The sequence below is a fragment of the Cheilinus undulatus genome, linkage group 4 (assembly GCF_018320785.1).
Source record: "Cheilinus undulatus linkage group 4, ASM1832078v1, whole genome shotgun sequence".
Lineage (NCBI taxonomy): Eukaryota > Metazoa > Chordata > Actinopteri > Labriformes > Labridae > Cheilinus > Cheilinus undulatus.
Window position 1 is genome coordinate 55,474,831 of NC_054868.1, and position 144,179 is coordinate 55,619,009.

Sequence of the window (144,179 nt, forward strand, 5' to 3'; positions counted from 1 at the left end):
TCTGTGGTTGTGACAGTGCCGTGGACAACCATGCCACAGGTCGAGTCAGGACAAAAATGACGCCGGGAACTCTACGCCCTGACTCAGACCACCTCAGCGTCTACAGCTGCAGCTTCCCAGGCTGTAAAACAGACTGAGGACACAGACAGGAAGCAGCTGATGAAGCCTCGGCAGTGTGCTGCCTTCTGTGATCGCCGCGGTCACACAGCGGCGCGAGGTACAGGCGTAGCCCTGGCCTCCAAGCTGAATATGGCCGAAGGCTCAACAGGCAGCACCAATTTTTGGTCCCGGCCGTCCTGTGGCAGCCTGGACGGGCCCTACTGATGGTGCCACACCCATCAAATCTCCACTTCAACCTCACCAGCAGCTTCTGCAATTTTTAAGGAAATTTCATTTTGTATACAATTTTATCTTTTTTATTATCAAATTGATTAAAGTCATATATTTTTAGGTTATTATTTTTATCCTTATCTATGCCCTTTACCTGTGCAATTTATTTATTTATTACCTGCACAACCTTATACTTATGCTACAGTACAGTACTTTATGCTGCTTTTTCTTGTGTTGTTGCAAACAAAATTTCGTTGTGTATTATGTGACATTAAATTTATCTTATCTTACTAGACAAAGGACTTAATTTCATGCACTCTTAAATATTGGTTATTAAAATTTGCCCTTGTAAAGATCGAGAGCCTTTTGTGAGCCAAGGAACCATGTAGACTGTATAACTGTCTAGAGTTTTCTTATTTGGGGGGCCTACATGGAGGAATGCTTGAATGAAGCATTTTTCTGTCTCTGCTACCAGTTTCTACCCACTTAGTGACCTTTAATATCCCTCAGATGTTGTATTCCTGTGACATAACTTTTAAAGGGCTTAACAAAGCTGTGCATGCCCAGTTTATGCTGCCATTTTTAACGCTACCCCCTTTTTCTAAGTGCACACAGTTACTGCAACAGTACATCTGGCCTGCTGGGAAACCAGAGTGGACGTCTGGCCTTGTTAAAAAGAAGGAACCATGCCCTCCTAGTCCAGACAGTCATTCCATGGATACTCATGCAGGAGGCAGGGTCCTCCTGGCCAGACTGGTTTCTCTTTTGTCTTGTTTTTGTTTGAGTGTAGTGTTCTCAAAGAAGCAACACATCCAGAGGACGCTTACTGATCTGAGTGTGTCAACATCATAGATCACCACTCCATCCTCTTCAAAAGAACCTAATAAGGGGAAAATAAATAAATCATTTTAGAATAAAAAAAACATTCCAGTGTTATTACAAATATCTTGAAGTTCAATGTAACCACTAACCTGATATTTCATCAAGGTTCTTGATTGTTGATGTGTGATGGACTTCATGTGACAGAGTGCTAAAAAAAAAAAAAAAAAGAAAAAATAGGATCAGAATATCTTAAATACAGCTGCAGATGTTTAGCATTTAATTTCATTCATCTACGGAAGTTTTAATGACAGTTTGACAGTTTAAAACGTCGCCTTCTTTGCTAAAAATAAGATAAATTGCAGAGCTCATTGTAAGCAACTGATCTGGTTTTTTGCAGGAACAACTTTTCCCGTCTAGAGCTGCTGCGTCAGGTTAAGCCTCTTCTCAGTGCCATTGGTCATACACCAACATTAATCAAGTTTCATTTACCATTTAAGCGTTGCACAACCATGAAAAAGAGACAACAGTGTGTTAAAGTCCTAGCTGTCAGCAGAACTGAGAGCCCATGCATGGCTAACTTGGTTTGTACACAAGATGTTTAAAACCTCCAAAGAGGATGCAAACTGCCTCTTATAGTCCGATTTTCCTCAGGCACGCTCAGTCTCCCAGCTGTGCCTCCACATGATTGACTATTCAGTCAATTTGGAGATGTGACGCAGAACCAAACCGTTCTGATTTCATCTGTGTTAACTCTACATTAAGGTTCGACCAATATGGATTTCTGGGGGCCGATACCGATATGAAGGAATACAAAATATTCAGTGTTTAAGAGAGAGTTTTACAGTATCTCAATTCTTTACAGTTGGCCAGTAGTTTTCAAAGTGTGAGGCGGGCCTCCCCTGGGGGGCGCCACAGAACTTCAGGGGAGGAACCATAAACCAGAAAAAAGGTGATTTTTCTTTGTGAACTTCTGCTGTGTATTGAGCAAAATGGATACATTTATAGTTACTATAAGGACTATGCTATAGCGCAGTGTTACTCAACCAAAGAGCCAAATTTTTGGAAAAATATCTTTGCAAGAGCCACAATCTAAGAGGTGAAAAGGGGCAAAAACAGCTTGAAGTAGCAATAAAAATAAGTTAAAGGAGGCAAAAATGGTCAAAAAGCAACAAAAAAAAAAAAAAAAAATGGGTGAAAGGGGGTGGAAAAGTGGAAACATGGTCAGAAAGTAGCAGAAATGGGTGAAAAGTGACAAAAAAGTGGGTGGAAAGTGACTTAAATGGGCAAAAAGCAGTCAAGAGTGGCAAAAATGGTCAAAAAAAGAGGAAACAAGTGGTATGTAATGGCAGAGGGCAGTTTAAATGGATAAAAAGTGGCAAAAAAATTGTAAAAAAAAAAAAAAAAGGGAAATAATCTGGATAAAATAGGCAAAAATTGGGAAAAAGGGAACCAAGTGGTAATAAATGGCAATGGGCAGCTTAAATGGACGAAAAGTAGCAAAAAATATTTAAAAAAAAAGGTAAAAAAATTGGATAGAAGTAGCAAAAATTGGGAAAAGAAGCAAAAAGAAGTTGTAAAATGGCCAAAAAAAAAAACGAAAAAGGGGTATTTAATGGCATTATAACTGAGTAAGAAGGAAAGGCAGATGTTTAAGGATATTTGCAAACCAAAATATCCAAAATATATTAATGTTAAAGATGTTTAAAGATTAGACATAAATGTTGAAATTTATGTCTAATCTTTAAACATCAATTTTTTCAAAATGGTTGAATGTTTGGTAGTTTTGAGCACAGCTGAAATTGTTTAAGGGATTTATGCAAAAAAAAAAAAAAAAACAGAAAAAATATGAATCTGTTAAGTTTTTGTAGCAGTTTTTTGGAAGTGGACTTTTTTGTCCTTCATGGTTTTAAAGGATGGTAAATTAAAGTGATGCCTGAGGGTTTAGCATACCAATATAATAGCCACAACAAACTGTAACTGTAACACTGTAAATAAGAATGCACCAGTTAAAAAGACTAGACTCCTGCATCAATACCATCTGCAAACAACAACCACCACTAAAATAAACAGTATTTACCTGAGGTTCAGGTACTTGGGGTCATAGTGCATAGTGAGGGTGTAGCAAGTCCTGCTCCCTCTCTCTGTCCAGGTCCTTGTCTGACTGGCTGCAAGACATCCAGGCTTGTCAGCAGCATGGAGGTGGTCCAAAGTCCCTAAAATATAGAAATATTTTTTTTTGCATGCTAAAAATCTGCCCTAATCACAGCAAAAAATACACTAAAAAATCTGCACAACTTTGTAGAAAATTGTTATTTATCCTGTTCTTACCATGAAATGCAGATGGGTCATCACATCTCTGCAACATGACAATCTGGGTCACTCTGTCCTCGACATGCCACAATGATGTCCATCCTGCAGAAGCAACAAGAGGGCACAGTGCTGTTAACCTGAAAATCATCAGCCCTCCATTAAAATAACATGCCATGGTGGTGTCTATCCTGCAGAAGCAACAATAATGATAACCTTCAATAAAGATGGTCTTAGAAATAACTTCAATTAAGGCAGGGCTGCCAACCTCCCAGAAAAGTTGGGAGTGCGATTTTAGAGAACTGCATGCGCAAAGCGTGCAATTTTTTGAGTGTGCCAGCACATACAGGTGTTTCTTTATTAATTATTTTTTAATCCCCAAATACCAACCTAGAATAACGAGAGCGTGGCACAGGGAAGAACATGGCACATTTTGTGCATGATGCACTACTGTGTTGATTGAAGATGGGAGTCTCAGACAAACTTCCTTTTTCACAGCTAAGTGTCTTGTTTATTACCTGAAACTAGGTTTAGTGCAGGGTGCACACAGGTATACAGAGTTAACCCATTCATTACTTTGAAATCTTTAGTACCCCCACTTCTCAATCCCTTCTGATGCCATCATGCAGATTTGTGTTTCGTTTTGTTCCTGGCCTAGGCATGACTCTCCTTACTTCACTCTTAGTTGTTAACTACTCTCCTTGGTTGTTCTGGTGAGAATTTAAGGGGAGGTCAGTCAAATAAAGTGGATCACACATTGTAGCCTTATGGAATATACAGCCATGCAAACAGAGCTGGCTGTGCTACATTCTAGCAGCTTATTTCCCTCATTCACTAGGACACTCACTAAGACTGGGCTGAAAAAATAACATGGCCTAACCTAATAAAGTACCATATGTCTCTTAAACTACGATGTCTGCATGAATAAACCTGGTAGAAAAATAAAGATGGCTCATAATTTGACTTTTCCTCATAATTTTGAATTTTTATCTCATAATTATGACTTAGGATTCTTCTTTTTCTTTTTTAATTCCCTAACTTCCACATTTTTATTTTTTAAGTGGCAGATATGGGCTTCCATAATGGGCTGAGTATCCCTGTCCTGTAGATTAATAAGAGGATCATGACGCTGTGGTTCATTCCTTCATTAATGCCGTCTCTGTTTTTACTGTAATTACTGTTGGGGGGGCTGATGAACATTTTAGGCCAGCTTCAGCCCAACAAAACGGCCTAACGACGTCCCTGAGGCTAAAACTTACAAGAGTCTCGTTAAATCCTCCGCCGTATCTTCAGTCAAGTTCCAGCAGTGGTCTCGTGTATTTCCGCCAAGCTCGCAGGAGCATGCGCACAAGACTGTTCTAGTTGCTTTCAAAATAACAGCTTCAAAGGCCAGAGCTGCTTCTTACTCTGTGAAATGACGGAGGAAGTCCAAACGACACTGCTGTACTGATCCGTCCTCTTCACAACTCACTAAACTTTATTTTTTTGGGTTTGACTGCGTGAGAAATAACCTGTGTGACGTGAGAGCGTGTTAGGTGGCAACTGCGTGTCTCGCGCTCATTGCATGAGAGTTGGCATTTAAGGACACTCCCTGGCTTTAACTATCGGGCTATCAGGAAGGCTAACGCAGATGTTTCAGTGCTAGTGGACAACAGACTAAGGAGCACATAGATGCTTTATTCCTACGCCACCAGTTCAATGAGAACATGACATGTTTACCATTGAAAAGCCTACAGCATAGCGAGCTAGCACAAGCTAACCGGAAGTATTCAGACTCACCTGTCCAACAGAAACGGCCCAACTTTGGGTCTCTCTCCGGCCAAAGGCTCCCAAAATCCAGACTGCTCTTCATCAGCGGCTCCTCATGAGCCCACAAGCCGCTGAAAGACAGCTTAGTGGCGTTTGTTGTTGTGAAGGAGTTCTTAGCTGCTCATTCAGCGCTCTCACACAGCGGGACCGCCATGGCTCCCTCAAACAGATCTCCACCTGTTGGCACCGGTTTAAATACACACCGCCCCCTACCGCTCTCCATGTGAAGCACAGCCGGACTGGCTGTGACGTCACTCTGCTGCCCCTTCTTCTTCTCTGGTGTTTAACAGCAGTTGGCATCCATGAAGTTCAAGTTATTATGTCCAATCCTCAGTCTGGTTATTATTATTTGCCCTTTTCTTTGATGTCCTCTGCTTCTTGATGATCTTACTCTTTTTTGTAATGAATAAAAATGTCTTCCTTTTCCAAACACCCCCATATCTTCAGCTATTCCATTTCCTTTTCATCCCAATCTTTCTTTCTGTGCTCTTTCCTTCTCCCAGCACACCTGCAGCACACTTTCTGTAGGGTGCTCATCACCCTGCCCTTTGATGCTGACCCAGCAGTGGGCCGTCAGTTGCGTCCTCCTCAAGCACAATGGCGTTTCCTCTGGAGTGCACATGCAGGAAAAGATCTGACTGTTCCTAAACACAGTCTTAGTGCTTGTGTCCGGATTACATCTAAGCCTGCCAGCACTGACTTTGCTGCTGAACCATAGACTATACTCCCACAGTCCAAACGGGATCTGATTAGGGCCACATAAATGTGCTTTAGTGGTATAAATCTGCACCCCACCGCAGTCCTGCAGGGCATCTCATTCCATTTAAAACTTGTTTACACTTGTTGATCATCTGACTGACATGATCTGGTCATCTCTGGTCAAAGTATACCCCTAAAAAGCCAAAACCACTTTCGGCTTTTCCACTGAAAACTTAAATCCCCGTTTAGGTCTCCACCTCTCAACTTGGCTGATTCTCTCTTTCTTGACTACATGCACAAAATTCCTCCCCCCTTTTCCACAAGGCACCATCACCTGCAAATAAAGATCTGCCCATTCCACATGGAGCACCTTCAAAAATACCATTAATCATGACTGAGAGTAGTGTTGGACTAACTACGCTCCGTTGTTTGTACTGATTTATCTCAGCCTCTCCCTGTTGGTACTGATTTATTCCAGCCTCTCCCTGTTTGTACTGATTTATCCCAGCCTCTCCCTGTCGGTACTGATTTATCCCAGCCTCTCCCTGTTTGTACTGATTTATCCCAGCCTCTCCCTGTTGGTACTGATTTATCCCAGCCTCTCCCTGTTTGTACTGATTTATCCCAGCCTCTCCCTGTTTGTACTGATTTATCCCAGCCTCTCCCTGTCGGTACTGATTTATCCCAGCCTCTCCCTGTTGGTACTGATTTATCCCAGCCTCTCCCTGTTGGTACTGATTTATCCCAGCCTCTCCATGTTGGTACTGATTTATCCAAGCCTCTCCCTGTTAGTAATGATTTATTCCAGCCTCTCCCTGTTGGAACTGATTTATTCCAGCCTCTCCCTATTTGTACTGATTTATCCCAGCCTCTCCCTGTTGGAACTGATTTATCCCAGCCTCTCCCATTTGGTTCTGATTTATTCCAGCCTCTCCCTATTTGTACTGATTTATCCCAGCCTCTCCCTGTCGGTACTGATTTATCCCAGCCTCTCCCTGTTTGTACTGATTTATCCCAGCCTCTCCCTGTTGGTACTGATTTATCCCAGCCTCTCCCTGTTTGTACTGATTTATCCCAGCCTCTCCCTGTTTGTACTGATTTATCCCAGCCTCTCCCTGTCGGTACTGATTTATCCCAGCCTCTCCCTGTTGGTACTGATTTATCCCAGCCTCTCCCTGTTTGTACTGATTTATCCCAGCCTCTCCCTGTTTGTACTGATTTATCCCAGCCTCTCCCTGTTTGTACTGATTTATCCCAGCCTCTCCATGTTGGTACTGATTTATCCAAGCCTCTCCCTGTTAGTACTGATTTATTCCAGCCTCTCCCTGTTGGAACTGATTTATTCCAGCCTCTCCCTATTTGTACTGATTTATCCCAGCCTCTCCCTGTTGGAACTGATTTATCCCAGCCTCTCCCATTTGGTTCTGATTTATTCCAGCCTCTCCCTATTTGTACTGATTTATCCCAGCCTCTCCCTGTTGGAACTGATTTATCCCAGCCTCTCCCATTTGGTTCTGATTTATTCCAGCCTCTCCCTGTTGGAACTGATTTATTCCAGCCTCTCCATGTTGGTACTGATTTATTCCAGCCTCTCCCTGTTGGAACTGATTTATTCCAGCCTCTCCCTATTTGTACTGATTTATTCCAGCCTCTCCCTGTTGGAACTGATTTATTCCAGCCTCTCCCTATTTGTACTGATTTATTCCAGCCTCTCCCTATTTGTACTGATTTATTCCAGCCTCTCCCTGTTGGAACTGATTTATTCCAGCCTCTCCATGTTGGTACTGATTTATTCCAGCCTCTCCCTGTTGGAACTGATTTATCCCAGCCTCTCCCTGTTGGAACTGATTTATTCCAGCCTCTCCATGTTGGTACTGATTTATCCCAGCCTCTCCCTGTCGGTACTGATTTGTCCCAGCCTCTCCCTGTTGGTACTGATTTATTCCAGCCTCTCCCTGTTTGTACTGATTTATCCCAGCCTCTCCCTGTTGGAACTGATTTATTCCAGCCTCTCCCTGTTGGTACTGATTTATCCCAGCCTCTCCCTGTCGGTACTGATTTATCCCAGCCTCTTCCTGTCGGTACTGATTTATCCCAGCCTCTCCCTGTTTGTACTGATTTATCCCAGCCTCTCCATGTTGGTACTGATTTATTCCAGCCTCTCCCTGTTGGGACTGATTTATCCCAACCTCTCCCTGTTGGTACTGATTTATCCCAGCCTCTCCCTGTTTGTACTGATTTATCCCAGCCTCTCCATGTTGGTACTGTTTTATTCCAGCCTCTCCCTGTTGGTACTGATTTATTCCAGCCTCTCCCTGTTGGAACTGATTTATTCCAGCCTCTCCCTGTTGGTACTGATTTATTCCAGCCTCTCCCTGTTGGTACTGATTTATTCCAGCCTCTCCATGTTGGTACTCATTTATTCCAGCCTCTCCCTGTTGGTACTGATTTATCCCAGCCTCTCCCTGTTGGAACTGATTTATTCCAGCCTCTCCCTGTTGGTACTGATTTATCCCAGCCTCTCCCTGTTGGAACTGATTTATCCCAGCCTCTCCCTGTTGGAACTGATTTATCCCAGCCTCTCCCTGTTGGTACTGATTTATTCCAGCCTCTCCCTGTTTGTACTGATTTATCCCAGCCTCTCCCTGTTGGTACTGATTTATTCCAGCCTCTCCATGTTGGTACTGATTTATTCCAGCCTCTCCCTGTTGGTACTGATTTATTCCAGCCTCTCCATGTTGGTACTCATTTATTCCAGCCTCTCCTGTTTGTACTGATTTTTGCCAGACTCTCCCTGTTGGTACTGATTTATTCCAGCCTCTCCCTGTTGGTACCGATTTATTCCAGCCTCTTCCTGTTGGTACCGATTTATCCCAGCCTCTCCCTGTTGGTACTGATTTATCCCAGCCTCGCCCTGTTGGTACCGATTTATTCCAGCCTCTCCCTGTTGGTACCGATTTATCCCAGCCTCTCCCTGTTGGTACTGATTTATCCCAGCCTCTCCCTGTTGGTACTGATTTATCCCAGCCTCTCCCTGTTGGTACTGATTTATCCCAGCCTCTCCCTGTTGGTACTGATTTATCCCAGCCTCTCCCTGTTGGTACTGATTTATCCCAGCCTCTCCCTGTTGGTACCGATTTATTCCAGCCTCTTCCTGTTGGTACTGATTTATCCCAGCCTCTCCCTGTCGGTACTGATTTATCCCAGCCTCGCCCTGTTGGTACTGATTTATTCCAGCCTCTCCCTGTTGGTACTGATTTATTCCAGCCTCTCCCTGTTGGTACTGATTTATCCCAGCCTCTCCCTGTTGGTACTGATTTATCCCAGCCTCTCCCTGTTGGTACTGATTTATCCCAGCCTCTCCCTGTTGGTACTGATTTATCCCAGCCTCTCCCTGTTGGTACCGATTTATCCCAGCCTCTCCCTGTTGGTACTGATTTATCCCAGCCTCTCCCTGTTTGTACTGATTTATCCCAGCCTCTCCCTGTTGGTACTGATTTATTCCAGCCTCTCCCTGTTGGTACCGATTTATCCCAGCCTCTCCCTGTTGGTACCGATTTATTCCAGCCTCTTCCTGTTGGTACTGATTTATCCCAGCCTCTCCCTGTTGGTACTGATTTATCCCAGCCTCGCCCTGTTGGTACTGATTTATTCCAGCCTCTCCCTGTTGGTACCGATTTATCCCAGCCTCTCCCTGTTGGTACTGATTTATCCCAGCCTCTCCCTGTTGGTACCGATTTATCCCAGCCTCTCCCTGTTGGTACCGATTTATTCCAGCCTCTTCCTGTTGGTACTGATTTATCCCAGCCTCTCCCTGTTGGTACTGATTTATCCCAGCCTCGCCCTGTTGGTACTGATTTATTCCAGCCTCTCCCTGTTGGTACCGATTTATCCCAGCCTCTCCCTGTTGGTACCGATTTATCCCAGCCTCTCCCTGTTGGTACTGATTTATCCCAGCCTCTCCCTGTTGTTACTGATTTATCCCAGCTGACACGTCAGTGCGCTTTCGTGTGCGCCCTGCTGGATTCCAGCCTCCGTCCTCTCTGCGGCCCCATGCAGCATGTTTGGAGTGAGAATAAAAGAGATTATTGGAGCATGATAATAGGAGGAGCAGGAAGTTCACCAGTTTGAGGGGCCTCATGGCTGCAGCGAACATCTACCTCCAAATATTCTGGGCTTTAGCGGCGACCTGAGTGCAGACGGCTGCACCTGTGCTGACATGCACACATGCAGCCGGGGTGTTTGTTTAGTTTCTGCATGAAAATCTACATTTTTTTCATTATAACTCTGTTTATTCATTCTTCCATTCAAAAGAATGATTGCAAAGAACTCTGATGACCCTTGACCTTTTCTTTGTTGCAGAAAAATGTCTCTATAACAACTCTTTAAGGTCTAACATCACAGAAGTTCCTGGACTGAGGGCTGGACGGCCCGGTCTTTCTCATAAAGCTCCAGGTATCAGGACGCTCGTGTCAGAGCAGGGGGGTCACACTCTGGATTCTGGATTCAGGTCTGACCTGAGAGCCTACCAGGGTCAACATTTAACCTTAAACTGTCAACCTCATTTTCACCAGTAATAAAATAAGAAACAAACAAAACAGCACTGATGAGAAATCATTTGGAAATTCAAAAAAGTAAAAATGATCATTTTAAAGGCTCAAATCTGACAAGTCTGAAAAATTCCAATTTATTAGTTCAAAAGATCAGAACAGAATATTAAAAACAGAAAAATAATGTTTTAAAGAGCAAATGTACGAGGAGGAAGTTGAAATTATAAGTTTGAAAGGTGAAAATATGAGATCAAATTTGAAATCATGAGTTTAAAAGTCAAACTATGTCTTAAAATTTGAAATTATGAGTCTGATAGTTCAAAATTCGGGATTAAAAAGCCAAAATTAGGAGTTTAAAATGTCAAAAGATGAGCTAGAATTCGAAACAATGATTTAATGAGCTAAAAATATGATTTAAATTTCACCTCTAACTCATTTTGGGGAACTTCTCACCAATTTTTGCCACTTTTTCTCCATTTTTCCACTTTTCACCCACTTTTTGCCATTTTATGCTTACTTCCCCCTGATGTTATTTTTGCTACATTTTTTTTGCGCTTTTTGACAATTTTGGCCATTTAAGCTGACTTTTGCCATTAAATGCCACTTTTTCCCATTTTGTCAGATGTTTGCTACTCTTTGCTGCTTTTTATCCAAATCTCCCACCTTTTTTCTGCTGCTTTTGGACCAATTAAGTCACTTTTCACCCATTTTTGCCATTTTTTGACCACTTTTGCCATTACAAGCCTATTTCGCCCCTTTTTTTGCTGCGGTTTGACCATTATTTACCACCTTAACTGATTCTTATTGTCACTTTAATCAGTTTTTGTCTCACCTCTTAGATTGTGGCTCTTGCAGAGACATTTTTCGACAGTGTGGCTCTTTGGTTGAGTAAAACTGATCTAAATCGGTGAGCAGACTGAAGTTTATATCAGATAGATATTAAATACTGGGGGGCCTGGTCCTCCTTTAAAAATGTCCAAATGGTATAGTCCAGCAGCGCTAAATGATGCAAGTAAATTTGATTTAACCAGAGTAAAAATGCTCTGTTGTTGGGAAATGATGGTTCAGAAATACATTTAAATGCAGAGATATTTGTAAAAACAACACAACATTAGCTGCTTGGCTAGCTGGTTAAAGGGAGGCCTTGTGTAATATTCTCTCTGGGGGCCCAACATCCCGAGCTACGCCCCTGCTTAATTCTCCAGATTCTCTGAATCCACATGAATAATAACCACTCTTATCAAAGAGCAAATTTTAATTCATGTCTGTAGTCAGTAGCCCTCTTAAAAATGTAAATCCTTTTGTTAAATACAGAATTAAAATATGATAAAATAAATAAAATGGGTTAATAATGGCAAAAAATGCATGGAAAAGTGGTGACATTGGATTTTAAAAATAGCAGAGATGGGTTAAAAATGCCAAAAATTAAATAAAAGCGGCAAAATAACCCCCCCAAAATTGGCATAAATGGGCTCAAGTGGCAAAAACGGGCATACTGAGTGGTGAAATGGGATTTATAAGTGGCTGAAATGGCGTTAAAGTGGCAAAAATAGGTGGAAAAAAGGTGAAATGGGATGGAAATTGATATAAACTGGCAAAAAAGGTTAGCTGAGGCAGAAAAAGTCAGAAACTGGAAAAAAATGGGCATATCACATTGTGAAATGTGGCAGAAAAAGTGGTTAAAGGGGTTAATAGTAGAAATAATGAGTTAACAGAGCCAACAATAGGCAGGGTGTGGCAAGATTTGGTTTAGAAGTGGCAAAAACAGCCAGAAAAAAGTGGTGGAAAGGGTTTAAAATCAACAAAAAATGGTTTTAAGTGGCAAAAAATGTGTTGAAGTTGGTAAAACTGGTGGGAAAAGTGATAAAAACGGGTTAATGTTTGACAAAATTGGTGTAATGTGGAAACTGTAATTCAAACATGTTCTTAGTTTTTATAAGGCAACCTGAGGCCCCCTCTCAGTGTCTCGCGACCCCAATGGGGTCCCGACCCCAACATTGAGAACCCCTGATTTATGCAACTTTCCTCGGCCTTCATAACATGAGAAAACTGTGGCGTTCATGTGACCCTGAATCCGGCTTTCCTGGTCTCTGCTCCCCGGTGTAAACCATGATGAGGTCAGGTCTCTGCTGGTGTGTGGGTTTATTAGGTTTGTGTGTCAGCAGGCTGTCAGCAGGGACGCTGAGCTATCCGCTCATGGGAAGGTCACCCTGAAGCAGCCATTACAGCGAGCTGGAGGAGAGTCTGCCTGAGAGGGAGTGAGACAACACTAAACCCTCCCTCCTCTCTGCCTGGCTGTGGAGCGGTGCTATCGGGGCACAGAACAAGGGGAGCCGCTCTTTTCATTCACTAAGTTTGGCTGCAGGAGGAGGAGGAGGGGGAGGAGGGGAATGGGGGCAGGACGGGGGGGTAAAAGCGGGGGAAGTCCTAAATCACGGGGATAAAAGGAGGCACGTCAGAGGCTTTGCACGTCATCGAGTCAGCAGACACGGGTAGTTTTACGCAGAGCGCGGTGACGTAAGCGAGCTGCAGGAGAGAAAGAGGGGGTCTTTTAGCGGGTACAGCAACGCTGTGATTGGTTGCATCAGGCTTCATCAGGAGGGATCCCTGCACACGTGCTGCTCCTTTTTCAGACCAGGCAGAGCTGAAAAAGTACAAGATGTTTCAGACATGGCCAGCCTCAACAAGAGAAGAAATTCAGCATATTCAACAGGATGGAGGATGATTGAAACGGTTTCATTCCTACAGGATGAAATAACATGAAAATAGAGCAGTCTGCTTGGTTAAAAACCTGCTGGAGACTAGGTCAGATTCAGTCAGGCTTTAGTCAGACTCAGAGACAGAGAAAAATCCTCCCAACATTGGTGTTGTAGAAAAAGGAACAGCCTGTTGAATGAAAGCAGCCTGAAGTCATAAAAAAAGTTACTCAGATAATGTAGGATGGATGACAATGAAAGAGGACCTAAAAGCAAAACTACAGAGTGAAATGTGATCTGTGTTTCCCTCCTGCTGGTTCTCAGCTCTCTCTGAGACTCTCAGGGTTTACCTTCTGTCTAATCAGTCACTGATTTACATCTGGAGCTTTAGAGGAATGTATTTCACTGAGGAAGGATGAGAAGAGCAGTGAGATACAGAGGTTATTAACTCTTTAGAAGATTTAGGAACCTGCACACAAGGAAATATGCATGAATATTCTGATGCTTTTCCTTTTCTGTCTTCACACGTTTGTGCAGGTAAAAGAGGGTTTAATAAACTTATTATGGGCTTTTTATTCATAGAGAATGACAGTGAATACAGCCAAAAAATAACAAAACAGTTTTAAATGCACAATAGTGGACTTTTAAATACAGAAGAGGGATAATCAGAAGTTAATCATTAAACTATTTGACTGCCTGAGTAAAATATTTATGATACAGAGCCCCAGAAATTAAATATTAAACTGTGGACACAAAATACTAATTCATCGAATTAGTATTTTGTGGCCCTGACTTAGTATTTCGTAGCCACGTATCAGTATTTCATAGCCATGAATTAGTATTTTGTAGTCATGAGTTGGTATTCTGTGGCCATGAATTAGTGTTATGTGGCCACAACTTTTGTTTTTTTCTTGACCATGTCATGTCTGGGGCTCTGTATTATTATGTGTTCCTAGGAGTTTCCACTGGGACTGTTGGTGTTACTGGTTCCCACAAAGCAGTCCAGTGAGGTCGAATGGAGCTCTTAACCCTCTGACAATCACCTAGAGGTTTATTTACTAAACAGTAAATGTGTTGATGGTGTTCTGTCTATTCATGCTTATGAGGATATGAGGGACTGAAGCTGACACAGAGACTGCAGAGGTTACAGAGAGGTGGAGGCTGCAGCACTATTCACACAGGACTAGTTTGACCTGTGGACCTGTGATTCTTTATGAATTACCCCCTGATGTCAGTGGTTGGTACGGTGTATTCACAAGATAAGTGAAGTCTGTAATACGTTGGAACATTACAGACTTTTATGAAGGAGAACATCAACGTTCTGCACAGCTGCAGCAATGAAAACACTGAGTTTTTATTTCTAAAGTTCATACAAAAAAACGCGATGTTGTGCACATTGGATTCTGCAGGTGACGTTGTCTGCATGTGTCCAGTTCATACTGTTGACCAGTTTTCAAAAGACAACATGCCTTTAAACCACTTTCATCCCATTTTTGTTTCTTTGAAGCTTTTTTTTTTGCCACTTTGTCACCCATTTCTGACACCTTTGACCCATTTTTGCTACTTTTTAACTGCTTTTTGCCATTTTTCTGACTATTTCTGCCTGTCTGAACCCACTTTCATCCCATTTTTGTTCTTTGAACTAATTTTGCCCCTCTGTGACCACTTTCACTTTCCTTTTTCCTGCCATGTTTGGCCTCTTCTCACCAGCTTTGCCACTTTGTCACCCGTTTTTGATACTTTTAACGTTTTTTACTCCTTTTTACCCCTTTTCACTTCTAAAGTCATCTATTTTTAGTCACTTAATCCTTTGGGCGCCACAGTTTTTTCAAGAAAATATTCTATTTTAATATCAAGATTTCTAAAGGCTGTAGCTTGAAAGTGGTTAGAGATAAAGGCATACTGTAAATGAGAAAAATCTTCAGTATGACCCAAAGTTTACCTCCGTCAATATTCGTGTTTTGACCACCCCTGCAACCCCCACCATGTCCCCACCCCGGCCACGGTGAGGAAAAGCATCGGCTTTGGTATGTGCTGCTTGTGGACTCTCATGGCGCTCGGAGTCACTGTGGCTCCGACACACCGGCAGTCTCAGTCACACCGGACGACTGAACGTCATCGTCAGAGAGGTAAATATTCCTCTATTCCTCCTGGCATTGTGAGTATTCTCACTGCGATTCGGTCTCTTTCTCTCTTTTATGCTTCGACTAAAACCACTTCTACCACTTTCTCGTTTACTTGACCAGCGGGGCATCTTCAAACTCTCTCTCTCCAAAACTTTGAATAGAAACACGCCCACAAATGCTGCTGGGATTGAAGTTACTCATGTCTGCCATCTCCTGGTGTAAAGTAGTAACAACATTAGGTACCACATTTGCAGCTAGAGCCCGTTTCATTCAGCAATGTTTCTTGTTGCAATTTTGCGACTTTGGCACTTAAAGGGTTAAGGCCATAACTGATAGAGTAGGACAGCGGATAGAATTGGAAATAGGGATGAGAGAGTCATGATGGAGAAGGGGCCACAGGCTAGCCACTTTAATTTTTTTTACCATTTCATAACCTGCTGTTGACCCCTTTAACTCCAGAGAGATGCTGAAGGAACAATAAAGCATGCAGTAAAACTCAATGTTAAATGAAATGATGCTCTTATTGTGGGTCTTAGTTAACCCTTTATGACTTACCAAAGAAGGCAAAAACAAAGATAAAATTGTACTCAATTTTGAAAAATACAGCATGTTTATAAAAAGCTATTCACAGTAGTGCAACAAAGTCTCTTAGTGTGCCAGATACTTTTGAGCACACATATGTTTGCAGTAGACCAAGTTGAAACAATAACAAGTGTGACTTGTGACCTGCAAGAAAACAACGCGATAGGTTTTGTGCAGACAAAACGTCATCAAACGTCATCACGTTCACATAAAGTAGGAAGTGCTGTGAAAGGCAGCGGCCCAGATCATATTATAGAAAATCATTTTTGATGTGTGTGCTTTCTACTTAGTTTCTCCAAAAGAAAGAAGGATATATCTGGAAGGAAACAGAACTCTGGGACTCATTGAATGTGTGATATGTTAGTGTTACTCCTCTGGTATTTATATGCAAAAAGAAATATTGCTCTATCTCATTTGGTTGCGATTCCACCTGCAGTTAAAGATAAAAATTGTCATCAAAGATCTGTTTTTAGCTTGTTTTAGTCTCTTCTTCATGGAAAATGATGGTTGACCAACATTTTTAGTCATAGTTTCAGTCGACTACTGCTTGCACCTTGGAAGTTTGGGCCAGATATACCTTCTCCGGCTCCTCTCCAGCATGTCATTCCCTACTCTCTCTCCACGTTTCCAGTGCACTGTCATATTAAAATAAAAAGGCAAAACACCTGAAACAGAACTAAAAACCCTTGGCTATAACTTTCATCGTCTTTGGTAATAAAAGGGAAGGTTATGCTCGGTCAGCAGTGGTAGGGTTTGTGGATACTGTGGTTTTAAAGTGACTAATTCCAGGCGTGCATGCTGGCTGGCGTGTCCTCGTGCATCTGGTTGATATGACTCTGACACCGGTTGCTGAGGGAGTGGAGAGAGCTGCAGCAGATAAGAGTCGAGCTGTTAGGAGACGGTTGGATGCTGCAGCCTGTGTCCCGTGCCCTTTCGCCTGCAGCCGATGCCGATTATGATGCAGCAGGAAGAGGCACGATGACATCATGGTGCGGTGGCCCTGCCCCTCTGCACGTACACCCCTGGGTGCCGTGGCAACGTGCAAGACGTGCCGGCCGGCTGAGAGGACGCCTGTGTCTGCTGTGAGGAGGGAGGCAGGTTATCATGCACACGCAGCCTCTCTCTCTCTCTTTCTGCTGTAGGAGAAGCCCCCGTCTACCCCCCCCTCCTCTTCTTCCTCTCCTTCACGTCCTCAGCCCAGCCAATCAGAGGCTTCGGTGGGGGCAGGGCGAAGCAGAAACCACCATTCCAGAGTGGAGCTGCTGCATCTCCCCAGAGCTAACGGGGAGCGAGCAGCAGAGAGGGAGGAGACAGGCTCAGACCCAGCCTCTGAGTGTTAAACCGTGTGAGTGGTTGTGTGTGTGCGGGGCGGTGAGTGCGTGCCTGTCGCAGACCAGCAGGCAGGAACACTGCTGCTCTCTTGTTCCAGCACACTTTTCCCCTTTAACCTTGCCTCGCCTCGGCGGCTTTGCTTCCTCCTTCACTTCAGGATCAAGAGGGATCAGCGTGGGGGGACAGCAGACGACACAAGGCGGCTTTTTCCTTCCTCTCCTTCCTGCTTTACTCTCTTGTAGTCGCTGCTGACAGCTCTGTGCAGCCAGGATGATAGCGGCTCAGCTTCTGGCCTACTACTTCACTGAGTTGAAGGATGATCAACTCAAGAAGGTGAGTGGAAGCAGCTCCAGCCCGGCGTTTCTCTGCTCCGATAGGAGAGTTGTGTAACGTGACAACAGCCATGGATGCCGGGGAATGATGGGTAGCTGCATGTCAGCGTGAGCCTGTGGGGCGGTTCAGCCTGTGGGGCGTTTCAGGCAGAGAGGAGGATGCAGCATTATGGGAGTAGAGGAAGAAGAGGCCATGATGAGGACATTTTCATTTCTGTTTTAGTTAGCTCAGGGGTTAGCGGCGTTAGACCTGGATGTCCTTGAGAGCGCTGTGGCCGCGGGGATGGTGGGGATGGGCTGCAGACTCAGACCCTCGTTGGGGAGCGTTTCCGGAGCGTCTGAAGCAGACAGGTGTCTGTGAGGAGCAGTTGGGAAAGTCGTGAGCGCTAGCTACAGTCTCCTCCCTCTCTGGCAGCTCACAGATTCCTCCTCTTCATCACCATTACTCCTTCATCTTCATCATCCATGAAGGCTCTGAGTGAGGGCTAGGAGAACAAAATCCAAACTTGTATGTAAAAAATGTCACTCTTATGAAACATTCGAACATGTGAGATGACTTTAGCGAAAACTACGAAGACCTACAGTCGCTAAAGGAAACTTCTTGACTTATTTAGTCGTCTATTCTCCTCGCTGCTGCATATCAAACCTCACATTTCTCCTGGCAGAGACGGCGTAAACTAATTACCCGGACAGGGACGTCGCCGAGTAAAAGCCTCTGGTCATGCCCGGAAACCGACTCGAGAAATTAGCGGCTGGACGAGATGTCAGACCGGCGAGATGAGGAGGAGGGGGGTCAGATGAGAGGGGAGTGGGAGATTCATGATGTCAGCCGTGATGTCACGGCGCTGTAGATGCACGTGCCTCCGCTGAAGTAGGTTACTGGAATTTACAACCGTGCCTAATGAGGGAGAAATCCTTGAATGGATAAAGGTTATCCAGCCACGTGGGTCTGAGGCATGAATGATTCTGCAGACTTTAGTAAGAATGCATCAGACTACAGAAGTTTGTGGCAGTCAGACGAGGATGTGAACGTCTTAAATGCTTTGTCAGCTTTTATTTTCCTTTACACTTTATGTTTTTAATTTTAGTTTATGTTGAATTAGTTTTTAATGCTCATTTGGTCGTTTGGAGCTTTAAAAGCTTTGTTTTAGACATTTATAAACAGGTTGTTTGCAGTCATGTGATCCTGAATGTCTGTTTGGGGTCAGGAAGTGGGGGATGGCTGGATACGGAGGAAAGTTAGTACTTTACAGCTCTACATGAACCCGTAGACTGCAGTTATCACCAGAACATTTCTGAGTACTATCCCTACAAAACAAAACAGGGATTTTCACCACAGTTTAACTGATTTATCAGGAGAGGAGGTGATCAATATGATAATTACTCAGTCCTGCAGACCTCCCAGCATTGTCTGTCTATTTGAAGGGAGACCAGAGTCTGAAGAAGTCTAGCACTGAGCTAACAGGCTAGCTTAGCTCCTTCAACATTTAGAAAAAAATAATTTTGTCACAAACACGCTTTTATATGACACAGGGATGTTCTAGCAACGTCCTAAAATAGCATGACAATGGCTAGAATAACTTTCTGATGCACCCCCGCTATGATAAAGGAAATAAACGAGCAGGAAATATTCCTACCTGCGGACCTGCAGCTGACACAGAGAGAGAGAAAGAGTGAGAGATGGGGGGAAGAGGGAGAGATAGAGGGGGGAGACAGAGAAAGAGGGAGAGTATCTCACTAGAGCGTCCATGTTTGACTGAAAGCTGACTGAAGTAGTCAACTTTCTCTCCTCTCCTCCATGACTTTGTTTTGGAAAGTTCTAGACCATAGGGAACCACACACAGAACTTTCAGCTGCTCTAAAATTCATGACCAACTTTGACTTTATAAAAACAGGAAGTGCAGAGCACAGCTTTGATTTCATCCCAGTCAGCACACTGAAAACCTTCAGACTGCAGATTTAAAGAAAATCTTCTAACGGTGTTTACATGCAGACAGGATGAGCAGGGATTTGGACGCTGGCCTTCAAAATAAAACACAAATAAACATTAGTTGATATATATTTTAGCTAACTATCTTTAAATGGTTCACCTACAAATACTGTTTTACTTTTACCACTAATTTGACTTCCTGTCTGCAGACATCCATGCATGTGTACGGGACCCAGAGGAACTAAAATCCCCCCTGCAGGGTGAAATAAATAAATAAACAAAGATTTTATATAGCTTTAATTAAATGTCTGCAGAGTTAGCTACAACCTTCCTGTCTGTTTGCTCTCCAGTTTTAAAGAAGCCTTGACTTGTCCAATAATAGAGACTGAGACAATGATAGAACCGCCCTGTAGGCAGCTGTCTAGGCCAGTGGTTCTCAAATGGTGCATCAGGGCCCACTAGTGTGCTTTGAGGCAAGTCTAGGTGTGCCTTGGGAACTTGTACAACTGTAGCTTTATGGCGAGTAGCCGCCTGTAACCAGGCCTGCCCACAGATCTGGCTGGAAAACCCCAGAGCATGTTCCCTCCCCAGCTGTGATTTATTGATGATATCAGTGTGTGTGTTGGATCAGTAGCATTGGTGCTAGCATCCTGGCTAACGGTTACCTCATTTAGAGCTGAAAAACATGGCAAGCTAATTTTGGGTTGATTTGATTGGTTCTTTTGACAGCTTAAACCATTTTGCTGCTTTTTTTTTTTGCATTTTTGCCACTTCTTTTTACCACAGACTCAATCACAGCAGGGGCTGAAATCTGAATTAAGGTCTAACCTGAGGGCCAAACAGGGTCTAACCAAACAGTCAGCCTCTTTATCACCAGTAATTAATTATGGCACTGATGATAAATGGTTCTGAGATTTAAAAAGACAAAATGATCAGTTAAAAGGCTCAAAATATGAGACAAAAAGTCAAAATAACAAATGGAAAAGGTCAAAATAAGAAATAAAGGTCAAATCATAGATTGAAGTCATAATTGTGTATGCAAAATGGAAAAAATAAAATGAAAACAAATGAATTTCTTTTCCCACATTTGTCTTTATCTAATTATTTTTACTCTTTCTTTTTTCACATTTTTATGAGGCATCAGGAGTAAGTTAACATTTTTATACTGGAGGAAATCTGCAGACTTCATGTTTTAGGGCCAGTTATAGAAGGAACAGGATATGATCTTACGGGCCGCGTGTGACTGTACCACGGGCCAGATTTGGCCCCTGGGCCTTGAGTTTGACACCCGTGCCCTAATCCCTTTTAACCCCTTTTTACCACCCTATTGCAACTTAAACCCCTTTTGCCACTTTTCTGCCACTTGTGATCTATTTTGCCACATTTTTGACACTTTTAACCCATTTATGCCACCTTTTCTGCCAATTTTCACCCACTTTTCCTTCGTTTGACCACTTTTTTTTTGCCCAATTTTGCCCTTCTTTATCACTTTTAACCCATTTTACCACCTTTTTATAACACCTAACTCTTTATGCCACTTGTCACCCATTTTTGCCACTATTTTGCCACTTTCAACAAGTTTTTTGCCAATTTTGACCCATTTTTTGGTTGCTTTTTTTGCCAATTTCCCCCTATTTCTGACTTTGTTTTGCCACTTTTTGCCCAATTTTGCCATCTCCATGATCCCCCAGTTGTCTGGGCCCCAGAAAGCTCTCCCCTTTATCTCTCCTTACAGGCCACCTTGACTGTAACATTATTATAAAAGTCTATGTTGTATTGATTTAAATATGGTGTGCCTTGAGATTCTGGCCTAACCTTGGGTGTGCCTTTGGCAAACAAAGTTTGAGAACCACTGGTCTAGGCGCTTAAAAGCAAACTACTTCAGCTGTTAGCTGGGAGACTGCTACAGTCACATTAGTCTCTCCTTTAAACTGCTTACCTATAAATGAACCTCTAATAATAGCAATGCCACACTGAGCTGCATGAGACACAAATGTGAGGATTGTGTTTCATGGCTTTGTGAGTGTGCTGTGCCTCTGTGATTATGTAACAGCAACAAAGAGAGTCCTGGGTCGGTCTGCCCTAATCTCAGTTCCATTCAGTGGTTGCATTAAAGGGTAATTTGAGATTTTTCAACCTGCTCTCCTGTTTCAGTTATTCTAAAAGCTGCTCTCTTCACCATGTCTGCTAGAGTATCTGCCACCACTTTTAACCCATTGTTGATACTTTTTGCCTCTTTAACCCAATTTTTGAAAGATTTTAACCCCATTTAAAACACTTTTCCTGCATGTTTTATCCCCTCTGGACACTCTTATCAATTTTTGCCACTTTTTAACCCATTTTTATTACTTTTTTCAACATTTTTTGCAACTTTTAAACCAATTCTTGCCACTTCTAATCCATTGTTGATACTTTTTGCCCATTGATGCCTCTTTTAAACATTTTTGAAAGATTTTAACCCATTAAAAACACTTTTCCTGCATGTTTTATCCCCTTTGTGCCCCTCTTTTATAACTTTTCCACTTTTTAACCCTTTTTCATCACTTTCTTGAACTACTTTTTGTCATTTGTAACCCATTTTTGATATCTTTTGTGCCTTTTTTCCTCTTTCACCATTTTTTACCATATTTAACCTCTTCACCACTTTATCTGGTCATATTTGCAGCACTTCTGCCAACCTTAACCCTTTTTAAATTACTTGCTAATTATGACAGTAAATCTGTGAAAAAACAGATCACCTTAGTCATTCTAAAACTATTTCAGTGTTTTTTTTTTTTTTTTTGTGGGATGGATTTCACAGCTGCAGATGTTTAAAGCCAAAAGATACTCTTAAAATCTTCTTTTCCTCCTTTTCTGAATTTAACCATCTTTCGGGGGCCGGACAGGAAGCTCTGGGGGGCCTGACGTGGCCCCCGGGCTGCCAGTTGATGATCAGTGACTTATAGGGTCAGAGCTCTGACGGACGCTGTGGAGCATGCTCAGAACACTTGGTCCAGTTTGGTCTGACTGAAGTGTAAACATGCCAGAGTAAATCAGTCTTTGACTGAACTGTCTTAGTGTGTTTTTTAGCCTCAGATTAGTATCATCCAGCTGGACTGACATGTTTACATGGATTTTAAAGCCCAGCTGTGGTCAAACGAACACGTCAGCTTTTTCTGACTGCATGTAAACGCACTGGTAGTTTTTTCCAGTGAAGTCGTCTGGCTTTAAAGAGATGGGTGCACTGATTAGAGGTTTATTTGACCTAAAACACAGTACTGCTTTGTAAGAGTTCCTGCCAGTATGTTATCTAACACTTCAGATATAAATCTGAGTCTGTAAGAAGCCTTTCTGGTGGACTTATTTTCAGATTTATAAGATGTGAAGGGTTTTTGTCACAGCATGCTTGACTGCAGAGGTCTGTAGCGGCTCTCTGAGGAGACTGAAACATTTTGTTCCCGTTTGTCATGAAATTAAAGCTCCGTGGTAATCCTGACTTCTATGGTGTGTTTTTTCATCACTGTTAAAGATCATGAGGTGGAGTTGTCCTGATTCCTGCTGCAGCGCTCTCTCTGTGGGACTTTGTGTTAATTGAATCAATCCATTGACTTTAATGAGCACTCAGCCACAGCAGCATTCTCTCTGCATGTCTCTTAGTTTAACCCTCGCTCTCTTGTTATTCTAAGCATGGCTGAGGCCAGTATGTCCAGAAATCAGACATGCAGATAAGTGTTAATAAAATTATCATTTTTCAACATTTTTTTTTAACTTTCACTGCTTTAAATCTCTTCAACAACTTCAACCCTGACCACTAAAAAAAAATAAATAAAAATTTTAATGTTACATCCTTTTTATGTCAGTTACTGTCCACCATGTCACTGTTATTTTTTATGGTAAAAAATCACAAAAACACCACATTTCCCATATAAAATGATCTAGATAAAAAAAATGTTTTTTTTTTTTTTTTTAAATACATACAGTCTGGGCCATGTCAATGATGAGTAGTAAAATTGATATTGATGCATCGAATTTTTCTTTGTAGTGCCAAATTCCATATTTTAGCTCCATCTGTCCTTGTTTGTCCATATTCTGGACATTCGGAAAACTGTTAATAAAACACTCTTTTTTCTATTTTTTCTATTTTTTTTTTACTTTCACTGACTCAAATCTCTTCAACAACTTTAACTCTGACCACTAAAAACCCTTTTAATGCCAGTTATTGTCCACTATGCCTATGACTGTGATTCAGTGAGATAGCGTCCATGCTAAACAGATGAGTCTATCAGAGCCAAAAACACGCCAGTTTTACCATCCTTTTCTCAGCCTCCTCCTCTACCAAATCATAGCGAATGCATTTGTTCATGTTAGGTTTATTTTAAGGGCATATAAAATCAGAGGAAATATGTAGGATATGAATCACCAACACGCGCATTTCTACCTCTAACCAAAATGTGACCGTGATTACGCTCATATATAAATTTACTGCATGTTTGAGATATGATATATTCTCTCCTATTGAGGGAAAGGACCCATGCATCCTCATGCATGTCCATCCACTTGCTGTGAAGTGAGGGCAAAGTTGAAATTGTCCAAATGTCCCCCTTTCTTAGTCCCAGACTGCAGAACTCAGAAGTAGCATTTTCGACTGTAAACACTCCACTTACAGCATGTCCAGTTGTAAACACAGATGCAGATTCACACCCGAGCACACACGTCGGAGCACACAAACTTTCCCTTACACATGTAGCCCACTCTCAGACATCCATATTTAGTGGCACCAATCGTTTCATTTAATTCTGATGATGTTTAGTGGGTGAAATAGCGCTCCAAACACTCTGAGTCCACGGACGAAGTCCTGCATGAAGGGGTTAAAATGGTGCGCTGGCACTATCTGCTGGATCACTGTTTAATGGTGAAATTTAGAGCCCTGGTGATCAAGTGACTGCATAGAAAAGGTTGCTGTATGTTGTTTTGGTGCCATAGACACACAGCCAAAAAAACCTGTCTTTAATGGAAGGCTATTGTCCAGATTTTGGACAAACAAGGATGGAAGGAGCTATTTGGAGTCAGTAGAGTCCTAAGGGTCACACATTTTCTTTTAGCATGAAGAAAAATAATAACTTTGGCCAAATTTGATGCCTCAATCTGTAAAAATGTGACTATCAACTCAAAATAATGATGATAAAAATGATGAATGTCCTCAAAATGGACATAGTAGGATCTGAGGGTTAATGAGCAGGAACATGATCAGACGTGACCTTGCAGTGGAAAATGATGAAGAGCACGAAGTAAATAAACTCTTTACTTCATTAGAAAGTCTCAGAGAGCGGTTCAACATTTATATTCTGATGATAAATCTAAATAAGGTTGATGGTGTTTTTTTATGTGACAGTGAAGCTTGCTCAGACATGATTGATCGATTCTCTCGTCTGTTCTCTCCCCGTCTCTAGATCGATAAGTACCTGTACTCCATGCGTTTCTCCGACGAGACGCTGAAGGACGTCATGAACCGCTTCCGCAGGGAGATGGAGAACGGACTGGGCCGGGACACAAACCCCACCGCCACCGTCAAGATGCTGCCCACCTTCGTCAGGTCCATCCCTGACGGATCAGGTACGGCCTTAAAAACAGAACAAATTACGTCTTTACTTCATTGGTGTTTTTAGTCAGACCCACCCCTGTTCCTTCAGAGTCCACTGCTGACCCCTCAGGGGATCAGGACCCCCCCCCCCCCACAGAAAAACGGTTTTAAACTTGAATCAAAATCCAGCAGAGAGGCTTTAAAGAGACTTTATCTGAGTTGGCTAACTTCTTTATCTGTCAGGCATTGATCTGAGGTCATGAAGGTCTGTTTGAGTTATCGAGCGGTTGGTTGAATATTAGTAAATATTGAATTACCTGTCACTCCTCAGCATCGGCTCCTGGAGACTTTAGGGACACTGGTCTGTCCTTTGGAAGAATTAACCCTCTGATGTTGTCGATGAGAGCTGGGGAAGGTTTAGAAAGTTTAGCCCGGACACATAATTCTCTCTGTTTTTCTGTCTGTCTGTACACCATCCTCGTAATGCTGTGACACATTTCCTTAGACTTTGCACAAATGCTCATCAAGGCTTCAAGATAAACGAATGCCAAAGTAGAATCACTGGGCCTCGTGTGCATCTTTGCTTTCCTTGCAATATCTTTGAAACAGTTTGAGGGATTTTCTAGTACCCCTGTTAGGAGGTAAACCAAACCAAGCATTTGGCAGGTTAACTGTGCATGAATATTTATGACCATTTTAATACTGTTTACACCATGGTTAGGTTTTTAAGGCATGCCAGTATGACATACAGTCGTGCAGTTCCAGGCATGCAGGGCGCTAAGGATGCATTACAGGACCCTTTTGCTGCCCCAGAGCAGTGTTTCTCAAACGGTGTGGCGAGTCACACTGGTGTACCTTGAGTCAAGTCTGTGGGTGCCATGGGAATTTGTAGAACCGTGCACGATTGCTATGACTATAAAAAATGGAAGAGCCTCTAAGAATAAGAAAGTTTTCAGTACTATTTCTTGCTGCACCTTTGTTTCTTAGCAAGTTTTTTTGGTAATTTGGTGTAAAACGGCTAATAACAGGTACAGAGCATTTTGGATTTGATACACCAGGATGCACAATTAACAGCTGTGAGTGAGGAGGATCTGTACGCTGCAGAAATCTACATTTTAGCATGTTTTTGTGTAATTCAGTTGTCCCTAAATGGTGTAGCATTGCTAAATGCAATTTTGCACTGATATGGGGATATGAAAATCCCTGCTGTAGAGGGTGCTGGCAGATTTGGGCCCTTGGGACATCCACAGCACGACCAGGGGCTCGTGGCAACCCTACTACCAACCCAGAAAATACCATAGGCCAGTGGGTCCTAACCTTTTTTCCTCAGGGCCCCCTACTCATATCTCAGAAAACCTAAGGACCCACTTGGAAAAAGAAAACATCCATTTTAATTGTTTTCATGGACAAGTCCCAACATTACAGGCCTACATGCAGTTATTCTAGATTAAAGATCTCTGTATAAACCATCTTTTGTTCTGATGATGTATTAGAGCCACTCTAAAAAAATGATAAAGAGGAACTTGAAATTCTTAAGTTTAAAAGTTGTTTATTTGGGAGTATCTGGGCAGAGCAGAGATTTATTAGTAAGTAAAGGGAGTATAAGACTCAGGCCTGAATAGCTTAGATTTTTCAGGTCAAAGGTCAAGGTCAAAGGGGTCATGTGCACCAATTGCGGAGGGATATCTCATTAATGCTTTCAGGGACTTTTTTCAAAAGTCCCTCATTAAGTGAGATTTATCCATGAAACCAAAACAGTGGTCTACTGGTTGTGTTGTAGTTTTAACAGACCAGGATCCTCAGCAAAACAAGACTGGAGCTATTGAGACGGGCTGAGCAGAGCATCTCAACTCCACTTGGAAATGTCTAGTAGGGCCACAACGGTACGGGGATCAGGGGGGCGGCATAACGCGTTACTAGGGTTGCCCGGGCAACAGAATGCTCAGCTGATGGCAGATATGAGTAAGAGGAACAAAGCATGAATGAGATCGAGCAGCAGAACGGCAGCTTCCTGCAGCTGGTGGAGTAGTAAATATCTGAGGCAGCAGGAACAAATGAGTTAAGGCTGATGAAGGACTAAATAATGAGACCCACATATTTACCATAAATACTACATCTTGTGTGTAGTATGACCCGCTGTGTATGCTGTAAGCGTGCCTCGTGCGTCCTGTTTGTATCTGAACAATGTGCTGATGCGGTCGAATCGTGCGGCCCGCTCTGTGACATAAGCCTCTTTGTGTTGTGCTCAGGATTTGGCCTCAGTGTTGTTTTAGCTTCGAGCCAAAGGGTCGAACTGGTCCGCTGTATTCACCTCATCACCTGCTGCCAGCACTGACGGAGGAAAACATAATAATGGATTTCAGTTAAATGAGAGACAATTTAATGAGCAACAGACTCACACTCCATTAAAAGCTTTGATTTATTAAATATTCATGAGCAGCTGTCTGAGGAAATTATCGTTATTACCAGGCAGAAATTAGAAAATAACTGAGTTACAGGATGATTGTGATGACTGTCTCGCTGAAATTACAACCTGCAAGGCTGGGAAAGTATTTACCCTCCCTGATTTCTTAGTTTTTGCATATTTGTGGCACTTTTTTATTATTTATTTTTTATTTAACCTTTATTTAACCAGGTTGGTCCCATTGAGATTAAAAACCTCTTTTTCAAGGGAGACTTGGCCAAGACAGGCAGCAGCAAAAAACACAAAGTTACAGACGGAAATACAGAGAGAGACAAAGTACAATTTACAAAGCACAACGTTTTGGATTAAAACCATCTATGAGTCATATCTGGCCGAGTTAAAACATCGACATCCTATAGAATCTGCTTCCATGTCTTTCATTTTAGATTTAAAAACATTTAAGGACACCAGCTCTTTAAGCTTTAAGTCATCCTGCAACTGATTTCAGGCTGAGGGTGCAGAGTACCCAAAAGCCCTTTTCCCAATTTCTGTCCAAGCATTTGGGACGGAGAGCATGAGGAGGTCCTGAGAACGCAAAGAATACTGTCTGGTACTTCTCTGCATGATAAAAACACATAGATAGAGGGGAGGCAGACCAAGAATTGCCTTATAAGTAAAGGTGTACCAATGAATGAGCCTTTGGGTCGCCAAACCCAAGAGTACAACTCACCATGGTGAGTCAGAGCTTTACAGTTTGTAATGAATCCAAGGATGTATAGTAGACTGTATCAATCATATGGAGAGGCATGCATGTACAACAGATCACCATAATCTAAAACAGGTAAAAAAGCTGCAGCAACACGCCGCTTTCTTACATTAAAAGAAAAGCACAACTTGTTTCTGAAATAAAAACCCAGTTTTAGCCTCAGCTTTTTCACAAGACACAGTACATGTGATTTAAAAGTAAGAGAGTCATCAATCAAAATACCCAGGTATTTGTAACAGTGTACAACCTCGATCTCCTTTCCATCAACAGTAGAAAGCGATTTATTCATTCAACAGGTCTGGCAGTAATCAGGCCTGGATGTGGATGTTGAAATTGAGCTCAGCTTCCCAAAAAATGTGGTTGATTACAGGTAATTCATGATTTAACAATGACTTTTTTTACTGCACTGTTTAATGGTAAGTGTGCTCAGGCGCAGAACGATGTTACTGATATAAAGCAGACTAGTGGAGGAGGGGTTAATCAGGCTCAGACACGGTACAAATGTAGTCTTTGGTTTAGAAACTGCCCCCAATAAAGTATAACTGTATGGTTAATCCCTCTGGATATTATTTAAAATTTCAAGGGTGAAACAGAATAAATGCCTAGTGTGGAACAGGAGAAACAACATTCAACCTTCAGGATGTTGTAAAAATCTGGACCAATTCCTCCGTTTTTCTGCCCCGCCCGGCTCGTCCTTGTTAGTAAACAGCGCCTGTTCACAGAAATAACACCAATAGCCCGTCAGACATACTGCTGCTCCGAGCAGGCCGCCCTGCCCCGCTCCTCGCCTCTCACGTTATAAATAACCTCAGGATGCAACAACTACGGGAGGTCAGAGGGGTCAGAAAAGGGCAGAGTTGAAGCTGACAGTACAGAGAAACAAACATGCTGGGAAACATAGCCTCAGAATGAAGATGAGTCCCTTTGCTGAAGTTTCAGTTAAACATGATACCAGACAGTAAGGGCAGACTTTCTCTGTGAGAATTACAGTCATTCCTCAGTTCTCTATCTGTTTTTGCATAAAAGGCTACGGTTCCTAGGTGTCTCTTTCCCCATTCTGCTAAAGGTTTATTTAAATTTTCTTAAACTGACTAGTGTAAAAAGGAGAAAATCCTTAGAAAACAGTCAAATTCCTCACAGGGTCATTGTGTCAGCGGGTGTGATGTGGGCCTGATTTACTCTCTACAGCGTAGCTAACATTAGCAGCTAGCGCTGCCAGCCTGTGTTCCTCTCTTCACAGATTAATATCCTGCTTTGCTGTGTGGCCTCTTTCACTTTGGTTGATTAGTCATGCGTGAGTTCAACCATCGACAGCCTACACACCACTTTATTTACATCTACTTTAACGAACTGTCATACTGTGCTGTTTCTTCTACACGCTAACCGCTAAGCTACCGCTAAGCTTCTCATATTTACATCTGGTGAGGAGCCGGACAGGAAGGCGGCAGCCATTAACTGACACTCCCTGGGTCAGTCAGCAGCATGCTTTGACTCTCCTAAATACCAAAATCGCATCCAAAAGAAGACTTCTGTGGCATTTTCCCAGATGTGATCGCTCCCCTTGCTCCATCTCTGAGTTCAGCGGTGCTATAAACCTTCTAAGTAAATAGAAAAGCCAAAAATAGAATAAACCCAACATGCACATGTATAAATACTTGTTGGAGATGAGTTCATGTGTTCATACCAAATGTTCATTACAAATAAAAGCAACCATAACTGCATTCAACCCTCCTGAAGTGTTAGAGCTCAAACACTGGCCCCGAGGTTAACGAAGGACAGGGACGATGTAAGGGCCCCTCTCTGCAGCACATCACTGACACGTCTATATGTCAGACCCTTCTCATTCCACACAGGTCAGGGGGATAAACAGAGCCATGCAGAAAACGCCACGGTCACAGCGACACTAAATGAAGAACATTGTTCTGTAGGGAGGCGGTGTGTTACAGCTGTTTTCTGGTTACTAAAAGGTCAGAGGTCAAATCTCAGCTGCAGAGAAATCCATAAAGTACGACATGTTCTAGAGCTAGAGTTCACGTGTGTCTTCTCTTTATTTCAGTGGTAGAGATCAGTGTGGACAGGAAGTAAACTGGCGATTAAAGAGGTTTTCTGGGGAAATTCACTCTGCAACAGGAAAACTAGGATGTTATCTAGAGAGAGAGGCCTAATTAAGTCTGGATCTCAAACACCAGCCCTCCCTGCAGACTCTAACTGAACCCCAGGACCTGCAGATAAAAATTATTCATGTTTAAAAAGACTTTATATGACAAATCAACACACGGCTGACTAAGTTTCTACTGTTTACAGCTGCACAGGGGGAGTGTTGCACATCTGAACAGTTCCTCCTTTTGCACCTTTGTGCACACTTTAGTGATTTTTTTATTTTCATCTAGCGCTTCAACATTTTTATTCTTCCTCTCTGTTGTTTTGCATCACGTCTGATTCCTTGTCTAAAATTGCACTCAGCCCTAAAACTCTGATGTAAAACGTATGGATGCATGTTTGCTTGGTGTTCCTGAACTGCACCAGCTGAGGCTCTGATTCCGTCCTGGCTTCCAGCCTGCAGCGATACTCTATCTCAGTACCTGGCCCACAGCCCAGCTCACATTTAAGGTGGTAGCGGATGGAGTGCATTTAAAAAATAAGGTCACCTTGCCTCTTTAAGGCCTTCTCTTCCTTTTGAGTTTCTGGAGAGTTCACGTTGTCCGTGTTTTACTTGCCTTTCTGAATGATTCGTGTTTTGTTTGTTTTGTTGTAAAAGTGTCTCTGATCATGTTCTGTATTTACACTTTCATGATCTTCATCCAAATAATGGCATGTCAAGAGGAAGCCAATAAACCTGAGCAAGCACTGAGTGAAGAGTGACACTAGTAACAGAATAAATAAAATATCCTTGATCATGCAAACACGCTGAGAGTGCAGACTGAAGGGAACACACTTGCAGTTTAATTTCTACTACTGACATTATACTTGTCATATTTTATAATCTTCATTTTACTGGATAAGATCGAAACAGTCCTTTATGGCTGAGACAGATTCAGCACAGTTCAAATATAAGCCTACATGGCCGTGCATCAGATTTCCTCTAAGTGAGAGGACTTGGTGGCTGAGAATCTTCCTTTATAGTTGCAGATAATCACATGAAGTGCTCTGTGGTACATGCTGCTCTAGATTTTATTGTTCCTGGGTGGTGAGTGAGTGAAAAGCCACAGGACATGGGTCTAAATCTCTGGAGATACACTGGAGGCAGAGTAATGCTGCTCAGAGCAAACAGAGGAGTATTAGTCATGATAAATGAAATAGCCGTTTTATCTTTGTGTCGTTTTAAAACCTGTGAACCTCGTCTGTGCTCTCGTTTTGACAGAAAAAGGCGACTTCATCGCTCTGGACCTTGGAGGGTCGAATTTCCGGATCCTGCGTGTCAAGGTGACACAAGACAAGAAACAGCCGGTTCAGATGGAGAGCCAGGTTTATGAGACTCCTGATGACATCATCCACGGCAGCGGCTCACGGGTAAACCACATTATTTATTCATATAAACTGTGTTAGAGCTTGTGTGTGCTGTATTTAACTCTTCAAGTGTCTCAGTTTAGCTAGGATACACTCGGGATTATTACCTCCGCCAAGGAGGTCATGTGATCTGCACAGTTTGTTAGTTCATTTGTTTGTTAGCAACATAACTCAAAAAGTCAAAGATGGATTTTGATGAAATTTTCAGGAAATGTCAGAAATGGCGTAAGGAAGAACTAATACGATTTTGGGAGTGACCCAGATTACCGTCTGGATCCAGGAGTTTTTAAAGGATGCTTTACTTTTGGGGGATAGGGCTAATGGCGGAGGTCTGCTCTTTTACCACTTTACACCAGGAGATGGCAGACATGAGTAACTTCAATCCCAGCAGCATTTTGGGTGTGTTTCTATTCAAAGTTCTGGAGTTTATGGAGTTTGAAAGACGCACGCCCGGTCAAGGAGAACTCTCTGAAGGTGATTGGAGGAACATTCTCCGTGTCACATTCATGACGGGCCAATCAGAGTGACAAAGCAAACTGAGGTAGGAGCTTGTCAGTAACAAAGCCAATCAGGAGATGTGCAGAAAACACCGTCTCTGCTAAGAGAAGCTCTCAGTGTGGCCTGTTGAAGAAATGTTGTTGAGGTCAGATTAACCTGCTGCTACATCCAAGCTAATGGCTACCATGGTGATTAAACTGCTGCTATGCTACAGCTACATCCAAGCTAACCGCTACGCTGGAGGCAGCCATCGCTAACAGCTCCCGCCTTCTTCTCCTCAAATGATGCTCATCAGTCCAAACCGTTTTCGGCTCTGCGCAACTGTGCATTGGAGCTTTGCATGACGACAGACTGGCAATTCCATCTGCTTCACATAATGCAACAGTACAACATTACCCACAATCCTACAGTGTGACGGTAACATACCAGATTGGCTGAATGTGCCTGTAGTTGGGAAATGTCCGCATTTGATCTAGTTGTACCTCTAGAAGTAAATTCAACAGTTGTTTTATAACTAAAGGTGGACTAAACTGGCTAAGAAAAGGAAATTAAAGCTTCATGGTGAAGTAGAAGACCTAAGCTTGCACATTTTCCACCTAATTCCAGGTTTATTTGTGATTGCACAGACTTCATGGCACATTTTTTGTCAGGCACAACCTGGAAACGGCTCCACAGCCCACCTCTGGGTCCTACCCCAACAGATAAAATATTGTGGTGCATTTAGAGTTTTTTATTGTAAAAATGTCTCGAAGCTGTCCTTTTATCAGAGTTTTGAAATTATCAAAGATTTTAAATTCATTTGCTGTGAAGCCAACCTTAAGAAAATAAGGGTCTGGAAACTTTGAGGTGTTAGAATAAAGCTAAAAAATGTATGACATGTTATCTGAACATGCTGGACTCTGTTTATTCAACAGGAACAAAAAAAACCTGTACACCACACAGACATCCAGACTGTTTCCATGTAAATATCCTCTGTTTTTGTCGCCTCCATGCCAAAAGCTCCGTCATAGTTTTAAGGTCAGCCTGAAGGTCAGGCAAGTATAAAACGACCTTCTCAGTAACACGGCGAATAAAGGCTGGAGTGAAGTCAGACGCCACGCTGACCTTCAGTGAACTTGTGGAGAACAGCTGGCAGCCGTACGGTAACATGATAACCCAAACATGAGCGTCTGTGTGCGGCCGTGTGATTGGTTCAGAGCAGATGGAGATACGCAGACAGATGCTGGTTAATGAAATGTCAGCGGGACAGCTGGGCAGGAACAGGACGGGCTGACGGAGGTGACTGACAAAGAGGTTTTGTTTAAGGAGATCCAGAATGACCGGGATTCGAGTTAAAGCTGCATATTTGAACCGTTCCAGGACTCCAGCGAGCTCAGGAGAAGAAAGCACGATAAACTCTGACCGTGTCAAGTTTAGTGGCCAAACTATAATGATAAAAACAATCAGGATACAGCCACATGACATTCACTATCAACAGGAAGTGACAAAATACCAATGACTCAGGAGAGTCCAAACCAGCCTTACTCAACCCTGCCTAAACAAAGAGCCAAACTGTTGAAAAACACAGTTGAAAGAGCCACAACCTAAGAGGTGAGAAGTGGAAAAAGGGGTTAAAGTGTCATTAAAAATAAGTTAAAGGGGGCAAAAGGGGTCACAAGCAGGGCTTGACATTTACACCAGCCAACTAGCCACTTTGGCCAGTGGAATTTGTCAGTGTCACAACCTCAGCATTCTCTAGTGGACATTTGTCTGCCTGAGAATTAGATATGTTTATGAACCAGCTGTATTAACAGTGTTTTAATATTGGTATGAGCTAAATATCCATTAAAGAGGGAAATGGAGCATGTGTTTTGTCTCATACCAGACGTTCCCAATATAGCCTACAGCACGTAGCTTCCCAACAACAAAACTGTGGCTAGTGGAAATGCTTAGTGGCTAATAACTGTTCAAAAACAGGTAGCCACAGTGGCCAGTGTGCAAAAAAGTTAATATAAAGCCATGGTCATAAAGCAGACAAAAGTGGGTGAAAAGGGGTTAAAAGTGACAAAAAAAATGAGTAACAAAAATGGTCAAAAAGCAGCAAAAAAAAAGAGTGAAAAGTGACTAAAAAAAATCAGCGAAAAGGTGGGAAAATGGGCACAAACCATCAAAGAGTGGCAAAATGGGAAAAATGGCATTTAATGGCAAAAGGTCGCTTAAATGGGCAAAAGTGGTAAAAAATGGTAAAAAAAATTGGCAAATTAATTGCAAAAAGTAGGATAAAGTGTCAAAAATGGGCAAAAACTTGATAAAAGTAGCAAAAAGTGACAAAAAAGAAGTGGAAAAAAGATAAAAGCAGGTAAAATGGATTACAAGTTGCAAAAAGGGAATAAGTCTATAATAATATATATTTAGTCTATAAAGGAGAGGCTGGGGTGGAGGAGGTGAAGCTTTAGTCTATAAAGGAGGAGGATAGGGTGGAGGAGGGGAAGCTTTAGTCTATAAAGGAGGAGGCTGGGGTGGAGGAGGTGAAGCTTTAGTCTATAAAGGAGAAGGCTGGGGTGGAAGAGGTGAAGCTTTAGTCTATAAAGACGGAGATGAAGCTTTAGTCTATAAAGGAGGAGGCTGGGGTGGAGGAGGTGAAGCTTTAGTCTATAAAGACGGAGATGAAGCTTTAGTCTATAAAGGAGGAGGCTGGGGTGGAGGAGGGGAAGCTTTAATCTATAAAGGAGAAGGCTGGGGTGGAGGAGGTGAAGCTTTAGTCCATAAAGGAGGGGGCTGGGGTGGAGGGGGTGAAGCTTTAGTCTATAAAGGAGGAGGCTGGGGTGGAGGAGGTGAAGCTTTAGTCTATAGATGAGGAGGCTGGGCTGGAGGAGGTGAAGCTTTAGTCTATAAAGACGGAGATGAAGCTTTAGTCTATAAAGGAGGAGGCTGGGGTGTAGGAGGTGAAGCTTTAGTCTATAAAGACGGAGATGAAGCTTTAGTCTATAAAGGAGGAGGCTGGGGTGGAGGAGGTGAAGCTTTAGTCTATAAAGGAGGAGGCTCGGGTGGAGGAGGGGAAGCTTTAGTCTATAAAGGAGGAGGCTGGGGTGGAGGAGGTGAAGCTTTAATCTATAAAGGAGGAGGCTGGGGTGGAGGAGGGGAAGCTTTAATCTATAAAGGAGAAGGCTGGGGTGGAGGAGGTGAAGCTTTAGTCCATAAAGGAGGCGGCTGGGGTGGAGGGGGTGAAGCTTTAGTCTATAAAGGAGGAGGCTGGGGTGGAGGAGGTGAAGCTTTAGTCTATAGATGAGGAGGCTGGCCTGGAGGAGGTGAAGCTTTAGTCTATAAAGACAGAGATGAAGCTTTAGTCTATAAAGGAGGAGGCTGGGGTGGAGCAGGTGAAGCTTTAGTCTATAGATGAGGAGGCTGGCCTGGAGGAGGTGAAGCTTTAGTCTATAAAGACAGAGATGAAGCTTTAGTCTATAAAGGAGGAGGCTGGGGTGGAGGAGGTGAAGCTTTAGTCTATAAAGACGGAGATGAAGCTTTAGTCTATAAAGGAGGAGGCTGGGGTGGAGGAGGTGAAGCTTTAGTCTATAAAGGAGGAGGCTCGGATGGAGGAGGGGAAGCTTTAGTCTATAAAGGAGGAGGCTGGGGTGGAGGAGGTGAAGCTTTGCCAGCAGCAGCATGGTGCAGCAGTTTTAATTCAAACAGGGATCAGTGAGAAGTACTTCATATTTAAATACACTGCTGTGACGAGAGAAAGAGCTGTGATTGGCTGTGGGAGCCGGGAGGCGATAATCGGCATCAGCTGGCTGTCAAGCTGAGCTTCCCCTCCGGGCTCAAACACAAAACTGAACACATCAGACCAAAACTAGGGTTCACAAGTCCATGTCCTCATAGTGACCCTTTATAAGTTGGGATTTTGATATGGCCCACTGAATGAGAACTTTTCCAGTTTAGATTTCATGCAAATGTTGAACTTTTGGTCAGAGGTTCTGGTATCTTGTTCTTCTGCAGTGTTAAGGCTTGTTTTCTCTCTGCAGCTCTTCGACCACGTTGCAGACTGTCTGGGCGACTTCATGGAGAAACAAAGCATCAAGGATAAAAAGCTCCCTGTAGGATTTACCTTCTCTTTCCCGTGCGTCCAGACCAAACTAGATGAGGTAAACACTTCACTGAAAGCATCTTATTCTCAAGTCAGAGCTCTTAATGTGTAATAATCATCTGTTGAACTATCTTCTTCAGTATGTGGTCTGTGTTTTGTTGTGAGACCTGGATGTTTGCTGTTCCAGGTCATGTGGATGCATTAAAAACAGGAGAATATAGATGGAATATCCGAGCAGTTCTCCTGTAATTACACCTCATCTGAAAAGCTAAATATTGTGTAATTATACCAACCGCTCCATCAGGAAGAAATGTAAGAGAATGTGTTGTTGGGAACAGCCGCTGTGGTTGGAATGATAATGAACAGACTGGTCTGGTTTTGCCAAGCCTGTCTTAGTGAATCTCAGAGTTTGTCCTAATAAAACGTCCTGTTTTACAGGCCGTCTTAGTGACATGGACAAAGAAGTTTAAAGCCAGCGGTGTCGAAGGCATGGACGTGGTCAAACTGCTGAACAAAGCCATCAAGAAACGAGGGGTGAGTTTGTTTTGTCTTTTCAACACACTTTTAAAACATGCAGGGGAGGATTTAGGATTTCAGAAGCAATCATAGCTAATGAGGGTAAATATTATAAAGCTTTTCTTTTCAATTAAGAGTCAGAACTGCACACCTGTAACAAAGATAAACAGTGTAAGCCTACTACAGCTTTAATACCAGTTCTTCTGCAACAAATCAGGATTTTAAATACATTTCACACCATTTTACCATGCAGTAATGCTCTATTTTATGGATTTATGTTTCTAAATAGATTTAACTTGCTACTATTTTGTCCATATGAAGACATTTGGGGTTTTCGTAAGGGCTTCAAGTCAGTCACAGGTCAAGATGTTCTTCCCCTTAATGTTTACAGTGCATTAGCATGATTTAAACATGATTATGGCATTCAGATAAACAGTGGCCATCGTTAATGCTGCGTGTGGATGCACCTCTGTTAAAACAGTTTGATATCTGACAGCTCAGACGTCACACAGGGATGTTTCAGCTAAACTGGATTAGCTACTGAGGATGTAAAGCACACTGGCACGCACTAGAGACTGCCCCGGACTGCAGTTATGGACTAGTCCACAAGAAGCACGGCTTTATTTTTGTCCGTCCAGCCTCGCTCAGAGGGATGGGAATTCTCTTGCAGCTGGCTCACAGTTCTTCACTGGTACCAGTTTGCTTTCTAATATCTTTAAAACTGAAACAAAAATGTAGGAAATAAGGAAACTGTCTTTAAAATGAGAGCCAGCGCCCGTCGCTCACTAAAGGAGCCAGCTCAATCAGGAATGACGGATCACATCTAAAGATGGAGCTGTCAGACCCTGCTCTGCCTGGGAATCAAAGACGTTTTCATTCATCAGTACTGCTACTGAGTCCTGTTGGCTCTGTGACTTAATGTCATTTAATCATTGCCAGTTTGAAAACATACATCAGTTCCTGCAGGGGAAACATAATCAGCACTGTGAATCTAATTCAACAATAGGGATGTCCCTGAGCGTTTAATTCAGTGATACTCAACGTGTGGCTCTGGAGCCACATGAGGCTCTTTTATGTGTTCATTTTTAATATTATTCCCCCAGAAAACCTCAAAAAAGGGAAACTTTTTGCCATTTCACCATTTTTGCCACTTTTCACCCATTTAAGCTATTTTTTGCCATTAAACACCCCTTTTTTCTTATTTTTGGGGCCATTTTGCAACTTCTTTTTGCCGCCTTTTCCCTATTTTTTCCACTTTTATCTCATTTTTGCCTGTTTTCACCATTTTTTTGCCACTTTTGGCACATTTCAGCTACCTTTTGCCATCAAAGACCCATTTTTTCCTATTTTTTGCCCATTTTTACTCTTTTTTAACCTTTTTTGCCACTTTTCAGCCAATAAGCTACCTTTTTCCATGAAATACCACTTGTTTCCTTTTTTGCGTATTCTTTTTGCCACTTCTTTGCCCATTTTTGCCCTTTTTCACATTTTTTTGCCACATTTTACCCATTTAAGCTACCTTTCACCATTCAATACTCCCTCTATTTTTTTGCCCATTTTTGGCCCTTCTTTTTGACACTTTAACCCCATTTTTGCTCTTTTTTAAAATTTTTTTTTGCAACATCTTGAGCAATTAAGTCACCTTTTGCCATTAATTTCTCATCTGATCCTGTTAAGCTGACTAGTCTGAAGTTAAATGAATGCATTCTGTAAACCAACGCCACACTGAATGATGAAAAACTGGTTTGCAGAATGAGGCTAATGCTAACAGTGGTAGCACTGCAGGCTAAATCCTTTCTGCAGATTAACGTCTGCATTCTCCAGTGCTTCGGTTTTATGTGAGTAACACCTGACAGCCTCTGGACACCACCCGAAACACTGCCGGGGGAGTCCCATGATGCTTCCCAAAAAAACATGAGCTAAGACAAATTTAAAATTGATTTAAAGTGTTGAATGTTATCCATTATTGTAAAATATCCATCTTAATTTCTCCCCAAAAACCCTCCTTCCACCGTGCTCTGACATCCTCTGATCAGCTGTGTGGGTCTGCAGGCTGCATCATATAGGGCCTGACACAGAGGGTTTCTTTGGGAGAAATTAAGTGTTTTGTACGTTTTCAACACAGCGTGCAGGCGAGCCAACAGATTTTATTGGCCTATTTTTACATAAAACTGGTTAAATTACGTGGATAAAACGTTCCCATCTTCGTTCACTATGCCGCGGATCCCTCTGAGCTCGTAATAACCACAGGATCAACGTTCACAGAAATCACTGGAGGCTAACGCCACTACTATAGCCAAGCACCTCGTATCTCCTAACCTCAAAAATCCCCAAATATCCCTTTAAATTCAAATGTGGCCCCTAAAATCGCTGTTAAACGCTCTCAAACTCTCCAGCAGGTCTCAGTGAAAAACATGAATCCAGCGTTCAAATCTGTGTGAAATCAGCACAATCAATTAATTAGTGGGCTTAACGAGCCAATGGACAGTTATATTATGATGCATTCAAGGTCAGCTCGGTAAAATGACAATTAGGGGAACAGAAATAAAATATCATGATTTGTTCAAAAGTAAATTCTTTATTTCTAATAAAAATGCAGAAACAGTTGTAACAACTGCATGTTTTTGTTTTCATCAGTTTAAAATAGAAACAGCAATCATAACCTTTTAGACTTTAATTCAAGCTCTACCCAGCTTAGACCAGTGGTTTTCAACTTTGTTTGGCCAAGGCACACCATATTCATATCAATACAAAATAGACTTTTCAATAATATAACAGTCAAGGTGGCCCATAAGGGGGATAAAGGGGAGAGGTCACTGGGGCCCAGACAACTGGGGGTGGCAAAAGGGGCCTGAAAGGTGGCAAAATTGGTTGAAAGTGATGGTAAAACATGGCAAAATTGGGTTAAAAGTGGAAAAACAAAATCAAAAATGGTTAACAATCAGCATAGAGGGCCAAAAAAAAATGGTTAATAGTGGCAAAAACATGTTGAAAGTGTCAAAAAGATGCCAAAAATGGGTTACGAGTGGCCAAAAAGGGTTAAATGTTGTATAAAGGTGGTAAAAATAGGTTAAAAGAGATTTTAAAAATGGGCAACCTTGGTCAAAAAATGGCCAAACAAAGGCAAAGTGAGCAAAAATTGGCAAGACGGTGGCAAAAATGGGTTGAAAGTTAAAAAGGTGACAAAATAGGTTACAAGTGGCAGAAAAGTGGCAAAAAAGGGTTAAAGTTGGTAAAATGTGGTAAAAAGAGATGAAAAAATAGGCAAAAATTGTCCAAATAATAGCAAAAGTAGGCAAAAACCATCAAAAAGGTAGCAAAAATGTGTTAAATGTGGCAAAAAGTTTCAAAAAAGTTGTTAAAATTTATTTTCTAAAAGTTGCAAAATTGCAAAAAAGCAGCAAAAATGGTTTAAGTTGACAACATTAGTGGCAAAATGGGTAGAAAAATTGGTTAACTTGGTTAAAAGTAGCATGAATAATGATCATTTCAACACCAATTTTAACTCGATAATGGCTTGCCAAATGAGGGAACTGTTAGCCAGGATGCTAGCACCAATGCTACTGATCCAACACACACACACATCAATAAATCACAACTGGGGGGGGGTCCATTCTCTGGGGTTCTCAGGGGTCCAGCCAGATCCCCAAGGCACACCTAGACTAGTCTAAGGCACACTAGCGTACCGTGCCACACCATCTGAGAACCGCTGGACTAGACAACTTTTTGTCTTTCCACCAAACAACAGAAAAATACTGATAGTGGTATCAATAAGGACTGGACCTGACACCCCTATCAATAATAATCAATGATGCCCATCCCTAGCCAGGGCAGGCACTCGGTGTCTGAACGCTGGGCCTTATTTGTTCTATTAAACCCTATATTTATCCACTCCAGGCTCCTTCTTTATGCTCTAAATCTCAGTTACTGAGATGAGCTTAGACCTCTGAGAGTCTGAGGTCTAACGATCAAACTGAATTTTTATGGAAGGGTAAATCAAACATTCACTCTTGTCAAAGGTTCAGTGAGTCAGGATCGGTGGTTTCTAAATGTCTGCTTGTGTCCATGAAGCAGCCTCTGACTCAAACATAATCCGATCTTTCAGGATTATGAGGCGGACATCATGGCGGTGGTGAATGACACAACTGGCACCATGATGACCTGCGGATTTGACGACCAGCGCTGTGAAGTCGGCATCATTATTGGTAAACACGGATGTTTTTTTTATCTTTATCAGTGGGCACCCAGGTTTACTGTGAGCAGAGCAATACTCACATGTGGACATGAGGGGGCGCCAGAGGAGCAGCTAACGAGCCTCCATCAGGATGATGCTCCTGCTCTCTGAGCTCTACAGTCATGCAGCTCTGCATCCTTTCAGGTACAGGGACGAACGCCTGCTACATGGAGGAGCTGCGTCACATCGACCTGGTGGAAGGAGACGAAGGCCGGATGTGCATCAACACGGAGTGGGGGGCTTTTGGCGACGACGGGTCCCTGGAGGACATTCGGACAGAGTTTGACCGTGAGATCGACAGAGGATCGATCAACCCGGGGAAGCAGCTGTAAGAGTTTCATCAGAGCAGTTTTCTTTGGTTTGAATCAGGATTAACGGAGCTAGCAGTCAGGTTTTCAGCTGATGTGGATGTTTTTAGTGATGCATGGTGCATGCATGTTTACAACCAATATTTTGGTTTAAATCTGCCTGTACCAGCTTTAAATATTGGCTGATGGAGATTAAAGTTAGTGGAGTTTCAGTCTGGACCAACAGACCTACATCAGCTCAAGTCTTTTTTTCTTTTCCACTTTAAAGCCTGTTTCAACTGTGGACTTTTTAAATTTCTTCATCCTCAAACTTTAAATTGTGTTTTAAGGACTGAAGTTTTAGGTCTGCACAAAATTTAACTATCAGCTAAAATCCTTTAGTAAACTTTGGCAAATCAGAGCCAAAAACTGCACTAAAATGACTACAAATGGATATTTTTCTGCTTTATAAGACTCAGATCTTTTCACCGGCTCTAGTAATGTTCATCAAGTAAGAAATATAGATAACCATTAGATTTTTAGCCCTTTAAATGCCAGTCTACATGTCAAATGCAGCAGATTTATCTTGTAAAAACATAGAAAGTGGCTTAATGTCCACAAACTTTATGCTAGGTGAAATTTATTATTGATGGACACAGTTCAAGACATTTTTTTATGCACAGCCAAACTGATTTAGATGCATGTTAATTCTTTTTGTTGTCTAATTAAAAAGAAGCAGATCCCTCTAAAGAGTATTCACCCCCGTGGATGTTTAACCCTTTATTGGTTTATCTGAGGCCATGCTTCTCTGCCGGAAAACGCTGGATGGCTCCCTCTGGGTGTGGAGTCTCTGCCTCGGGTGAAGGAGTTCAAGTATCTCAGGGTCTTGTAAAAGGGAGCGTGAGATTGACAGGCGGATCAGTGCAGCGTGCAGTACTTATAAAGGCTGACAAGTGAATTTCTGTAAAAACAGATCAAATGTTCAGTCATTTAAAACTTTTACAGTATTAAATGTTATTATATCAATCTTGGATTTAACAGCTGCAGACATTTAAAGCCAAACAATACCCCGAAAACCACAACATCTTTTCTGAATGTAATGATCCTCTGGGGCTGGATAGAAAGCTCCGGGGGGCCTGATATGGCCCTCAGGCCTCCAGTTAATGATCAGTGAACTACAGCATTCACTATCAGAATAAATCAGAGCCATTAAAGTAGGAAGGAGTCTGCAGAGTCCTTAAGCAGAGAGTTTTAGAACATAAAATAAAAATGCCTCTTTAGATGTTTTCTCCCTGCAGCCACAGTGATGTCAAATAAATCCACCTCTGCTCCTTCATGTCTCATTCACCTTTAAAAACTCAGTGGACGAGTCACACAGCATCAGGCATCAAGCTTTAACTGCTCACTTCTCTACTCTAAGATCCATGAGACTGAGTTTGTTTAAAGAGCATCCTTGATTTGAATGCTGCTGTTTCCCCTCCTCAGGTTTGAAAAGATGGCCAGTGGGATGTACATGGGAGAGCTGGTTCGACTCATCCTGGTCAAGATGGCCAAAGAGGGTCTGCTGTTTGAGGGGCGGATCACCCCGGAGCTCCTGACGAAAGGAAAGATCGAGACCAAACACGTTTCTGCCATCGAGAAGTGAGTGAGGAGAACAGCTGGCAGTGCAATGAGAAACACAACCTTGTTATAGGCTAAGATGTGTTTAGACATTACAGTGATGCTATTTTACCACCTATAAGGGCATGAGTGTATGGGACCGCCTGAGTAACATACTAGCGAGGGTTTTCTGTCTTCATCCTCCAGAATCGTCTCTTTTATAACGTCTGTCATTTCAGGACTAAAGAGGGACTAAAGAAATGTATGGAAATCCTGACGAGACTCGGAGTGGAGCCTTCAGACGAAGACTGTCTCGCCGTGCAGCACGTGTGCACCATCGTCTCCTTCCGCTCAGCAAATCTGATCGCTGCCACGCTGGGAGGAATCCTCTCACGCCTGAAGGAAAACAAAGGAGTGGCACGCCTCCGCACCACGGTGGGCATCGACGGGTCGCTGTACAAGATGCACCCTCAGTGAGTACTCTTTATCGCAGAGACCGAGACCAGAGACGACAGAGCAGGGATGCTGCATCAGTGTTCAGTTTGGCAGCTGTTCTTAGTCTTAGTCTTTAAATGAAATGCATTTTAGTTTTGGTCACATTTAGTCATTTCTATCCTTTTGAGGTTTGCATTTCTCACTTCAAAACATTCAGACATGTAGTGGCATAAAAAGACAAAAACTGAAGTTTTTGCAGAACTGCTTTCAAAATAACTTGATATTTCTGCATGCATTTGTGCAAACCTTTACATTACTACTGAATACAACAATTACTGCAGCCTTTTATGAGAGTATGTTATTGCACAGCCTGACATCACAGTTGCAATTAGACTGACTGTGCAACATGAGTTCTGAAAGCTATAAGAGTCAACACGTTTGCTCAAAGTGGAATATTTTATTTCCTGGAATCATGCTGTGAATTTTGGAGATGATTACATCTGTTGTTTTTTTTGTTTTTCATGTTTAACACAGAACCTTCAGCCATAAACACACCTGTCTCCTCTATCAGAGCCTGCTAGAAGGAGCTAAAACATGAGAACTTTGAGGCTGTAGGGGCTGAATGTTAACCGTTCCCTTCAGATATCTTTGTTGTGACATGACTGAGCCACCAAAGCATTTCTGTTTAAATGTGCTGTGAATTTTAGCTGCCGTGCTACGATGGTGATGGCGAATGTATAATATATATATATATAATATTGAAGAGCCATCTGTAGCAAGCGTTTGTGAGTTTCAGGTCCTCATGTCATGAATCTTGAGTCTGAACTGGAGGAAGGGCTCAGCACACAGGCTTCTTCACGGGCCGTCCTGAATGAGAGCAGTTACTTTACACCAGTGATACTCAACATGTGGCTCTTTTATGTCTTTATTTTTAATATTATTCCCCCAGAAATCCTTAAAAAGGGAAACTTTTTGCTTACCTTTCACCCCATTAAGCTACCTTTTGCCATTGAATACCACATTTTTTCCTATTTTTTATCCAATTTTTGTCCATTTAGGCTAACTTTTGCCATTTAATTTCACTTTTTTCCTACTTTGTCACCCATTTTGACTCTCTTTTTTTTACAACCTTTTACCCATTTTTTGCCACTCTTATCCCATTTTTGCCCTTTTCACCATTTTTTGCCACTTTTCGCCCATTTAAGCTACCCTTTGCCGTTGAATACCACTTTTTTTTCCTACTTTTTACCCATTTTTGCCATTTTTGCCCATCTTTTGCCATTTATTACCACTTTTTTCCCTACTTTTTTATCCATTTTGACACTCTTTTTTGCAACTTTTAACCCATGTTTTCTCACCTTTATCCCATTTTGCCCTTTTCACCCTTTATTCTCTCCATCTACACCCATTTAAGCTGCCTTTTGTCCTTAAATACCACTTTTTTCCTACTTAATGCCCATTTTAGCCACTTTTTTTGCAACTTTTTACCTGTTTTTGCCATTTTTATCCAATTTTTTTCCATTTAGGTTATCTTTGTCGTTTATTACCACTTTTTTTCCTATGTTTTCATCCATTTTGACACTCTTTTTTTTTCAACTTTTTACCCATTTTTTGCCACTTTTAGCCCATTTTTGCTCTTTTCACTCTTTTCTCTCCCCATTTCCACCCATTTTAGCTACCCGTTGTCATTAAATACCACCTTTTTCCTAGTTTTTTCCCCATTTTGCCACTTCATTTTGCCTCTCTTTTCCCATTTTGCCCTTTTCACCATTTTTTGCCACTTTTATCCCATTTATCCCCCTTCCCCCCACATTTTCATCCATTTAAGCTACCCTTTGCCATTTAATACCCCTTTTCCCTACGTTTTGCCCATTTTTGCCACTTTTATGCAACTTTATACCCATTTGTTGCCCATTTAGGCTATCTTTGTGTTTTATTACCACTTTTCTCCCTACTTTTTCATCCATTTTGACACTGTTTTTAGCAACTTTTTTGCCCATTTTTGCCGTTTTTACACCCCCCATTCTCACCCATTTAAGCTACTTTTTGTCATTGAATACCCCTTTTTTCCTAGTTTCCCCCCATTTTTGCCTACTCTTTTTGCAGCTCTTATCCCATTTTTGCCCTTTTTCACAAATTTTTTTTGCCAGCTTTTGCCCTTTTAAGCTGCCGTTTGCCATTAAATACCACTTGTTACCTATTTGCCACTTCTTTTAGCCACTTTTATCCCATTTGTGCCACTATTCACCTATTTTAGCTACCTTTTGCCATTAAATACCACTTGTTTCCTCGTTTGTTGCCTGTTTTGCCACTCTTGACTGCTTTTTGTCCATTTCAGTCACTTTTCACTCATTTTTTGCCACCTGTAACTGCAATTTTTGTCACTTCTAACCCATTTTTGCTACTTTCTGACCCTTTTTCCACTTTTCCTTCCAATTTTTAACCCATTTTTGCCGCTTTTCACCCATTTTTGCGACCTTTAACTTATTGTTAGTGCTACTTCGAGTGGTTTTTACCACTTTTCATCCCTTGGATTGTGGCTCTTTCAAACTTATTTTTCAACACTTTGGCTCTTTGGTTGAGTATCACTGCTTCACACAGTGACAAAGATGAACACTGAGTTTCTTCTCCAAACACGTCCATCTAATCCGTACATATCCCCCTGCTCTTTGCACAGATACGCACGCCGCCTTCATAAGACGGTGCGGCGCCTGGTCCCAGACTCAGATGTCCGCTTCCTGCTGTCAGAGAGTGGGAGTGCGAAAGGGGCGGCCATGGTGACGGCAGTGGCGTACCGTTTGACGGAGCAGGCGCGCCAGATTCAGCAGACGTTGGCTGAGTTCAGGCTGAGCAAAGCGCAGCTGTTAGAAGTGAAGAAACGCATGAGGGTGGAGATCGAGAGGGGCCTGAAGAAGGACACCCACAAGGAAGCCACGGTGAAAATGCTGCCCACCTATGTGAGGAGTACACCGGACGGAACAGGTGACTGAAAACAGGAACAAGCACAGAGAACAGAGGTAGAAATGCTTCAGCTGTAATGAGATAATGTCTTTAAACTTGCCTTACCAGGTCACAAAACTGACAAGGAGATTAAACAGCTGTACATTATCTGAGTCATCCTCTCTGGCGTGGTTCATGGCAGGACTCCTCCTTTCATAACTTACTTAAAAGTTCAGTTGAGGCTCCTGAATGTGCACTCCAATTAAAGCAAAGGTTTGTCTCCCAGCTCCTCTCTACAATCACAGCTGCAGACGTGTAGAAAACACCTGAAGCAGGTTGATCCACATTGTTAAAAGAGACCCACAAAGATCAAGCCAAAGCGCTGTCACTTCTCTGCTGGCTGAGATTAAAATCACAGGCCTGAGCCAGTTTAGACAAGACAGTGGAGGGTGCAGAGCCAAGAGGAGAACAGACAGGACGAGGGAGAAAAGCTTTAAAAGAGGCACCACCAGCCTCAGCGCAATGCATGCTGGGACACCTAGCCACAAGCTAAGAGGCTAAGGTTTTTGTTTTAATCTTGATGATAATTGCCCATTAAAGGAAAACGGTATCTCAGAACATTAGAATGATGAGTAAAAGTCGCGTTTCTTGTCACTTATTTCAGTCCTTAAAGAGCTCAGATCAGCTGACTAACTCCAAACACCTGCAAAAGCTTCCTGAGTCTGTTCTCTAACTCTGGTTCAGTTCACACAACCACAATCATGGGGAAGACTGCTGACTGGACAGATGTCCAGAGGACAATCACTGACACTCTCCATTAGGAGGGCAAGCCACAGGAGGTCACAGCTGAAAGGTCAGGCTGTTCCTAGAGAGCTTTACTGAAGCAGATTCAAGGAGGGCAAGCCACAGGAGGTCACAGCTGAAAGGTCAGGCTGTTCCTAGAGAGCTTTACTGAAGCAGATTCAAGGAGGGCAAGCCACAGGAGGTCACAGCTGAAAGGTCAGGCTGTTCCTAGAGAGCTTTACTGAAGCAGATTCAAGGAGGGTAAGCCACAGGAGGTCACTGCTGAAGGTTTCCTTTTAATGTCATGTCTTACCTCCTGAAACCCTCACTCCTCCTCCATCATGAAAAACTGTGAGCGACGTATGAATTCAAGAAGGTTTCCAGACAGTCTCAAATTTCCAGGTGAGTTTGTGTAAAAAAGGATGAATTCAATGCTTCTTCATATTTCAGAGAATGGAGACTTCCTCGCTCTGGACCTTGGAGGGACAAACTTCCGTGTGCTCCTGGTAAAGATTCGCAGTGGGAAGAGGCGGTCAGTGGAGATGCATAACAAAATCTACGCCATTCCCATAGAAGTCATGCAGGGAACAGGAGAGGAGGTGAAGCAGTATTAACACACACCTTTTTTGTACTATTTTAATCCTACACCTACATTTAGACATTTGAAATCTTTTCTGGGTCGCCCTTTCCTTCGCTTAAATAAAGTCTTTATTATTACAACACTCAACAGGTGCAAAAATAATAAAATAAATAATATTCATGATTATGAATATTTTTTATAAATATTTTTATGAATATTTTTACTCAAGATCAGACCTGATCAGATTGATTATATATTAATTTTTTTTTTTGTAAATGTAATCATTTAAATGCCAGTTTAAGATCAACCCTATCTGATTTTTGTACTTTAAAAAAAAACACACAAAAAATGAAATATCTTTCATAAACTACATGTAAATTGGATTTCCATGACGGGGATTATTACAGCCTTGAATATGTTAATAATAAAAAGAGACAAATTTGATTTTTATGCATTTTATTTTTCTAATTTCAAAGATTTTAATAAATTGTGACACTCAGGGTGTAAGCGGCCAAAATGGGCACTATATATATAAATACAAATAAAAACGCTGTACATTAAAAAAAACAACAAAATCAATTGCATTAGTCAAGATCAGGCCTGATTAGACATATCGATTAATATTATAATTTTTTCTTTAAAAATGTAACCCTTTAAATGCCAGTTTAAGTGTAAAGTCACCAACAGCCTGAGTGAATACCAAAAGTCTTAAGCTTATTATTGACCTGTGTCAGGTTCTGATACTAAAATTCTATTATAAAAAGACCCCTCCTAATTTAAGGTTGTAAGCATTAACATAGTCAGAATAATAATAAAAAATAAGAAAACAAAACAAAAAAAAAGCTGCAAAATGGCCTCAGTATCCTCTAAGCATTTATTATGTATTTTTAAAATCCTTTTTCCCTTGCACTTTTATAGTTTTATGCTTTTTTTTAAATAATAATGTATAAAGAAGCTTCTTGATTTATTTGTAGACTAAAGTTTTAAAAAAATTTAAGTTGCTGTTAAAAGTGTGTTTTCCTAATGGGAGAGTAATGAAGAAGGTTTTACTTTTAAGGAGATTTTTGTTTTTTATTTATTTGGAAAGAAATGAAATTCCTTTGGATTTGCACTTTGCCCTTTATGGAAAAAAAGAATCTCTACTGTAGATTCTCAAACATCTAATTGCACTGATGCACAACATACCCAGGATGCATCTTAAAGTATAGTTAGGCCTAGATATCATCAAAAACATCAACCACTAACGGCACGTCTCTCTGCAGCTCTTTGACCACATCGTTCACTGCATCTCTGACTTCCTGGACTACATGGGGATGAAAAGCGCCCGATTGCCGCTGGGCTTCACCTTCTCCTTCCCCTGCTACCAGACCAGCTTGGACGCAGTACGTTCTCTGCAGACGGTCTCAAAAATAGCACGGTTTTATTAAATAAGAGGTTATAACAATGAAGCGTCTGTCTCTTCACATCCATGTATAAGGGAGTAAACTCACCTGGTGTCTGATGCCCAGATGCATCATTTAGACAGCTGTAATATGCTCTGCTATCAGTTTATGATTTTGTCAGGAGTTTTTTAAGAAGAGTGTTGTGTTTTCTGCAGGGTATCCTTGTAACCTGGACCAAAGGCTTCAAGGCCACAGACTGTGAGGGTGAGGATGTGGTCGAGCTTCTGCGGGAAGCCATCAAGAGGAAAGAGGTAATTGCAAACAGGAAGTACATCAGATCCTGTTCAGATATGAGGCTGCAGTAGAAGTGCAGCAACACAGAGTCGCACACAAAGCATCTGAAAAATCTATCTGGGAAAATATCAAAAGTTTTATTATTTGATTTTATTCTAATTCAAGACCACCATTATGTATGACTTTAGTCATGTTTTGCAGATAATCACTGGCTTGTTCTTAGCCCATGCAATGATGCTTCTTTTTGCTTCAAATTGAAGCTGTTTACAAGCTTTCATCGAGAATTGCATCCTGCATAGGGCAGAGTTTGTCTTTGTAGCTCAGATTTTTGTCTCATGTTGCATTTGGATGAAAAAGTCTGTCTGAGCTCTGCAGCAGTCAGTTTCATTGTGATGTCTGCTCTTAAGAACTCCAGCATAACGTGTTTGTTTTGTCTCGCTGCTTCATGTTCCTCCTGAACAGAGCGACTGATTATTTAAACTTCTAGAGGACTGTAGTCAAATTAATCTATGTCGATACCAGCTTTGACACCACTGCAACAAACATGCAGGTCATAATCAACAGAAGAGAGGGAGAGAGAATCAAGAAAATCATTGTCATTGCACTAGACAGAGAGGAAAACAGCAGCAGAGCAGTGTGGTAAAAACATGCTGCAGGATATTAAAATTGCAATCAATACAGTTCGGACATGCTGTCAAAACAAAGAACTTAAAAATGCAAAAAATAAATCTTCTAATGGGCCGAGTTTTTAAATTATATGTGTAAATATCTATCATATATCAATGATAGGCCCTGTGTGCTGCTACATGCTAATCCTAGCCTACTGACACCTTTGAACAGATCTGAATTTTGCAGTGTCAGCATAAAGATGACTAAACTTCCTGCAGCTTATCACCACTATGTGTATAATAAACTGGTACAGCATCACTATAAAAACCATTTCGTTTTATTTCTCATGTGTTCATGAAGCTCTAATAACCTTGTCATCACTTGTTGAGTCTCTGACGGTGATTTCACTCTTCTAGATGGAGGATCCAGTAAGTATAATGAGAGTAAATCTTTAAGCGGCAGGTAAAGCGAGCAGGACTGCAGCGGTGTGTGATGGTAACAGCATGTCCTAACACCTGGGAGAACGGCTCTGGGATCATGTGGAGGAGTGTTTGTCTGTGTCTGCAGTGTGTGTAAAGCTCAGAACTAGCGCAGTGATGACAGCGATGATACCCTGTATTTTCATGTGTTTGGCAGAGCTCCCGAGTTTCACGGCTCTCTGAAAACGCTTGTGTATTTTATTGTGAAGCCTGTGGAAGTTTGAGTGATCTGCATTGTGCTCTGTGTTTGAAAAGAAGCCATCCCTGTATTAACTCATCTGTAAACACTCATTCAGCAACAACTGCAGGGTGTAAGATGTAAACTTGTGGGGAAACATGCTTTTTGATTTAACCTTTGGCCTTATTTGATGTATTTTAGGATCTAAATTATTAAAGCTGAGGTCAGACTCCCCAGTCTCTTAGTCTCTTAGAACAACCACTCTAAAATCACGCATCACAGAGCCAAACATTCATGCCATGACCCGGCCAACACAGATGATGGACCACACATTGGCACTCGACCAGTCGTCATGACCTGTGAGACGATGCTGAAGGACAGGGGGCGGGATAAAGACAACCACATTATCTAACTGCAGAAACGTGTGCTATTTCTCTCCTCCTTTGGCAGTCCTGACCTGAAATCGGGCTTAAAAACATTTTTGTGGTCAGGGTTGGGCAACTGACGGCCCGTGGGCCACATGTGGACCTCTTGAAACTCATTGTGGCCCTATGGTCAATTTTAAAGATTGATTACACATTAATATGTAGAAAATAAGACGAATCCACCATGAAGGATTTCATGAGTTATTACTAGTGCAACATCATGTGCAAATGCATTAAATCAAGAACAGTGGTGATTCTTCTATCGTAATCTTTGATTATTATTATTCTTTATATGAGTCAGTAACTCTAATTTGGCTGGAATTGTCAATGCAAGCATTCTTATATATGTATTATTAAATTAACTGGAGAAAAAAATAGAAAAGTAAGTAAAATATACGATAATAACCAGTAAATACATCACTCAGCGTACTGGTAAAGTAGCTTAAATTTGATTAAATTCCATCTTTAACTAATTATTATTTGCATTAGTAAGCATGAGTTTTTCAGTTCTGAAATGTTGGTCTTATAAATTCAAATATCCATCCATCTTCCTCCGTTTATCCGAGGTCGGGTTGCGGGGGCAGCAGCCTAAAGCAGGGAACACCCGACTTCCCTCTCCTTGGCCACTTCGTCCAGCTCTTCCCGGGGGATCCCGAGGCGTTCCCAGGACAGCTGGGAGACATAGTCTCTCCAGCATGTCCTGGGTCTTCCCCGGGTCCTCCTCCCGGTGGGACCTGCCCAGAACACCTCACCAGGGAGGCGTTCAGGAGGCATTTGGACCAGATACCCGAGCCACCTCATCTGGCTCCTCTCAACAGGAGGAGGAGCGGCTCTACTCAGAGTCCCTCCCGGATGGCCGGGCTTCTCACCCTATCTCTAAGGGAGAGCCCAGACACCCTGCGGAGGAAACTCATTTCAGCCGCCTGTATCCATGATCTCGTTCTTTCAGTCACAACAGAAACGTAGATCGACCGGTAAATCGAGAGCCTCAACTTACGACTCAGCTTTCCTCACCACGACAGACTGATGCAGAGACCGCATCACTGCTGACGCCGCACTGATCCGTCTATCAATCTCCCGCTCTATTCTTCCCTCACTCATGTGTAAGACCCTGAGACACTTGAACTCCTCCACTTGGGGTAGGATACCATTCCCAACCTGGAGAGGGCATTCCACCCTTTTCCCACTGAGGACCACGGCCTTAGCAGCCTTATTATAACTGAGAGTTCCCTTACTTTTATAACAATGTGGTTCCGAATCGAAATGGCCCATCCCTGATTTAAATGGACAACCTTTTGGGACGTTTTCACCCCGGAAAGCAATGAAAGTCAGCCGTGCTGCTGCCTCCTAAAGCCATCTCTCGGAGCAAATCTGAGAGCTTTATCAACATGGTTAGGAGGGATTTGGATCAAATGAAACAGCAACTGTTAAAATGTAAGACATGTTAAGAGAAAACCTGGAAAAAAAAGCATTTAAACCATTTTATTAACAACAGCTTTTAACAACAGCATTGACATTTCTCTGTTAGGGACTTATTTCTTTTATTGTAATAAGAATAAAGTATTTCTCATCAAATCTCATCTCTACATGCCTTTTGGGATGATAACACAAAGCATGATTTTTGATTTGGCAGATATAACCTATAACCACAGGTGTTCTCTGTTATTGTGTAGCTAACCGTGATTTACTTTCTGCTTTCACAGGAGTTTGAGCTGGATGTGGTTGCCATAGTGAACGACACCGTGGGGACGATGATGACCTGTGCATACGAAGAACCAACCTGTGAGGTCGGGCTGATCGCCGGTGAGCTAAAAGCTTTTAAAGAGAAATGTTCCTGTTGTTTTGACCTGTACTGTTGGCTACCATACTTTCTCAGACTATGGAAGACAATCTTCAGTTCTGACTGATGTAAACAACTGACTGAGGGAGCTTCTTTACTTTTTTCTGAATCACATGATGAAATGATTCATTACTTAAATGTCAGGTTTAGTTTTAAAGTCAGCACACAAACAAGAGGGGCTTTCAAAGACTTCTGGTGTTGTGGTTTAATTTGTGACCGTGTTATCTGGTGTTACTTTTCGCCATTCAGTTTCTATTTAAACATACCTATAATAATAATAATAATAATAATAATAATAACTTTATTTGTATAGCACTTTTAAAAAATGGGTTTACAAAGTGCTTTGACATGTGCAGAAGCAAGCAGAAAAACAAAGCAACAACCCAGACAAAATACAAGAAGACAGAACGTGACATGTAGACAACATCAGCAGAATCCAAACACTTAAAGAAACGAACCAAAAATATGGATGAGATAATAATTCATCAACATCAATATAGATCAGCAATATAGATCAAAATCTAGACATCATTTGATGCCACGCAAACTAAGACATCACAGATATCAATCAGAGTGCAGACAAGAAACCACACTGCACAACTCAGACATCATGAACATCATCAGGATGCGGGCAAGACACAGACATCAGTACCATAAAACGACAGGAACCCAGGCAATGCAGGAACCCAGCTACACAGGCTGAGACTGATGATGATACCTAATGAGTTATTTTTGATATCAGAATTAAAAACCAAATGCAGAGACTATCATGAATACTCTGGGTGGTCTCAAAACCTCAGGAGGACAAATTCTCCTGAGTCAAACAAGCTGCATTAAATTCTGGGACCTGAACGAGTCGTTGAACCAGTACATGTAGGGCACTGATGTGAGGATCTGAGGGTGCAACAGTGAGGAGCATAAGCCTGCAGTTAATTTAATGCAAACCAGTCAGCACCAAAAGTGGTGCAAAGACCGTATTAAAATGCAAGTTAATGTTGATTTTTTTGTGTATTTTATCATTATTTGTCACTCAAATTCCCCTGTAGCCATATTATGACTACTGCAGTCACTACTATTGGTCCTGTAGGGTGATGAGATCACAGTGATTTATTCAAATAGCTGAATGCATTGTGCTCTCATGGCAAAGAACCATTGCAATGGACCCAGCTGATATCACCTTTTCCAAATAGGACTCACTTGTTTAGTTCTGCACCAGTGTGGAACTGTTGTGTTCATGTACAGTGCTTAACAAATGTATTAGCCCACCCTAACCCTAACCAAAGTCAGGTTTCTGCCACAGCTGCCCTAAATTAACAGCATTGGTAATTACCAAAAATCATTTTTCATGTTTCTGCAATGGTTAATACACCAATTTGTAGAAGCTCTTTAACCCAAATGATATTTTTAATGCTAAAATAGAATTATTATTGTTATCCATGAATTTTCACATTTACAGATTTACAAAAAAACTGACAAAATAGTAAAGCACATTAATATTTCTTGATTAATATGTCAAATTATAGTTATTTACTGTCATTCCTGAACAGAAAAATGAGTTTTAGTGGTTGAATGTTATGCTTGATTCATTTCTGACTTCTCAGAGAAGCCCAGTGAGCCGGCTCAGATTTGGGTGAATTCAGTTTGAAATCCCTCATTCCTGTTCAAAATGGTAAAACGTGGAGAGCTGACTGAAAATGAAAGAGTCCGCATTAAAGCACTTCATGATGCTGGATGGGACAAATATGACAGGTGGTCTAATGAATTTGTTAAGCACTGTATGTCCAAGTGAAACGGGTCAAGGGGTAAAATCCCCCTCTCCAAATGATCTAGGTGTGAAAAAACCTTCACTCATAATTTCCAAATACTCTGTCTGTGCAGAGTTCAGGATGTGAAAGGCACGCTGCAGGAAATCTCCTTTTTTAGACACAATTCTACCATTTATTCATCCGTTTTCTACACCACTTACCCCGTTGAGCGAGAGGCACGGTTCACCCTGGACTGGTCACCAGTTAATCACATGGCTGTCATGCAGAGACAGATAACCAGGAACACTCACCCTTATGGGCAATTTAGAGTCACCAATTAACCTAACGTGCATGGGAGGAAGCTGGAGTACATGCATGTGGAAAATGTGCAGACTCCACACAGAAAGGCCCTGACCGGGAGCCTTCCTGCTGTGATGCAAACGCGCTAACCTCTGCGCTGCTGTGCAGCCTCTCTTGCAGCATTTCTTGTTCTATTTTCAGCACCAGTTGTAGCCAGACTGTGTTAGTTTGTTGGTACATTTGCAGATCAATCCAAACTGCCAGAAAAACATGCAAATGATCCGGTCAACTTCAAAATACAACACAATGCACGGAGTCCTGATAGTAAATCACCACTTTATCAAATTTTTTCCCACCCTGAGGCACAAGCTACAGGTCACCAGGCCGTCACAGAGCTACAACTGGCAAAGAAAAGCTCACTTTTAAAGGTGAAAAACCAGAGACTCTACATTAAACCACACATCCTTTGTAAAAAAAAAAAACCAAAGCTTTAACTTCAACAAACCGACCCCAGAAAGTTAAAGCGCTGCAGGCAGAGTATGTGGAATTTAGGGGTTTAGCTCAGGTAGTAGAGCAGGCATCCATATAAAGAGGCCATAGTCCTCCTCACACGGGTTGCAAGTTTAAATTCTAAATCTGGCGCTGTTTTGTGCATGTCCTCCCTCGAGCTTCAGTAACATATTTCCTTGCAATCTAAAGCTGTCCCATCAGGTAAAGGCTAAAGCCCCAAAAACAGTCTAAAAATAAAAAACAAAAAAGAGAAAGCCTTGCCGAACCTTAGTATTGAGGTTTTTTTGAGTCCTATGTGACGCTGTGCCTTTGCAGGAACGGGCAGTAACGCCTGCTACATGGAGGAGACGAAAAACATCGAGATCGTGGGGGGAAACGAGGGGCGTATGTGTGTTAATATGGAGTGGGGGGCGTTTGGAGACAACGGCTGCCTGGACGACATTAGGACGGTCTACGACCAAGCCGTGGATGAGAACTCGCTCAATGAAGGCAAACAAAGGTGGGCATGAGCCTAGTTTTATCTACATCTACTCTGCAGGTCTAATCAGAACAAACATGGTGGTTTTGGGGTGCTAGCTGAAGTTTTTCTTACCTTTTCATGCCAGATATGAGAAGATGTGCAGCGGTATGTACCTCGGAGAGATCGTCAGGCAGATTTTGATCGATCTGACCAAACGTGGCTTCCTGTTCCGGGGACAAATCTCAGAGACGCTGAAGACCAGAGGCATCTTTGAGACCAAGTTCCTGTCACAGATAGAGAGGTGAGTAGGTCAGATTTTTGACAAGTTTTTTAATGTCAGTGAAGAAAAGATATTCTATTGTCATGTCATTTAAAGGTTTATCTTTAAATGAATAGGGGTACTATTTTTATGTCAGCATAATGACACTATTTCACACTGAGTCCAAATGAAGGGTTAAACCTTTATCTGAAAAGCCTTGTTTGAATGTACATAAAAAAAACATTTGTCTGATAAAAGCAGCGTCTGGGGCTGACACACCTCTAAGTGAGTGTGGTAGGGGGCTGCAGTGTGACCACTCGCGTTGATACGCTGTTTAAGCCTACCTTCGCCTCTGGGAACAGCTGTGAGGTATCTGGTGACCCTCCTGCTGTTGGCTGACCTCTGACACGCTCTCCCTCCCCCTGCCCCTCCCTCTCCACAGCGATCGTCTGGCGCTGCTGCAGGTCAGGGCGATCCTGCAGCAGCTGGGGCTCGACAGCACCTGCGATGACAGTATCATCGTCAAGGAGGTGTGCGGCACGGTGTCCCGCCGAGCGGCTCAGATCTGCGGAGCCGGAATGGCTGCTGTGGTGGACAAGATCCGTGAGAACAGAGGATTAGACCACCTGGATATCACCGTGGGCGTGGACGGCACACTCTACAAGCTGCACCCACAGTAAGACACGGGACGGGGCATGTTCAGGGGAGGGGGGGCAGTTTGTATTAGGTTTCAACAGGGCAGTAAAAGTTACATCAGCATTTATCAATCTCTCTAAAAATGTAGACAGCAAATTATAAAAATATTGAGTTTTTATACCAGAGAGCAGGATGTTTTTTTCTAAGCTAAATATTCAGTCCTCACTCCCTCACTAAAGCTCTGCTTCAAACCACACCCTCACTCCATACTGTTTAATAACGACATGGGTAGATGTATGGAGTCATTATTGTTGCAGAAGTCAAGGGCCATGTTTAACATTTGGAGATTGGGACTTACTGATTTTGGGTTCAGATTTTTCTTCAAACTTTTATGAAATCTGCTATGGGGTCTAAACTGTCTCCTTTTTTCTCATGGTTTCTCTAGATTTTCTCTCCTCTCTCAATCCTTTAGTTGCTCAGTCAAATTTCCTGCCGTTCTCTTCTCATTCAGGTTGACTCTTCCTGCTTGTGGCACTGCCACTCTTGTATTTTTCTGTTTGCTGTGTACCAAACCTTCTCTAACCTTGCAGAACAGATGGATTACCCATTCCCTTGTTTCTCACTGGTGAATCCATCTCTCAACGCTCCTGTCTGAACCGTTTGGGCCCGCTTAAAAAGTGACAGGACCAATCAGAGATGAGGGGCAGTACTTTCAGGCACAGCAGAGTTGTGACGTAAACAAGCAGCAGCAAGAGGCCGGTGCAGTTATGGTGGAAGAGAGGTGCTAAAGCACCAGTTTTATCAGAACTTGATGACATTTCTTCGTTAAAAGAAGAACAAAGAACAGCAGTGAGTTGTTTTCTTTTCAAAAACCACAAAGTCGAGTACTGACATGTCTATGGTCGCCATGTTTTGCGTTATTCCTCGGTAGCTGCACATGCGCACCTCGATAGCGGCTACGTCACGTTTTGTTGCTCTGATTGGCCCGTAGAGATGTGACAGAACATTCACCCAATCACACCCAGTTTTTTTCAAAGCCTCTGCCTTTTCTCAAACGTTTCCTATTGAAGCTTTTCCAGATGGATGTGTGAAACAAATCCACCTGGCGTGTCTCTGCTTGCATTCCAAACTTTGTCCGTGTCTCAGAACTTCTCCTGTGCACTCGAAACATATTTCTGCTCTCACTTTTTTGACGAACCGACCAATAGGAACCAGGTAGAGGATGGACCAATCATGTTAGTTCTTGTTGCTGTGCTGTTCTCACTGAGAGAGTCCCAACATTCTGTCACACACACACACACACACACACACACACACACACACACACACACACATCATCTCAGATGACCCTAGAACTCCACCTCAGTTCCTCCTACAGACTTTATTTTAGTTTAAAAAGTAGACAAAATATTCAGCTTTTTGCTGGATTCACTTTGTTTTTGCTATCTTTGACAGATTTTGATCATCACTGTTAAAGTTTTAGGATAGTTTTTTTTGCTCTGTGTGCGATAGAATGTTGGGACTTTCTACGTGAGATCAAAGCAAATGTCTCCTGGAGAACAGCAACGGGCAGAGCAAATGTGATTGGTCCATCCTCTACCTGTTTCCTATTGGTTGGTTCATCAAAATATTCTGAGCAAAAATACATTTAGAGCATGCAGAGAAAGTTTTAACGCATGCTGAGAACGTTTAGTTTGTGTACAGAGTACATAATGTTTTCAGTAATCAGTATGGACCTCTGTAGGGCCCAAACATCCTTACTTTTGCCTTATATTAGTGTGTTTTTCTCCTGTTTTCACCATTTCCAATGAGCTGACAGCAGTTTTTCAGAATGTTTTGCCACTAAGCCTGGCTAAGCAGCCGTATCCACGCTGAAAATTAAGTTAGTGCATACTCTCTATACTTGCTGAGCACACAGGAGAAGTTTAAGTGCACCTAGACAAGTTTCATGTGTGTGCAGGGAAAGATTTTAGCACACACAGGAAGTTTCGTTTGTGCACAGAGAAAATCAGAGCGTCAGTTTCACAAGCAGGTAGAATCAACCTGATTAGAGGGAGCTGGTTTTAGCATGAGTGCAGGAAATTTGAAAGGTCAACAAAAGATTTGAGTCATAATCACAGAACACTGAAATACACTTTGGATTTTGCAACAATAATGACTCCATACCTTTCAAACTAAATGTTCTGCTTTAAACAGATATTTGTTAGCATTTATAGCCTTTCAAAGTGAGACCTCCATTTCCCATTTATCAGCTTGCAAAGCCTTAAAACCAGCTGTGTGTAATTTGCTGAACTGAATGGCAGACAACCTCATAATCAGACGTCCTGATAAGAGCTGCAACAGTCCCGTTTGAGCAGCAGCAACTGTCGCCAGCTCTGTTTTAAAACGGTTGCGAATCTTTAGTCTGAACCAGGCTAAAGGCCACATTTAACCTCCCATCCTCTGACCAGTTTCCTTTGCTCTCTCTCCCCAGCTTCTCACGGATCTTCCAGCAAACCGTGAAGGAACTCGCCCCCAAATGTGATGTGAACTTCCTGCTGTCGGAGGACGGCAGCGGGAAGGGGGCGGCGCTCATCACCGCCGTAGGCTGCCGTCAGAGAGAGCTGGAGGCGCAGCAGCACTGAGGAGCTCCATCCCATCAGTCCTAGACACTACCTGCTGCTCCACCGTGACCTTCACCCACCACACTGCCCGACTCCACCCCCCGCCCACTTGGCAGCCGTGACTCCACCTCTGCCCCACTTGGCCCCTGCCCCCCTACACAGCCAGAGACGTGCTGCATGCATAGTGAACTAATACTAAATATTTATTTATACTGCACCAGAGGGTTTATTATTTCAGTGTTTGTACATTTCCTCGATAGCTTGTCGATAATCTGATAAAACTAAACTCCTTAGCTGTGCAATATTTGTGTATTGCTAATTTTATTTTTATATGGAGGCAAATATATAATTGTATTTATATAACTGAGGCCACTTTGAACCCCAGAGGTCATTGGGATTTTGCACCACAGACACAACATAGACAGGCACTTTTTATACGCGGGTTACATCTGCAGCATTTAATGAAGGACATGAAACTCATTTTTACAGACGCCACTGGTCCAGAGAACCAGTCCAAAAAGGGCTCGCTGCATAGGGTTGAATGCAAGAGTCACGGCTGTTAAAATCACCCTCATTTCTGTGCAACACGCTCACACCATGTGCTTGGCTACTAACCCCTTTTGTGTAACTATCAGTGTAACTCACATATGAAGTATTCCAGCAGCACCATCCCATTTATTCCCGAAGAGCCGAGAGCGTAGAAAAGGCCCGAAGTGGAAGTGTTAGCGTATCCTGTTGCTGTTTGTGAACTACTATATTTTTGGTGTTGTGGTGAATCCCACTTCTACTCATTGTATGTGCAGAGAATAAATGTTTATTGGGCCCCAGAAAGGAGTGGATACTACGAGCGCTTTTGTGTGTATTTGTGGCTGCGTGTCAGTGTGTCCTACTGTAAAGACCTGTAGCTTTCAATGTCCAGAGCTCTGTGGAGACTGCATGCCTTACATTAAGACGGCGGAGAGCGACGGATCCTTTTCTTTTCTTTCTTTTTTATATCATATAGATGTGTGATCGACACAGTGAAAAGTGAATTCATTAAATTATATTTTGTTGTGGAGTCAAATCTGGTGTCACTTTCTTAAAATATCAGGTAGAAACAGACAGTGGCGTGCACAGACTTTTTCAAGGGCAGGGGCGAAAAGAAAAAATGGGCGCATACAGCGTGTTCACTCCACTGATGAGGGCACTAAGTTTGGCGTGTTTTCGAGGGCACTTTAGACATGTTTATATGTTCTACAAATGGCACATTATAGAGCCTTAAAACAGACTAAATAGACAGACCACTCAAGTTAGTTTGTAGTTAGGATCAGCATCCACAAGAACTGAGTAGATTCAACGTTAGACTGTGAAGAACACAGAAATAAATAAATAAATAAATCCCTAGGGGGTCTGGGGGTCTTCCCCCAGAACATTTTCAATGAAGTAGATGTCATTTCCTGTATTCTAGTGCATTTTAACACCATATTAGCACCAGATAATCCAAACTGGTTCTGTCAGATATAGTTCTGGCTAAATATGGATCAAAAAAGGGCCCAACATAAAAGTCACTGCAACAGTAATGTTTCATAGTATTTCTTGGTCCTAATGGTCTTCTGGAGTTTAGTGTGTTTTCTTCACCCAAGAGAGCAGTTTAGAGTGTTTGCCAATCAGGAGGGTACTTAAACATGCCTTTTTGCAACCCAAGTGGGCAGTTTGTCATGTTTTAACCAGCCAAGGGGGCAGTTTAGTGTGTTTTGCCAACCAAGACGGCACTTAAGCATGTGTTTTGGCCCTAAAGAGGGCACTTTAGCACACGTTTTGGCTCCCAAGAGGGCACTTTAGCATGCATTTTTCAACAATCGCAAGGTAAAAGTAAGTTGCACTAATGAAAACAATTGGAGCAGTTTTCAACTAATTTGATGACTTGGCAACAAAACAGTAACATGACTGGATATAAAAGGAGCATTTTAGAGAGGCAGAGTCTCTCAGAAGTAAAGATTGACTGAGATCCACCAATCTGGGAAAAACCGAGTCTAAAGATTGTGGAACAATTTCAGAAAAATGTTCATCAACGTAAAATTGCAAACACTCCGAATCTCCCTCCATCTACAGCCCATAATATTATTAAAAGTTTCTGAGAATCTGGAGAAATCTCTGAGAGCAAGGGACAAGGCTGAAGGGGCCCTCAGGGGCCACTGCATTAAAAACAGACATGATTCTGTAGTGAAATCACTGCATGGGCTCAGGAACATTCCAGAAATCGTCGTCTGTCAACACAGTTGGCCGTGCCATCCACCAATGACAGTTAAAGCTGGATCATGGAGAGAAGAAGCCATATGTGAACAGGATCCAGAAACACCGTGGTCCGTCTTCTCTGGACCAAAGCTCATTTAACATGGACTGAGGAAACATGGAAAACTGTTCTGTGGTCAGAGGAAACCACAGACACCATGTCCTATGGACTACAGAAGAGAGGGAGCATCCAGCTTGTTCTCCTGGCTCAGGTCTAAAGCCTGCATCTCTGATGGTATGGGGTTGCATTAGTGCCTATGGCGTGGGCAGCTCTAACATCTGGAAAGAAACTATCAATGCTGGAAAGTAGAGAGAGGTTTAACCCTACGGCCCCATCGAATCCTTCATTAAAAACGTAAGTAATAAACAGCAAACTAATGTCTCATTGCATTAAATAAATGTCACATATTAAAAGAGAAAAAGTGCCAGAGAAAAAGTGTGTACACACGCCAAGGATCTGGGAACCTAATGCAATTATATCCCAGAAGGTGTTGCCACTTTAAAGGTCACATATTATGCAAAATACATTTTTCAGGCTTTTTTAACAAAAAAAAAAAATGTACCCCTGGCCTGTCCACAGTCCCGCCAAGAATCAGACCCCCTCACCTTTCAGAAAATATGTACTGAAATAAGCCGTTCTCAGGTTTTACCCTCATGCTGTCATGTGGGGAGTTAGCCCCGCCCCCAGGTTTGGTTGGTCCTCCCTGCATGGAGGAAGTTCCGTCCTCCTCTCCTAATCTTCCTCTCAGCTGCCAGCTGAGAGGAAGTCACATCCATTTCCTGAGAGGGGCGGAGTCAGGGGCGGAGTCAGACAGCTCATTAAAGTTTAAAGCCACAGACACAAAAACAGCTGGCTCTGAGCAGGGCTGAAACAGAGGGGTTTTTAGACATGCAGAAATCAATACTGGAGTGTTTTTACAGCAACAAACTTCACAGGTATGTTTCGGGGACCTCTGAGACTGATATAAGAGACTGGTAACCTTGTAAAGCAGATGGATACACCCGTTTCCGTGTTTCTCACTGGTGAATCCATCTCTCATTGCTCCCATCTGAACTGTTTGGGCCCGGATAGAAAGTGACAGTACCAATCAGCGACGAGGAGCAGTACTTTCAGGCAGAGTCGGGGTGTAAGCAAGCAGCAACAAGAGGCCGCTGCAATTATGGCGGAAGAGATTAGTGTGGATGCTGCTAAAGCGCCAGTTTTATCAGAACTTGACGACATTTCTTCATTAAAAGAAGAACAATGAACAGCAGTGAGATTTGAAAATCATCGTTTTCTGTACATTTTACACGGACCACCGTGATCACATGACCACCTCAGTGTGACTGTTTAACCAAACATAGGTGAATATTTACTCATGCATCTATAATATGAAGTATTCCTCATCCATGCAGTTCTACAGCACACTTACTCCCTGTCTTCAGTCTTGAGGATCCTGGAGCCTCTGTGCGTCGATGCCATGAGACGTGCTGCCACCATCCCTGACGTTTAACCTGGAACAGAGTTACAGCGCAGAGAGGAGCGCCCTTTAACACAGTTTAACATGTAATTATCAACACTTGCCAACTTATAAATCTTTCAACAGCAGCTTCTTCATGGTTTTATATGAATAAACACCCTCATTACACCATTTTATTGACAGAATATTCACTCTCACATTTATTCTGTCCCAGCTTCTCCAGTTTGGGGAGATGGGGGGATTATCCCATAACTTTCAGTATTTTAAATAGTTTTTGTGCTTTTTGCAGTCAAATAATTCTATCAGAGTTTTTTCAATCATCACTTTCAGTTTTTCCTTTCATTTGTCCCATCCTTTTTGGACGTCTGTGTATGATTGGAGAGGAGTCTACATATGTGTCATGGCATGTTTAGTCGCATACGAGATTTTCAAATGATCTGGCCCCACCTCTGTTACATAACCTGGATTACTGTCAAGGAGACGTCTTTAACTCCACAATACCTCCTTCAAGAGATTGTTCTGAACCCTGCGGGGAGTTGGCTTCTTTTGGAGAAAACCACGACCTGGCTGAAAGAACAACAGAAAAGTTATATGCAGTTAAATCTGCAACTTGCAATGAAACAAGCTGTAGTATCTGCTTTTTTTAATCCTTAAAGCTTTAGCTCAAACAAGAGTTAATATTCTACGACTTCCTTTTTACTACATTCAATTTGTGTTGTTTCATTAGCTTATTATGGCTTTACAAGTAATTAGAGAGAAGGATGATGGATAATGTCAGAAACAGGTAGGAGAGAGCAGGAATGATATGTGAGGAAGGAGCCACAAGTCCAACTTGAGCTCAGACTGCTTGCATACACCAGGCTCAACCTAATTTCCAGGTCATCTGTGCCCCACAAACTATTTTTTTGGGAATTTGCGTGGTTGAATTTTTTGTTGTGTCACAATTTCTTAGAAAGCTGCAGGATGGGACTTGAAAACTATCCAGTTGAGAACTGTTGTTTTATAGGCTTTAAGTACCTACAAGTATTTGTTCAGTACCATGGGCGGTTATCATTATGTTGTCTGATTTTGTCAACAAAGAGAGCACCTAAGAGGGCACAATGTCTGATTTTGTCAACATAGGGGGCACCTAAGAGGGCACAATGTCTGATTTTGTCAACAAAGAGAGCACCTAAGAGGGCACATTGTCTGATTTTGTCAACAAAGAGAGCACCTAAGAGGGCACATTGTCTGATTTTGTCAACAAAGAGAGCACCTAAGAGGGCACAATGTCTGATTTTGTCAACAAAGAGAGCACCTAAGAGGGCACAATGTCTGATTTTGTCAACATAGGGGGCACCTAAGAGGGCACATTGTCTGATTTTGTCAACAAAGAGAGCACCTAAGAGGGCACATTGTCTGATTTTGTCAACAAAGAGAGCACCTAAGAGGGCACATTGTCTGATTTTGTCAACAAAGAGAGCACCTAAGAGGGCACTTTGTCTGGTTTTTTCAACAAAGAGAGCACCTAAGAGGGCACAATGTCTGATTTTGTCAACAAAGAGAGCACCTAAGAGGGCACAATGTCTGATTTTGTCAACAAAGAGAGCACCTAAGAGGGCACAATGTCTGATTTTGTCAACAAAGAGAGCACCTAAGAGGGCACAATGTCTGATTTTGTCAACATAGGGGGCACCTAAGAGGGCACATTGTCTGATTTTGTCAACAAAGAGAGCACCTAAGAGGGCACATTGTCTGATTTTGTCAACAAAGAGAGCACCTAAGAGGGCACATTGTCTGATTTTGTCAACAAAGAGAGCACCTAAGAGGGCACTTTGTCTGATTTTGTCAACAAAGAGAGCACCTAAGAGGGCACTTTGTCTGGTTTTTTCAACAAAGAGAGCACCTAAGAGGGCACATTGTCTGATTTTGTCAACAAAGAGAGCACCTAAGAGGGCACAATGTCTGATTTTGTCAACAAAGAGAGCACCTAAGAGGGCACATTGTCTGATTTTGTCAACAAAGAGAGCACCTAAGAGGGCACATTGTCTGATTTTGTCAACAAAGAGAGCACCTAAGAGGGCACATTGTCTGATTTTGTCAACAAAGAGAGCACCTAAGAGGGCACATTGTCTGATTTTGTCAACAAAGAGAGCACCTAAGAGGGCACTTTGTCTGATTTTGTCAACAAAGAGAGCACCTAAGAGGGCACTTTGTCTGGTTTTTTCAACAAAGAGAGCACCTAAGAGGGCACATTGTCTGATTTTGTCAACAAAGAGAGCACCTAAGAGGGCACTTTGTCTGTTTTTTTCAACAAAGAGAGCACCTAAGAGGGCACTTTATCTAATTTTGTCAACAAAGAGGGCACTTTGTCTAATGTGGTCAACACATTTACAAATAGAGGCATCAGAGAGGATACTTTAATAACGCCCCTCCTAATCCACCAGTGGGAGATATACATTTTTAATCAACATAAACTATAGTAGCATAAATCACATTATTTTCCCCTGTGTTTTGTTTGAAAATATCTCCACCTTTTAAAAAACCTGTTTTGTTGCCCAGCCTGATCATGATGCATGTAATAGTACTTTTTATCTTAAGATAATAAATTATATTTTATCAAATGTATGCCAGAGTTAAACAGCAGCCTTTGTTTGCCAGTAAAAGCTCCGTTTCTCATGGTTTGTTTCCTGGTGTGAGAGTGTGGGTGTTTACAGGTGTGTGGATTTGCATATAATTCTATGTATCGTGTCTGATGTCTGGCTGTTATGTGAGCTCGTCTGCAGGTATTTGCCCTACTTTTTTGAAGGGTGTGAGCCTGTACGTATTAACGGCAGAGAAGCACTGCGTGCTGATGGTTTAGCTGGCGTTAAGACGGAGAAACTCCACATCCCCGCTTTTGTGCCTAGCCCTGCATGTAGATGTGGGTCTGCTAGTGTGTATTTGTGTCCAGCTCTCACCGGGCTGGCTGCTGGCTGATTTTACTGAGGGCTTCCTGCTGCATCCATCTGCCTGAAAATTCAACCCGCTCCACTGTCACTGCTCACGGCAGGTATGTTGGCACGATTTAACGTCATGCAATGGCATTAACGGGCAACTACGTGGATGTCACGTTTCGTACGTTCTGTACAGAAAAAGGGTGTTAGCCAGCTAGCTGACATGCTAACTTTACTAGTTCTGTCTCGGGGAATTTGCGCTAGCTAGCTAGTAACATAGCCATAGATATGTACACGCAGATAGGCCTGTCGTATTCGGGCGTCTGACATGCGTCGAAGCGGGCGCCATGTTTGAGGGGGGTACTGCTGCCGCTGGTGAATGTGCGGCGGCGGGATGTGTCGGGATAACGTTGAAGGCTGAAATGTCACCAATTTATGAGCCTGTTTGCTTTTTACAACTACCTGGAAATTATTAATTAAGAAAACGCTTCCCTTATTTTTACAATGCGTAATATAATTTAAGATTGTTGTCAGGTTAATAAGACAACCAGCAGTTTGTATATGACAACGTCTCTGCCAGCTAATTATAAAACTTGTAAAAGAACCCTGGAATAATAAATAAAGGAATCTGATTATTTTTTCCTTTCTTAGAGATCTATAAACTGCAGGTAAACATTTAAACACTGTCTGAATTACATTAAAAGTTAGATAGGCGGTCAACATTATTAAATTGAAAGTCGAAGTTTTGGGTTCAATTATAATTATGAGAGTAAAAGTTTAATTATGAGAAGAAAAGTCAAAATTATGAGATTCAAGATTTAGAATTTTGAGTTAATACATGAATGAGAAAAGTCACAATTACAGGATAAAGTCAAAATAATGAGATCAAAAGTCTAATGATGAGAAAGTCACAATTAGGAGATAGAAAATCAAAATCTGTGTGATAAAAAGTCCAAATTATGAGAAGGTGTAATAAGAAGACAAAAGTCAAAATTATGAAAGATAGAAAGTAAAAATAGTGAAATAAAATAGTTAAATAGTGAGATAAAATAGTTAAATAGTGAGATAAAATAGTTAAATAGTGAGATAAAATGTCAACATTTTGAGACAAGCTATAACCGTCAAAAAAATGTCAAACTTTGAAGGAAAAGATCAAAATTAGTAAACAGAAAGTCAAAAAAAAAAAAAAAAAAAAAAGAAATTCAACAGGCCTAATTGATGAGAGAAGTGTAAATTATTAGTGTTGACATTTTGAGATGCATTTAGTTTGCCATAATTGACAGATAAAAAGTTAAAACTTTGAGAATTTCTGGTTAGTGAATAAGTAAAACATTAGATTTTTAAAAATTCAGAATTCAGATTATTTTAACATAATTTTTACTTTCATAATTGTTTTCTTTTGAGCTCATAATCATTACATTTCATTACCCCCTCCCCATTTTGATTAAAGTCTGCAGTTCTACCTGCCATTTTTGCCTCATCTTAGAATTTGACTTCTTTCAGTTCATTATTTTGACTTTATTATTTTACTCGTCTCATAATTTTGCATCTTTCGTCGTTATTGTGCTTTTCCATCTTCTAATTATGCCTTCTCATTATCACTCTATTAGTCCTTATTGTAGTTATTTTTTTTATAATTGCCTTTTTCTTTTTAAAGTCGTGGAACTTGGCTTCCACAAATCGCAACTCTGACAGACTTGCATTCATTGTAAAACGTCTGTTCTTCCCCCCTCCAATATGGCGCCCGACCAGCCGTCTGTCAGAAGCCCTCCAGCGGCGTCTACTTGCATCTCTCTATGGTAATCTAGCTAGGTTAGCATTGTATTGGAGCGTGGGGGCGAGCTGGCAAAGCTACTATTGTGTTATGCTAGACACGTCGCCAGTTTCCAGTCGGTATTGAACAATGTAGGTTTGTGTTTCTTCGATGTTGTTGTCCACATTTGCATGGGTCAGTGTCACCATTACGTGCATATTTCCGTGCGGGAGCTGAACGGCTAATGTCAACAGCTAACGCTTGCTAACTTTAGCATGCACCCGTTAACCTGTCGCTTGTCGCTGGAGCTAACGTCGGCTGATCAGTAACCTATTTACCGGAACTGTCACTTATATTCCCGTTACACGGTATTGTTATTTCACAGCTAACTCTACCTCACAGTCCAGACGTCTGACTACAACAGCTAACAACCGACGTTATCTTCGGTGTCTCGGTACCGGCCACCCACGGAGCGGAATAGCCGAATAAACTGACCCGAGGAGGCACGTGCTGTCATTTGTCCAAAACAGGTGTTCTAGGAGATGCACGCGCCTTGTTCGATGGTTGATGAGGGAGTGTTTCATTGTCACCTGTGTCACTTTGAGTCACGGCTGTAGGAGTCGGCTTAAAACGAAACAAACCTGAGCAGAAAACACACATTTAACGGTTTTTTAAGGGTTTTAGCCTGCTTGTTGACATCTTTATTGATTGTTCAGTAAATGATTCACGCATAGCAACGAAATGGCGACTAACTGTGAAGAATTCCGATACAGAAAAATCTCTTTACCATACAAAGCACAGATGTTCACATTACAGCCATTCTGAGAAAGGACAAAAGAAAATTCTTCATTTTAGATGCATGAGTCATGAAGTATTTGGACATTTACTGATGGCAAATCATAAAGGGATGTACAATACTGACGGCATGACATTGGTAAGAGTAGATAGTCATTTATAAGTAATTACTGTTATTGGCAGATATGACATTTTCTGCTTCTATGTAAACTACAGCAGGAAGTACAGCTGCACCATCAAGTTTATGGCTCTCCAAACAGAACCTACCACAGCTTTATTTCTGTTAATGTCTAATACAGTCATGGACGAAAATATTAGCACCCCTGGAATTTTTCCAGAAAATACACCATTTCTCCCAGAAATTGTTGCAATTACAAATGTTTTTGGTATACACGTGTTTATTTCCTTCATGTGCATTGGAACAACACAAAAAATCAGAAGAAAAAAGACAAAATTGACACAATTTTACACAAAACTCAAAAAATGGGCCAGAAAAAAATTTTTTGGCACCCTTTTTAAACTGTGGGTAAATCACTTTATTTCCAGCATGTGATGCTCATTTAAACTCACCTGTGGCAGTAACAGGTGCTGGCAATTTAAAAATCACACCTGGAGCCAGTTAGAATGTATAAAAGTGGACTCGACCTTTGTGCTGTCACACCAAGCATGGAGAAGAGAAAGAAGAGCCCAGAATTGTCTGAGGACTTGAGAAGCAAAATTGTGTAAAAATATGAACAATCTCAAGGTTAAAGACCATCTCCAGAGATCCTGAGATTCCTTTGTCCACTGTGTGTAATATAATCAAGAAGTTTATAACCATGGAGCTGTGGCTAATCTCCCTGGACGTGGACGGAAGAGAAAAACAGACAAAAGAATGCAACGCAGGATAGTTGGGATGGTGGATAAACATCCTCAGTCAACTTCCACACAGATTCAGGCTGTCCTGCAGACTCAGGGTGCAAAAGTGTCAGCTGGGACCATACGTGGTCATCTGAATGAGATGAAGCGCTATGGCAGGAGACCCAGGAGAACCCCACTGCTGACAAAGAGACAGAAAAAAGCCAGACTGGAGTTTGCAAAAATGTCCCTGAGTAAGCCTCAATCCTTCTGGGAGAACATTTAGTGGACAGATGAGACTAAGGTAGAGCTTTTTGGAAAAGCACGTCATTCTACTGTTTACAGAAAACAGAATGAGGCCTACAAAGAAAAGAACACAGTACCTACAGTCAAACATGGAGGAGCTTCAAGGATGTTTTGGGGTTGTTTTGCTGCCTCTGGCACTGGGTGCCTTGACTGTGTGACAGGAATCATGAAATCTGGAGACTATCAAAAGATTTTGGGCCGCAATGTAGGGCCTAGTGTCAGAAAGCTGGGTCAGAGGTCATGGGTGTTCCAGCAGGACAGTGACCCCAAACATACCTCAAAAAGCACCGAGAAATGGTTGGAGACAAAGCTGGAGAGTTCTGAAGTGGCCAGCAATGAGTCCAGATCTAAATCCCATTGAACACCTATGGAGAGATCTCAGAACTGCTGCTGAAGAAGCACCCTTCAAATCTGAGAGACCTGGAGCAGTTTGGAGAAGAAGAGTGGTCCAAAATTCCAGCTGAGAGGAGTAAGAAGCTTGTTGATGGTTATAGGAAGAGATTGGTTTCAGTTATTTTTTTCCGAGGTTGTGCAACCAAATATAAAGTTGAGGGTGCCAATAATTTTGTCTGGCCCATTTTTTGAGTTTTGTGTAAAATTATGTCAATTTTGTCTTTTTTGGGGGATTTTTTGTGTTGTTCCAATGCACATAAATGAAATAAACACGTGTATACCAAAAACATTTGTAATTGCAACAATTTCTGGGAGAAATGGTGTATTTTCTGGAAAAATTCCAGGGGTGCCAATATTTTCGTCCATGACTGTAAGTGTCCTAATAAGAGCTATCATTAGTATTTTGTGTTATACAGAGCTCTATATCTGTCAACAGGTTATTGTCGTGCTCATGATTACCTCTGAACTGTTAAAATACATTTTATACATTATGAATATCTAAATGTCTTTCAGTTCTACATCACTGGATGTGTTTACTCAAGGAAGAATGCATTTACAGTGCTTATCTTGTTTTTTGTCTGCTTCAGATGAAAGGAAATATTCTGGTGCAGGAAAATTCCTATCCCTACATGTTCTAGGCTAGGCTGGCCTGATTAGGGTTTGGTATCATTAGTGTTTTATCTGATATCACTGCTGTGTCAGTACTTTCTAAACTTAAAACATAAAGTAAGGCAATTTGTGTTTGGTAGGTTATTCCTTTGTTGTAACAATGCTTCTTGGTAATAAATCTTATCCCGTTGGAAAGCCTGTTTATTACCCTTTAAATGGTGCCACATTTGTAAGGATCATGCATTTGTGGGATGAGCAGCAGAGCTGAGTATGTGGGTTACGCCCATGAAAAATGTGCCAGATCTTCTCTGCCAATGCCAAACAGCTGATTTTGCCATTGACTCTTGTTTGGTGTTTGGTGGATTGGATGATTGAAATTTGAAGAAACAAGACATATTGACAATTTAACAATTTATTCATTTAACAAACAGGAGCCTCAGTAGAAGAACCAATCACAGCCACAACAGCCTGGCTCCTCCTACTCATGCTGGTCACCAGCCTGGCTCCTCCTCCTCATGCTGGTCACCAGCCTGGCTCCTCCTACTCATGCTGGTCACCAGCCTGGTCACACACTGCTGTGGGATGGCATCCCATTCCTCAACCAGCATTAGTCTCCAGTCAGCCAACGTGGTTGTGTTGGTCACTCTGGCACCAACAGCACGCCCAAGCTGATCCCACAAGTGTTCAATGGGGTTAAAGGTCAGGACTGCTGGGAGGACATTCCATCCTCTCCACTCCCAGATTCTGGAGGTAGTCTCTGATAAACCCCGCTCTGTGGGGGCGAGTGTTGTCGTCTTGGAGGATAGAGTTCTTGCTGACAGGGTGAGAAAACAGTATTCTTGGGGTGTGGTCTTCTTGGGACGCCCACTTTGCGGCCTTTCCCCGTTATATGGAACTTGGTCTTCAGTTTGGAGATGGCACTAGGGTTCACTCCAAATAATGCCGCAATTTGGTTTTGCAGAACACCAGCTTGAAGTTGCCCAACCGACGGGCCCTATCCAGATCAGTCAAACGTGGCATGCTGATTCTTGAAGCAGACATCTACTGACCCTGGGGGTACCAGAGGCTCAAAACAAGAGTCAGTAGCAACAGCAGAATCAGCTGTTTGGCATTGGCAGAGAAGATCTGGCACATTTTTCATGGGCGTAACCCACATACTCAGCTCTGCTGCTCATCCCACAAATGCATGATCCTTACAAATGTGGCGTCATTTAAAGGGTAATAAACAGGCTTTCCAACGGTATAAGATTTATTACCAAGAAGCATTGTTACAACAAAGGAATAACCTACCAAACACAAATTGCCTTACTTTTTGTTTTAAGTTTAGATGGTGCCTAAACAGGGCTTGAATCAATACTTTAAAAGGAAAAAAGTGTGTTGGGTAAATGAAAATTGTCTCAGTGTCTCAGATTCAGAGCAATATCTTAAAGAGATTCCAGTATACCGTATTTGTAGGTAAAGCAGGTGGGTGTGACTTCTTTATGTAGGAGGCTCAAACTACATTCATACTGGCATTAGAATAAACCAATGTAAACGCGTCGGTCAGTGTGACTGTCCTCGAACATATTCCTCTCTTTCTTTGCTATCCTTCTAATTTAATTCTTCTAATTATTGTGTTCATAAAATATTTTACATTGGTGCAGTTAAAAATGGAAAAAAAAAAAATCTGTATATAATCGTAGTTTTATGTATTTATTTTGATTTCACTTTTACATTTTTGTATGTTTATTTGAACTGTTTGGGAATTCCTCACAGCCTTAAGTACAAAAATATATATTAAACCGAGGAATTGTTCAATAGGGCTAAAAGATTTTGGAAAATAATCTAATTGTGATTTTTCCCCCTAATATTATGATTTGATCCATGTTATTCCTTAACTTTCATTTATTCCTAAACTAGAGCTGAACAGTTCTTTAAAAATATTAAATTCTGATTGATACAGGTGCCATTTTTTAGAATAGTCTCCAAAAAATTCCACCTCCTTCATTTTTGTACTTTTTTTCTTATTGAATAAAAGAATGACCAAACCCTTCAATACAACAATCATATCCAATTTGCAATATGACTCGAAATCAACAGAATTAGACACTTTAAAATGTTTGTTCAGCCCTTGTTAAGGAATATAAGAAAGTTAAGGAGTAATCGTATATCAAATTGAAGTTGCAATATTGGGGGGAAAAAATTGCAATTAGATTATTTTCCAAAATCGTTCAGCCCTAATTGATGTGATTTGTTACATTTAACGGGTTTTGTCATTCTCATAATTGATGACAGAAAAGTACAAAAATAAGAAGGTAGGACTTTTTTTTGACTGTTCTAAAAAATGGCCTATCAATGATTGCATGATATGTCATAGATAACATCTCTCCTGCAAAAGAAAGTTTCAAACTGGTGTTTTGACACAAATTTCAGGCCAAAGAAATATTGCACCTTCACATTTTGAAAATTGCAGCAGGCCAGTTTAAATTTTTGCAGCTATTTGTAATTTTAGTTTTAGTCTTTAGATGAAATGTCTTTTAGTTTGTCACATTTTAGTCATTTCTACCCTTTTTTAGTTTTTGTCTAGTTTTAGTCTACGAAAACTCAAAAACATTTTAGTCCATACTTTTAGTCCAAGAATTTATTTTCTTGCCTAAATCTGGTACCAAATCATGGTAGTGTGTTCTCTGCCAACCCTGGGGTCCCTGCTTTCTACAGCTGAGAGGCAGAATAGATACAGATGTGTTGTTTTTGACAGATTTACCCACAGTGGAGAAATATCACAGATTTAGAATGATGTAAACTACCTCTTACCTGCCCTGATGTAGATGTTACACAGTGCAAAACCTTATAAAGTGCCAATAAATACTCAAACAATAACACTTTTGACAACAAACAATCCTTAAGTTTCTCCCTTAAACAAAGGAAGAACTAATAAATAAATAAATTTTAAGAAAGTCTGTCATTGTTGGCTTAATCCAACATCCTTAGAATGAAACTATATCCTGAAATACCTGATTTGTTGTCGATATGAGGATTTTAAACATTCATATAGAATTATTGTTCTGATCTATTTCACAGGTTTTAAGCAGCGACAGAGAGACTGGTGGACGTCCCTCCCTCTCAGGACTACACAGAAGCTCCTCCCACCCGTAACCTCAGCAGCGCCGCCGTTTAAACACTTCCATCAGACTCATGACTGTTTGAGGGGGACGCGGACCCACCGTGGCCCATGCACTGTACCCATTTCCCTCCCTGTCCTCCTTATCCCTCAAGCTGACGCAAAACCCCAGACACCTACCCCCCCTCCCCCATCCCCACTCCCACCCCATCCCAAGCGACTCGCCTCCTCCGCCCATGCCTCCTGGCACCGAGACCGTGCACTACATCCACCTGCACAACTCCAGCCAGTCCGTGCTGGAAGCTCTGCGCACCCAGCGCCGAGAGGGCCTCTTCTGCGATGTGACCGTGCGGATTCATGATTCTTCTCTCCGCGCCCACGCCTGCGTCCTGGCAGCCGGTAGCCCCTTCTTCCAGGACAAGCTGTTGCTGGGCCACTCTGAGATCTCTGTGCCGCCGTTGGTGCCCGCCGAAACCGTGAAGCAGCTGGTGGATTTCATGTACAGCGGCTCTTTGGTGGTGCTGCAGTCTCAGGCCCTCTGCATCCTCACCGCCGCCAGCATCCTGCAGATCAAGACCGTCATCGACGAGTGTACCCAGATTATCTCTCAGAGGAAGGCGGCGGCGGGCGCAGCAGCTGCGGCGGCGGCGGCAGCAGCGGGAGGCGCAATGCTTGGTGGAGTTCTGCCCAAACAAGAGGAGCGTGGTGGGAGTAAAGGGACGGAGAGAGGCGGCAGTGGGAGCTGCTCCGTTAGCGCCGCAGGTGGAGGTTATGCAAACTTCTCTAACTTCATGGCTGAATGTGGGGCGAGCAACATGGGCGGGGGGATGGGGGGTGCGAGCGTTAACGTCAGCGAGGGAGGCCCAGGCCCAATGGAGCAGGCGAACACCGTGAGTCTGATGGACCTGGGAAACATGGGCCCCGGCTCCATGTGTGGCGGTGACGGAATGGGTCCCGGGGCCGGCACAATCCTCATGAAGCAGAGCCCCAGCTGCACTCAGGACGTCAGGTACAAGCTGCGAGACCTGTTGGCGCAGACGGCCAACGGAGCCAGCACTAGTAGCACAGGGAACCTCTCGGCGGGCTGCAGCTCCGGCGTGGGCAGCGTGGACAGCATCGGCAGGGACAGCCTCCGCGGCAACACAACCGACCTCTCTGATGACCTGGTGGGGATGGACCGCTACAGTGAGGAGGAGGACCTGGACGGGAGAGAGCGGGGAAGAGACGGAGACAGAGACAGGGGGGCGAGCCACAGCCGCAAGCAGAGGCAGCCGCTCAGACTCCAGGTAGAGGGATAAGGGGAAGGGTTGCCATGGTTACAGCTTTCAGGCATGCAGAGCTGCAACGGTTTTCTTTTCTTTCCTTTGCTGCTTTTCCCTCTTCTCGTACTGCATTGGCGTATATCGCTGAGATGTTTCTGCACTTTGCACAATCGAGGAGAAGCTCTCGTGTTAACTTCAGCAGTAATTGCCTTGCTGATGTTCTATGGACTTCTGCATGTTTACTGTAGGTCATTAAACTTATTAGAGGCTACCTGAAGGGTCACTCTGCTTACTTCTAATAGACCATCTGCTGCTTTTTAGCTCACAGCACTGTTGTGAACCTCATTTCTGAGTGCCTAAACCTGAACTGGACCTGTTTTTTCACTAGGTGCTTGGAGGAGAGGGAGTCGTGGTGAAAGATGAAGGGGTTCAGGACCCAGATGGGACCGTCTACGCGCTGGAGGATGGGAGAAGAGATGGAGAGCAGGAGGGCTCCCAGGAATCCATGGCAGGCTTTGGGCAGGTGGGTTGAACTCAGAGCTGCAGCTTTAGAGGCCAGTGAAAAAGACTAGCTTGTAATGGTGCAGGGTGATTAGTGAAGCTTCAACTAAGGCTGAGAAATACGCTCAAATTCAGGTCGAATCACAGTATAGCTTACTGCAATTTCATGTCAACGTTGGAGGATCAACTGTTTTCAAGAATAGTTTGGAAAAAGTCCAGTTTCTCTCATTTCTGTTAATGTTTTTGTTATTAAAAATGAGAACAATATTAAGATGATTGTTTCCTTCAATACAACAGTTCTAATAGAATTTGCAGTATGAGTGAGAATAATTGCATTTAGTTATATTTTACAAAATGCAGTCCCATGATCATGAAAGGAAGAGATTTAAGGAATCATGTGCTGCATGCCATACTGCTCTGATTTTGTCGATATTTCTTGAAACTGCAGTATGGCCCTTTGCAATGTTCAGGTTCCAGAAGGATGCAGTGTCTCTTAAAGTGTTTCAAAAATCCTTTTTAATGTAAATATTTTGCAGCAGAGCTGTTCTGGTGCACATTTATACACCGTTTAAAAAAAGAAATATATATTTTATTGGCAGAAATTGCAAAATACATACTCAGCGATCATGTTTATGCCTTGGTTATCATAAAAATTGTAGTGTTGTTTTTTATTTAAAAGAAAAAAATAATTTAAAAAATTATTTATGCCATAAATCATAATGAAACTGCAGAAGAAGTTAAAAAAAATAGAGTTTGATATTTTTTCAGTATTGTTCAGGCCTAGTGTCGGTCAATTTTTGAAGCTTTAACTTCATTTTCCCGTCCCATGATCATGCAAAAGTTAGGTTTAAGGATTCCTGTGCTGCATGCTATACTGCTCTGGTTTTTGTCCATATTTCTTAAAATTGTAATATGGCCCTCTGCAATATTCATGTTCCAGAAGGATGCAGTGTCTCTTAAAGTGTATCAAAAATCCTTTATACACACACACACACACCCACACACACACACACACATATATGTGTATATATATATATATATATATAGTGCTTAACAAATCTATTAGACCACCCTAACCCTAACCAAAGTAAGGTTTCTGCCACAGCTGCCCTAAATTAACAGCACTGATAATTACCTAAATCATTTTTCATGTTTCTGCAATGTTTAATACACCAATATGTTGAAGCTCTTTAACCCAAATGATATTTTTAATGCTAAAATAGAATTATTATTGTTATCCATGAATTTTAAAATTTACTGATTTACAAAAAAACTGAAAACATAGTAAAGCACATTAATATTTCTTGATTAATATGTCAAATTATAGTTATTTACTTGCATTCTTGAACAGAAAAATGAGTTTTAATGGTTGGATGTTATGCTTGATTCATTTCTAACTTCTCAGAGAAGCCCAGTGAGCCGGCTCAAATTTGAGTGAATTCAGTTTGAAATTCCTCATTCCTGTTCAAAATGGTAAAACGTGGAGAGCTGACTGAAAATGAAAGAGTCCGCATTAAAGCACTTCATGATGCTGGATGGTCTTTGAGACAGATATGACAGATGGTCTAATAAATTTGTTAAGCACTGTATATATATATGTATTTTGCAGAAATTGCAAAAAAAAATTTACTCATCGATCATGTTTATGCCCTTGGTTATCTTAAAAATTGTAGTTTTTTTTTGTTCAATTTAAAAAGAAAAAAAAAATAAAACATTATCTATGCCATAAATCATAATGAAACAGCAGAAGAAGTAAAAAAAAAAATAGAGTTTGATATTTTTTCAGTATTGTTCAGCTCTAGTGTCGGTCTATTTTTGAGGCTTAACTTCATTTTGCTGTCCCATGATCATGCAAAAATTAGATTTAAGGAATCCTGTGCTGCATGTCTTATTGCTCTGGTTTTGTCTAGATTGCTCGCCATAGTGGCAGGGCTGAATAATTTCTTTTAGTTTCATGTTTCAGGCGGTGCAGTGTCTCTTTAAGCTTTTAATTCAAATATTTTTGCAGCAGAGATGTTCTGCTGCACATTTTATACACGGATTTATAAATATACTGTCTTTGTGCAGAAATTGCAAAAAAATCACACAAATCAGTCATTATTATACTTTTTAATTATTATAAAATGTTTTTATTATTTTAGGAGAATGCTGCAGGAATTTGCACTCTTTGAGACAAACCGTATCAAAATCAGAATAAGTGGAAAAACTCTTGCCCCAAGTGGACATGCTGTGAAATTGATGTTTCTTAGGTTTTCTATTTTGACGAGTAAATTCCAGTGTTTGTCTCAAGTTTTTTGCTCCTTTTGTTTTTAAATAACATTGCTGGTTTTCCCGAGATAAAGAGGGAATTTGTCAAGAAATTACCACATTTCTGTGCAGTCTTATAGACAAGGGAGTAAAATAAGATGTATAGATGCATATTCATATTTTCGATATATCGATAGAGATTGTTCAGCCTTAATAATGGGCAGCACCCCAAAAACACACTGAACTTATTGTTTACATTATAAAATGTATTTAAATGTCTTTGCATGTGTATTTAGAATTATTGCTTGGTTTTCGAAGATCTCCAAATGTTAGATAAATGCATGTGATGCAGATGTTTAAAAATCACTGATTGGTCATGTTTAACAGTCCTTATCTCACTATTAGACATGATAATGGTTGTCCCATAATCCAGCAGTGATATTTTAAAGCTTATGAGAAAAGTAACGTTCATTTTCTTTAGACTTTTAAATAATTGATCATGCCCTGCTCACAGAAGGAACATTCAGAGCATGTAGCATCCTGCAGACTCGCTGTGGTTTTATAGAATGTCTTGCTCAGGATTCGCTCCAGAAGAGAAACTTAAAAAAATCTGCCTTTATCTGAAATTTATTCTCAGCATTTCTGTCGCAAGTCTTAAAGTAAAAGGGAAGAACATGGTGGAGCGGATTTATGCCGCAGCCTGCTGTACCCTGCAGACTACACAAGGAACATCTGCCACACAGTCAAAAGGATTCAGCTCTGCCTGTCAGTGTTTCCCTCAAAAGTGCCGCAGAGACAGACGGTTCAGAAATGGATTAATCCGCTCAATTGACGAGGTTAAAGGGTCGTGTTTTTCTTGAAGAGCAGAGCATGTGATCAACAATTTGGCCGGCTCTGCTCAGATAAACAAATGTTCTGTTTTTGGGGCTGTTGTTCAGTTTAACTCTGCAGTTCACATGACACATGGTGTGGAGCAGACACGCTATCACAGCAGACTTCAGGATTCAAAAACATCTCACAGATTAAAAATACATCAGCTTTGTTATTCTCATCCTCCATTATCTAATGCTCTAAATCTTTCTTTTTCTTTTATTTTAAACTGTTTTAGTGTTTGCCTTTATTTAGTCCATGCATATGCAAACTTAGCGATTCAGACATAAATCAGAAAAGTCATGATAGAGATGTGGGTGATCAGGACCAGATATTCATGAAACCCCAGTGACAGTAAGCTAGAACCTAAACCCACATTCATGCTTGAACAAGAACACCCATCAGCTAACATAATGTCATCTTAGAAAGCACTGGCTCTTTAGTTGTCTAGCTAGTTCCAAACTGACTCAGAACTGTCTGGGCTAAATGGAGCCCAGCTGACTTTAACCTGAGCCCGAGGATCCGGCATGATGCTGCAGTAAGGAGGACCTCAGCACCAGGTCTGACCCTCAGAGACTAATCCAGACATGAATAAGGAAAGACAAGGGAGAGGCAAGCAGTGAGAAATATATTTTCTTGCATCCTCTGACGGTGGTGTTGCCATGTACTACATGAAGAGACACGTGTTATTCAAAGTTAAATAACTTTGAACCCCATATCGTAGGCACTCTAGCGAGCCTTGAACTTGGCTGACTCGCTGCTTTTTTTTTTTTTTTTTTTTTTTTTTTTAAAGAAATCCACACCAGTGACTCTGATATTCGCTGCCTTTTTAGCCATTTATAATCCATTTTTCGATTGTTCCTGGAGTTAGCTGGCTAGCCCACCGCCAGGTTGTCTTTTTGTATCCCAAAATGCATTTCGATTGGGTTGTAACAACCAGTGACAGACTGTTCTGTCATCAAGTCATGCTTTGCTGAACAGTACGTGCACAGACTTAGAAACTGCAGAAGAGAGCCTGAATGACTCAGAATCGAAAGAAAGAGACACAGAGAGGCCGTGACGTGTCCTTCAGAGTTTAAATAGTGACTCCAATTCCCAAAAGTGCAAGGACTTTTCGTTTTTTGTAAAAATATGAATATTTTGAAAACTATTTTTTATCCTTTGTCCCAAAGAGATAGAAAGACAAGTTTGTGCAAAAAAACCTCAGTCATTAATGTTTACTGTGTTTAATACATCAAAATCTTTGAGCTTTAATTTCTGATTTGTTATTTCTTTAATCTTTATAGTCCCATTACTTTTTAAAAAATTCCAGTGACAATATTGCAGCACACATATTCTTAAAGTCCAGGTTTTCCTTAAGAAAGGATCTTTAGAGCTTGACTGTGCACCACAGGGTTGATGTTTTACAAGCTTTTTAAGACAAAAAGTCCAGGAGAGACACAGTTGTTATAAAAACAGCTTAGGGCTCGGAGGGTTAAGGAAGGAATATCTTAATGTATTGAATTCTTGTTTTATGTGTTTGATGACTGCGTGTGTTTGTGTATAACTGTTGAATGTGCTGCTGTCTTGGCCAGGACACTCTTGCAAAAGAGATTTTTAATCTCAATGAGGTTTTTTTTCCTGGTTAAATAAAAGTTAAATAATTTAAAAATAAGATAAATAAATTTGAGACAAACTCACATAATTAGTTGTATTGTCAGACGATTTTTTTTTTTTCATTTAAAAATGTTGAAAAATAAAACAACAGACTGAAACAGATGTCTGAAAGAACATTTCCTAGATAGGACATGCATGCTTATATTTCACTGTCTGCATCAATTGGCCTTTGTAAAAGGACAAAAGCATGTTATAAAGTTCATTATTATGGTCTGTGGGATTGAGAAGTTTGTGATCAGGAGGATTGATTGAAAAAACAGCAATTTAACATGATTTCAAACACTAACAGCGACATGTGACACATCTCCTGCATTATCTTGTTTATCTTGTTCTTATCCAAATACGTTTCCCTATGGGCGTGTTTCAACATGTCTGGTTGTTTTTCAGTGTTCTGACTGTTCCTGCTGCTTTGTCGAAAATTGCTCTAGCAGTGTGAATCATTATCAGAGTCCACCCCTACCCCTCATTCACCCAATGCACACAAAGGCCAAGTTGCACATCTCTGTCGCTCACTCTTTTGAACTCACAGAAAATGAAACACATTCAACTCAGGTGTGACGTCATTCCCGGCTCTGACTTCTGAGGGAAATGGAACGCAACCATAGTCCCTGAATGAAGACTCAGCACAACTTTTGGGGATTTTTAAGAAAATCCTTTCATATTTATGATTTTTTTCATGGCACCATTTTCGGACCAGTACACCCAATATGTCTTCTGAGAGGGAACAAGGACAACCGGAGCAACGGTGGGTGCAAAGCGTGCAAATCCAGACACGCCGCCAATTATAGTAGTAAGATTGCAGACAGATTTCTCCACTCTGTCTAAACTGCACAGAAGCATTGGCAACAATTTTGTTAATTTAGCTTGTCAAAATGTTCTGTTCTCTTAACTACCACGCCTTTTAAAATAATCAAACCTGTTCATTTATTGATTTTGGTTTTTAAAAATGTTTATTTTGCTGCAACACTCCTTGTATGTCAGCATTTTCTCTCAGATGAAATTGGTTCAGTTTGTCCATCTTGCGTCCCTACCTCTTATGATCTGTAGTCATATTTAACTGAAGTAGAGTTCCTACTGTTTAAATTGCACAAATAAAAGAAATGTGGATGGACCTCACAATAGTGTCAGTTCCTTTGGTGACGCAGAGACCAGCCAGTTTTAGGAGGATTTATCCCTCATTCTTTTTTGCTTTTAATCACTTTTAATCAAAGTTTCCTGCATGGTGCTGCAATGGTTAGCGCTGTCACCTCAACAGGAAAATTCCTGGTTTGAATCAGGACCTTTCTGTTTGGAGTTTGCGTAATCTCTTTATGCAAATTCTCTCAGGTACTCCGGAGTCCTCCCACCATCCACAGTCATGCTTTTGAGGTTAACTGGAGAGTCTACACTGCCAGTAAACATGGCGTCTGGTTGTTTGTCTCTATGTGTCAGCCCTGGTCCAGGTATACCCCACCTCTATCTCAGTGACAGCTGGGATTGGCTCCAGCCCCCATGACCCTGGTATAGATGATGCATAGATAATGTTCACATCACAAACTAACTTGCAGATAAGTCACATGAAAGATGCAGCAGCCCCTTGAAGAATTGCCAGGGTTTTGTTTGCTACTGATGAAAGGCTGAGGCGTCTTTATGCAAATACTGTGTTTGATTTAGGCAGCTAAACGATGAAGACAAGAGGCTGAAGCTGTTTCATGTTTAAACGTGATGCCTGTTTGTTGCAGAACACAAAGACTCCTGATAAGCAAGAAGACTAAATTCTTAACATGATAATGTTTCTAATGAGATAATGAAATGTAAGGTCTGAAATCAGAGATATTTATGTAGAAAATCTACCCTGGTCACATGATCATGCTGCGGCAAAATGAGGATATTTCTAGGAAAAAGTTTGGTAAATATTTCTGAATCAGTATCAGGAGATTTTACACCAAATAACAGTGAAAAATGCATTTTCAGGAATAAGGAAGTGCTTTTTGAGGTACTTCTTTTTGGTTGTTTGCCTTATAAAAAAGTGGCTAAAATCTGTATGCAGAGGCCCTAAGTGGACATACAGTGAATTTATACATGTACAGTCATATGCATAGGTTTTAGGCATGAAGGTTGCTGAGGATTCATTATGAGACCCAACCTGCCACAGTGCTCGATGCTCGACTGCATCTCTTTTATCTGGGCCTTTTAACCCTTATTAATACACCCAGAGACCTGGTTTACAGGATCTTGGGACCAGGGCCTTATAGCAACCCTACTTACCCCCTAGTCGGTACCCTAGGCCCTGCTTACTCCCTACATCCACCCCCTACTCCAGTGGTTTTCAAACTTTTTTGCCCAAGACACACCTAAGGTTAAGCCAGAATCTCAAGGCACACCATACTAAAATTGATGCAAAGTAGACTTTTTAAATAATGTTATAGTCAAGGTGGCTTATAAGGGGAGAAAAAGGGGAGAGCTTCCTGGGGCCCAGCCAATTGGGGGATCATGGAGATAGCAAAAACGGGCAAAAGGTGGAAAAAATGAGTTAAAAGTTATAAAAAAAAAAACACATGGCAAATTGGGCAACAAAAGGCAAAAAAAGTAAGAAATGGACGAAAATTGGTGGCCAAACAATAGGTTGAAATTGGCAAAAACTTGTTGAAAGTGTCAAAATAGTGGCAAAATAGATTTCAGGTGGCCTAAAAGAAGGGTTAAATGTTGTACAAAGGTGGTAAAATGGGTTTAAAGTGATAAAAAGGGCAAAATTGGGCAATAAAGTGGTTAAATAAAGGCAAAGTGGGCAAAAAAAATTGGCAAAAAGGTGGCATAAATGGGTTGAAGTGTCAGAAAGGTGCCAAATCACAAATGGCAGAAAAGTGGCTAAAAGAGGTTAAAGTTACTAAAAGGTGGTAAAAAGAGGTTAAAAGTGCTGGGAAAATGGCCAAACAATAGCAAAATTGGGCTATAAGCTGCAAAAAGTTCCAAAAAGAGTGGCAAAAATAGATCAACTGTCATAATAAGAAGTGGCAAAAATGCTGAAGAAAAAAAAAAGAAGCAAAATGGTTTGTCAAAAGAAGTGGCAAAAATTGGTTGAAAGTAGTAATAAGTGAGAAAAATGATTTTAAAAAAAAGCAGCAACATGGTTAAAGTTGTCAAAAGAAGTGGCAAAAATGGGTAGAAAAATTGGTTTACTTGGTTAAAAGTAGCATGAATTAATAATTTCAACCCAAAAATAGCTTGCAATGCTTTTCATCTCTTAGTAAGGTAACTGTTGGCCAGGATGCTAGCACCAATGCTACTGATCCAACATACACACACTGATATCATCAATAAACCCTAACTGGGGAGGTCCTATCTCTGGGGTTTTCAGGGGTCCAGATCTGTGGGCAGGCCTGGTTACAGTTCTTGCCATAAAGTTGTAGTAATAACGTATGGTACAAATTCCCACGGCACACCTAGACTTGCCTTAAGGCACACTAGTGAGCCTTGCCACACCATTTGAGAACCACTGCCCTACTCCACCCTAAAGGTGTGGACTTGGTTATATTTTCCCATACCCCTGGTAACATGCAAGGACATCCAGAGCACGACCGGGCTTGCGTCAATCCTCCCAGTGGCTAACTGGCCACATGTACGCTTTTCTGCAGCCTTAGTTTTCCTCTTAGCATGCCCTAAAGTTCTGCGCAGTGCTGTATGTTTTTGGTTCTCCTGTGAATTAGAGTTAAAATGACTGTTTATCTCCTTTTATTTTTATAACTGCTGGTTTTCCCAAGATAATGAGGAAATTCTTCAATAAGTTACTAAATATCTCTGCTGTCTGAGGGAAAAGGGAGTGAAATAAGATGTCTGTGTGCATGTCCACATTTTCCAAAATCTGGGTTGTGATTTCTCTAAAGGAGGTGGTGATGCCCAACCAGCTTGGAACTCCTGCCTGAAGAGAAGTTCCAAAAAAAACCCAAAATTAAATAGCACGTTCACCTGTTTTAATACATGTCCTTCCTGTGGGGTCTGTGGTAAAGTGAAGCTCCACCAGCCTCTCAGACTAAAGAGAGTAAGTTGGATTTTGTTCTCTGTCTTGCGTGAGATGAGTTTCACCCATGCTGGTGTTTCTCTTTAGACTATCTACTGTGCTGTACATGCTCCACACTTTTAAACTCACCGCTGTTTGACAGTAATGCAGCTCAACTGGTTGGACCGCACTGTGCAGGTTTATCTTTCCTATGTATGTGCTTTTGCATATATGCAGAGCCCAACCGATGCTGAAAGATGATTTATCAGATTACCGATTCTTTCTCATGTGGCTTTTCCCCGGGTATGACTTTGGAGAGACGATGAAGCTTCTGCTTTTCAAGAAACAGTCTCAGTAAACCAATTTAAACTTGATTTCCTCTATAATCCAGTTCTCCACCATCTCCTCTGCTTCATGGGTTGCAGACACTACCTCATGTAGGGTCCTCAAAAGATATTGGACCTTTGAGACCAAAACAAATTGTAAATAGCGATCTGATTCACAGAGTGCAAACATGGAGGCTTGTATCTAGTTAAAGAATATCAATGAAATGACTCTGCTGCACAAACTATACCCCAACGCCATTTCAGTATCAGTCCAGACAGAAGTTTCTGCAGTGGACATCCTGGTAGGAAGGTTTCCTGTCTTTGCATGTCAGAAAACATATACAGATGAAAACTATCTGAATTAAACCTGCGTCAGCTGGCAGATGTTTGTCAGGCAAATAATCAGGGATGTGCCCTGTACATATGTAAACATGAGAGGACTGGATTCTTTACTCAGGGGCCCTATTTTGACGTCTAAACTGGGTGTGTTTTCTGTGTCTCAGCTTTGCCCTTCCTTCAGCTGGGAAAATTTTCAGAACTAGAACATTCTGGACACACAAGGAGACCGGGCTTTTACTTTGAAAAGCACAAACCAAAAGTTCAGTCCTGCTACAGATCTCAACTGTGACAAATTCTACGTATGTGGATGCACACGTCTGCTAAAACAGTGTAAAAGGGCTCACATGCATGAGTTATGGCGGACAGTCAGAAAGCCCTGACATGTCAGCATGGACACAGAAATGAAGCCATGATGAAACACAACATTGTTACTGACCACAGAACAGTTTTCCATGTTTCCTCAGTCCATGTTAAATGAGCTTTGGTCCAGAGAAGACGGACCACGGTGTTTCTGGATCCTTCTCTCCATGATCAGCTTTCACTGTCATTGGTGGATGGCACGGCCAACTGTGTTGACAGACAATGATTTCTGGAATGTTCCTGAGCCCATGCAGTGATTTCACTACAGAATCATGCCTGTTTTTAATGCAGTGGACCCTGAGGGCCCCTTCAGCCTGTCCCTTGCTCTCAGAATTCTCCAGATTCTCTGAATCTGTTGATGATATTATGGACTGTACATGGAGGGAGACTCAAAGTCTTTGCAATTTTACATTGAGGATTATTTTTCTGAAATGAATGCTCCTTTTATACCCAGTCATGTAACTGACCTGTTGCCAATTAACTAGGGATGCACGATATTATTGGCCTGATATTGGCAGATATCAAAATTTCTGCAGATATTTACATTCATATATATTCATACATATTTTGGCCGTGAATATCAGCATATATTGACAGTAAAATTCAGCCATATATACTCATAAACGAGCTTTAAGCTAAACCAACAGACCTATGAAAGTTGAGATCTTTTTCTTTTTTTCATCCTCAAACATTAAATTGTGCTAAAAAGACAGAATCTTTTGTTATGTAAAACATATTTAAATAATGGTATCAATATCTGCATCAGCTAGAGTGAATCTGTAAATAACGTCATATTGGATACTGGAAAAAATCCAATATCATTCATCCTCAATATCATTTCAAACTAACGTGTGAAACCATTTTAGTTGACTGAAACTAAATAAAAACTAAGCTTTACAAAGGAAATGAAAACTAACTGAAACTTAATTCTGTGCTGACAAAACTGGCTGGAGCCCAAGTGTGTTAACTGTTTATTGTTTCCTTTTAATTAAAAAAACCTCCCAGATTTGCTTTTTTTTAAAATCATCTTTCAGCTAAAAGAACATGAACACAGGATTGCTCATCAATATCACCCTAATTAAAAGTGAAAGTGAGACCAGGCAGAGAAGGTTGTTTCTGAAAAGATCTGATAAAAAAATGAGACTTGATCTTGTTTTTTAGGAAATCCTTGATCTAAAAAACCCAAACTCATGCTGTTCTCTTTTATTTTTGATCTGATGTGTTTGTGTTGACACTGAAATATGTCTGTGTGTGTTTTTCAGGATTTCTATGATGAGCAGGGGGTGTTTTCTGAGAGTTTCTGGCCCCAGAGCGAGCCTCCTCAGGCAATGGCTTTCAACCCCCGAGGACGGGTCAACAAACCGCTGACTCCCCCTCCAACCACACAGTCCATCAACAACCAGGTCAGCGCTCTCTCCGGCTCCTGTTATCCACTGTGATTACATGAAATCTGCTTCTACAGACGGGCCGCAGAGTTTAAAGGAGGCAGAGTTCTGCTCGTGTGTTTTGTGTTACAGTTGGAAAACAAACACGCTCCACTCTGAACTCACAGCCCTCTGCTCAGCCTGCTCCCATAAACCCTCACTGCAGCCTATTCTAAATAATTCAGGCCTTTTCCACACACTAGATTATCCAAATACTAAATATTTCATTTTTTTTCTTTCTTTTTTTTGTGCATACGCCAACATGGATGTGTAAGAAGAAAATCTATGTCATGTGTAGTCGCTGGCTCTTAGATTTTAGTCCAAATTTCTTTCAAAGCTCAGCGCTCATGCTAACATTTTACGATTGGGGTATTGATTCAAAACAGTCTTTTGAGCGTGTTTTATTGAAGATGAAGCTCAAATAAGAAAATATTGGACTCAAAGGTTATAAAAGTTTTATATCACATGCCATGAATCCCATGCCAAGAGAAAATAAACAATCGATGTGGACTTTGGCTCAGCAGAGATCCATTAATAATGAGACAGTAGCGTATTTCTTCGGTTGGAGCAGGATGATTCATGAAGTTCTTAAGATCATTGATGAGGCACGCACAATTTTATCGGCATGATATCGGTATCAGTAGATACGTTCGTTTCTGCCAGTATGCACAATTTGGCTGTCATTATCAGCTGATGCATGCACAAGTAAATAAATAAACAGACCCACAACATTTAAAGTCACATCAGAGCAAAAATACACTACTGTGCATCACTGATGTTGATATATTTTCAGATGAGGGTTACCTTTTTAAAGGGGACGTATTTTACTGTTTTAAGACAAGTTTATATCGGTCTCAGAGGTCCCCCAAAACATGCCTGTGACGTTTGTTGCTGTAAAAACACTCCAGGATTGATTTCTGCATGTCTAAAAACCCCTCTGTTTCAGCCCTGCTCAGAACCAGCTGTTTCTGTGGCTTTAAATGTTAATGAGCTGTCTGACTCCGCCCCTCTCAGGAAATGTATGTGGCTTAATGGATGTGGCCTGATCCTCCTCTCAACTGGCAGCAGAGGGGATGAGGAGAGGAGGGCGGACCTTTCTTCCAAGTGGGCAGGGCCAACTGAACCTGGGGGTGGGGCTAACTCCCCACATGACATCATGAGGGGCAAATCTGAGAACGGCATGTTTACGCACACATTTTCTGAAAGGTGGAGAAAGAGAGTGGGGAGGGAATGGATTTTCTGGTACTTGAGAGGATTGTGGACAGGCCAGGGAAAAGTGATTTTGGCATAATATGTCCCCTTTAACTCTTTGGACGCCACAGCTTCTTCAAGAAAATATTCAATTTTAATATCAAGATTTCAAAAGGCAGTAGCTTGAAAATTGTTAGAGATAAAGGCATACTGTAAATGAGAAAACTCTTCAGTATGACCCAAAGTTTGTGGTGGGAGTAAATTCACTCATCTAATTTGCATATTCTGACGCCACCAGGCGGCCTCCACCGCCACTGCTTCTATCAAATCTGCCCTTACCTCCGTGGTGTTTTTTTAATTCCCGCTACCTCCGTCAATGTTCGTGCAACCCCCACCATGTCCCCACCCCGGCCCCAGTGAGGAAAAGCATCGGCTTCGGTATGTGCTGCTTGTGGACTCTCATGGCGCATGGAATCGCTGTGGCTCTGACGTCTCGGTCTCACCGAACGACTGAACGTCATCGTCACAGGGGTAAATATTCCACTATTTCTCTCAAAATTGTGAGTATTTTCGCTAAAATTCGCTCTCTTTTTCTCTTTTACGCTCCGACTACAACCACTTCTACCACTTCCTCGTCTCCTCCACCGGCGGTGTGTCTTCAAACTCTCTCTCTCCAAAACTTTGAATAGAAACACGTCCACATATGCTGCTTGGATTGAAGTAACTCATGTCCGCCATCTCCTGTTGTAAAGTTGTAACAACATTAGGTACCACATTTGCAGCCAGAGTCCGTTTAATTCAGCAATGTTGCTTGTCGCAAATTTGCAACTTTGGTGCTTAAGGGGTTAAGGATTGGTTTTATTTCAAGGCTGTATATCAATCAATCGAATTCTTTATTTCAGACCCAGGGGGATCCATAGTTCAGGGTAAAAAAAATAAAAGAAGAAGAAAGAAAAAATAACACAAAGGAGTAGTACAAAGCCTTCCACATGTTCAATGTCTAACATACAGACATGTTCGCCAATGGTTTTGCAATGTTTCCTTGTTTATACCGGCACCACAGATAGGCAGTATACAAAGTACAATATATATGTTGCATGTGCTAAAGGAACTTTGTTCTTCTTTTTTGACCTCACAGCAGGGGCATAGCACCGGATGGAAAAAGGATACTGATTACCCGGGCCCAGGGAGGGGCCCTTTGAAAAGTGTGTTTTTATCTATTTTTTCTTAGTCAATATTGTCATTATTGAACCAAAGGGGACAAAATGAATCGGTCAGCAGACTGAAATTTGTATTCGAGTAAAAAACATTGGGGGGGGGGGGCACTGCTTCTCCCTTAAAAAATTCCAAAGGTTGTAGTCCTGGCTATGAAATAATACGAGGAAATTCAGTTTAACCATAGTAAAAATATTGCTCACAAAAGGGGAAATTGTGCTTCAAAAATACATTAAAATGCATACATTTGTAAAAAAAAAAAAAAAAGATGCAACATTTTTTGCTTAGCTGGCAGGTTAAAGGGGGGCCTGTGTAATATTCTTTCTGGGGGTCCAAAATCCCTAGCTACACCCATGGCTCACAGCAAAGGTGTGATGACAGAATAGGAGAAGTGTGTATGTTAGTGTGCGAGGCACGAGGTTCAACTTGTAATTACTCGCCCCTGAAAGGTGGCAACTCGACTTGGATGCCATATTTGTCGTGCAGAGTAAAATCTAGCAGTTTCATTCCCTCATACAATCAGTAGCATATGCATATAGGTCTTTAGCTAACTACTGACCGACAGGTCCGCTTAAGATATGTACGATATAGGGGGTTGGCACATCTAAGAGGAGCACTGCTTCAAATACAAGGGTCTTTAATAAAGGCCTGTAGGCCAAATGATGTTACATGTGAGTATCAGTTAATATACTATAGTCCTCTTTAACTCTCTCTCTGCATCTCGCTTGACCACACTTTTATTATGCACGGACCATCACAGGTCACAGTAGGTGAAATGACAGAGTGCTCAGCCTCTACACTAACATCAGGACTATTTATAAAGTAATGCATAGTTCTCTACATTGATAAAGTGTGTTCTGTCATTTGGCCACAGGCTAATACACATCTGGATTTAAAGGTCACATAAAAGCCAAAATACACTTTCTCAGGCTTTTCTAGGAAAAACATATGCCCCTTGCCTGTCTATATGATTTTCCCCTTATGATGTCATGTGGGAAGTTAGCCCCGCCCCCAGATTTGGCTGGCCCTCCCTACTCGGAGGAAAGGCTGTGTCCGAAATCACTCCCTATTCACTATATATTGCACTCATTCTTTCCCATAATGCATAGTGAAAAGTAGCGGACAGGCGATGCTCATTGGCCCAGCAATATTTACCATCATGGAGCACAGGAACACATTAAAACTTTTTAAATGCTGTTTTGTTTGTTGGTTTTACCAAATCTGTAGGAAAATTTTAAGTACTCAAAAGTAACTTTTTTTTCCTCCTATGGTGATTACAAGACATGAGACCATCATCTTTATGCAAAAATAAGTGATAATGCACACAGAAATGTTTATTTTGTCACCAAAGACACAAAACTTATCTATCTCTATATGTATTTTTTGTGAAAATACGTTACGTTCAGTATCAGTTTTCAGTGAAATTCTTCCATTAATTTTGATCCCCAGCCGTTGTCAAGGAAATTTACGAGCCGTTGTTGCTAAATGTTGTAATTGTGAGATGGCGATGACGTAATCGCTTGCGGCCGGAGGAGTGTCTGAAATCATTTTTGTGTTTTGCAGTTGAGTTCACCATATATTCCACTATATGCTGCTCACTATAGAGTGGATAGGGAATAGGGAATGAGTGAATGGTTTTGGACACAGCCAAAGTTCCAATCAGGAGAGCTCAATCCATGAAGCCACATCCATTTCCTGATAGGAGCGGGGTCAGGGGCGGAGCCAGACAGCTCATTAAAGTTTAAAGCTAAGGATATTTGCTTTAAAGAGCAACTGAACAGGTGTACCCAATGAAGTGGTCAGTGAGTTTAGCTCTTTAAATCAATGGTGAAAAGAAGCTGCTGTAGAGAAGTGAATCTGTGTACATATAGGTCAGGGACTTTACCATTTTTCTAAGGACAGGTACACAGACAGGAAAAGAAAAATCCATCAGAGATGGCAGGTGAACATCTGCACGCTGCTGAAATTGTAGTGAAATATTGACAGTGTATGTGCCAAACTTAGAGAGTGATGAGGTGTTAAAAACCCCAAACTGGCTCCTATTTTGGTTTCTATAGTTTTGAACGGGCACTGAAATCAGACTGTTGGTTTTAGGTATGCATGGAAATGAAAAACAATGGGATTTATTTTTTTTAAGGATTCAATAATTAAGATGTGAATAGCTTGAAAAAGTATGCTTGCCTTTTTGCAAAGAGACAGCGAGTTTGTTGTCTGCCTGTTGGTTTAACAGAGTGTCAGGCAGAAAGGTTAACCATAAATTTCTGCAGAAATAAAAAAGTTCTGTGAATGTTTAACACTCTTCCCCTGTAGTTAAACACAAAGATGTGCCATTTTTATTTCAAAGCTGGATGTTTAATGTTGATGTGAATTTTAGAAAGCAGAATTTGACGCAATGCAGCAACACTATTAAAGAAAAAAACCCCAGAACAATGAAACAATGAAAAGGCAGGCTTCAGTTTTAATGTGATGGACTGTTTCTGTATTTTTCTCCAAACCTCCGCCTACACGGCCTGATTGACTGACGTGTTGCTTTTGAAAATGTAAATGCACAGGAGGGCTTGAATATAAACGTTTCTACAGTAGACAAATCACCATTAAATGTAAATGAATCTGCTGATAAACCATCCTGGCATTATCAAAAACAAAACAGCAAAGGGGATTATTATACAGAGGGATCATTTGATTGGATTAACAACAGATGTTTTGACATTTGACCTTTTTTGTCATTTCTAAAGCAGAGTAAGAAAGCATGAGTAACTGAAATAGGGATGCACTCCCTTCATCCCTCCTTGAGATATCCTGTTATGAACGTAATATCTCCAAAGTGTTTTGACAGATTTCCTTCCTTCAAACTTTACACATCAAGGCTGATCTGATTGGATTTTGGCGACTGAAGGTCAAGGTCATGGGTCCTCATTTTCATCACTTGCTTGTAAACACAAATACAGGACTGTGCAGAACTTTAAGGCATGCTTGGCCAAAAACTAAGGTTAAGGTGTAGATTTCAGAGCATCATCAGGCGGGAAGAAGGATTGACGCAACCCCAGTACTGCCCTGGATGTTCTTGCATGTTACCAGGGCATAGGAAAATAATGTGTTGAAAAAATAACAACATCCACACCTTTAGGGTGGAATGAGGGGTGGATGTTGCGAGTAAGCACAGCCGAGTGTACTGTCCAGGTGGGTAGCTGGGTTGCCACAACCCCCTGGTTGTGCTGTGGATGTCCCAGCGGCCTGAAAACTGCCCACAGCCTCTGTGTGTATTACCAGGGGTGAAAAGGCCTAGACTAAAGAGACCCCCCCCCCCCGGCTCTGGGTAGTGACATGTAAGGCTCGATGAATCCTTTACACCTTAAATGCCTAAAATTTACGCACAAGACTGTATCTTCTCTGGTTTGTGCAGAAACTGATTAGATTTTGGAGGTTAAAGGTCACTGTAGCCTTACATATTGTGGAATGCTGTGACCTGGCGTTATATTGTAGACTTTAAAGAGCTATATAGATGAGGACGAAAGTATTAGCCCCCCTTTAAAAATGTCTTTTTTATTTTGCACATAGAAACACAATAATTCTAGTAGCCCTCAATGCAATGTGCAATAGTGGGCGGTGACCAATGAGCGTTTGACATCGCCCACTGCCGAGCGGTGGGCATCACCCACTTTCAAATGGTCGTCCAATCAGACGGTTGGTCCGTCATTATATCAACATCACCTTTGACCAACGTCATCACGTCCCCTTTTAAGAACCAGGAAGTAAACTGTACACTATGAGAATGATTCAGAATGGAAAATACTGGTTTAAATAAAACATTTACATATACTTTTTTTTGTAGACATATGCATATAATTCATGTTTTAGTTGCTATCATCTCCACACACGGCATCAACATGTGTCACGTTCAAACATGCATTTTCTTTGACTTTAATCATTGTATTCTCTTCAGGATAACTAGCAGGCTAACCAGCTAGAGCCAGAGACATCTGCTACTAATGAACAAAAACATTTACTGAAGTTGTTAGCATTTATCTTCAAAAATCTATTACACTATAGTTTATAATATATAGAGTGTAACACACAGATAGATTAATCTGATTTTTACTATTCAGTTGATTAAAACGTATTTTTTATCACATAAAATTGTCAATCTAATCCCCTTATATTGTTGTTAAGCCTTCAATCATGATGATTTTGTCAGATAGTCATTGTTCCATTTAGCACTTCTAAGTATTGTTTTATTGGTGGGTTGCAAACTATCTTTTTCAGTGCTATTTTCCTCCTACCCCACAGGTTTCATCAGAGGGGAAAGGCAACGTTGGGCTCCGCCCCCTGTTGCACACTGCATTGAGGGGCTTCTCAAATAATTCCCCCAAATTTCCAGGGTCTGGATGATGATCCCTGCTCTGTACAACACTTTGGAAATACTTGAAAAATGAAATTTTCTTGGGGGGGCTGATAATTTCATCTTCAACTGTGGCATACTGACGAGCAGCACACCACAAAAACAAGGTGGGCCACCAGCAGGCTCTAGTCCAACACATGCCCAGCACATGGGTACTCCATTCATAACTAATTCATCAGGTACAGCGAGTACCCGAGCACGGAGGTTGAGGTTTTTGTCCAGCAGCCAGCAGTGAGAATATAGGCAGTTCTTTTATTTTACAGTTTTTCTAATCTGACGTCTTCTTTGGCCTTCAGCTTCTTTTCCAGTACCCAGTGAGCCAATCGCAGCCCGCTCCCTACTATGTGGGCGGGCCCATGGGTGGGATTGACAGCATGGCAGCGACAGAGCCGAGTCAGCAAGCACCGCCCCCAGCGCCTATGACCCCAGCTCCGCCTCCATCCACATCCTCCTGCTCCGCGGGCCCCTCCCCTTCCTCCCAGGGATCCGAGACCTCGTTCGACTGCACGCACTGTGGCAAATCTTTACGTTCCAGGAAGAACTACAGCAAGCACATGTTCATCCACTCCGGTAAGACACGGCCACTCCTCCATGATGGGTTTATAGATTTAATAACTCTGGTTAACATCCAGCTCTGCTTTTTGTGAACATTCCTTTCTCGTCCCACCAGGTCAGAAACCTCATCAGTGCTCCATCTGCTGGCGCTCCTTCTCCCTGCGTGACTACCTCCTCAAACACATGGTGGTGCACACTGGAGTCAGGGCCTTCCAGTGCTCCATGTGCGGCAAGCGCTTCACCCAGAAAAGCTCGCTCAACGTGCACATGCGCACCCACCGTGCGGAGCGCACCTTCCAGTGCAACGTGTGCCACCGGGCCTTCACCCACCGCACCTTGCTGGAGCGCCACGCCCTGCAGCACGCCCACCACAACCCCCAGGCTCAGCCTCAGGGCCAGGGCCAGGGGCGTGTGCCCGACATGACCTCACCTACCAAGCACAGTCCTCCCGCTCTGGGGGGACCCTCAGGTATGGCTGGCGCGGCTGGCATGGTCGGCAGCATGGCCAACATGCCCAGCCACGGAGCTTCCTCCACCTAGAGAGAGAGAGGGAGAAAGGGGGAGATACGGAGGAGGGGGGAGGTTAGTACGCCCATTCCGTGAACCAACACTTCTATGGTCCTAACAGCCTTGTTGATCTTTTGTTCTGGCTGGAACAACGCTTCTCGGTTTTCATTGTTTTTAGCTTAACGTCACCTTCAGTCAGGGTTCCTATGCAGGATCAGGAAGACTTCTGATGTTTTAAACAGTATGTGAATATGTCTTTAAAATGAATAGAACCAGGACAGCCACCTTAAAGAGTAACTAAACCCCCAGACCACTTTTATAGATCACCTAAACATAGAGGGATTTATAGCTTTCAGACTCAAAGACCTGGAGGGCCCAGGCCTAGGGAGTGGTTCCATGAGTTTGTTACGTCAGGTTAAAGCTGTGGATTCAGTATTTGGTAATCAGTTTGGGTCCAGATCGCAACATCAAAGTACAAACTATTAAAACCCCAAATTTTTATTAAAAAAATATGCATGACTGCCCTCTACAGGTTGAAACCTGACTATTACAGCTGAATTTCTCTATCTGCTGATCTGGAGGCAGGTGATGTATGGGGTGCCAGCTTCTATCAGCCCAAGTTTGCAGGGCTTTGGCACTGTGGGATTGTGGGTAGTGTAGTTCTTTTTCACCAAGATCCCAAATAAACCATGATTTTCGTCAAATGAGGTTTAAATCATACAAACTCGTGTCTTCTACAGGAGTCTCTATCAACACTCAGGTAGCTTGTCATAAGACTGCCTTGGATGATTTTGACATTGTTGTTTATAATCAACACAGCAGAGACTGTGCAGTGTGGAGGCTAGATGTGTCTTATTCCTCCTGAATAGACGCCTTTCAGCCTAAACTCTGGGGTTTGGTTACTCTTTCAGATTTAGTCCTTTTGCCGTGTCCTGTTCTGTTGCTGAGTCAGCTAATCATGAGCTTCAGAGCAGCGTGGCCTTTCTGGAAGCCTTTAGATGTCCAGGCATCAGTGTATGGGAACAAGGAGTCTTGATTTATAATCAGAATGCGTAGGAACCCTGTTTAACGACACCAGGGAGTCACCAAAGAGGTTAGGAATTTGTGACGGGTTTGGGAGTGGGTTTCTAGGTGGAGGTGAGGGAGGGGTGGGATGCGGGGGGGATTGGGACACGGAGATGCAAGTTAAAATATGGGGAAGGAAGGGTGGGGGATGCTGGGGTTTATTCACATTCAATTCACTGAATTCAAGTTAAAAAGCAAGTTAAATCAGTTATTTAAAAGTGCAAGAACAAGCTAACAGGACTAGACTTGTTTACAATCCGATCGTGCATTTTTTGTGTTCTGTTAAAAATAAGTTTATCCCATGATAATGGCTGAATAGCAGACTAAAATGTAGTTAAACGAGACTGATATCCAAAACTTTAAGAAGAAGCAGATTGTACCAGAATAACTTTGTTACAGAGGAGATTGTAAATGTTGTGATCAGTTTCTCCACTCAAAAATGTACACACATTTAACATGCAGCCTCTTCATAACAGCAGCAAGCCAACAAAAGTTCATGCAACCAGAATGAAAATTTGTCCAGAGGTGATGAAAAAATGCCTGAGAAAAACCTCACAAACATGGAAGCACCATTTGCAGATTTTGCAGCCAGACATGTCAGTTAGCATGTTTGGAAACTGTGCATGCTATATTCATACAGAAAAAACTCGATTAATGCAAAATTCGCTCACTTGCATCGAATTGATGCACGATATCTTTCTGAAGAAAAATAGAAATTGCATCCCAGTTGAAACTACCGTCAAATGTTAAAAAATGTTGCAGTTAAATATTTTCATTGTGACTGGGTATGACCTGTCACTGCTCAGTTCAGGAAATTCTGAACTTTTCTTTCTTTCTAACCATCCTAACATACTAAAATAATTCCACATGAGTTTGAAAACTCTCTGAATTAGAGCTTGTCATGATGGCTAGCACTTTTTTTTAGCAACCTTCCAGTATTTTTGCCTCACACACTTTAAAAAACATGAAAAACCTCGCTCATCTTTTCATGTCCAAGCATAGCTAACTAGTGCTCGCTCAGTTTTATGTGCCAACCATAGACACTTCGAGTGGTGCAATGTCTGATCTTTAACAAGCAAGCTAAAGGCCTTTGCACACCGGTTTTCTTTCAATGCCTTCCTAAGTTCTGAAAAACACACTCAGACTTTAGCAGCAGGAATAATGGTTTTTGGGGTTTTTTAAATGTGCATTGGGGCTAAAAGATTTTGGAATAAAACAGACATTGCAGTATTTTTTCTGTTATAAATTGTAATTTTATAAAATGTAATATCACACATGCACATTTGGTGAAAATCCACATGCGCAGACGCCCAGTGAGGGGTTGCCAGATGTCTTTAAAAAATACGTAACATTGTTAATGATTTAAAATGGTATTATTTACCCATGTAATATTTGCATTAAGATTAGTTAAATGTAAAATAGATGCATTTAAAATGAAAGTCTGCACATGACTTTTTCTCAGTGTGCATGGCTGTGTTCATCAGTGGGAGTCCCTGGTTTCTGCCACCTTTATTTTGGGGGTCCTGGGCTAAAAAGTTGGAGATTGAGGTCACCTGGGAATTGCACATCATTGCCATGTGACTATGCACATGCATGCATCGCCATCACAGTAGAAAAAAGATATATTGTTCTCTAACGCGCATATTTTTTTGTGAAAATCAAGTAACACCTGATATGAATGGACAAGCATGTCATTATTCACCCCTGGATTATTCCCATTTTCATGCCGTTTATTCGTGTTGTCCTCTGTGTGCAAAGGCCTTCAGAAGCTAGCTAGTAAGCTTAAAGTTCTCTTTGTGGACCATCCCTTTGGCATAAACATGCTCCGATGAAAATACGAACAGTCATAGAGAAAGCCTGACCGTCTTACCTCATCACATCACCTTTTGTCCGTGAACTTTTCCACAATCTAAACATCCTTAAAACTCCTAGTCCACCTCATCAGTATGCTGACTGGGGAGCTAAATAGCTTCTAAGTTCTTCTCTAAGTCTCTGAGCTGACCTCTACTGGAACCAGATGTTCTGATAAAAATATGAACCCTCATGGAGAAAGCTTGTCTAACTTACCTCATTACATCTTCCTTTGTTGAATACTTTGTTACTGTACTTCTAGAAGTATTTTACAGTCCAAACACACTAAAAACTCCAGTCCAGCTAGTCAGGATGTAAACTAGTAGGCTAAGTAGCCAGCTAGTTTTTTCTAAGCCTCTGCTCTGACAATCACTGGGACATGAGATTGTTAGTTTTGATGAAAATATGAAGCCTGAGTGGCAGACGTCTGACCTACCTCCCTCCTAGAACTCTTCAACCACCCAGACATACTTGTGAAAAATGGCGGTTGGTACACTCTGACTTAGCTGGATTCTAGCAAGCTGACTTAGCTATTCGACATTCATGCTAGCCTGTTTTTGGAACATGAGCTCCTTGGCAGCTTCTTATGAAATAGTGAAATCTAGTCTAATGCAACTGATGATGCCTTGTTTTGTTGGCCGTCTTTGTCATCTTCAGTTACTCCCCAAATACCCTGCGGGGAAAAGCATATTTGTCACACTTAGATGGTTCAGATCATCCAACAAATTTTGGTATTAGACAAAGATAACCAGAGTAGATTCAAAATGCAGTTTTTAATGATGTTGTTTTTTATTAAGGGGAAAAAGCCACCCAAACCTACCTGGCCTTGTGGGAAAAAGTCATTGCCCTTAATTGTCATCATGCAATCATGAATTAACTGTTATTCACCACATTTTTTGAGAGCTGAGCTCAATTTCATTAGCTACTCCCAATTCTGATTACTGACAGACCTGTAGAATCCAGAAATCCCTTAAATAGAATCTGTCTGACAAAGTGAAGTAGGCTAAAAGATCTCCAACACATCATGGAGCCATCTAAAGAAACCCAAGAACAGATGAGAAACAAAGTCACTGACATCTATCAGTCTGGAAAGAGTTGCAAAGACATTACTAAGGGTTTTGGACTCAGTGAAAGCCATTACCCACAAATGGAGAAAACCGTGAACAGTGGTGGACCTTCCCAGGAGAGGCCAGCCTACCGAAATGATTCTGAGAGAACATGCACAGCTCACCCAGGAGGTCCTAAAAGAACCCAGAACAGCACCTGCAGGCCTCACTGACTCAGTTAAGGTCAGAGTTCATGATTCAACAACCAGAGACTGGTCAACAATGGCATCATGGGAGAGTTCCAAGGCCAAAACCACTGCTGAGCAACAAGAACACAAAGACTCGTCTTATGCCCCGTTTATACGACAACGTTTTGCTTCATTTTCCATTTTTGTTTCCAAAAAGTTCCACGTTCAGACGGCAAAGTTTTCAAAACAATCTCCGTTCACACGAGACTGCGGGAAATGCCAAAAACGATGCAGTATATCTGCCAGGCCAGTAGATGACGGTGTGATTTTCGTGCCTGCACCAGATTCTGAATCGACTACACCCTTCGACGGCGTTTTTGCTGAGTCAGAATCTGATGCAGGCATGAAATACATCTCTGCTGATTAAAGTGATGGTGAGGTAAATCAACTCTTTGTTGGAGAAGTACAGTTAAATTCAAAAGTGTGAGGAGCATGAACAGTACACTGGTGTCGGCCATCTTTGTTTTGGGCTTCTGCAGCCACAGTGCGCATGTTTGTTTTCAGAAAGTGCCATTTTCCCTTTTTACACGGAGACAGGGGCGTTTTGAAAAACTTGCACTCTGGAGCCCGTTTCCAGAAAATTCCGTTTTCAGGCACCAAAATGCCGTTGCCATGTGAACGGAAGGCCAAAACGCAGCAAAACTTTTGTGTTTTCACTCGAAAACGTTGTCGTGTAAACGGGGCATTAGATTTGACTTAAAACACCCTGATCCCCAAGACTTCTGGGAAAGTTTTCTGCAGACTGGCCAGACAAAAGTTCTAGAAGGTGTGCGTCCCGTTCCGCCTGGAGTCAAACTAACCCAGCATTTCATCAAAGGACCAACAGTCAGACATGGTGGTGGTAGTGTGATGGTCTGGACCAGGACCAGGTGCAGGACCTGGACCACTTGCTGTAACTAATGGAACCATTAATTCTGCTCTCTACCATAAAATCCTGAAGGAGAATTTCTGGCCATCGGTTCATGACCTCAAGCACAAAGAAAAACTGGGTATTGGAGAGGCAAAGTACAGACATGACCTTAAACAGACATGCTGGAAAACCCTCCGATGTGGCTGAATTAAAACAATTCTGCAAAGATGAGTGGGACAACATTCCTCCACAGTGATCTGGAAAGCTCTACTAAACTAGGTTTAGGGGACAATGACTTCTTCAGGTAGGACCTGGTAGGTTTGGATGGCCTTTTTCCCCAGTAAATGCAACCGTAGTTTAAAAATGGACACGTTAAAATGTGACAAATGTGGAAAAAAAATCAGGAAGTCTTGATACAAACTGACAACAGCTTGTTTCCCCGCTGGTTCTTATTGTCTTCATTCTGGTATTTTTAAAGAATCCCTGTAAAAATACATTTGATTAGTTTGTTAAACAGCAAGCTAAGTAGCTAGCCAGCTTCCCTCTGAGTTGAAGTAAGCTAACACAGGCTCATCAGCATATATGATAAAAATATGTACCTCCAAAAAAAGGAGCTTGTCAAACCTACCTCATGACATCTTGTATGTTTGGCTAACTTTTTTATCATCTCTCATCCGGTACACATTTACCTCAAACACACTTAACAAAAAAATTCTAGCTACGCAGCTACATTAGCCAGCTAGAGTCGAGCTACGTAACCTCATTGTTGTTGCTTTTTTCCCACCTGGTGCTTTTTAACCCCACTAACTCAAGTTTGCTAACTAGCATGCTAAGTAGCTAGCTAGCTAGTTATTGAGACGTCAGCTGACAAGCTGGCTTGTCTTCATGAATCTATGGAAGCTTCTTTTTCATTTCCAGCCTTATTATTTTTTTAACCACCCAAAGTGTTTTTTTTAATAACTGCACCTTGATAGCTTGCTTATTAGCATGCTACAAAACTAGCTAGATTCTTTCTATGCTAAATACTGGATTAAATCCTGAAGGCCTCTTTATGTAGCAGGTTAAATTCTTATAGCATTGTAGAATATAGTCATCCAAAAACCTTCTAAAGGTTATAGATTTAGTTGTAAAGCTCATATTTTAAAGAATAGCACTAAGGGCACTTAATTCAGGGCCTGAAACCCCTCTTAATGGTTTTATTTTTAGTGGTTATACCATGTTGTCTCTGGCTGAACACAGAGTAAAACTAGACTCTAAGTGATTTTAATGATGTATGTTAACAGGTCTATATGGAGTCATTATCACTGCAAAACTCAAGAGGGCATCTAACATTTTTGAAAGCATGACTTGTCGAGTTTAAGCTCATTCAAACCTGGATCTGTGCTCTAAACTGCCTCCGTCTTTTTCGATGTTTCGGCATGCGTACGAAACTCGCTCAAACATATTTCTGCTTTCGGGTTTTTTTGATGAACCAGCCAATAAGAAGCAGGTATAAGATGGACCAATCACGTCAGCTCTGCCTGTTGTTGCTGTGCTGTTCTGCAGGAAACATTTGCTTTGATCTTACCGAGAGAGTCCCAACATTCTATCACACACACACACACACACACACACACGCACACGCACACACACACGGGCTGTTTCTGTGATTTCTGCATAGAGAACCCAAAAGGCCATGTTTTGAGCTGTTTCTGACCATGCCAAGCCTTCAAAGTGCAAAAAACTACAAATGTTCTTAATTCTACTGTAAATTACTGTAAAAGTTTTATGATGATTTGAGCACTTAAAGCAGTGAAACTCAACGCATGGCTCTTTTATGTCTTAATTTGAAATGTTATTCCCCCAGAAAACCTCGGAAAAGGGAAACTCTGACCTCAGAAGTTAATCACATTAATCAGTTTGTTTCCCAGACTTAAACAGAAGGCTTTAATTGTCAAACACGGTTGTCCCATTTTTGCCCTTTTTTGCCATATTGTGCCACTTCTCACCCCAAGTACCCCTTTATTCAAATTTTGCCCATTTTTGCCACTTCTTTTTGCCACTCTTGTCCCATTTTTGCCCCTTGTCATAATTTTTTCACCACTTTTTTCCCATTTAAGCTACCTTTTGCCATTAAATACCACGTTTCCTATTTTTTGGCCTATTTTGCCACTCTTGACTGCTTTTTGCCCATTTAAGCCACTTTTCTCTCTTTTTTTTTGCACTTTTGGACAATTTTTGCCCCCTTTAGCAAATTTTTATTGCTATTTCAAGCCGTTTTTTCTCCTTTTCATAACTTAGATTGTGGATCTTGCAAAGGTATTTTTTCGACAGTGTGGCTCTCTGGTTGAGCAGGGTTGAGTAACACTGACTTAAAGTATTACAAAGGCCTGCACAGCGGTGCCGTGGTTGGCACAGTTGCCTCACTACAAGGAGGTTTCTGGTTCACTGAGCAGTCAGGGCCTTTCTGTGCAGAGTTTGCACGTTCTCCCGTGCTTGTGTGGGTTCTCTGCGGCTACAAAGAAATGCAAGAGCAGAAATATGCTACGAGGGCACACAGAAAGTTTCCAGTATGTCAGAAATTTGGGTACATACAGAGAAAGTGTAGTACAGATGCACCGAGGAGGAGTTACCTGAATGAGAGGAGAATGAAATCTGTGCATGGACACACAGACCTGAGTGCAAGCAGATATCTAAGCACAAGGAGGCAGTTATGAGCACCAAGGCAGCCTGAAATCAATGTCAAAACACACTCCAGAGTTTTGTAACAATAATGATTCCATAGGATAAATTTGGTAGATTTATAAAGAGAAAAATATGTAAACCAAACACTTGCACATATCCAAAAGCTCTGTAATTGAAGTAGCAAACAAATACATTTGAAATAAGTATGTTTTTGAGATTTCTACCCTTTGTGTATTGTAAACTAGCTGAAGATTTCATAATCATTTTTTGTCTTTTTGTGGCCAAAAACAAACAAACAAAGAACACAAATTAAAAACCTTCAGGGGTCAAAACCTCTGAAATAAAACAATGAAATGAGAAACATTTCTTCCAAACCCCTTTGAATGCACCTTAAAGGCCTCTTTTGTGATTTTTTTCTCCCCTTTTATTGAATTAAATAAGAAAGCACTTGTTGAATTGAGTGAATTGAATGTGAAAGAAGCCCAGCGCTATTCAGGAGCAAACCAGGGTGACAAAGAGGGTAGTTGACGAATGATTCAGTGGAGAAGGAGAGTGGTCTGATCAGAGACTGCTGCAGAGAGAAGAGGAGGAGGAGGAAGAAGAGGCGGCGTGATGCACAGCAGTGTGAATGAAATTCACCATCATCCATCAGACAGCTTTGTACCATTTTCCACAGGCGCCACTGGTCGGCCCCAGGATCATATACCTCGAACCAGGACGGGCCTCTGACGGCTCGGAGGAACACTATTTTCTCATTTGAAATGTTTGGGAAACATTTCAGCATGTTTTACACACCCACACACCTACAATTACCTCGGTGGTCCAAAGACAGGCATTATGCTTCATCTTTTAAGCTACATCAGACGAAGAAACAGTGAAAACTCAAGCTAAGATAGATCCGTTTACTTTTGAAAGCTTACTAAAGTACTTCTATGTAAAGTTCCTGTACATCGCTATAACGCTCAGTTTGTTCTTTGTTGCTCATGTGATTCTTGGATGCAGAAATAAGGCAGACATTAAAAAAAACTTTCAAAGTGAAAAGAGCCATTCGGAGGAAGTTAAACTTGGTTGAATAACTATGACAAATCAATGATTTTTATCGGGATTTTTATTGAGTGTTTGATTGTGTTTGTCTTTTGGGGCTCTGGTTAATAATACATGGGAAGTGTTTGTTGCTTAAAAAAATAAAAATAAAAGCTTTTCTCTCAGCACTATAAAAAAAACTTTTTAACGTTTTAGTAAAACTAAATTAATCATGAAAATGTACAATCACCCCTACAAGTTTTGACAAAGTCAAACTGGTGATAATGTTAATTATCACTTTAATATTTATTACAATTTGATCTCTATGCACCGTTAAGTTTGCACATCAGTATACATAGACCTAGATGTTGTGGTCCCCTGAAATATTTGGCCTAAGATTTTTTTTTTTTCCTTTTTTTACACCTAAAAGGTGATCTTAAAAAGACCTTACGTGTCCCTGCTTTTTGCTCATTTTCCTTAATGTGTGTCAGTCGAAGCATTATATGATACTCAGTAGTTTACTTAAGCTTTGTATGAGCCTTCTTATCGACATGATTTCATAAGATGACCTCCCTAACAAGAGAAAAACTTTTGAGCTTGAGAGCTTTGCGAGTGATGATAATTTGATGAAAAGAAATCATTTAAAGAGTGAATCCAGCTCTGATGGGAACCCCGTCCGTCTGGATGCCACTTTAAACTAAATATTGACATAAAAAGTCCCATTTCTATGTGGAAAACTGCTTATTTACATGGAGCAGGCTTGGCAGCGTGCGTTCATTGGCCTCTGAACAGTGCAAATCAACTTGTATACTCAGTAAGTTTGTCTCAGCCAGCGTTGTGGACAAAAAAAATAAAAAGCGATTAAAAAAAGACTTTACGGGAAGCTGGATTGAAACTCCTCCAACTCACTGTCGCATATAAGCTATATAAATTTCTAACGCCAAACCGTTGGTGCTTCTTTGGAAATATTTACCTCATTTTGCCAGTTGCCAACGCCATGCTGCGGTCTGGGTTTGGTAAATAAGCAGTGTTGAGCTGTTTCTGAGGTTTGATCTATCCTCAGCAGTAGACGTGGTTTTGGTGCATCTTGTCTGAGGCGGACCCTTGTACAGTACTGTAATATGTGTGCTTTGAAGCCATGTCAGCGCATTGTATCGTACTGTGTTATGCCTTTTCTTGTCTTCAGTTTCTTTGTTTTATCAGGAGGGAAGGTGATAATTGTTTTTCTACATTAATATTTCTTTAACAGAGGTTAAATATGTCAGAAGATGAAACCGTCATTTTATAAAAAAAAGAATCACATGTCATCGTAAAACCACATCTTTTATGTATAAAAAAAGACTAAAGGCATGATTTTAACTTTTTTCTGAGAACTTAGATGTTGTACTCAATGAATTAATTGAATTTTAAAAATGAGTGATTTCAAAGATTTCTTTCTCCAAATAAAAAGTCTTCTATGGCTCTCAGGCCAGCTGCTTGTCCTGGACTTCATTCTTCTCATCTGTGTTAACCCCCTACGTCCCAGCATCCTCATACCAGGGTTCCCTGCTCTTATTTAACCAGTGTTAATTTTGGCAGCTATTTTTAATTTTAGTCTCAGTTTAGTCTTTAAGTGAAATGCATTTTGGTTTTACACACATTTTAGTCATTTCTATCCTTTTAAGTTTTAGTCTAGTGTTAGTCAACGAAAGCTCAAAACATTTTAGTCTAGTTTTAGTCCATGAAAACTTAAAACATTTCAGTGTTAGTCAACCAAAACTCAAAACATTTTAGTCTAGTTTTAGTCAACCAAAACTCAAAACATTTTAGTCTAGTTTTAGTCCATGAAAACTTAAAACATTTCAGTGTTAGTCAACCAAAACTCAAAACATTTTAGTCTAGTTTTAGTCAACGAAAACTCAAAACATTTTAGTCTAGTTTTAGTCAACGAAAACTCAAAACATTTTAGTCTAGTTTTAGTCAACGAAAACTCAAAACATTTTAGTCTAGTTTTAGTCAACGAAAACTCAAAACATTTTAGTCTAGTTTTAGTCAACGAAAACTCAAAACATTTTAGTCTAGTTTTAGTCAACGAAAACTCAAAACATTTTAGTCTAGTATTAGTCAACCAAAACTCAGAACATTTTAGTCTAGTTTTAGTCAACCAAAACTCAAAACATTTTAGTCTAGTTTTAGTCAACGAAAACTCAAAACATTTTAGTCTAGTTTTAGTCAACCAAAACTCAAAACATTTTAGTCTAGTTTTAGTCAACCAAAACTCAAAACATTTTAGTCTAGTTTTAGTCAACAAAAACTCAAAACATTTTAGTCTAGTTTTAGTCAACCAAAACTCAAAACATTTTAGTCTAGTTTTAGTCAACGAAAACTCAAAACATTTTAGTCTAGTTTTAGTCAACCAAAACTCAAAACATTTTAGTCTAGTTTTAGTCAACGAAAACTCAAAACATTTTAGTCTAGTTTTAGTCAACCAAAACTCAAAACATTTTAGTCTAGTTTTAGTCAACCAAAACTCAGAACATTTTAGTCTAGTATTAGTCTATGAAAACTCAAAAACATTTTAGTCTAGTTCAGTCGATGAAAACTCAGAACATTTTTAGTTTCATTTAAGTCATCTTCACATGAACTAAACTTCGTTTTTTTTTTCAGTTTTAGTCATCACAGATCTATTTTTGTTAGTTTTAGTCTAGTTTTTGCCATGGCAACAAAGGATGTTGATGAATAGTTTTAGTGATAGTTTTCGTTGATGAAATTACCACTGTATTGTACTGAGTTTAAACCTGCTAGCCTCATTGGTGGACACGTTGTCTGCCACCTTGTGGTCACAAAAGCCCATTACAGTTCAAGTTAGTTGCCATTCTAACCAGAATTCTACCCTTGACACATACAACACCGCTAAACAGGAAGTACTCGTATGGGGACACTGGGACTTAAAGGGAACATATTGTGCAACAATCACTTTTCAGGCTTTTCTAACACAAATATGTGCCCACATATTTGTCTGTCCACAATCCCCTCAAGTACCAGAATAATCCATTCCCTCCCCCTCTCTTCCGCCACCTTTCAGAGAATGTGTGCTGAAACACGCCATTCTCAGATTTTCCCCTCATTACCTCATGTGGGGAGTTAGCCCCGCCCCCAGGTTTGGATGGCCCTCCCCCCTTTGGACGAAGGTTCCGCCCTCCTCTCCTGATCTTCCTTACAGCTGCCAGCTGAGATGCTGGATAGCTCAGTGGGTTACCCTGCTGACTGCTCTGGGAGATTGATGGTTTGAATCCCAGTCAGGTCCTTAACTTTGGATAAAAGTGTCTGTAACATCAGGAGAGCCACATCCATTTCCTGAGAGGGGCGGAGTCAGACAGCTCATTCACATTTAAAGCCACAGACACAGAAACAGCTGGTTCTGAGCAGGGCTGAAACAGAGGGGTTTTTAGACATGCAGAAATCTAATACTGGAGTGATTTTACAGCAACAAACTTCACAGGCATGTTTTGGGGACCTCTGAGACCGATATAAACGTGTCTTAAAGGGTCAAATATGTGACCTTTAATGCTGGGGTAAAAAGAAGGAAATAAAGCTTGGGAAGATTTTGGAAAGAAACCAAAAGTTTACAAGTAGAAATGATTATAAAAGCATGTTGCATGTGAGACAAATCAGTCTCCAATAACTTTTATCAGTATGGAATTCATTTTATTTCTCTACCAAAAGCAGAAATTTTGCTGAATGCAACAAAAGGAGAAAACCCTGAGGGGTCTCATTCAGAGGATTTGTCATGTTGGGTTGTTTGCCTTTTATTTCTACACAGCCACGTTCTAAAACAGGTCCCTGCAGACTATTCACGGTTTGATTTTTGGCACAATCTTGTTAAGGTATTTCAATAAAGTTGTATGTGGGCCATTCTACCAAAGAGGTGAAATCTGTGGTTAAAAAACAAAACACAAAGTGTAAAATTGGTTTAATCGTGCATATTTAGAAATATTTAGCTAAAATCCAATTAAAACAAAAATATATTTTAGATCATTTTAAGCTAGATTGTATTTATTAGACCCTCTGCTAAGCCCCGCCCCCTTAGTTACTGTTGCCACTTCCGTCAAGCTACTTAATGCCGACTTTTCCAGTGTGAGGAGGGGCTATTCTACGGTGGCGTACTGCATTCACTTGAAAATAAAATACTCCTGTTTTTATGATATAACTATCTAATAAAAACAGGGTTTTTTAAAATTTATTTTTGATTTTCCTGTTTTTACGAAATACTATCGTGTAAAAACTAGAATTTATCTATTTTTGAATTTCCTTTTTTTACGAAATACTACCTTGTAAAAACAGGATTCCCCTGACGCTCTCCTGCATTTATCAGCCAGTAATTTGAGGTACTTTTCTACCTTGTTTTTATTTATCAAAAATTTAAAAAATGAATAAATAAAATCCTGTTTTTATGAGATAGTATCTCATAAAAACAGGAAAATCAAAAATAAATAGATTATGAGATAGTTACGTTATAAAAACAGGAGGATTTTTATTTTAAAGTGAATGCAATGTGCCTCTGTAGTATTCTGATGGAAATTCTATAAAAATTAAAGCGAAAAAGGATCAAAAATATCAAAGAAGGAGACTAAAACGTCCACAGCACTACATTCATGACATTTGTTGACAGAGTGTTAGCATTAGCATTAGGCTAATTGCCTAACTGGTAAGCTAGCGCATGGCTAATTAAGGCCGCGAATATTCATGAGCTCGAGACTGAGGACTCATGCAAAATATCCTCGGTGACTTTGAGCCACAGGAAAATGGCGGAATGGATGGATTTTGATGCGATCATGGATGGACTGCAGGCAAATAGCAACATCAACATGAAGCAGCCACCAGAGGACGCTGATCTAGACCTTCTCCTCATAAACCGCCAAGGCTGGATTTCACAGTTGAGCTGTCAGCTTATGGAGAATCAGAGGTCAGACTCCAGTCTTCTGTGCTGAGTTTTAATGTGATGTCTGACGAGGACTAGCTGTTGGTTGTAATAGTTGGTGTTTTCTGTGGAGGGTGTTGTGTGGTAGAAGCTAACAGGCTAACATGAAGCTAAGTGCTGGTGTTGATGTGTTTAACAGCAGCCTGTGTGTCACAATAGACCACATGTAATTAAGAAACAGCTGATCATACTGTTTCTTTATGTTGGTTTAAACATCTAACACACCGCTGGATGAAATAATGACGTTTAACAGTCGTTTTCAGGGTGTGTAATCTGTGTAAACAGGGACTGTTCATGGAAACGATGTTCATGAGAGATCGTTTCCTGATCGTGAGTTTGGCTGTTACTTTTCTTTCCTACTGGAAGTTTTAGTCTTCACTGGTAACCTGAGTTCATAGATGAGGCCAGATCAGTGTTAGAGTGTACTTTCATTTATTCTTAGCTCCTGTAGTAAAGAGTGCTGCTACTGAACTCCAGAGAGGGAAACAACAAATACATGCAGCAAAGTTTTCATGTGGAACTATGATATAAAACTAAGATGATTTCAGAAGTTGGGGTCAGTTGAAATTTTGTGTAATACAAAGAAAAACATAATTTAAACAAAAATTTTGATTGCATGATTGTCAAATATTTTCAGTACTATGAAAAAATATTTAAACTGTTGGAGTACCGTTAAAAGACGTGTTTAAAAAACTCAGAAAAATAGAGCTGAAGCAGCTTTTTATGATTAATATTATTTAATTAACACAACTCAGTTTTTAACCACCTTTTACTCTTTGGTCTGACAGCGCAGGGAGAAAAGCTACGAGCTCTAAATACTTGGTTTAAACATTTAAACTGAAGTAAATCCAGTTTTTGAACTTCATGGCCAAGTAGTACAATAACTAGTTTATGATAAGAGTTTAACGGGTTACAGAAGTTGGTTTGACTCAGTGTTTGTGAATAAAACTGATTTTTCCAGTTTGTGTGGAGCATAGATATGCACCACACACCAGCGGAAACCACAGACTGCAGAGCAACGTGAGCTGTAGGTTCAATCCTCTACCAGTTAGTGCAGCGTTACTCAGCCCTGCTCCACCAAAGCCAAACTGTTGAACAGTGCCTTCCCAAGAGCCACAATGTAAGTGGTGAAAAGTGGATAAGTACAAGGTGGCAAATAATGGTCAAACAGCAGCAAAAAAGTGGGGGAAATAAGTGTAAAAGTGACTTAAATGGGCAAAAATGTGGGAAAAATGTTCAGAAAAGCTAAAACATGAGTGTTAAAGTGACTAAAATGGGCTTAAATATAGGGAAAATGGTCAAAAATCAGCAAAAATGTGGCAAAAATAAGTGTAAAAGTGACGAAATTGGGCAAAAATGTGGGAAACATGGTCAAAAAGCAGCAAAGAGTGGCAAGAATGCTTAAAACAGTGGCATTTAATGGCAAAACGTGGCTTAAATAGCCAAAAAGTCACAAAAAGGGAAAATTGCAAATATCAAAAAGCAGGATAAAAGAGCCAAAAAAAAAAAAAAAAACTGGTGGCAAAAATGGAATTGAAGTAGTTAAAATGGGTAAAAAGAAATAACAAAAGTGGGCTTAAAGCAGTAAAAATGAATTCAAAGTAGCAAAAACATTGAAAAAAGGCAAAAACTGCAAATAAGGCCGATGGAAATAAACAGAAAACAAAATAAAGGTTTAAAATTAAAGTCAAGTTCATTAATGTGGGGATTCAAACTGGTTAATGTGACTTTCAGTGGGTCATTTCTGAGCTCATAGTTCCCTTTATAAAGGTTTTGTGGGGGATAATATTTCACATTAAGACATAAGAGAGCCACACGCTGAGGATCGCTGAGTCAGCGTCTCCAGTCTTCAGAGCTGTTAGAGGGACAGATGATGGAACACAGTGGTAAACATGGAACATGCTCCTGTCCCAACATTTTTGGAACACGTTACATGGAACTTCAGAATGTGTTTGTTGTAAAACTGTTTATCTGTTTAACATGAAATATATTTTCTTTTTGTTGAATTCAGTTGAATGTAGAGTGAAAAGGAAATCGTGTTTATTTACATTTCACACAACGTCCTGATATTTTTGTAAATAAAATGACAGTTCCTGTTTACACTAAACATGTCAAATAGATGATTTAGTGGTAAATGTGGATAACGTCTGATGTTTTTATGTTTTTACAGAGCATCGGGCCTGTCTGAGTGTTCTTCAGTATTCGCTACATGGATTCTGACCTCATCGTCTCCCCTGTGTCTTATTTGGTTATCTGTCTTATAAACCTAGACCCTGTGGTCCTTTTCTGTCATTTATCTCTGTTTTTCTGCTCCTGCAGCCTTACAGTAGTGTCTTTGTCACTTCTCTCCTCTGTACACTAAAGTCCTCTGAACTTTTCTCTTATCTCCTCCATTTCTCACAATCCCACCAAATGTTTCCTGAGGACAATGAAAAAGCTGTCCTTTCTTTTCTTCTCTTGAAGGCCCAGAGATATTCTTCTTCTCTTTTTTGTTTCTGCCACCGGGCCTTTGAAGGTCTGGCTGGTCGCGGCTGAACTCTGGCCAGAAGGCATCTGTTACTCAACAACATCTGTTCCTGTTAGTCTCTTTCTCCCAGCATGCCGAGGGACACGCAGCCTCTCCCAAGGGTGGCCTTTTGTGTGCCCCATTGTCAATTCCATCATTGTCTGCTGAAGTCTGTTCCCATAATGCCGCGGGGTTATAAACCCCCTCCGGAGGCCACCTCTACCGGGCCGATGATTTACAGTTATTTGTGTCTAAATACAATCAGCGTCTTTGTGCAGCAATTAAGGAAGAAAAGTGAGGGGAATTTAAAGAGGAGGCTACATGTAGACGTAGATCCTCCTGGTCAGATGTTACTCTGATGTTCAGAGAGGCTACATGTAGACGTAGATCCTCCTGGTCAGATGTTACTCTGATGTTCAGAGAGGCTACATGTAGACGTAGATCCTCCTGGTCAGATGTTACTCTGATGTTCAGCCACAGAGAGGTAGAGTACTGGGGCACTAAAAATCCTGCTTGCTGTATAGTAACTGCATGTTTGCTGCGTGCTTGCTTTGTATTTGCTGTGTGTTTGCTGCGTGTTTGCTGCGTGTTTGCTGCGTGTTTGCTGCGTGTTTGCTGCGCGTTTGCTGCGTGTTTGCTGCAGAGTGTCCTCTCTGGCTTTTACCATTGGGTCTCAAACCAGGTGTGTGCTGCATGTTGGCTGCATCTCTGCTTTCACAGTCCTGTTTTTCTTCCTAAGTTTGACCCTGATAAATGCCTCTACAAGCATCTTTTATTGTACAACTCCACTTCTAAAAAAGTTGGGCTGGTTTGTTAAAAGCAGATAAAAACAGAATGCAATACTTGCAAATCTCATAAACCCATTTTTATTCACAATAGAACATTAACAACACATCAGATGTTGAAACTGAGACATTTCAACATTTCTTTAAAATTTTAGCTCATTTTGAATTTGATGGCTGCAGCACATCTCAGAAAAGTAGGGACAGGGCAAAGAAAGGCTGGAAAAGTAAGTGGTGATAGAGAAAAAACAGCTGGAGCAGCATTTTGACACAAATAAGGTTAACTGTCAAGGGGTCGGTAACATGGATGGATATAAAAGGAGCATTTTAGAGAGGTGGTTGCTGAGAAGTAAAGATAGGCAGAGGAGCACCAATCTGTGGAAAAACAAGGCCTAAAAATTGTGGAACAGTTTTAGAAAATATGTTCCACAATTGAAAATAGTGAAGACTTTGAATCTCCCTCCATCTACAGACCACAATATCTTCTAAAGGTTCAGAGTCTGGAGAAATCTCTGAGGAAGGAACAAGGCTGAAGGTCAGTACAGGATGCTGGTGAAAAACACAAGGAGGCCAGAAAAAGTCCCTGAAGGACTCTGAGACTGTGAGAAACCAGATTCTCTAGTCTGATGAAACCGAGATTGAACCGTTTGGCCTCATTTCTAAATCTGGAGGAAACCAGACGCCGCTCATCACCTGCCAAATACCATCCCAGCAGAGACGCATGGTGGTGGCAGCATCATGCTGTGGGGGGGTTTCAGCAGCAGGGACTGGGAGTTCAGGGATATCTGAAATGAAACCCTGTTCTGCAGTGCTCAGGACCTCAGACTGGGCCCAGACAGAGCCCTGACTAGATCCCTATCCAACATCTCTGGAGAGACCTGGAACTGTCTGTCCCCAGCGGTCCCCAGCGGTCCTCAGCGGTCCTCAGCAGTCCCCAGCGGTCCCCAGCGGTCCCCAGTGGTCCCCAGTGGTCCCCAGCGGTCCTCAGCGGTCCTCAGCAGTCCCCAGCGGTCCCCAGCGGTCCCCAGCGGTCCCCAGTGGTCCACAGCGGTCCTCAGCGGTCCTCAGCGGTCCCCAGCGGTCCCCAGCGGTCCTCAGCGGTCCCCAGCGGTCCCCAGCGGTCCCCAGTGGTCCCCAGCGGTCCCCAGCGGTCCCCAGCGGTCCTCAGCGGTCCCCAGCGGCCCCCAGCGGTCCCCAGTGGTCCCCATCCAGCCTGACAGAGCTAGAGAGGATTAGCAAAGAAGAATGGCAGAAAATCCCCCAACCCAGGTGAGTGAAAAAACCTGGAGGCTGCGATTACTGCCGAAGGTTCTTCACCTCAGTGCTGAGTAGAGTGTCTGAATACTGTCGTCAGTGTGATATTTCAGGTTTTTTTTTAAATAAATGTGCATAAAGTTTGAAAATTCTGTAGTCATTTTGTCATGATGGGTTACTGAGTGTTCTTTTACTGTAGCATCAGGCTGAAACAGAACAAAACTGAAAACAGTGAAAAAGGGGCCGGATACTTCCTGATGTATCTAAGTGATGTTTTCATCAGAATATTTTAAAGCAACTAAAGCATCGATAAAACATTAATATGAGTGTGTCACATTTACACTTACTTTACAACCTGGTTGTTTAAATTCCTTCAAATAGAATAAATGTGACAAAAGGGAAATACCAAAATGTGAGGACTATTAATGACTGAAACTGTTGAGGATAAAAATGCATCCCTTTAATTTTACACGCGTTTATGTCCCTTTGGACCAAAATGGCTCATTTCATACATTAGGCCAGGGGTTTTCAAAGTGTGTGAGAGTGAGCAAAAATTAAGAGAAGATTATTCATTCAGTGGACCCCCACCAACATAAAGATTCAGAGTGAAAAAAAACAACCATATTTTCAAACATTTATGTCTAATTTTAAACACTTTAAACATTTTTATATCTTTGATATTTTGGTCTGCAAATGTTCTTAAACATCCATCTTTACCAGGTAATCAGTTGTTTGGTTTCAGTAATGAATTTATTGCCAATACTACCTGATTATTCTGCTCTGATAATCCTTAAAGCAGCGTTACTCAACCAAAGAGCCAAACTGTTGAAAAATACCTCTGCAAGAGCCACAATCTAAGAGGTGGAAAGTGGTGAAACAGCTTAAAGTAGCAATAAAATTAAGTCAAAGATGGCAAAAATGGTCAAAAAGCAGCAAAAAATGGGTGAAAATTGGCAAAAATGGGGATAAAAAGTCAAACTAAGATGGGTGAGAAGTGACAAAAAAAATGAGTAACAGGTGACAAAAAAATGGTCCAAAGGTGGAAAAAAAGGCAAAAAATGAGTAAAAAAGCAGTCAAGAGTGTCAAAAATGGGAAAAAGTAGGAAAAAATTGTATTTAATGACGAAAAGATGCTTTAATGGGCGAAAAGTGGCAAATAAATGGTGATAAATGGCAAAACTTGGAAAAAGTGGGAAAAAAGTAGTATTTAATGACCAAAGGTAGCTTAAATGGGTGAAAAGTATCAATAAATGGCATAAAGGGGCAAAAAAAGCAACTTAAGTCTTTTCATTTTGCTCCATGCACAGCAGAAGTTAGCGAAGCAAATCACCTTTTATCAGGTTTATGGTTCCGGCCTTCCCTGAAGCTCTGTGGCGCCCCCCAGGGGAGGCCCGCCTCACACTTTGAAAACCACTGCATCAGGCTATACAAATAATATTATTAATAAAAATACATTTTTACTTTTTAATTTTTGTATACCAATCTTTCTAAACTCAGAAACATCAAATGTTCGTAACTTTTTAAGAACTTTAACCCTTAAATTTAAAGGTGCTGTTGAGGCATCCCCTTGTATTTAGATGAGACAAAAAAAAAAGGTCATTTTTAATGTATAACATGCAAAAACTAACCCGACACGGCAGATGGATTAGTTTCACACATCCATCTGGTAAACCTCCCATAGACGGTGTTTGGGAAAGGTCAGAGCCTTTGAAGAAAAACTAGGAGGGTGATTGGATGAACATTCAGTCTGTCACATCTTTACGGGCCAATCAGAGCAACAAAACACGAGACGTAGCCGCTACGGAGGATAGAGAACTACATAACGGTAACCATGGCAACTGTAGACATGTCAGTACACAACTTTAGTGGTTTTAGAAAGGAAAACAACTCACTGCTGTTCTCTGTTCTTCTTTTAACCAAGAAATGTCGTCAAGTTGTGATAAAACTGGCGCTTTAGCAGCATCCACGCTAATCTCTTCCTCCATAACTGCACCGGTCTCTTGTTTCTGCTTGTTTACGTCACGACTCCGCCACACCTGAAAGTACTGCCCCTCGACCCTGATTGGTCCTGTTACTTTCTAACCGGGCCCAAACGGTTCAGACGGGAGCTTTGAAGATGGATTCACCAGTGAGAAACCCGGAAACGAGCGAATCCATCTGCTTTGTAAGGTTACGCAAAAACCACAAAAGGCAAAATGGCGACATCTGGTGGAAAACAGTATAATTACAACTTTAACCACACTTCTAAAGAAAAATCTCCAGCATTTATTTCATAAATGTTTTCATGTTCTCATGCAGGGGTGTCAAAATATAAGTGGCCCTAAAATATGAGGTCTGCAGATTTCCTCCTGTATAAAAATGTAAACTGAACCTTGATGATATCAGATATCCTTAAGTCATAAAATAAAGAGTAAAAATAACTAGATCAAAAGAAATGTGGAAAAACATATTAATTTGTGTTTTCATTTCAGATTTTCAATTTTGCATTTTACAATTATGACTCCAAGCTATTATTTGGACTTTAACTTCATATTTTGACTGTTTACATTTATTTTTTTCCCTTTTTGTCTCATATATTAACTTTTTCAACATATAATTTTGACTTTATTTAATATTTTGACCTTCTCAATTTATGATTTTGACTTTTTATCTCATATTTTAAACTGTCAATTTATTATTTTCACTTTTTGTATCATATTCTGACCTTTTCAATTAATTATTTTCACTTTTTATCTAATATTTTGACCTGTTATTATTTCGACTTTCATATCATATTTCGACCTTTTAGGTGCACCATGTTCCATGACTTACGTTTTTATATTTTGCCCGTTAAAATCATTATTTTAACATCTAATGTTGGGTTTTGACCTTTTGAACAAATAAGTTTGACCTTTTACCTCAGATTTCGAGCCTTTTAACTTATCATTTTGACTTTTTAAATCTCAAAACCATGTATTACTTCAGCAGACAATTATTTATTATTTTTTCCCATAATTCATTACTGGTGAGAAATGAGGTTGACAGTTAACCTGTTCAGCTCGAGCCTCTTTTATTAGGCTACTGCTCTAAATTTCCAGTCCATCTTTAAATGAGTATAACTCCAAAACTACAAACTCTATTTGAACGATTGAGGTGCCATTATGAAGAGGACACTGGTGAAATTTAGTCAGAAATGTAAATATGTGTATTTATGTTACTGGATAAGGGAGAATCAAGTTGGCATATGAAAAATTTCATTTTCGCCTTTTTTTTTTTTTTTTTTTTTTTTTTTTGCAATTTTAGCACAAATATATCTCATAGAAATAATGCAGTTGAGATCCAGAAGTCTCCAGTAGACCAAAGCTACACATTTTTACATGAACCCTTTCAACTTTCATGCCACTAAAGGATTATCAGACAAAATCAGAGAGATTTTAGTGAAAAATATCCAGGCGAAATACCCTCTTGTGCCAAATTGAAAAATCACAGTTATCAAACTTTTTTACTCATATGTCATTATAGGTGGTCACTGCATCATGGAATTCTATTTCCCCCCCTCAGGTCACCCAGACCTCCATATATTTCCTTTTCAAGGGAAGTCTTACGGAGGAACTAAAGTTTGACACCAAGAGGAGCAGGTTTATTTTCAATGGTACAAAAAACAACACAAAATAAAGTGCATAAAACTAAAAAAAACTGTTGAAACAAATGGAGACTGCACAAACATGACTAGAGTTTTCAGTAGAGGCTGGACTTTCAAATGAGACCATGTTTGTGTCTGTAGTACCAGGAACCATCCCATAGGGGGCGGAAGTGTCTGACTACGTAGCGCTACGGCCACTTTGATATGTGGTCATTGATTTGAGTCCTTTTTCAGTTGGATGCGGTGCAGGTAAAAATGGTTTATTTGGGCTTGTAGCTGAGCTTCTTCTGTTTAATGTGATGTGTAACAGGACTGTTTTTGTGCTAAAATAGAGAGCGCAGAGCAAGTTTGTTTGGATAAAGGCGGGTTAAGGGGTTAAAGGGGTTAAATGTGGACTCTGTTAGGCCCTCAGGTTAGACCTTAATTTAGAACCCGGCCCCTTCTGTGATTGAGTTTGACACACCTGTATGGCTCCAGGATTAAAAAGATCCAATTAGAATGGAAGTAGATGGGACCAAAATGGACACTAGGGAGACAAACGTCAGGATTTGTGTACACAGTGCATTATAGGCATGGGGTGTGTTATTTTTCAAAAAGCCATAAAAATACAAAAAACTGCCAAAGCTCATGCCTGAGGCTTGAAACTCCTAAAATGATAGTGGGATAAAATAAGGTAATGGTAGGGTAAACTGAGACTAAAACTAAGGAACATTTTCATCCAAAGACTGAACTTAAACTAGCTGAACTCTTTTACACTTCTTTAAAGTATTTTTGTTGGAAACAGGAAGAGCAGAGAACCCCAGAGAGGCGTTCCTCAGCCCCGATGCGGTTTTAGAGCCATGAATTACCTGCCTGGCTCTTTAGGAGGACTGGGAGTGGTAAATCTAGCGTAGGGACATTGTTTTTTATGAATAGGCCCCCTCTCTGGTCTCCAGGGAGACACTTTCAACTTCTGGCAGTCGCCAACAGTGTGGGCATAGAAAAGCCCCCCATGGGGTCGCCAGGGGAAGACAACAGATGTTACTGATTAACTTTGCTCACAGAGCCTAAAGAAGAGTTTTCACAGATGGACACAACAAAAGTCGCACGCCGTTCGTTTCACCTTTAGCAATATTTATTTGGAAAAATAGTCTTGGCTAATTCCTTCATTCAAAAATGGTAAAGGAGACGGTAACATAACAATTTGTACAGTACAATCCCTCTTAAATAACATTTCTTAAAAAAGTCCCATTGACCTGAAGTGCCTTTGCAAATATCATCATTAAAAAAGCAACTTAAATAATCATAACACAAACATCACAAATATACAATAGCAAATAAAAATAACACAAATCCTTAAATTAACTTAAATTAAATCATAATTTTAAACTTTTTTCTTGATTTTTTCTTTCTTTATTTTACAAAAAGGACAATCTGTATGAAAAAGCAACATTTTATTTTAATTAAGACAAAGGTGTCCCAAAGAAAATGAACGAAAATCAACAATACTATGTCATAAATGGTTTGGAGGGCTAGGGGAAGAAAACGCACTTCAGTTAACACAGTGATCAAGTATACATACAGTCTTCACAGCCTGATGAAGAACAGGCCAGTATGGCCAAACATCCACCGTTTGATGCAGTTCCTGCGCTCAGCAACGGCGTGTGGGTTAGAGAAAAGGCCTGGGTGCAAATGTTGCAAAAACAAGGAATCGTGGCGTCGCACGCTATCGCCACTACACAGCGTCTGTTTAAACCTTATCTTTAACCCCCCGATGAAAGGCAGAACAGAAAGCTAAGTGACAGTTTACCACTGTAAACTTCTTACTTCTTTTTTTAGTTCATTTTTTATTTATTTATTTATTTTTTTACCCCGCCAGTTCTTTTCCCACAGGCCGCCGCTGCCTGCGCTTAGTTTCCAGTAGAGAACCAGCTCACTCTGAATATCAGTTAAACGTCTCAGTATCAGCAGCAGTCTCAAGGCGGGACACCTCCCCCTAGGGTTTAGAGCAGCATCTGAAGGAGTATAAAAACTCTCCCATTAGAGCAAAAGAGCAACGGGCGGCCCACTGGTGGCTCGTTACACCTGGAGAGAGGAGAGAAGAAAAAGACACATGAGTGTTTGCTTGAAATAACTAAAGACAGATGCATTTTAGCCAAGCAGAAACCTCTGAGGTCGACAACGTAAATGCAGAAGTTCAAAAAAGTTCATGATTAAAGACCTGGAAAAGACTCATCTGTTTTAGTCTTATGCAGGATAAAAGATGAACACTGTAAGGTTGTGGCTGCTTTGGCTGCAATCAGCATTAAGTCGCTGCCGGTCAGGAGGCTAAAAACCCGACTCAGCTCCACTTCTCTGTCTAAATACCAGGCTGGCTTAGGTTAGAGGTGGTGGCCGGGTCTTGCACCCAGAAGCTCCCTTCAAAAACCAAATTGCTGACCTCACTGGTTTAGTCCAGTACTTTCTGACTGTAGCTCTGAAAGATTAAAAAAGGAAAACAAACTCACCTCAGTTGCAATTATACATTCGTCCTTTTCCTCTGACATCACAAACACAGATTTGTACTTGGTGTCCGCACATGCAGACATTTCTGGGGCTTTCTTTTCTGATGCATCGCTTTAAGGAAAGAGAGAGAAACACCGTGTTAGCTTCATGATTCTGACAGCTGAGCTCTGAGAGACTTTTCCACTCGCCCGTTAATATATTTACCTTTTTAAACGTTTGCTGCGTTTCTCCTCGAACTCAAACGAGTCCAGGGATTGGCACTTGTCCTCGCAGGCCGCCTCCAGCATGGCCTCTTTGGCCGCCTGCTCGTAGTTGACCTCGTGTACGAGGTTGTAGTCTGCAGGCGGATGCCGGCTCTTGAAGCTGCTCCTCGCTGGTGAAGACCCTTCATCGGGGTCAGCGCTGCAGAAGTCCATCTTCTTGTTGATATTTTTGACGCCTGGCGTGGGCATCACGCTGACCGCCAGGTCTCTGTCACTGCGGTGACAGTTGTTAGTAAGGTTATTTATTGTCTCTACCTCACCTACGAATTCTATAGGACTGTCGCGCTGGGCTTTTGAGCGGTAAAATCCTACGAGTACCGCGCAGCCTGCAAGCAGCAGCAGCACCAGGGCCACACCGGACCCCACGGCCATCCACGGCACCTCTGACCCGCGGATGGCGGCGTGCTCTGGGAGCAAGAACTGACAGTTTCTGCCGCCGTAACCGGGAACGCAGGCGCAGACGTAGCGGTTGTTCCTCTCGTGGCAGGTGGCGCCATTGTGGCACGGGTTGTGTTCGCAGCGGCTGATGGGGGAGCTGCAGTTGCGTCCGGTGTATCCTGGCGGGCAGGTGCAGGTGTAGCCAGTGGGACCTTCCTGGCACGTCCCGCCGTTTTGGCAAGGGTACATGGAACACTCATCGCCGGTCTGGTCGCAGTTCATGCCAGAGAAACCGTCAGGACACTGACACAGGTACGAGTTGACGAGGTCAACACAGCGGGCACCTGGGAGCGGAAGCACAAAGACATTCATCAGTGGGGATGCTGAATAAGCATCCACACTATTGATATTGGCGTCGGCCATTTTGTTTATTATTATTATTTTTTACTATTATTCCAGCTATCTCCTCCTTCATACTTTGTTGTATCGACACCATTTAGAAAAAATATGTTTCTTCGTCATTCAACTGCTACAACTTTTCTCATTTCTAACTTTTAAAATATTTAACTTTCTTTAACAATTTTAAACAGACGGCAAAATTTCACAAATCTGCACTTTCTTCAACTCCTCATAACTTTGGCGCTCCTTGGGTTTTTTCACCTTGCTGCTATCATATTCTTCAGCTTCTTGTGCTCTTTTAATACTTTTTAAAACTGTTTATACTTTTTCACTGTTTTGATTTTTCTAAAACTAAAATAACATTATTTCAGATGGGCCAATTTTTTGGTTTACTAAATTCTATATTTTGAGCAACGATTTCACATTCTTCACAAATCGGGTATTGCACTCTACAGCTTTCATGCTATTTTCAGCTAATTTCATGCTAGTTTCAGCTACATCTGTGGTTTTTCAGCCATTGAATGCTATTTATAGCTATTTTAAGGCTACTTTCAGCTATTTTTAGGCTATTTTCAGCTTTTTTAGGCACTTTCAGATATTTTTTTTGTCTATTTTTAGCTATTGAATGCCAATTTCAGCTACTTAATGCCATTTTATGCTATGTTTATGCTATTTTTCACTGTTTTTGTGCTTTTTGGCTATTTTCAGCAGTTCTTCTACAACTCAGCTCTCAGCATCCCCACGCAATTTCAGCAGAAATTGCAATTTTGATCTAGTTATGTTTACAAACGTGGTTTGGGTTGGGTTACAGTAAAGATATTTAACAGGACTACTGTCCTAAAATACAAGAATCAGGGGATTGATGAAGGTACGTCGTACTCTGCGGTGCTAGCTGCTGGTTTTTGTTGGACCTAGTTCTGGCCGACAGCCAACAAGTTAGCTGGGAGCATTCCTGCCGTAAGTCCAATTGGGAAACCATGAACAATTTGATGGTTCTGTACCTTTCTTGCATGCCTTATACTTTAATTTACATACGATGTACACTGAGCACTTATGCTCAGTGACCTCCAGGTCCAGACTTGGCATGGACACATGTGGAGCATTTGGAGAATTTGTGCTCCAGTTTGGGTCTGATTGTGGCAGGTCTATCTTTTGAAATAATTAGCCTGTTTTTGCTGAAAATTTAGGTCCAGGTCTGACACAATCTGCATACAGACGTAGAAATACTGACACATCGAATACTGTGTTTGGCCCCTTGGATTCTCTCTACAGATCTTAAGGAGTCCAGACAAAGTCTTGTGTTTTTCCCCGGTCTTACCGTTGGAGCACGGGGCCGAGGTGCAGTGGTCGATCTTCTTCTCACAGTTGAAGCCTGCGTATCCTGTGGGGCACTGGCAGAAGTATCCTCCGTCTGGGTTGTCAGCACAGCGGCCGCCGTTGGAGCAGGGCCCGTCAGCGCACGTCATGGCACTCAGCTCGCAGTTGTTGCCATAGAAACCGTGAGGGCAAGTGCAGGTATATGTGTTTTCCAAATCCTGTCAGGAGGAAAAAATAGAACAGACATCAAGATCCGTCTGCAGCTGCTCCTTTGAATCTCAGCAGGCTGGATCTGGTATGGAATAAAGGGATAGTTCACAGGATTTCTTTTTCTATGTAAGCCAAAGGTCAGAAAGGCAAACTTACAGTGCAGCTTCCTCCATTGCGGCAGGGGTTTCCAGCGCATTCGTTGACCTGGATCTCACAGCTGGCCCCAGTGAAGCCCGGCCTGCAGGAACAGGTGTAGCTGCCCTGGCCGGTGTTGCTACAAGTGGCTCCATTCATGCAGGGCTTGTGGTGAGTGCAGTAGTTGAGATCTGGAGAGACATGGCAGCACATGTGGATTAGCCACAGCACAACACATGGCGGGACAACAGCAGCAGCGACAGAATGTCTTTTTTGTCCTCGGGCACACTTGACTCTTTCTCTCGGCTTCCAGGGGTTTTTTGTTTCCTACGCCTGCGCGGCCTCCTGTCCTCGGCGTTCATCTCCTGACAACTGCTGCTCTGTTGCTTCTTTAGCCCACTGCTGACGCCTTTATGTCTGGGTTTTCTATCGTCCTTCTACCATCTCTGTCTTATTAGACTTTTAATGTTTACTGTAACATTTTAAGAGACTAAAGACTAAAGAAAAGTGGAAGTTCCTGCATTGATCTTTGCAAAACTTAGCCTCAAGTACTTGTTTTGACTTTGAAACTTTACTGAAGAAAGACTACACCATTAGAAAAGACAATCTATCTACTCTCCTTTTGAGTCTTTTGGTGCATGCACTGTTCAGCAGAGCCACGGTTAAAGCTTGATTAGGTTATACTGACTGTATGTCGGCTAGGTGGCGTTACTTTTGGCCCCAAACTCAGTTGACCAGGCTGAGAAGCTAGAAAGCAGCTAAACCGTCTGGAGAAACTTGATGGCTGTTTAAAAGCAAGGTCTTTACCACTTTACAACTCTGATGCATGCATGCTATCCCTCAAGATCGTGGTGATATCTAAAAGCTGATGACAATGCAATTCCTGCAATGCTTTGCATTTATTCTGTTCGTCTTTCAGGTCAAGACCTGACGTAAAGGTGTGGACCAGATGCAGAAGTCTTGCCCAGTTTGGATCCGATTGAGGCGTGCAGATGCAAGAGTAAATCAGTCTCCATCTGCATCATCAAGACCTATTAGCTTCACTTTAAAAATGTTAGAGTGTTTTCTGTTGGACTTACATGTTGTAACTTTATATAAATGTAGTTACTGTCCTGCTAGTTAGACTGGACTCCATAAACGGCTTGTTTTATAGGTGTTCCTCTTTAGAAATATTCCACCTGTTTACCTTAATTTATTCTAGGTATGCGCAAACTTAAATCATATTGATCAGTATGGTCTGTCTTCAGAACTCTTCCTTTTATACCAAAGGTTGACCAGTTTTACCCCTCACACCTAGACAACGCTGGCTACAGCCGATCCACCTATCAGGGCTCTATGATTCCCTCCCATTCTGCCGTTCCTCATCAGCCCTGAACCTCCATCTCTCAGCAGTCTTTCCTCACCTTGGTTGCAGAAGAGTCCGCCCCATCCCTCCTGACAGTTGCACTGCCAGGGCTGCTGGCAGGTCCCGTGGAGGCAGCCCGGGTAACGAATGCACTCATCGCAGTAGCGGCCCTTGAATCCCACTCTGCACCTGTTGTTGTTGTCCATTTAGGAGGGAAACACCGGTCAGTCCACTCACATTACCTCACTGTGTGTCCCACTGATTAATTAATGCCCCAGTGAAGCGCACATGCTGGAAAAAAACAAAACAAAAAACGTACTTGCACTCGCCGGGTTTCTCGCAGAAGCCGTGTTCTTCGTCGCAGCCTGGGAGGCAGATCGCTGCAGAGGGAGACAGAGAGAAGGGTTAACTGCTGTTTGATTAAAGTGACCCTGGGATAAACTTTCTTTCTGCAACAAGAGAATGGAGGAAGTCATTCCAAAGAAATGCAGTGAGTTTCTACAAGCTTAAAAACAATCGCTTTTATCTGAAGCCCACACTTCTGCAGTACAGAGCTGCTTCTACAGGTGAATCGGAGACTATTGCATGAACAGGAAACAGGAAGTTGTTATGGATTGAAAAGGAAATAAACCTAACTGTCTGATGACTTTTAACCTGTCCTCTGAGCTGTGTGTGAAATTAAATATTAAGGATCAGTGGTGGACTTGTTTTAGATCACTGTGGCTGCAGGGAGATGCAGAAATGGACAGTAAAGCATGAGCTTTAAAAAAAATCAGTGTAACCCTGATTCAAGCCATTTATCCTGACAGCCCTGGAAATATTATTTTCAATGACTAAACAAACCTATGATAGAACATAATTATTATCTACAGGTATTTGCAACATGTCTTGAATGAATCTAAAATAAATTTCCTTAAAATTTCCAAAATAAATGTAGAATTTGGACTTGTGCAGTGTGCTTACTGGAGGGCTGTCAGGATTAGTTGTATTAATCGTGATTTAATTAAGGCGCACTCATTTTTTAAAGCACTATTTAAAAATCATTTTGCAAAGAGGGAATGTTTTCTCACGCAATATGAACTAGGGCTGGGAAATTAATCGAATTTTAGATTAAATCGCAAAAGGTGCTTTTTTTACTTTGACCTAAAATAAGTCTTAAAACACCAGTTTAATTCAGTTTTTTTGCAGCAGAGATGTTCCACCCATAGTGCAAACATGGAAGTGTCCTTTTTTAGAATAGTTTGTAAAAATCCTACTTTCCGTATTTTTAAAAGTTCTTTCTTCTTCAAAATAAGAGTGACATAAAAATGATCATTCGCTTTAATGCAGTATTTAATCTAGAATTTCAATATAAGTCAAAATAATTGTACATTTTCTCATCATTGTTCTGCCCCAGTTTCATTTATTTAATATTGTTCTAGAATGATTTATCGCTTGTGTTGAGGGAAAAGCATTGGATGAGGAACTTAAAAACAAGTGCACATTAAATCGCAATATTGAAAAAGATAATCGCAATTAGATTATTTTCTTAAACCGTTCAGCCCTGATAGGAACACTTCACACGCTGTCTCATCATTTTTGATGCTGTCAGATTACTCTTGTTTGGCTTTCACCTGACCTAAGAGTCATTTTTGGACATTTAAAAGCAAAAAAACGTATGATTTATGTTCAGTTCATACATAAAATAAACTTAATTAAGGTGCCCGATTAGTGCAATAAATCCCACCATGCTTTATCGTCCCTTTCAGCACACTTCGGTTGGTCCACGTCTGCGTCTCCCTGCAGCCACAGTGATGTAAAATAAGTCCACCATCGCTCCTTAATATCTAACTTCACTTTAAAAACTCCCACACAGCTCAGAGGACCAGTCAAGAGTCATCTGCTGTTCCCAATTTCCTTTTCAATCCATAACAATCCCTTTTTTCCGTGGTTAAGTCAGTGTCCAAACAGGAAGCAGTTACCTCCTAGTGTAAGACAGTAGAAGAAAGTGACACGAAAAAAGTTTTGAATCCTGAATAGTTGGAAGGATCATGATTGAACACAGTTCTGGGGTTTATAAGGATTTAAGACTGTGGTTCTCAAATGGTGTGTCGAGGCACACGTGTGCCTTGGACCCCTGAAAACCCCCCAGAGAATGGACCCTCCCCAGTTTTGATTTATTGATGAGTGTGTGTTGGATCAGTAGCATTAGTGCTAGCATCCTGGCTAACAGTTACCTCATTTGGCAAGCTATAACTCATGCTACTTTTTACCAAATTAACCAACATTTCTACCCATTTTCCCACTTAGTTTTACAACTTAAACCATTATTGCTGCTCTTTTGCAGTTTTGCAACTGTTTTAAATACTTTTGAGCCATTTTTGCAACTTTTTGGAACTTTATGCCATATTTATCCAGTTTTTGCTCCTTTTTTGTAGTTTTTTGCCTACTTTTGCTATTACTTTGAGATTTTTTTTCCATTTTTTTTCCCATCACTTTAAACTCCTTTTAACCACTTTTTAGCACCTTTAACCCTTATTGCCACTTTTCTGCCACTTGTAGCCTATTTTGTCAGCTTTTTGACACTTTCAACCCATATTTGCCACTGTCTTGCCGATTTTTGCCCACTTTGCCTTTGTTTGGCCACTTTATGACCAAATTTTGTGCATTTTTAAATCACCTTTAACCCATTTCAACCACCTTTATACAACATTTAACCCTTTTTGGCCACATGTAACCCATTTTCGCCACCTGTTTGACACTTTCAACATGTTTTTGCCACTTTTAACCCATTTGTTGGCCCCTTACGCCAATTGTTACCCATTTTTGATTTTGTCTTGCCACTTTTTGCCCAAGTTTGCCATGTTTTTCATGACTTTTAACCATTTTTTGCCACCTTTTGCCCACTTTTGCCACCCTATGTTGTCTGGGCCCCAGAAACCTCTCCCCTTTATCTCCCTTATGGGCCACCTTGACTGTTACATTAGTCTATTTTGTATTAATATGAATATTGTGTGCCGTGGGATTTTGGTTTAACCTTAGGTGTGCCTTTGGCAAAAAAAAAAAAAGTTTGAAAACCACTGGTTTAGGGTTGGACAGCCCTAGGTGACTGTGAATGATCGTGATAAAGTAGTTGGACAGCCCTAGGTGACTGTGAATGATCGTGATAAAGTAGTTGGACAGCCCTAGGTGACTGTGAATGATCGTGATAAAGTAGTTGGACAGCCCTAGGTGACTGTGAATGATCGTGATAAAGTAGTTGGACAGCCCTAGGTGACTGTGAATGATCGTGATAAAGTAGTTGGACAGCCCCACCGAAGCCCTCAGACTGAGGTTCTTTTTGTTTTCCCCCTGAAGGTCTAAACCTGTCCCCTAAATCCAAAGACAGTCATTAAAATAAGAGGCTCCTAAAGCCATTAGCTGATACCTTCAGCTCAATCTCCTTATCACCGTGGAAGAATTTTGGTCTTAACATGGTCCTGAGACAAAGGAGGGAGTGTGTGAATGTGAGCGCACACTCAGACCCCCTCAGACCCACCCCACCACCCTCTTTTTTTTCTTCTTCGCTGCGGGTCAAAACTCTTTTATTCATTCTGAGCGCACACACACACTCACACACTCCCCTTAATGTCTCAGATAAGAGTGGACAGCTGGCGAGTGTGTTGCCAGTGCGCGACAGCTGCTCCATTGTCTCCTCTCTGCCGGCAGCTGCCCACTTCAAACAATACCTCCCCGGCCTCGGCCAATCAGCGGCCAGCCCACTCCGAGAGTAACGAATCGGAAGGTAGCATGTAAATTTATGGCACGCGTGAGATTATTCCCAAAAACTTTCCTTAGAATAAATCAAGTGGTCGTGTGTAGGGGGGGTGGCGAGCGGTGTTTACGCACAAGTTGCCCTCTAACGGCACAAACCCTGCACTTGTTTCACCTTTTCTACATCACATTTACAACAAAATACCTCTCTGTAGAGTCACTTTTTAAGGTTTGATCGCAGATTTACACCATTTTCAGCCAATAAGGAAGGCCTTTTGACTATCCAAACCGCTCCAAACATAAAAAAGTTTTCCACTCACGCTCCGTGCAGTACTGCCCCTTCCAGCCAGCGTCGCACACAATCTCCCCGCGCTCCCCGCACGTGAAGTGCCCGAACGCGTCGTCTCTGGGCCGGCAGAACACCGAGCAGCCGTCCCCGTAGTAGTGCTCGTCACACACGAACCGATACGAGTACTTGAGCTCGGTCTTGCCGCTGGTGTGCAGGTCCTGGGACCAGTCGTCTCCCACCGTCAGATGCCTCTGCGTGATCAGGGTGCTGATTACGCGCTCTGGGTTCTCTGAAGCGCACATGTGGAGGGAAAAAAAAGTGGGTTAAAGGATGGAAAGAGTGTGCTGGGGATTAAAAAGAGAAGGGTGTTTAGTTCCTACCTGTGGAGAGGTCGTCTTTGGAGTCTGCGTGTAATGCCTCAATGATCAGCGAGAAGGTCCCCTGGGAACGCAAATGGCTTCATGAGACAGGTGGCCAGCGGAGTGTGTGTGACGATAACATCAAGCTATGAGGCCTGAGGCGACTGAGCCATACTAGAGCTGAGTGCAAACATGATCCGTGAAACTAAACACCTGGAAACATTGTGCGCAAACGAGCAGTTGCGCGTTTTTACGCACGGTTTAACCAAAGCAAAGTTCATTTACAGAGCGCAAGAGTGCCATGCATGGATAAAAACAGAACATTTAGAGCACTAAAAGGAAAACATTCAAACGTGAGATGAAAAAGGAGAAAAGAAACCGACAAAAAGGCGCCATTCTAGTGCCGTAACTCCTCCTGTAGTGAATGGATGCACTTACGGGCCACGTGAAGCCGAAGTTAATCCTGATGGGGTTGGTGAATGAGCTCTCCGGGATGACATCAGGGACCTGGAACGAGTTGGAGCCGAGGACAGGCGTCACAGCTCCGCCGTACGTGCACGGAGGCTCCGGGGAGGCGTTGGGCTGGTAGTGCTTGAGACAGATCCTGAAGAAGGTTTGACACTCGCACTGCTGCTGGAAAGACGAAGCCAGGCCTCCCTTACAGCAGTTTTTGTTCCCTTGTATTCCCTTCTTGTTTAGGAACTCCTGCAGCTTGAGCTCAAAAACTCCCGAACAAAAGCCCTGCGGAGGAAAAAGCAACTTGGCATCAACTAGTGCCGCTCGTGGATGAATGGAGAGAGTGAGATGAGGGAGTGATGGGTCATTGTTTGGAAGGAATAGAGGCTCGGAGTCTTACCTGGCACAGTAGCATGGACATGACGGTGAGAGTCAGCAGGATGGCGCGCCCCATATTTAATAAATACATAATAAATAATAAATAAATAAAATAAAAAGTCTCGGGGCTCGGCGTGTCCTCACGGTGCCTCCTCCACTTCAATCCCTCTGATGAAGAAGATGCATTGAGCACGTTTCTGTCCGCTCACGGGCTTTTCTCATGAACTGCTGCCGCTGTCAGCCACGCCGCTCTCATTCATGTCCCGAAGAGCAGAAAACGATTAATCCCAAACCTTAAATAAAAAAAAGTCACAGAATAAGACGTGCGAGTTCGTGTTGTAGGTCTAAAAGCAGACAAGTCCTCCAGTTCCGTTATAATCCAGTGCGTAAAGAGAGAGAAAAAAAAAACGATTCCTTGTTTTGTTTCTCTGGATTAAAGTGACAAATTTTAGGAAGTTGCTGTTTTGTGTGAAGGTCTTGGTCTAACCCAAGGACGGATTTGTCACTGGTCCAACATGCTTCCTTCTTCCTCCTTCTGTCTTTCCTCACTGTGAACTGTGCGTCTGTCTCCAGCCAAGGCCGCCTGCAGCCTGTTATATACGGCCTGACACATGCTATGGTAATAACATGCAAATGGCCCCCTCCTCCCTCTCCTCACCGACTTCACCTCCCAATCTGGCCTGGCTCTCCACAATGGGAGCCCATGCAAGGACCCCAACAGCCTCCTCTTGTTTCCTCCCCCCTGCAGCAGTGCAGCTAGGGCGGTCAGATCTGGGACCAGAATGGAGAAGTGTGAAAGTATTTGAACCAAAGAAGAGAAACTACAAACACAAGCTTCCAGAGGATGAGGGAGAGTTACTAGAGGAGCCTGTGGAGGTATCACTTCAAAATAAAAGACACTAAAAATAGAAATATACTGGGTAAAAAACTAGTGACTAACTGCCACTGAACCTACACTAAAAGGAAAGGGTTACAGGGAGACACATGAGTGAATAATGGTCAATTAATCTACTTTAGTATAGGCACCCTGACCTGGTAACAAAAATGCTACTGACTGCTTATTAACCAGAAAAACAGGCAAGTTATTAGGATTTAACCTTTAACCTAGACCAAAACTGACACTCTGTAACAGACATCTCTGTAACAAACTCTGTTACAAACAGCTCTGTAACAAACAACTGTGTTACAAACAACTGTGTTACAAACAACTGTGTTACAAACAACTCTGTTACAAACAACTCTGTTACAAATAACTCTGTCACAAACAACTGTGTTACAAACAACTCTGTCACAAACAACTGTGTAACAAACAACTCTGTTACAAACAACTGTGTAACAAACAACTCTGTTACAAACAACTCTGTAACAAACAACTCTGTTACAAACAACTGTGTTACAAACAACTCTGTCACAAACAACTGTGTAACGAACAACTCTGTTACAAACAACTGTGTAACAAACAACTGTGTAACAAACAACTGTGTAACAAACAACTCTGTTACAAACAACTGTGTTACAAACAACTGTGTTACAAACAACTCTGTGACAAACAACTCTGTCACAAACAACTCTGTTACAAACAACTGTGTTACAAACAACTCTGTGACAAACAACTCTGTCACAAACAACTCTGTCACAAACTCTGTTACAAACAACTCTGTCACAAACAACTGTGTAACAAACAACTCTGTTACAAACAACTGTGTAACAAACAACTGTGTAACAAACAACTCTGTCACAAACAACTCTGTAACAAACAACTCTGTAACAAACAACTGTGTAACAAACAACTCTGTTACAAACAACTCTGTCAAAAACAACTCTGTAACAAACAACTGTGTAACAAACAACTCTGTCACAAACAACTGTGTAACAAACAACTCTGTAACAAACAACTCTGTTACAAACAACTCTGTTACAAACAACTGTGTAACAAACAACTCTGTTACAAACAACTCTGTCACAAACAACTGTGTAACAAACAACTCTGTTACAAACAGCTCTGTCACAAACTCTGTTACAAACAACTCTGTCACAAACAACTGTGTAACAAACAACTCTGTTACAAACAACTGTGTAACAAACAACTGTGTAACAAACAACTCTGTTACAAACAACTGTGTTACAAACAACTCTGTGACAAACAACTCTGTCACAAACAACTCTGTTACAAACAACTGTGTAACAAACAACTGTGTAACAAACAACTGTGTAACAAACAACTCTGTAACAAACAACTCTGTAACAAACAACTGTGTAACAAACAACTGTGTAACAAACAACTCTGTAACAAACAACTCTGTGACAAACAACTCTGTGACAAACAACTCTGTCACAAACAACTCTGTCACAAACTCTGTTACAAACAACTCTGTCACAAACAACTGTGTAACAAACAACTCTGTTACAAACAACTGTGTAACAAACAACTCTGTCACAAACAACTCTGTTACAAACAACTCTGTGACAAACAACTCTGTCACAAACAACTGTGTAACAAACAACTCTGTTACAAACAACTCTGTCACAAACAACTCTGTAACAAACAACTCTGTCACAAACAACTCTGTAACAAACAACTGTGTAACAAACAACTCTGTTACAAACAACTCTGTCAAAAACAACTCTGTAACAAACAACTGTGTAACAAACAACTCTGTTACAAACAACTGTGTTACAAACAACTCTGTTACAAACAACTGTGTAACAAACAACTCTGTCACAAACAACTCTGTAACAAACAACTCTGTAACAAACAACTCTGTAACAAACAACTGTGTAACAAACAACTCTGTTACAAACAACTCTGTCAAAAACAACTCTGTAACAAACAACTGTGTAACAAACAACTCTGTTACAAACAACTGTGTTACAAACAACTCTGTTACAAACAACTGTGTTACAAACAACTCTGTAACAAACAACTCTGTTACAAACAACTGTGTTACAAACAACTCTGTGACAAACAACTCTGTCACAAACAACTCTGTTACAAACAACTCTGTCACAAACAACTCTGTAACAAACAACTCTGTGACAAACAACTCTGTCACAAACAACTGTGTTACAAACAACTCTGTTACAAACAACTCTGTAACAAACAACTCTGTAACAAACAACTCTGTGACAAACAACTCTGTCACAAACAACTGTGTAACAAACAACTGTGTAACAAACAACTCTGTAACAAACAACTCTGTAACAAACAACTGTGTAACAAACAACTCTGTAACAAACAACTCTGTAACAAACAACTCTGTAACAAACAACTCTGTAACAAACAACTCTGTTACAAACAACTCTGTAACAAACAACTCTGTAACAAACAACTGTGTAACAAACAACTCTGTTACAAACAACTGTGTTACAAACAACTCTGTGACAAACAACTCTGTCACAAACAACTGTGTTACAAACAACTCTGTTACAAACAACTGTGTTACAAACAACTCTGTGACAAACAACTCTGTCACAAACAACTGTGTAACAAACAACTCTGTTACAAACAACTCTGTCAAAAACAACTCTGTAACAAACAACTCTGTCACAAACAACTCTGTAACAAACAACTGTGTAACAAACAACTCTGTTACAAACAACTCTGTCAAAAACAACTCTGTAACAAACAACTGTGTAACAAACAACTCTGTTACAAACAACTGTGTTACAAACAACTCTGTTACAAACAACTGTGTAACAAACAACTCTGTCACAAACAACTCTGTAACAAACAACTGTGTAACAAACAACTCTGTTACAAACAACTGTGTTACAAACAACTGTGTAACAAACAACTCTGTTACAAACAACTGTGTTACAAACAACTCTGTGACAAACAACTCTGTCACAGACAACTCTGTAACAAACAACTCTGTAACAAACAACTCTGTAACAAACAACTCTGTGACAAACAACTCTGTCACAAACAACTCTGTAACAAACAACTCTGTAACAAACAACTCTGTGACAAACAACTCTGTCACAAACAACTGTGTTACAAACAACTCTGTAACAAACAACTCTGTAACAAACAACTCTGTAACAAACAACTCTGTGACAAACAACTCTGTAACAAACAACTCTGTGACAAACAACTCTGTCACAAACAACTGTGTTACAAACAACTCTGTCACAAACAACTGTGTAACAAACAACTCTGTTACAAACAACTCTGTAACAAACAACTCTGTCACAAACAACTGTGTTACAAACAACTCTGTAACAAACAACTCTGTGACAAACAACTCTGTCACAAACAACTGTGTTACAAACAACTCTGTCACAAACAACTCTGTAACAAACAACTCTGTAACAAACAACTCTGTGACAAACAACTCTGTCACAAACAACTGTGTTACAAACAACTCTGTCACAAACAACTGTGTAACAAACAACTCTGTTACAAACAGCTCTGTCACAAACTCTGTTACAAACAACTCTGTCACAAACAACTCTGTTACAAACAACTCTGTTAACTGACCAACCACTAGTTAACCAGGGTTAAAAAAAGACAACATACCTGCTAGTTAACCAGAAAAAGACTAACTTCCTGCTAGTTAACCAGAGAAAGACTAACTTCCTGCTAGTTAACCAGAGAAAGACTAACTTCCTGCTAGTTAACCAGAGAAAGACTAACTTCCTGCTAGTTAACCAGAGAAAGACTTACTTCCTGCTAGTTAACCAGAGAAAGACTTACTTCCTGCTAGTTAACCAGAGAAGGACTTACTTCCTGCTAGTTAACCAGAGAAAGACTAACTTCCTGCTAGTTAACCAGAGAAAGACTAACTTCCTGCTAGGTAACCAGAGAAAGACTAACTTCCTGCTAGTTAAGCAGGTAAACATAAGTGACTAAATTCTTTTTAATCAGGAAGAAAACACGTTTCTATTTGCGAGTCAACCAGGGAATAAACTAGTATCTAGCTGCTAGTTAAGATGAGTTACTAACATGAAAAAATGAGTCAGTTACTGTCCGTCACCCAAGGAAACATTGACTACTTCCTGTTAGTTAACCAGGGAATTACTGGTTACTAACTGGTAGTCAACCTTTTTCACATCTGGCCCTTTATGGCAGTGAAAACTCTAGACTGACCACCAGGTGTCCTACTCTTAAGTTGGCGTCGTTATGAGTTAACTAACGAGGAACTCTCTGCTTGTTTAGTTACTGTCATGTTTACTGGTTATGAACAGTAGTTAACTGCGAGTTAATGCTGACTAAAGTGGAATGACAGGGAGGAGAGAGTTCCTCATCCACTCCCCGCTGAAGTAGCGCTAACTTCTGCGTTAGCCTGTAGCTACGTCTCTTTCTGTGAGTCTTGCTGTAAAGTTTGATCACGCTGAGAACTGAATTTATGTTTTGAGGTGTTGAAATTTCAATTCATTCGATTTTCATATTTTTCATTAAAAGGCCCATGACTCTCCTGTTTTTAGGAGCAACCCTACGGTTTCTCCAGAACAGGAATGGACTGTTCTATAATAAAGTAATGAAAATGTGGCTCCTGTCCAGTCAGGATCATCTTCTCTTAAATACCAGATTTCTTTCTTTGCTGTAAATAAATATTGGTTGGATTGATCCTCCAGCTGTTGCCTCACTGCACTAGTCTTTTGTTTTTAGCATCTTGAGATGGTTTTGGATCAGTTGTCTTCTGAAAAATGCCCAGAAAATCAAAGTAAAGATGATTGAATGGTTCTGAGAAGTGGAAAAAAGGATGTAGAGAGAGTTTCAAACCCTGACTCAGTTAATTGTTTACACCCCCACCCCTCCTCCTCCTCCTTCTTCCTCCATCTTTCCTCCCTCCATGCACGCCCTCCACATTTTGGTATTTCTGGTTGTGGGAAGAATCTGAAGCTTTGAGTCGACTCAAAAAGAAAACATTCCTTGGCAGAGCCATGTGTGGTGAGGTAAAGGGGCCGGACTTTCCATTTTTCTCCCTTTTTTCTCCTTCTTCTCGTTCTCTTGGCTGAGATTAAAAAAGAGAGCGAGGAAAAAAACCCTGTGAGTAGATGTGAGTGTGGCCGCGCTCACTGGAGTCGCTCGCGTGGCCAACATGAGGGGGAACTTTTGTTATTGTGTGAGTGCTGGAGGAATAAGTTTGCTCTCTCCTCTCCCCCCTCCTCAGCTGTATGGTAATTCAGCCAGCACCTGCTCTCCCCTCAATAACAGCGTGTGCGCGCCTCTCTGGGCTGAGCGCGCGCCCACACGTCCCACACACAATACCCCCTCCCTTCTCCACAAACACACTTTCCTCCAGAGTGGGGTTAGCTAGCTCCAAAGTACAGTCAGCTAAGCTAACAGTTACTCTGCAGAAACACTGAAGCTGCACCCAGGAGACATGCAGAACCATCAGCTACTTTATGAAAAACTTTGAGATGGAAAAAGTCCATGTGATCATTAGAGCAGTGCTGCAAAAGTAGCAGCTGTTTTCCATCCTTATCTGCTGACACTGACCTGCTTCACTCCAACTACTACAGCCATCAACATCAGTCCTAAACAGGTCGTTCTGATGCCTGGTTCTGTGATGAGGCCACCTTTGCAATAAGACGGTTGGTGAAATGTCATTCCTGCTGGATATTCCAACTGTCAGTGATATTTAGAAAGTGGAAGAGTTTAGGAACAACAGCAGCTCAGCCATGAAGCAGAAGACCAGGTAAAATCACAGAGCGGGGTCGACGACTGCTAAGGTGCATAAAAGTCTCTAGAGGGATTCTGAACTTCCTCTGGCATTAATGCAAACACTAAAACCGCAGAGGGAGCTTTTTGAATGGGTTTCCATGGCAACAGCTGCATGCAAGACTCACATCACCAAGTCCACAGCCAGGGTTTACATGGAGAGGTGTAAAGAACGCCAACACTAGACTGTGTTTACAGTCAGATGGTGAGTCTGGGTGTGGAGGATGCTGGGAGAACGTTACCTGTCTGACTGTGAAGTTTGGTGGAGGAGAGATAATGGTCTGGGGCTGTTTTTCAGGGTCTGATCTAGACCCCTTATCTCCAGTGAAGGCCAATCTTAATGCTCCAGCAGACCACAACATTCTGGACAATGCTATGCTTCCAACTGTGGCGACAGTTTGGGGAAGGCCCTTTTCTATTCCAGCATGACTGTGGTCCAGAGACTAGATAAGGACTTGAAAGACTAGAGTCCTGTCCTCAACCCCATCCAGCACCTTTGGGATGAACTGGAGCAGAGATTGTGGTCCAAGCCTTCTGGTCCACCATCAGTGCTGTGTGAATATGAGGGTTTTCGAAGAGGCAGGAGACTTTTAGAGATGCCCCATCATGCCCCACACCTCCTCTTAAAGCCTGATTTATGCTTCTGTGTCGTGTTGACGGCGTAGCTATGCTGGCCCTCTGCGTCTATACGGACCCCTACGCAGTACCCTAACATGCACCTCCAAAAAATCCTAACTACCCATCGCGGCAACGTTGACTGCAAGGGCTGTGATTGGTCCACTCAAATGTCATTTCTTCATCCAGGTCTCTCAGTGGGCGAACCAGTGTAGTAAATTCAGCCGTTCTCAGCCTTGACTTGTTTAGTGGTCATACAGACCACCTCCGCAAACATTTTCCCTGTTACCTGCGCTTCAACATTTGCAACAAAAGAATTTGTTCGTCAATATCGATGAGCTCCAACTCCAAACACACGCGCTCCACCTCGGTCACCATTGTTTACTGTGACCGGCAGATAAACAAGAATTTGGATGTGATCCCTCTGAAACCACACACACACAGCCACACCCCCCTTAGTGGCATGGCGGTGAATTGCAGAGCGATGCGTTCCCTCGACGCAGAACTTCGTATGGTCAACGTCGGCGTTGTGTCGACAGTGTACCTACGGCGTCATATGCCATCTACCTGATGCAGAAGCATAAATCAGGCTTAAAGCAGTGGATCTCAACTGGTCAAGTCTCAGGACCCACCAGTGTCTTTCGGGACAAATTGCAATTCAAGTTTCCAAAGATTTTTAGCAATGCATGTTTATTTAATAAAAAAATGCTCCAGTTTGGATCCTGGAAACAAAAAAATCAGCTTAAAAAATGGACAGGACATGATGATGTCCATTTTTCCCATGATAACACGTACATTCCTGCCAGTTTTCCAGAGATGTTGAAGAACTGCCTCATTATCGTAGCTATCTCAAGAAAAAGAGAGAATGCAGTTAAAGTATTAAGAAACATTTAAATAAACCCATTATCATGGTGATTCAGAACCCTAACCCTAACCCTGTCTTGGGTCCTGACCCACTAGTTGATCCACTGCTCTATGCTACAACCTCTAATGGAGGAGTATCAGATCTTTCTCCTGTTATGTTTTTACTCTTTTTATTTACTGCTGCCATCTAGGAGTGGAGAGTAACTGATTACATTTACTCAGATTACTGTAACTAAGTAACTTTTTGAGTAAATTGTAAAATCACCACTTTTACTTCTACTTCAGTCTGGTCTAACCAGAGTACCCGGACTTTTACTTGAGTACTTTACTCTTGTACTTTTCCACCTCTATTGATTGGACCAGTGGTTCTCAACCTTGGGATCAGGACCCCCTTGGGGGTCGTAAGTCTGTTTGTGGATTTCAGTTCTACCTTCAACACGGTCATCCCTGCCCTGCTCCAGGACAAGCTCTCCCAGCTGAGTGTGCCTGCCTCCACCTGCAGATGGATCACAGACTTTCTGTCTGACAGGAGGCAGCATGTGAAGCTGGGGGAGCACATCTCTGACACCAGGACCATGAGCACCAGCTCCCCCCAAGGCTGTGTTCTTTCCCTACTGCTGTTCTCCCAGTACACCAACAGCTGCACCTCCAGTCACCAGTCCGTCAAACTCCTGAAGTTTGCGGATGACCCCACCCTCATTGGAGGGTCTCTGATGGGGAAGAGTCTGCTTACAGACTGGAGGTGGACCATCTGGTGACCTGGTGCAGCAGGAACAACCTGGAGCTCAACGTCCTGAAGACAGTGGAGGTGGACTTCAGGAGAAACACAGCCCCCCCGCTCCCATCAAACTCTCTGACTCCACAGTACCCACCGTGGAGTCTTTCTGCTTCCTGGGGTCCATCATCTCCCAAGACCTGAAGTGGGAGCTGAACATCCTCCCTCATCAAAAAGGCACAGGATGTACTTCCTGCGGCAGCTGAAGAAATTCGGGCTGCCAAAGACTATGATGGTGCACTTCTACACGGCCACCATAGAGTCCATCCTCTCCTCCTCCATCACCGTCTGGTACTCTGCAGCCACCGCTCAGGACAAGAGCAGGCTGCAGCGCATCATCCGCTCTGCAGAGAAGGTGATCGGATGCAACCTGCCAACTCTCCAGGATCTGTACACTTCTAGGACTCTGAGGCGTGCAGGCAAGATCTTGGCCGACCCCTCTCACCCTGGACACAAACGTTTTGAGCCCCTTCCCTCAGGCAAGAGGCTGCGGTCCATCAGGACTAAAACTTCACACCACAAAAACAGCTTCTTTCCCTCTGCTACATCACCGCTCCTGATCCACCCCTACCTCCACCTGACTCTAACTTCATGCAGCTCCGCAGTCACTGACATCCCAGTGATGCACAAACTCAGTCCAGCTCGAGTCGGGTTACAGTAACCCACAGTGTGACTAACTGTATATATCTTATTTGATTTTATTCTAATTATTAATGCATGCACCTTACCTTATTTTTATTACTATTTTTATCTTTTACCCATTTATCTATTTTCTCCCATTTTTATCTACCGTGTAAGCTTATTTTGCACCAAACAATACCAGAACAAATTCCTTGCAAGTGTAAAATCCTACTCGGCAATAAATCTGATGCTGATTCTGAGACACTAAGACGGGGTCTCCAGATTCCCTAAAAAAACTAAGAATATATTTTTTAATTACACTGTTGCCACTTTACACCAGTTTTACCAAATCTTAACCAGTTTCATCATATTCCCCACAAATTTTATAACATTTTTGCCATTTAACATTTATTTTTGCCATTTTAAACCATTTCCACCACTTTTTCTTCCTGTTTTTGTTTCTTCTAAGCCAATTCAGAGTCAGAATCAGAAAGACTTTATTGTCCAGCAGCAATAAAGTTAGAATAGAATAGAATAGGATAATAGAATAGAATAAATAGAATAAAATATCAGTAATGACAATAGTAAAAAGAGAGAATGAATCATAATGAGTCATGCTGCACAAGTGGAGCATAAACATTGAATAAAGTGTACAAATTGCTAGTATTTAATAGTGGAGCAGAGGTTAGATGCTGGTAAGTTCAGGTATTAAAGCAGTAGTTCCATCTGACGTTGGTGGTTACAGTCCCATTCATATAGTGCATCTGACATCCTGGCATTCAGTGGGGATGAGTCCATCTGAGAGTGAGTTAAGTGTAGTGTGTGTGTGTGTGTGTGTGTGTGTGTGTGTTGGGGGGCATGGAGGGGCTAATCTATTTGTGTTGTGGGAGGAGTGGTGTGAGGGATGCTATTTCTCAGGCCCCGTTTACACGGCAACGGCGTTGTGGTGCCTGAAAGTGTAACTTTTTGGAAACGGCCTCCAGAGTGGAAGTTTTTCAAAACGCCCCCCTCTCCATCTCCGTGTAAACAGGGAAACCGGCACTTTCTGAAAACAGACAATTTGACTGCGGCTGCAGTAAATATCAATACCCAAATCAAAACAAATATGGCCGACACCAGCGTACTGTTCATGCTCCTCACTCACTTTTCTTGATATTTGTCCGCCTTGTAGTTTAGGGTCACTCGAAGCAGCAGTTCCACCTCGTCGTCGGTGCAAACAAAAGTCCTGCTTGCCATCTTGAATGTTTACACTGTAGGGGGAAAGCGCTGCACTCCGACTTATGTTCAGAGGAAGGAAGTGTCTGTGCGCATATTTTGGTTCATTGAAAAATCACACCGCCATCTACTGGCCTGGCATGTATACTACATTGTTTTTGGAGTTTCCCACAGTCTTGTGTGAACGGAGATCTTTTTGAAAACGTTGCCATCTGAACGTGGAACTTTTTGGAAATGAAAACGGAAAATGAAGTAAAACGTTGTCGTGTAACACAGTGGCAGAGGAGGCTCTCTGTTGTGCTCCTGTAAAAGTTCACCAGGAGCTGGGTGGGAAGTCTGGCTTTTTTCAGTTTCAGTAGGAAGAAGAGCCTCTGTTGAGCTTTCTTCACAAGGTGGTTGGTGTTGAGTGTCCGTGAAAGGTCCCAGGAATTTGGTGTTGTTTACGCTCTCAACCTCCTCCCTGTTGATGTGGAGTGGGAGGTGAGAGACTTTCCTGGTTCTCCTGAAGTCTATGATAACCTCCTTGGTTTTGGCAGTGTTGAGGACCAGGTTGCTGGATGAGCACCATCTGTCCAGGTGTTGGACTTCCTCTCTATGGTGCCTGGTAGGAGACCCATGATGGTGGTGTCATCTGCAAACTTTACCACAGTGTTGGAGTGGAGAGTGAAGAGGGCTGGGCTGAGTACACAGCCCTGGGGTACCCCGGTGTTCAGGATGAGGGGGGATGATGTGAGGTTACCCACCCTGATGTTTTGTGGCCTGTTGGTCAGGAAGTCCAGGATCCATGAGCAGCTTTTGTTTCCTGTCCTTACGTGTCTCCGGCATCTCTCGGGCGGTGTGGTGGCAACTCCGATGGGGTTGAGCTGTCTCTGAATCTCCAGTGTGGGTGTGCGAGTTTTCAAAGGTGTAATCCTTGCAATGTACGTGCCGCCATCTTTGCGTTTTTTTTCTTTTTTTTCTTGTCACATAAGCCTAATGTTGCCTCTGTTGAGCCATTATTGCTACTATTAACACTATTTTATCACTTTTTATGCACAATTTTTCCCATTTTAACCACATTTCCTATTTTTTCTTTCTCTGTTAGCACTATTTTGCCAGTTTATATCGACTTTTCTGCCCATTTCAACAGATTTCCACCCATTTTTGCCAATTTAAAGCCTTTTCAGCCACTTTTTAATTCCCTTTCCCACTATTCATGTCCATTTTTGCCACTTTAACCCATTTTTGACTTTTTTGTTTTTTTCCTTGCCATTCTTATATAATTTTTGTCACTTCTGACCCATTTCTGCTACTTTTAAGATCCAATTTCACTACCTTTTCCAACATTTTTTCCCCCTTTTTCCCCATTTTTAACCCTTTTTAATTGTTTTTTAAACTAAGTAGGTTTACATTTTTAAGGAGGCGACACAAATGATTAGAACAATATTTGTTTCTTGGATGAGAGTGGTTATCTTTTCAGGTTAAATTTAAAATATGCATACCACAGCTTAGGACCACGTGGACCTTCAAACAGAGATTTTCCAAATGCACACTACAAACCAAGAGACTCCCAGAATGCCTTGCCAGTCATCTGCAAGATTTCATCTCATTTTAAAATAACTGCTCCCAGTAGAAATGTGGGTCGAAGGTGTCATGTCTGCTCACATTAACGCTGACACGTCAGGAGCTTGATCCTGTCCCACCACTGCCCCTTCTTTAAATGCGGGTAGAGGGAACTGAGAATCAGCTAGGAGTGAGAGGGAGAGCTGAGGACAGAACGCTGTGGTTCTACATTGTACGTCTCTTCTGCTGTCTATCCTGATATAAATCTGAACTCTCAGAGCTGACAGCAGTGCCCTCTCAGAGGGTGGCATCATCCTGGGCGATCATATATCACCTCTGCCCTCAGGCCCCTTGGAGCACCAGGCCCCGGGCTGCTGCTTATCTGTGCCTGGTGGTAAAGCCGCCTGTTTGTTTGGTTACTCATTACCTCCAATCAATGGCAGCAACAAACACAGTCCTCCTCCATTAATAAAGCTGTCCATCTCTCCTTTCTTCATCTCTCTATTTTTCACCCCAAACGCCAGCTGAACTGTGACCATCACCATTAACCTCCAATAAAGACAAGAGAGTCGATTTTATCTCCCCTCAGAGGAGAAGATCCTTAGTCTCTGCTTGGAAATGAATTACAGCTTCTACAAAGTCCATGTGGAGAAAGTCTCTGCTGCTTTCTGCTCTGAGGACTGATTATTTTTATCTAACATTTCTAGAAGCAACAAAGGCTGAATGAAATTTGAATCAGACTGATTATTTTTGACTTAAAATCTGTTATTATTAAACTATTTTAAAATCTGTTATTATAACCTTGCAAGGCAGATGGATTCTCCCTTTTCCGTGTTTCTCTTTGGTGAGTCCATCTTCAGAGCTCCCGTCTGAACCGTTTGGGCCCGGTTAGAAAGTGACAGGACCAATCAGCGACGAGGGGCGGTACTTTTGGGTGCAACAGAGTCGTGACGTAAACAAGCAGCAAGAGGCCGGTGCAGTTACGGAGGAAGAGATTAGCGTGGATGCTGCTAAAGCGCCAGTTTATCAGGACATTTCTTGGTTAAAAGAAGAACAAAGAACAGCAGTGAGTTGTTTTCTTTTAAAAAAACACAAAAGTCGAGTTCTGACATGTCTACAGTCGCCATGGTTACCGTTACGTAGTTCTTTATGGAGTTCATTCCTCGGTCATGGCTACGTCACGTGTTTTGTTGCTCTGATTGGCCCGTAAAGATGTGACTGACAGAATGTTCATCCAATCACACTCTGACTTTATTTTCAAAGGCTCTGTCCTTTCCCAAACATCGTGGATATGTGAAGACAAGTAATGTTTATCCTTGTAGCTGTTTAAAACTGCACGGCGGCGCTGTTGCCTCCCAGCAACAGGTCCCTGGCCTTGCGGTCAGGGCCTTTCTGTGCTGAGTTTGCATGTTCTCCCTGCGCACGCATGGGTTCTCTCCAGGTTCTCCGGCAACCTCCCACCACCAAAAACATGCTCTAAAGAGGGCAAAAAGCAGTCAAGAGTGGCAAAAAAACAGGAAACAAGTGGTATTTAGTGGCATAAGGTAGATGAAATGGGTGAGAAGTGGGGAAAAAGAGCAAACATGGGATAAAAGTGGATAAAAAACGTGGCAAATATGGGCAAAAACTAGGAAACAAGTGGTATTTAATAGCAAAAGTTAGCCTAAATGGGCAAAAATGGGTGAAAAGTGGCAAAAATGGGTAAAAGAGAGGAAACAATTGGTACTTAGTGGCACAAGGTAGATGAAATGGATGAGTAGTGGTGGAAAAGGGCAAACATGGGATAAAAGCGGCTAAAAGAAGTTACTAAAATGGGCAAAAACTAGGAAACAAGTGGTATTTAATGACAAAAGGTAGATTAAATGGGTGAAAATGGGGAGAGAAAAGGGGTGAAAAGGGGATAAAAGTGACAAAAAGGGGCAATAAAAGAGAAAACAACTGGTGTTTAGTGGTATAGCATAGATGAAATGGGTGAGAAGTGGTGAAAAGGGCAAAAATTGGATAAAGTGGCTAAAAGAAGTGGCTAAAACAGGCAAAAACTAGGAAACAAGTGGTATTTAATGACAAAAGGTAGATTAAATGGGTGAAAATGGAGAGAGAAAAGGGTGAAAAGGGGATAAAAGTGTAAAAAGTTGCAGAAGAGTGTCAAAATGGATGAAAAAGTAGGGAAAAAGTGGTATTAAATGGCAAAAGTCAGCCTAAATGGGCAAAAATGAGATAAAAGTGACAAAAATGGGTTAAAAGAAGAGGAAACAAGTAGTATTTAGGGGCGTTTTGGTAGATTAAATGGGTGAAAAGTGGCAACAAAATGGTGAAAAGGACCAAAAATGGGATAAGAGAGGCAAAAAGAAGTGGCTAAAATGAGCAAAACTAGGAAACAAGTGGTATTTAATGACAAAAGGTAGCTTAAATGGGTGAAAATGGAGAGGAAAAAAGGGTGAAAGGGGGCAGAAAGTGTAAAAAGTTGCAGAAGAGTGTCAAAATGGATGAAAAAGTAAGAAAAAGTGGTATTAAATGGCAAAAGTCAGCCTAAATGGGCAAAAATTGGATAAAAGTGGCAAAAATTAGTAAAAAAAAGTGGCAAAAAAGTGTTTTTCAATGGCAAAAGAGAGCCTGAATGGGTGAACAGTGGCAAAGAAAGTTTCCCTTTTTCAGGTTTTCTGGGGGAATAATATTTAAAATGAGACACGTTGAGTATCACTGATCTCTGTAGGACGTCACCATGACCTTTTAGAAGCATGTTGTGGGAGAAAAGCTGTTAAAAAGCACCGCTAGCCTCTTATCTGGTGGCTACCTGACACTCATTCTTAGACGGCCTGTAGAGACACAGAGATGAAGAGCGGCTGTTTTCAGATCAGAGGAGGGACAGAGAGTTCAGCGATGAAGATGGACAGTTAAGGGTTAATGCTGGGTGAAGCTTTGATTGAATCACAGCGTGAGCTTCCACCAATCATGGAACAAGATAAATGTGATCATAAATGTGCCGTTGGTGGGTTCAGTCATTTGTAGGAAAGGTTTCATCTGCATACTCAGACTAACACTGGTTGTTTTACTGTTCCTGCTCATATACGGCCTGATATTTAATACTGAGTAAATCTGCTGTTGCATTTTATTTTGAAGGTTTGTCTTTGACTAAATAACCTATTTGGAGATTCTTGCTCTATTTTTCACTCATAACAGGAGGATGACACACATAAATATTATTATGAGGAACCACTCAGTGCCTCACGTCACTGTCTTTGCCCCTTTATTCTGATTCTAGTGAGTAAATCTGCTCCATCGAACTCCTGCGTGAGTCCAGTCTTGTCCTCTTTCCACCCATGCGCAGTTTGGAGCCAGTACATTTCCCTCTCGTGCTGCTGGCTGAGCTCTGCCTGTTTAACTAAAGTGCTACTGTAGGGGGCTGCTGTAGTTTAACTCCTGCCCACCAGTAGCTGCGCCAAACAAAAAAGGGTGACTGGGTCTGACTATTCATCCTTTCTGTGCGCTTTAATTTCCATTGATTGTGAATGCAGGAGGGAGGGGGGACGGAGGGGGGTCTTCAGTGAAGGACCACGACACGCCTTCAGACGCGGACAGACCCTTACAAG

The 144,179-nt window shown here is 41.6% G+C and overlaps 3 protein-coding genes across 8 annotated transcripts; 2 read left to right on the plus strand and 1 right to left on the minus strand.

The window, feature by feature from the left end:
* The first annotated feature begins 17,163 nt into the window (after positions 1 to 17,163).
* Positions 17,164 to 60,464, plus strand: LOC121508726 (hexokinase-1-like). 4 transcript variants are annotated; one of them, XM_041785766.1, is made up of 19 exons: positions 17,164 to 17,264; positions 17,411 to 17,586; positions 24,945 to 25,107; positions 31,607 to 31,755; positions 36,252 to 36,371; positions 36,752 to 36,847; positions 40,935 to 41,034; positions 41,208 to 41,391; positions 42,836 to 42,991; positions 43,189 to 43,422; positions 46,062 to 46,366; positions 47,558 to 47,706; positions 48,950 to 49,069; positions 49,285 to 49,380; positions 52,758 to 52,857; positions 55,765 to 55,948; positions 56,055 to 56,210; positions 56,611 to 56,844; positions 59,278 to 60,464. In XM_041785766.1, the coding sequence occupies exons 2-19, from the start codon at positions 17,524 to 17,526 to the stop codon at positions 59,426 to 59,428; spliced, it is 2,760 nt and encodes a 919-aa protein (XP_041641700.1). In that variant the 5' UTR covers positions 17,164 to 17,264; positions 17,411 to 17,523; the 3' UTR covers positions 59,429 to 60,464. The 4 variants fall into 4 exon arrangements, with proteins under 4 accessions (XP_041641700.1, XP_041641698.1, XP_041641701.1 ...); XM_041785764.1 differs by lacking the exon at positions 17,164 to 17,264 and having other exon boundaries at positions 17,276 to 17,586; XM_041785767.1 differs by lacking the exons at positions 17,164 to 17,264; positions 59,278 to 60,464 and adding an exon at positions 57,395 to 57,521 and having other exon boundaries at positions 17,276 to 17,586.
* Positions 60,465 to 65,949: 5,485 nt separating this feature from the next.
* Positions 65,950 to 95,794, plus strand: zbtb45 (zinc finger and BTB domain containing 45). 3 transcript variants are annotated; one of them, XM_041786372.1, is made up of 6 exons: positions 65,950 to 66,169; positions 73,807 to 75,132; positions 75,497 to 75,631; positions 86,646 to 86,786; positions 93,909 to 94,182; positions 94,283 to 95,794. In XM_041786372.1, exons 2-6 carry the CDS (start codon positions 74,083 to 74,085, stop codon positions 94,705 to 94,707), a joined length of 2,025 nt encoding a protein of 674 aa, XP_041642306.1. In that variant the 5' UTR covers positions 65,950 to 66,169; positions 73,807 to 74,082; the 3' UTR covers positions 94,708 to 95,794. The 3 variants fall into 3 exon arrangements, with proteins under 3 accessions (XP_041642306.1, XP_041642308.1, XP_041642307.1); XM_041786374.1 differs by lacking the exon at positions 65,950 to 66,169 and adding an exon at positions 67,814 to 67,852; XM_041786373.1 differs by lacking the exon at positions 65,950 to 66,169 and adding an exon at positions 67,861 to 67,958.
* A 22,713-nt stretch (positions 95,795 to 118,507) lies between these two features.
* dla (deltaA) lies at positions 118,508 to 128,381 on the minus strand. The gene is made up of 11 exons (XM_041785853.1): positions 128,313 to 128,381; positions 127,895 to 128,197; positions 127,478 to 127,538; positions 127,129 to 127,386; positions 123,396 to 123,456; positions 123,135 to 123,265; positions 121,753 to 121,922; positions 121,388 to 121,604; positions 119,234 to 120,014; positions 119,032 to 119,140; positions 118,508 to 118,609 (listed from the first exon to the last, which is right to left on the minus strand). Exons 1-11 carry the CDS (start codon positions 128,379 to 128,381, stop codon positions 118,604 to 118,606), a joined length of 2,166 nt encoding a protein of 721 aa, XP_041641787.1. The 3' UTR covers positions 118,508 to 118,603.
* Between the last annotated feature and the right edge of the window lie 15,798 nt (positions 128,382 to 144,179).

Excerpts from the sequence above, each read along its gene's own strand:
- LOC121508726 (XM_041785766.1), top strand. The coding sequence starts at position 17,524 with ATGATAGCGGCTCAGCTTCTGGCCTACTACTTCACTGAGTTGAAGGAT. Across the intron at positions 46,367-47,557 it reads GAGTACACCGGACGGAACAG|AGAATGGAGACTTCCTCGCT; the intron begins GTGACTGAAAAC and ends TTCATATTTCAG. Across the intron at positions 52,858-55,764 it reads TGAGGTCGGGCTGATCGCCG|GAACGGGCAGTAACGCCTGC; the intron begins GTGAGCTAAAAG and ends GTGCCTTTGCAG.
- zbtb45 (XM_041786372.1), top strand. The coding sequence starts at position 74,083 with ATGCCTCCTGGCACCGAGACCGTGCACTACATCCACCTGCACAACTCC. Across the intron at positions 75,133-75,496 it reads GGCAGCCGCTCAGACTCCAG|GTGCTTGGAGGAGAGGGAGT; the intron begins GTAGAGGGATAA and ends TTTTTTCACTAG. Across the intron at positions 94,183-94,282 it reads GCACATGTTCATCCACTCCG|GTCAGAAACCTCATCAGTGC; the intron begins GTAAGACACGGC and ends TCGTCCCACCAG.
- dla (XM_041785853.1), bottom strand. The coding sequence starts at position 128,381 with ATGTATTTATTAAATATGGGGCGCGCCATCCTGCTGACTCTCACCGTC. Across the intron at positions 127,539-127,894 it reads ACTTCGGCTTCACGTGGCCC|GGGACCTTCTCGCTGATCAT; the intron begins GTAAGTGCATCC and ends TTGCGTTCCCAG. Across the intron at positions 121,923-123,134 it reads CGGACTCTTCTGCAACCAAG|ATCTCAACTACTGCACTCAC; the intron begins GTGAGGAAAGAC and ends ATGTCTCTCCAG.